Source organism: Centrocercus urophasianus, unplaced genomic scaffold, assembly GCF_019232065.1.
Source record: "Centrocercus urophasianus isolate 14NV4802_14NV808 unplaced genomic scaffold, USGS_Curo_1.0 seq_23, whole genome shotgun sequence".
Classification (NCBI taxonomy): Eukaryota; Metazoa; Chordata; class Aves; order Galliformes; family Phasianidae; genus Centrocercus; species Centrocercus urophasianus.
Window position 1 is genome coordinate 1 of NW_024884789.1, and position 120312 is coordinate 120312.

The window sequence follows — 120312 nt, forward strand, 5'->3', positions numbered from 1 at the left end:
GCCTCGCGTAGGATTCCCCGCATCCCTTAAGGTTTCGCGCATCCACACTTCGCCGGGGGTCCCGGTTTCGTTTCCACGATGTTCTTTTCGTCATTCGTTCCTCTCCGGAGGGCCGGGGGCAGCGGGGCGGCGCGGCTCCAGCCCCGCGGGCTGCGCAGTGGCTGCAGGGCTGCAGCTGAGCGCCGGGCAGCACCGCAGCCCCCGGCCCCCCGCAGCCCCCGCCGTGCTCCCAGCTCGTGTCCCTCGTGCCGGCCCGCCCCGCTCCACGACGTAGAGTTAGCCGAAGATGACCGAGTGTTTTTATTACATATACTGTAATCCTGTCTAACCACCTTCTAGCAGGAATATAGTAATGTAGTGCTTATTCTGTGAATATTACCATGTATTTTTTACATTGTACAGTATATAAACACAGTTTAACTTTAAAGTGGCAGGCATGCTCCACTCTAACAGACAGAAAACTTTTGCTGTAAGCAATACCTCGTGGTATGAGAATTCTATTTCAAGCCCTAAACTATTTCAACTTACAGCTTGTTTGGAAAAATATTTCCATTTTTTTGTAAAAATATATGTTTCCTGATTACCTCTTGCTAATAAATCTATTCTATCTCAGGGTGAACGAGGCCTGGGGATGTTTTTATCAGCAGGAGCCGAGGGCGAACAGCGGCCCAGCGGGCGGGGAGGGGCGGGAGGGCGAGAGGGGCGGCAGCCCGCGGGGTTCCAGTATCCCGTATCCCGGCTGCAGGCGGTGCTCGCCGAGCTGCGCGTCCGCCCGCCCCGGGGAGGAGTCGCCCCGCCCCGCCCCGCGGCAGCTCGGCTCCGCCCGGCTCGGAGCGGCACGGCTCGGCATGGCCTGGCTTTTGCTGCTGGCCGGGGCCGCGCTCCTGGCGCCCGCCGCCGCCTCGGAGGTGACCGCTGAAGGTAAGTGGCTCCGCGGGGCTCGGCTCGGCTGTGCGCACCGCGGCTCTTCCCGAGCTCCGGCCGCGCCGCTCCGAGCCGTGCGGAGCCGGGAGATCCGCTGACGCTGCGCGCTGTCCCCGCAGAGGAGCAGTTCTTCAAGGCCTGGATGCTGCAGGTGACGCCCCGGGATCCCTGGGGGGGCTGCGGGGCCGGGTGTGCGGGCAGCGCCGAGCGCGGGCTGAGCCTCCCGGCCCCGCCTTCCCGCAGCACGGGCGGCGCTACGGGGCGGGCGAATACGAGCGGCGGCTGCGGGTCTTCGTGGGCAACAAACGGCACGTCGAGAGGCACAACGCCGGGAACAGCTCCTTCCAGAGTGCGAACGGCGGTTCTCCCCCTCGCTACCCCTCACTTCCTTCTGCTTTCGTTTTGCATTCGGCCTCCAGTGAATAAAGCATCTTCTTTTGCTCTTTTCTGGGGACTTTTTAGTGGCTCTGAATCAGTTTTCTGATATGACTTTCGCCGAGTTCAAGAAGCTGTACTTGTGGAGCGAGCCCCAGGTGGGTCTCGGGGGGCGGGGGTCCGTCTGTGAGCCGGGTGCCGCAGGGGGCTCGGGGTGCCGCTGCCCCCATCCGTGCTGCAGAGCCGCAGCCCCCCGCTCGTCCACAGAACTGCTCGGCCACCAAAGGGAACTTCCTGCGAAGCGATGGGCCGTGCCCCGGGGCCGTGGACTGGAGGAAAAAGGGGAATTTCGTGACGCCGGTGAAGAACCAGGTGAGCGATGGGGACGGGGAGGGCGCTGCGGGGCGACCCGGGGGCGGGGCTGTGCGGGGCTGTGCGCTGCGGGGCGACTCCTGTCCGGTTCCTAACGCAGGGCCCCTGCGGGAGCTGCTGGACCTTCTCCACCACGGGGTGCCTGGAGTCGGCCATCGCCATCGCCACGGGAAAGCTGCTCTCTCTGGTAGGAGACAACGGCCCTTCCCTGGGCACCAGCGGTGGGGCTGCGGGGCCGTGAGCGCTCTGTCCCCGGGATTTGTTCCCATCGCCACCGCCGGGATGTGTCCGTCGCTGTCCCCACTTGCAGTCCGAGTGCCCCACTGCACCCAGCGCTGGACGCTGTCATCTTTGGGCAGGACAGGGCCGAGGGTGGGGGCTGAAGGTCCTCTGTAGACAAACGGTTTCCCAAAAGCAGCACCTCGTGATCAGTGTTAAACCCCCGGGGGGTTTGTGCTTCTGGAAGAACCAGAAAGGCGGCGCCCGCCTGTGGGGCTTATCGGGATGTCTGAGGGCTGGGTGGGAGCGCTGCAAACAAGCTTGACCTTTGGAAGAGCTCCTGCGGGCACGGAAACGGCTGAGCTGGTGCGGAGGGACGGCCCCAGCCTGGGGACCTCCTTGTGCTGCCAGGAGCAGGCGGGCTCCCTCCAGGGGCAGACCGCGGGTTACTGCAGGGTGGGAGCAGCTCGGGCTCTGTATGCTGTTGTTCTGCATCCCTCTTTTTGGACGCCGCTGCTGAGATGCGTGCTGACTCCAAACCTCGTCCACAGGCGGAGCAGCAACTGGTGGACTGTGCGCAGGCATTCAACAACCACGGCTGCAGTGGGTAAGTGAGGTGAAGCAGCGGAGAGCAGCTTCCTGTGGTGCGTGCTGGGCTGCCTCCCTTGGGTCTGAGGTGCTCCCAGCCCTTGGAACGTGGTTTGTCTCTCCTAGGCTGAGATCTTTAGGGAAATAACTTTGGGCTTTGGTTTTGTTCGTTATTTTAACTTTGCTCTCTCTGAAGGTTAGAATGTCTCAGTCTCTAACTTCTGTTCCTCTTTCTTATGATTTTCTGTTCTTTGATACTCACCTTTTTTAGCAGTATCTTCTGGTACCACAGTTGTTTAGCCAGGCTCAGACACTCGGGGAGAGCAGGGGGAGTTCTGTGCAATGTGATGCTCGTGGGTCACATGTGTCTCAGGGTCCCTTAAGTCACCCACAGAAACCTGCTTCCCCTTTGGTAATTCCTGCTGGTGTGGCTAAAAGAAACAGAAGCATTGTGAAATCAGAGCATTGTGCAATTGCTGTGAGACAAGCGGTCCTCGAGGAGTGCTCAGAGAGCTGAGCAAAGCCGCTCTTGAATCACAGAATTGTTACGGTTGGAAACGCCCTCTAAGATCACCAAGTTTTGCGCTGCTCCTGCTGGAGCGTGGCGGGACCTCGCCAGGAACTCCACACAGGGAGCAGAGTTTGTGCTGGGGGGGCCAGGGTGCGCGCTGCCAGCCCCGTGCTCCTGCTGCACGGAGCTCTGCGGGTTGGCTCTGCAGAAGCTGCAGCGTGGCTGTGCCCATCGGCCTGCATTCCAGCTGTCTTGTTTGCAGGGGGCTGCCGAGCCAGGCCTTCGAGTACATCCTGTACAACAAGGGGCTGATGGGCGAGGACGCGTACCCGTACCGGGCACAGGTAGGCCAGGCAGTGCGGTGTGCTGCCAGCAGCAGGGCCGGCGTGGAACGGGCTCTGACAGCGCTCCCTCTCTGTCTGCACAGAACGGCACCTGCAGGTTCCAGCCAGATAAGGCCGTTGCGTTCGTCAAGGACGTCATCAACATCACGCAGGTGGGTCTCTGCCGTGCTGTGCCCCTCTCCTGTGCTCTGCCTGCTTAGTGGGAGGCTCCAGCTGAGCGTGCCCCTGGCTCAGGGGTGCCTGTGAGCACCTTCCTGCAGCGGGTTTGCACAGAGCTTCAGCGCCTGCAGAGCACGTGGGTGGCTCTGGGTGCCCCGGGATCAGTTCTGTCCTGCTGCTCCCCTCTGAAGGCAGAGTGCTGTGACCATGGAGTGCTGGAGCGAAAGCACAGGCGTTAGGGCCTTTGCTTTCACAGAAGGTGTGCCTCCAGACCATCAGAAATTCCTGGTTCTTGTATTTCAATGCCCACACGTCCTGCTCTGCAAGCAGGATTCGCCATCCCGCTGTGCTGTGACTGCTGCTCTGGAGCATCACCACTGCTCTGGGCGCAGTGGGGATCGGTGACCCTGGGTTGCTCTCCTTGCAGTATGATGAGGCCGGTATGGTAGAAGCTGTGGGGAAGCACAACCCAGTGAGCTTTGCGTTTGAGGTGACGAGTGACTTCATGCACTACAGGAAAGGAGTCTATTCCAAGTGAGTATTCCAGAGCCGGGGACATGAGGGGACAGCATAGGGCTGCAATCATGTCTTCATTTCTCCTTCCCTCCCATTGGACATGAGAACCAGACTGTGTTCTTGCATTTCCTTTTACATAGAAAATATAAGTATGTTGAAGCTTGAATTACTGACTTAGCAGAGGGATGAGAGAGCGGCACAGGGAAGAAGAAAAAATGTGCTTGCAGCCCATGTACTGCTTGGAGCCAGCCCAGCTCAGGACCAGGCTGCATTGGGAACTGAGCTCAGCCAGTAACAGAGCGCGATGCAGCTGGACAGGGGGACCTGTCCCAGAGTTGCAGCAGAGATGGAAGAACAGTTAGAGATGAGGAGGCCTGGTAGGAGCACAGCTCGAGCATCGTGTAAAGTCTGTAGTGAAGGCAAAATGCTACTTAAAAGCAGTTTAGCATACAGAAAGATAATGGAAGCTAATGGAGACAGAAGAGATTTCCATCAAGCAGTAAGAAATGCACGTTTGCAGGGAACTAGAAAAATACTTCAGAGTAATGAATGCTCAGTTGTGTAGAACTGCAGGAAAATTAAACTAAGAGCCTATGCATGAGCGACCTGTCCCAGGGAGCTGCTAGGGGAAGAGCAGGCAGCACTGAGAATTCAAGAGGCTTTGCTGCTGCAATAAACACAGCGATCTCAATGTTATCTGCTGGCAGCAGGCAGGTGGAGAGTATGGCAGCAGGGAGACAGTCCAATCACCAGTAATTGGTGTGCCAGCTGTTTCAGCCCCTGTTCCACAGACCAGCTGTCAACAGATTAAAGAAAAGTAAACCTTTAGTGGTGGTGGTCAGTCTGCAATTTGAAAATGTGTGAATTTCTGGAGATGGGAGCTTGTATTTTCTGTTGTTGTACTTGATACAAGGCTGCAGTTTTCATCCTAGCGCAACGTTTAAGCTGAAAATTAACGGAAATTGAAGTTAGATTGAGGAAGTCCCTATTGCTTGTGTAACATGTGAAAGAGTGCCCCCAAAGTCCGGGGCAGAAGAAACCATTACTCAGTGCAACAGAAACTGTTTTTCATTGGAAAAATTACTTTGTTCATCTTTTTTACTGCCACTTGATCTTGCATGACAATGTTGATGTTAGCTCAGAACAAAAGGCCAGACCAGGTGCTCAGCCCACATAGCTAACTCCTGGGCTTCTGAGTGAGAAAGCAGACTGCATCTCCTTTTCTTGCCATTCCTGCCTACCCTCTATAACTGGGAGTTCAAAGTATCCATTGGTTCTTCTTGCAGTTGGAGTGCAGTCACAATGGCTGGCTACTCCATGCTGAATTATAGGCTAGTTTTTCTTGGAAAAAATCTGCGTAATTTTTCTTTTGCAGCCCACGATGTGAGCACACTCCTGACAAAGTGAACCACGCTGTCCTGGCTGTTGGCTATGGAGAAGAAGATGGGCTCCCGTACTGGATTGTTAAGAACTCTTGGGGCTCTCTGTGGGGCATGGATGGGTAAGAAATTCCCATTCTGCTGGACCCTTCCCAGTATCTGGTAAAAGAACACTGTGAACATGGGCTCCCATCAGCCTCCATGTCTCCCTGGAGCTGAAATTTCACAGCTGTTTCACAGTTGGTGGAGGGGCAGGTAAAGCACTTGAGCCTTGGCTATGAAGGAGACCTGGTACTAAAAGCCATGCTGGAAACGCTGCTTGGGCCAGACCCTCAGATCAGCTTCCAGGATGGCCCCAGGGATATGCAGAGCTGCTGGTGCACCCAGCTGCAGTGGGAGCCGCACAGCAACGTGGTGCTCCTACAGTTGGTGCACAGCCAGAGAACTGCTTGCACTGCACTCAGCTCTGCTCTATCTTATGCATTTCCAGCTGCAAGGAAACTTTACCATAAGCTTCTGCCTTGGAAGGCGGAGAGCAGCACTTTCTGGTGGCCTGCTGAAGATAACAGCTCAGTGACATGTATTTGCTCCTTGCAGTGGCGTGGGAAAGGAGCTCACAGGACAGCAATCACAAGCATTGGCATCAGGCACGCAGCCTGCTTCAGGAGGAGCAAGGAAAGCTCGCTCATACCCCTCATTTCTCTTTTTAGGTACTTCCTCATTGAACGGGGCAAGAATATGTGTGGTCTCGCTGCGTGTGCATCTTACCCAGTGCCTCTGGTGTGAAAGGAGAGCGCGGGCTGGGGAAAGCAGGCAGAGAAGAGAGAACAATCGATGCTGCGTGAAATTCTAAATGCTGAAATCAAGAAAGTGGGAAGAAGAAATAAGTGCTGATATTCCTGAGCTGCAGGAAGATTCCTTAGCTTGCAGAGAGCGCCTTGGGGCAGGAGGCGCTGTGCCTGCTGCTCTCCCTGCTACCGACTGCTGTGCTCCCCTGACAGGCCTGCCGCCCCCCAGCAGACAGGAAGGAGACTGTTTCGAACCAGAGGCACCTCTGGGCCCTTTTATTTTCTTTTAATGCAGTTTTTCGTTTCTCTGGAGAAAGATAAGTGTGGCGATGTGTGACTTCTACTTCATTTCACGTTTGTAGCATTTTTGTAAAAAAACAAGAACAAAGGGGGGCATTTCAGGGACAGCTGCCCCACTGCTGTGCCGGGGCCCGGCGCTGCGCCGCCTCCCGCGGTCTCACAGAGCAGAATAAAGCCGCCTTGTCACGTTCTCCCGGCTAACGCGTTAATTCGCTGCGCACCGGCGCCCCAGCTCCGTTTTCCGACCGTCCGTGCGCCGGCCTAACGCGAGGCCGAGCGGCGCTACGGGAGGCGCCATCTTGCGGCGGCTCGACCCCGCTCGCAGGGGGGCGCTCTCTACGCGGAAGCGGAAACGCCGTGTCGTCACTTCCGCCTCAGCTCTTCCTCCCAATGGCGGCGCGGGCGGCGTTTTGGCGCCGAATGCGAAGCGGGCGCGGGGGAAGCGGCGAGTGGGGCCGGTGAGCGCGGAGGGTCCGGAGCGGCCCGGCCGCCATGGCGGCGGTACCGCAGAACAACCTGCGGGAGCAGCTGCGGCTGCACTCGGCCCGCGGCGCCCTCAGCAAAGTGCCGCCTGCGCGCAGCCGGCCCGCGTGAGTACCGCCGGGAATGGGGCGGGAGCGCAGCCCGCCGAGCCCCGCCGAGCCGACCTCCGGCTCCGTCTCTTGCAGGGCCTTCACCTTCCGCAGGACGCACAGCCCGGCCGCCGGGCCCGCGGCGCTGCGCGACAAGGACGTGAACACCTCGCTGCGCCCCGGGGGCGTCGCCAGGCTCAAGGATCTCCGTGCGGGGCCGCCCGGTGCCCGCCTGGCGCCGCCGGGACCCGCGGGGAGCTCCGTGCCCGCCCCCGGGGCCCCGCCTGGCTCCCTGTCCGTGTCCTTGCCCTCGTCGGGCCCCGCTGCCTCCACGGGCGATGAGTGGGACGACATGGACGACTTCGACCTGTCGGGCTTCGAGAAGTTCTCCAGGCCGGCCGTGCCGACCCCGAAGGGCCCAAGGACTCCTCAGGGGCCCGCTGTGTGTGTCAGTAAGGCGCGGGGTGATGCGGGGCCCCAGGAGCACGGGGCCGAGGTGCGCTGCTCGCAGGGCTCCTCACGGGGCTCTGTCATCTCTCTGGGCGATGCTGGAGCTGCTGCTGTGCTTTCGAGCAGTGGGGTGGAGGAGGCTCGTGCAGGTGAGGTTTGTGCAGGAGTACTGGAATACTTGCTTTTTGGGCAATCCTGGGCTCACACAATGGTTGAAGTTGGAAAAGACTTCTCATCACCAAGTCCAGCCCAGCTCGTGCCCACTAACCGTGCGGTTACCCAACCTGCGTGCAGCTTTCAAGGCGCATCCTCACCAGATCTGAGTGCAGGGTCATTACAGGGGAAAAAAAGCAGAAACCCACAGCCAAACAGTTCTGTTATTGATACAAAAGAGATCTAAAATCAACTTACACCTGAAGGTAATACTGAGAAATATTAAACCAGAACAAGAGATCCATGTCAATTCTTTCAAAGCAAACAGAAATAAACCACAGCCAGACCTCAGTTCAGACCATGAAGTTTGTGGCTGTTGGTCAGTGTGTGTTCTTGGCCGTTCTGTGTTCCACTTGACTTCTCTGTTTTAAGTGTCCTACTTGTTATGTTTCAAAGTTTTTGATCTTTATTTGCAAAACTAATGTATTTATGCAGCTGAATAATGCTGTCACTCATCACACCAAATGGGAAAAGGAATACTGGACTGTATTTTCCAAGACTGCCTTGTTTCCTTTTGCCCTATGTGTGTGAAATGGAGTGTTATAGTTGAGTGGCCTCACTTAGAGGGTTCACCTCACAAGGTACCACAGTTTACCTTCCAGTTCTGGTGTAGGGGCAGTGAGGAGTCTTTACTTTTGTAACTATGCTCTTTTTATCTGCTGTACAACGTATCCACAATTTTCTATAGTTTTTTTTTTTTTAAGGGAAATACACCTCCTACATTTGAAGAAGCTTTTTCTTTCTCTTCTGATGGGGAAACTGCAACAGTTTTGCATCAGGAAGGGTTTGTGGGTTTTTTGTTTGTTTTTAATGGGGAAGAAAAGAGGAACAGAAAGTATTTGTTTGTCAAAAGTCACCAACTACATTAAGCTGTTGTTTTGAAATCTGAGAAGTAGTTTTTTCCTCTATTCAGTTGTGTTTTTGTTGATACCAGAAAGAGTTTTGAGTTTTACTCAGCAATATTAATGCGCTTCTCTTTCAGCTACAAATGATGGAAGTGGCAAAAGCCAGAAGCCCAGTAATGCTGAGCAAAGCGGCCGGCTGGAACGGGGTGATGTTGGCAATGAGCTGCTGGCAGACATGGAGCTGGAGGAGGATGATTACCTGGATGTGGTTCCACCCTCTCCAGAGGAAGAGCCGCCTTCCTTCTCCCCGTCTGTAAGAAGCGTGAGGTAAAAGAGCCGCTTGGCAGAACTCTGAAGGGATGGCCGAGAAAGGTGGCTTAAAAACTGCCAGCAAGGATGTGAGCATGTTGCTTGTTAACTAGTTGCTATTAGAGCTGGCTTTGGTGGCTTGTGGCCTGACCAGGTAGCAGCCAACAGCTGCTTCTGGAGTCTTGTGAAACGCCTCAAACATCAGCCATAAGAAACAGGGCTTTTTCTTCTGAGGAATTGGTGCACAGAGTGGGAACAAATTGTTTGGCCACTTAGAGGCTGGGTAGGTTTTGAGAAGCTTATCTTTTGTGTGCATCTTCGATGCTCTCGTGCCTGAAGATATTTTTTCTTATGGGTGTCTGTTGATCCGGTGCATTTTTGCATTTGAATTGCTTTTATTTTATTGTTAGTAATATTTTCAAAGAATCTCCTACTGGAGGAAGATCAGCAGTTAACGGCACGGAGCCTGAGCTGATGGCACCAAAGCAGCCTGCTGCTGAGGAGGACTCGAGTGCAGAGCTTGCAGGTACCTGAAATGATTTAAATGTTATGCATTAGGTTGTGGGGATGGCTTGCAGCTTCTTCCTCAGTGTTTTGCACGGCTCAGGACTTCTGTATTGCGACGTATTCTGTCTGCTGAGAAACTGAGATCATTTTGTCGCCGTATTCCAGTAAGAATTAACGTTACTCTATGCTGAAATGTGCTCCATCTGCCAGGTGAAGGCTTGCATTTGGAACAGCGACTCTACAGCGTCATGGAAGATATCTGTAAGCTGGTGGATGCCATCCCACTTCATGAGCTCACGTCTGTCTCATGTGCAAAAGAACTGCTTCAGCAGAGGGAGCTCCGGTACGTGTTAATTAGTATTATTCCTTGTTTTCCTATTGCACGTTCTGCATGAAGCAGCATCAGGCCTGCAGGTGTCTCCGTTACACTGTCAGATGATGTGGAGCGATGTGTGGATCAGTTCTTCACTGCTAAGGATCCCTTTGTTTTAATATCTGTGCTGAAGGGGCAGTGATTTTGTAATTATTGTGTTCAATTGAGTTCTGGTGTTAGTCTCTTTTCCCTAAATTGGTTTGAAATGTTTTTAAAGATAGTATCATGGAACGTCCAAATTGGATGCAAAATACAGTGCAAGCCCACCCGTTAGTGTTTTGGACAGGAACAGAGAGGTGACAGCAATTCCTGTACGCTGTGGAAGGTGGTAACTCATTACTTGTCACTTAACCATTTGTTTTCCTTCTTTCTTCCTGTGCTGCCTCTTCCAGGAGAAAATTGTTAGCTGATTCCGTTGCTTTGAACACAAGTAGCATGAATGGTCCTGCAAGTTGGAAGGCGTGTGTGCAGCAGGACCCTTCCTCCCGTCCTGGTACGCCGCCGTGTGCCGGCCCTGCTCGGGCTGTGGGTTCTGTTGGCAGCACACCGAGATCCACGCACCTGCCATCCGTGCTCTCCAGGACTGTTAACTCAAGCGGTTTTTCTACAGTAAGGAACCAAACGCTTGATAACTCGGATACTTCTTATGCTTTGAAGGAAACCGATCAGGATGTCATCTGCCTAGAAGATGCAGCACTTCCTTCCCCCAAGGTGAACGGCAAAGGCAGCGCCTCTCTCAGCCGTCCCTCGGAGGCGTCGTTCAATGGCAGCTGGTGTGAGAAACCTGCAGGGAGAGGCAGTGGGAGCTGGTGTGTGCCCGCAAGGCCCACTGCAAGCCCTGCTCTGAAAGCCCAGCACGCAGCCCCTGCTGGCGCTCCTGCGTCGGGCTGCTCGGGTGCCAACGATGCAGACCTCGATCTCGACCACTTTGATATCGATGCCTTTGATGAGGGCTGGGACGATGCTGTGGCACCCGAAGCGCCGCCTGCGGCCCGCTGGCAGCCGCTGAAGGAGGGCTCTGCCCCTCTGAGCTGCAGGCTGCTCGCTGCGGCCGCTGGCTCTGCTCCGGGCCCACGGCCCACTGCTCCCACGTCAGGCTGTGGGGTCGCAGCAAAGAGCGGCTCAGGTGAGTTGTGCTGGTTCAGATTCTTGCCTTCCCCTTCATGTTCTCTTGCATTTCCTTTTAAGTCTAAGCCCAGGTAACTGACCTGCAGATGACACCGATGCCTTTTGCCTATGTGAAGATTTCTTTTGGTCTCTCTTTGCAAAGACATCATTGTGGAATCTTCTTTCTTTTTTCCCCTCCTTGGGGTGGTGGCAGACTTGAATACTCATTTGCCGTGCGGGTTGCAGGCTGCTGGGGAGATGGAGCTGCTAAAATTGGAAACTGGAGTGCTTCTGTGTTCTAATTAAATGATGACTCTGCAGTATTGCCATGCAATAGTTTAAGCTGCTTATACACAATATTCAAATTTGGTCACTTGTTGAAGCAGAACCCCTTAGTGCTCAGATGTAGGTCAATATTACTGATTCTTGCAAGAACAGAGTGGTGAAAGCAGAGAAGTTTTAAGTGATGCAGGTTTTTGCTCTGCTGCATGTTTTTGAAGATACAACCACAGTGAAAGGTGCTCTGGCTGCAGCCTCCCTGGCTGGGCAGACACCTTCCTGCTTGTAACACAGACAGGGAGAACACACACAGGTTTTCTGTGGCAGAGATGTAGTTTGGCTGTGTACAACAGTTTCCATTCTGGTGGTGGTTTTAAATTCTGGTCGCTTGCATTTTCATTTATTTATTTGTGTACAGCAACTCGTGGTGTGAGTTGTAGAGGTTTAAGGAGTCGAAGCAGTAGCTAAGCAATCTATTTCATGTTCTAAGGGATGTGGTGCAACTTGGAATTGTAACTTGACTGTGTTTTCTTTGTCTGCTAGAGCCACTGGTTCACAACCCCGCACACGAACGTTTCAGGGGGATGAAATTTTCCCATTCTGAAGAGATGTTGAAAGTATTTCACAGGAAGTTTGGTTTGCACTCTTTCCGGACAAATCAGCTGGAGGCCATCAATGCTGCTCTGCTGGGAGAGGATTGTTTCATCTTAATGCCCACTGGTGTGTATCTACAAACACTGTGCAGCTCGGACTTCAGCAGTCTGGTGCCGAGTTTCTTTCTGAGAATAAGAACTCCCCGCTCCTGTTCCTTCTCTGCCCAGCCCCCCTTTCTTCCCCTTATCTGGAACTTGTTGCATTCGTTTCACTCTTACAGGCGGTGGTAAAAGTTTGTGCTACCAGTTACCAGCGTGTGTCTCTGCCGGGGTCACTGTTGTCATCTCTCCCCTGAGGTCGCTGATAATAGACCAAGTTCAGAAGCTGAAAACTTTAGATGTAAGTTCAGACAGCTTTATTTCCTTCGTCACAGTGCTGAGGCTGCGCTCTGTCTGCTGGTGCTCAGGTGTTGGTGGTTGGAGGTGTGTTAAAGCACAGCGAGGATCCAAATGCTTTCTGTAATGACATTGTCAGTGCTTTCTTGTGTTTGCCAAGGGTAGTGAATAGATGCATCTGATGGTAAACCAGGTAAAAAGTGCAGGGCTGACACCTGGAGATATTTGTTTCCATGTCTGCATGTTCATGAACTGAATATTCAGAATTATTTTTTACAGATTGCTGCAACGTACCTGACTGGTGATATAACAGATGCTGATGCTTCAAAAATATACATGCAGCTGTCCAAAAAAGATCCTGTAATAAAGCTTCTGTATGTTACCCCTGAGAAGGTTTGTACTTGGTTGGACTGTAAAGTCGTGGAGGCAGTAAGAGGGGATTTGCTATGAAGAATTAAAGGGGAAACTCTGAACTTAGAGGAGACTTCTAACAACAAACAAACAAAACAAACACGAGGGTGAAACAATTTAGGTCATTTGATGGGATTTTGTACGGATGCAACTGATGTTGTGAAGTAATTAACCAAGAATGCAATCCTAGTGTAATATCTGCAGAATGGAAATTATTGAAGAAAAAACACCCTGTGCATCTTCAGTGTGTGAGGCCACGAGTTAGTGGCTGATTGCTGTCAGACAGCTACTAGAATCCTGAGTACTGCAGGGTAATAGCATGGAACTGCCAAGGTAATAGATGACTGCCAGAAGGCCACCTTGTGGTTCATTTGTCTTGCCTTTAGAAGTGAGGTTGGGCCAGAGAGCATTGTAAGAGGGGGCAGTTATGTGCTGGATGTTGGTTTTTTTTCCCTTCAGCTTTTCCTTCCTTGCCTTTTATGACAGAAGTCACTTGGTGGGGTCGTAGCCGTGCAGCTGCTCCTAGTGGCAGTGCTGCAGTGCTGCATCAGCCCCGTGCTGCCAGCTGCCACAGAGGTGGCTGCCAGCCCTCAGGCTTTGCCTGTGCCACAGGTGGGCTCTGCTGCAGAGCCGTGGTTTCCGCAGCCTTTGGTGGGCGCCGCTTTGCTCTGTTTCTTGTCCTTCTGATGCCCCTGCTGGCTGCTCACAGGTCTGTGCGAGCAACCGACTGCTGTCAGCCCTGGAAAACCTCTACGACCGGAAGCTCCTGGCGCGTTTTGTCATCGACGAGGCTCACTGTGTCAGCCAGGTAGAGCTTGGCTTTGGTTTTCAGAAGGGCAAAGAGCCGAGTGGGACCAGCTGAGATCTGTTTAACTCTTGTTTTTTGACTAGTGGGGCCATGACTTCCGCAAAGACTACAAACGGCTGAACATGCTCCGCAAGAAGTTTCGCGCCGTCCCTATGATGGCTCTCACTGCCACTGCTAACCCAAGGGTGCAGAAGGATATTCAGAATCAGCTTGAGATGCTAAAGCCACAAGTGTAAGTTGTGCAGCAGTTTCCCGGGACAGTCTGAGCTGCAGGGCGTCTGAGTGGAAGGCTGGGAAAGCACAGAAAGCGTTGGAGGCCCATGCAGGACACTTAGTGGCTGTATCTGCTTAAATGACAAAGTGTGCGTGGAATTTAAGGCACCTTATGTACAAAATATCACCAATAGGAAACTTGCCAAACCCGCTGGATTAAGGAAACTTTAAAAGGAAAAAACATCACCGACTGAATATGCAGGTGATGTTTCTGAGTGCTTTTTGTGAGCATGCTGGAAAACTCCAAGAGCTGGAAGTGCTTTGTAGTTAAAGCTGGCACTGAGATAGGTAACGAGGAGCCCTTGGGTCTGGGCCACATGGCAGCCTTTTGTTGTACATGATGGAAGAATTAAGCATTGTATCAGTGACTGTTGTGTTGATCTTAGAAATCTGCTTTGCAATCCTGATTGGTCAGACAAGGATCCGAGTGTCTAGAAGGAAAATGAAGGCCCTGCAAATTACTGGTTAGATTTAGAGGGGTTTCTTTGATGCAGACTTCCACAATCAGAAATTTTAGACCCAAAGTGCAGGTGACCTGAACCTCAGTGAGCATATGGAGCAATAATTCCTATGCAGATGACACAGAATTTGTGTGGCAGCTGCTTTCATGTGGGACATTGCAGTCAATAATTGGCTTGTTGAAAAGAGTCCTGCACCCATAAAACTGGTGAGCATTGATAACATGTTTTGTTTTAGGTTTACAATGAGCTTCAACAGGCATAACCTGAAATATGATGTGCTGCCCAAGAAGCCAAAGAAGGTGGCAATGGATTGCTTGGAGTGGATCAAAAAATACCATCCACGTGAGTACTGAGCAGTACAGCATGCAAATGCCTTTTCAGCAGCTAACTGTAAGGCAGGAGGAGACTTTGGGATGCTAGGAAGACAATGCTTGCCTTTTTCGAGCTATTTACACTTGCATAGGAAGAACAAATAGGAGACAGAACCGTATTGTTGGTACTGTGGATGAGATTCACAGTTAGGAGTTCCAGTGAAAATGAGAAAGGAAATTATGGAAGAGCTCTGTGTCATCCAATATCTCTGCAGTTTTAATTGTTTTGTTCTGTTTGTTGGCTTATCTGGGGCTCCCCTTCATTCTGCCATTGGTGAGTCTTCTCTCCCTAGGCTCTTTTTTGGAGCCCTGCATCTCCTGCTGCTGGAAGTTGATGCAGCCTGGTGTGTTACTGACTAGCTCTACATCTACGTCCTTTCTTAATAGTGTATTTTAAATCTGAAGATTGCACAGTACTGAGCAAGAATTGCTTTCCTGACTCCATGGGCATGTGCACATATGTCCCTGTAAGCCAGGAATCGGATGAGGAGAAACTCACAAAACCATCAGCTAATAATGAAATCACTTTTCTTTATTAAGTAGCTGCACATGTAGGGAAGGGTTGGTAAGTGTGATGCAGGATTGGCCTGGCAGGTAAGACTGTTACAGCTTTATTCTCTCTCACTTGCTTTATTCAAGCACTTCTTTATGTTCACAGATGACTCTGGGATAATTTATTGCCTCTCCCGTCACGAATGTGACACAACAGCAGCCATGCTGCAGAAGGAAGGCCTTGCTGCACTTGCCTATCATGCTGGCCTCACTGACTCCAACAGAGATCTTGTGCAGAAGAAGTGGGTTAATCAAGAAGGATGCCAGGTAACAGAACTGCAAGTGGGGAGGAGGGAAAAAAAAAATCTGAGTGGAATTTGGAGCATTTTTATCGCTTTTGGCCTAGTGAGAGAAAAGAGAGCTGTGTAACGGTGTTGGCAAGTCAGTCACAGGCTGTGCCGGGTCAGAACAGACCTGCCAGAAATCAGCCTTCTCATTTTCATGACAGACGAAGGCTGCAGCTCTGCACCAAGGTGCTCTGGGAGGAAGGAGCTGAGCCGTGTGAGGCTGTGCGAGCAGCTCGAGCTTGCTGAATTGCATTTTGAGACTCTGCAATCTGCAGCTTTCCTTCTGTCTCCTGCAAGGAGAGATCTGTACTGTTTTCTCCCATCTGCCAGGATCCTGGTTGGCGTTCTGCGTGGTTTCATAAGCCTGATAACACGACTCTTTGGAGTGCAGCATGAATGCTTCTCTCAGCTAAATAACTGTGTTATTTCCTCTGTAGGTTATATGTGCAACCATTGCCTTTGGGATGGGAATAGATAAACCTGACGTCCGCTACGTCATCCATGCTTCCCTTCCAAAATCTATAGAAGGCTACTATCAGGAGTCGGGCAGGGCTGGGCGGGATGGTGAGATGTCTCACTGCCTGCTCTTCTACAGCTACAGCGATGTCACCAGGCTCAGGAGGCTCATTCTGAGTAAGGAACTTCTGTTTGTACCTTAACTGGAGCAGTAGCAAAGAAACCTCTGGCTGGTTTCTGTCTCAGGCTGAGCTTTTCCTCTCTTAGTGCCACATGCAGTGTGTAAAGAAGGGAGAGCTGCGTCTTCATGTCACTGTTTACCTGAACAGCTTTCTGTCTTGAAAATTTTTCACACTTGTTCTTTTCAGTCAGAACCATTTTTCTTTATACGTGACCACCTTTCCATGTTTGTTGTTACTGATTTTTCTCATTTTTGGTCTTTAAGCTGTGAGAGGTAAAATCTGTACTAAACTACCTGGTCTTTTTTAAGCAAGAAAGAATATAATATTTCATCTGATAACGTACAAAAAGAGGTGTAGATAAAACAAATAGAACTGGACTGATTTCATTTCAGTGGAGAAGGATGGAAACAGTCAGACGAGGCAGACCCACTTCAACAACCTGTACAGCATGGTGCACTACTGCGAGAACGTCGTCGACTGCCGCAGAATTCAGCTTCTGGCCTACTTTGGGGAGACTGACTTTAATCCCAACTTCTGCAAAGATCACCCAGAAGTTATTTGTGATAACTGCAATAGAAAGAAGGTAAAATCACAGTGCTAAGTGTTGCACTGGTAAAAGCTCAAACGTGGCAAACAAGGCTGGCAATAACAGCTTGCGTTGGGACAGAGCCACATCAGGTCGTTTCCTAATCAAATCTCTTTTACCAGGACTACAAATCAAGAAATGTAACAGATGAAGTGAAAAGCATCATAAGATTTGTACAGCAACACTGTGGACAAATGGGAGGAATAAATGGGAATAGAAATACAGGCTCTGGGAGATACACGTTGAATATGATGGTAGACATTTTCTTGGGTAAGTACTGTTTTTCCAGGAACAACCCCAAAATAGACTTGGTGCAGAAATCCTAAGTGTCATTAGGTCTTTGTAATACCAGCAGCAGTTGAAGACAAGGTATATTTGGCAAAATTATTCTTCCCTGCCAGCTATGTGGTCAGGGGATGGAAATAAATGAGAAGAGAGCTTTAATCTCTTGCGGGTTGCTGCAGTGATGATGTTAACCTACTGCAGGTGCTTGGACTTTCTGGTCCTTGCACGCTGTGCAGGCAGACTGTGGGAAAGCCTTGGGGAGTCTCCTGTGTGTTTGTAACGTGTGTGCAGGCATTCTGCTTGCTGGCCAACCCTGTGACTGCTGTTTGCAGGAGCAAAGAGCGCCAAGATCCAGTCTGGAATATTTGGGAAGGGCGCTGCCTACTCACGGCACAACGTTGAAAGGCTGTTCAGGAAGCTGGTCTTGGACAAGATCCTGGATGAAGACCTGTACATCACTGCTAATGACCAAGCTGTGGCCTACGTAGTTCTAGGAGAAAAAGCGCAGGCGGTGCTGAACGGGTTGCTGCAGGTATTTGAGAATTAGAGCTCTTGTTCTTGAACATATTGTGTTGAGCATTGTGCTACAGGCTTTGTGCAGCATGTACCCCGGGATCATCCTGACATAGTTTGTGTACCAACAAAGGTGTATGAGCTTCAGCAAATGTGGGGAACAGAATCCAACAGTCAACACAGGATTCTTACAGTAACATCGTGAGGCAGAAGATGAGTTTGAGAGGACTGGAGAGGATTAAATGTTTCTTTTCTTCCTCCTTCCACCTGATTGCGGGGCAGCCAGGGGGTGGATCTCACCACTGTCCATAAATACCTGAGGGGAGGTGCAAGGAGGACGGAGTCGGGCTGTTTTCAGCAGTGCCCAGCGCCAGGACAAGAGGCAGTGGCACAAATGAACACGGGAGGTTCTGTCTGATCCTTGGGAAGTGCTTCCTTGCCGTGCACTGGCAGAGGCTGCTCACAGAGGTGCTGCAGCCTCCTCTTTGGACATCTCTGTCCAAGTGTTCACCTCAGCACCCTGCTCTGGGTGCCCCTTCTGTAGTGCAGCATGGGCCAGGTGGGCCAGAAGTCCCTGCCAGCCTCGGCCAGTTGTGACTCTGTGGTTACAGTCAATACAGAAAGGGCTAGCTAAGGGAAAAAGAGAGAGAGGGAGAAAGGAACAGCGCTGCTTCCTCCTGCATTTTCTGCTCTATTTTTTCCAGCCACTGGTGCTCTCAGAAAGCAAATGCTTTTTCAAGAAGGTCATGGAACCAGTCCCAGGACTGCTTGGGGCAGCGCCTCCTGCTAGCGCTGCGCTGGCATAAGAGAAGAGCCCTCAGCAACAGGCCTTGTGCCCCTGTTTAAAGCTCGCTGTGTGCTGGGAGTGCAGGACATTTTCCTGTGCTGTGCATTTTTCCTTTGTCGAAGTTTGAGTGGTTGAGAATGGTTGCCCTATCATCTGGACTGTAAAAAAGAAAAGATCATTTAAAAAGCGTTTTAAACTGGGTAAACAGCTTTCTTTTGGTCCATCAGAAAATGCTGTTGGTTTCCTTCCTGTTCTTCCGTGCCATTAATCTGTGTTCTGATGAGCGCTCTGCAGTAGCCCCTGCCTGATGGAATTTACTTCTGCTTCATTTTAACAGGTGGAATTTCATGAAACTGAAAATGCCAGTGCCATTAGAAAGCAAAGGGCTTCTGTGACAAAAATGTCACAGCGGGAAGAGATGGTCAAAAAATGCCTGGGGGAACTCACAGACACCTGCAAAACTCTCGGCAAAATCTTCGATGTCCACTACTTCAATATTTTCAGTACTTCAACTCTAAAGAAAATAGCAGGTAATGGCAGCTCCTGGCTGGTCAGAACCCCCTGCAGGCAGCAGTCTGCACGTGTGGCCGTGCCCTTGGCTGCCAGCACGCCCACAGTTGTGTCAAACAGGGCTTGGCAGCTGAGCGCGTCCCTTGGGCAGCACCTGCAGCGTAGGGTCCCACAGCTGTGGTCAAGTGTCACAGCCTGGAATCCAGGTGATTGTGCTGCAGATTTTGAAACGTTTTCAGAGGAAGCTCTTGGGCACGTTTCTGTACTGAAAATCTACCAGGAAAAAAAAAAAAAGGCTTATTTCCTAAATAAAAACAGAGCCCATTTCCTTCAGAACGTTCCGCTGCGGTGTCTGTCACCACGTGAAGGTGCTGATCAGACCTGACAACCTGTTGTGTTGCAGAAACCTTGTCTTCTGATGCGGAGGTTTTGCTGCAGATCGATGGTGTCACAGAAGATAAACTGGAGAAATATGGTGCAGAAATCATGAAGGTGATGGACAAGTACTCTGAATGGACGACGCCAGGTATTCTCTGCGCCTCAGTGTGCATTTGCCTATTTGATTCTCTTCCTTCCTGACCTGTAGGAAGTTCAGAAGTTACCTTGTTTTAAACTCAGTTTGCTATTTCTTGGAGTTCAGTAACTACAGCAGGGGGCGACTGCACCTTTTCACAGCGCACAAAGATCTCTGCTGTCTTTTCACCAGTTAAATTCAGCACAGATCTCACAGGCTGGAAAAGGAAAACAAGGAGTGAGCGTACGGCTCTCGCCTTTCCTGCCGGCTGCTGGGATTTGTGTAATGGACTTGGTTACACTGAGACCCCAGGACCTTGAGGTTAAGATCTTGCACCTCCATGTATTTCTGTGTTTGGTAGCTCTGCAGCCTGGCAGGCTGTCAGTAACTGCTGCCCTTTATTTCTCATAATAACCGAGGGCACAACATCCCGCTCTGCACTCATGAGCTCTCACTGCAATGTGAAGAATTTCAAAACTAGGTTGGAAAAAGACAAGTGGTGTTTTACCATCGGGTTGTGCAGCTCTTCACCTGAAACACAACAAGCAGGGAACTCTGGGCCACTGAACTCTGGCAACTTCACACAAGCACAGCAGGCAGCCTGTGCTGTAAGGGTAGCAGCCGTCACATTTGACAGCAGGGCCGTCGATAAACGCGTGCGGACAAACCTGACTGAAGTGCTGCATTCTGCTGCCTGTGGGGAGAGTTGTTCTTCCTCTTGGGACAGACTGAGAAGGAGATTTCTGCTGTCTGAGCCCGTCTGCATCTCCTGGCCTTGTTCTTAAAAACAAGTGCTGTATCTGACTGTAGTATTTGTGGTGTATTCCATAATGCTTTCCAGTGCGAAGGCAGAAAGCCCAGTGGTAGCATGGGCTAATGGTTGAGACGAGCAGCCAAGTGAGTGAAAGCAGGGCTGATCTCTTGTGTGTAGATGGTGGTGAGCTGAACCCAAACTGCCTTCTGGCTGTCTTTGCTTTACACCAGCCCAAGAAATGCCTCGGGCTGAGCAGGAGGAAGGGCGTGAGGAGGTGTGAAGTGCAGGGGGGGTCGGTAGGATCAGGTGCCCTTGCTGCCCAGGCAGCCGTTCATTAGCAGCCGTTCATTAGCTGACATTCATTGACTCTGCAGACGATGCTGCCTGCGGGAGTGCAGACGTGGCTCCGGGGAGCGCCGGCACAGCTGGGAGTGAGGAGGAAGCAGAAGACAACATTGTGACCTCGAGCTATTTCGGTGGCAATGCAAACCAGAGGAGGAAGAGGAAAAGGCTGCCCAACTTCGCAGAATCCAAGAGGAAAAAGACGAGCGGTGCTGGCAGCCAGCAGTTTTATTCCAGAGGGTAATGCTGGCTGTGCTCACTGCAGCTTTTTGTCTAGGATAACGTGGTGATGATCCCAGAACTGCACTGTTAGCATGGCATGTTTTCTCAGTAATCGTATGGGCTCACTGCAGGTTAGTGCATCCAGCATTGAGCTTTAAAGCTCCTCAGGTGTCATTTCTGGGCTTCTCAGTGCAGTGCAGCACTGCAAGTAAGCCACGACTTCACCATTCACCTTCCCACTGCTGGAAGTCACCACGTGCAGGGCAAATCAGAGGTACATTCTTAGTGCTTTCGTACTGATCACTTCTTCACTTGTAATTAGATTATGTGATTGCACTGTAATCAAACTTCAGCTTTGTTTTTTCTTAATTGGCTTGACCATGTTCTCTGTAGGCATGTTTTTGTTCTTTATCCTGCTGATCTGCTCGTGAAGCATAACTGTAGCACTGCTGCTGTTATTGCTCTTAAATCTATGCAAACCCACGCTGCTCACAGAGCGTATGGGATCGTGCAGGAAGTGCAGTTGGTGACTTAGAGGCATGTACGAAAAATACCTGCTTGATTTTGCACTTGCTTCATTTTATGGCGTGGAGGAGCTGACAAGGGCAGCACTGAGTTGTACTGCTGTGTTCTCCAAAACACGCTGTGAGAGCCCTGCTTGGACAGTCACAGCTGACCGAAACACGCTGGCTTTTGTTAACTACCAAGTTGTAATCACCCGTGGCAGAGATGGCACAGCACACCTTGTTAGAACTGCTGCTCTTGTTGTGGGATTCCTTTTGTGCTGGCTGACCCCCTCTGGAGGGGTCCAGGTTTTTGTGCATCTGTTTATTTGTAGGAAAGAGCCAGTTCCAACTCAGCAGGCTTTATTCCCACCCTCTCCACCTTCCCATCTACTAGAATGTTAGTTGCTACACGCAGCTGACCCCGAAATGTCACTTCATGCTGATACTCTAATTGGATTAATGGGAGTCAGGTTGCTCAGTGTCCCTGGTTCAGGCTGCCGCTCGCCCCTGGGCAGATGTCACACAGCAGCTACACTTCATTTGCATTGCAGTACAGTCATCCACAGACTTATTTAGCGTGCAGCTTACAAACACACTGCGGTGGGGCTGGGGGCCACGAGGCCCAGAGCTCCTCTGTAACGCTGCGCTTTCTCCCCAACCACCACAGGGCCAAATGCAGGCGGACACGAAGGGCGCCCGGCTCGAGGGCCGCAGCTCCTGCGCACAGCTCAGCAGGGCGTGGGGCCAGGACACAGCTGGGCATCATGGCACCTCCCAGACCCAACAGCAGGCACTTCCTGCAGCCTTCCTACGCCGTGCTGCAGTGAGGGACGCAAAGCGCTGTGACGTCGTCCCGGGTCAGTAGTGTTTATTTCGGTGGATGAACCTGCTTAGATTTGTACATTTGTCAAGTCCAAAACTTCACGTTAAATAAATATATATATTTTTTAAACTCGTGAATTTATTCAGGCTTTATTTCTACTGTAAGTTCTGTACAGCCAGACCCATCCCAGCAGCCTGCACTAACACTGCCTGGGATCAATCAGAAGCAGTTACTGCAGCTGTGAGCCCCAAGGATGCCAACAGCTCTGTTCTTCTGCCTTGCTGGTGGTGTAAGAACTTCAGAGCTGGAGAGCTGAGGGGCTCTGCGAATTTACACAGAATCATAGAATGGCCTGGGTTGCAAAGGAGCTCAATGCTCATCCAGTTCCAACCCCTGCTGTGTGCAGGTCGCCAACCAGCAGCCCAGGCTGCCCAGAGCCACATCCAGCCTGGCCTTGAATGCCTGCAGGGATGGGGCATCCACAGCCTCCTCGGGCAACCTGTGCCAGTGCCTCACCGCCCTCTGGGGGTGTTAATCTGGTGTATAAAACATGGCTTGGCAGTTCTAAGTTTCAGCTTTTCTCCCCAGTGCTGGGGCTGGAACAGCTGCTACTGTGAGCCCCACGCCGCTGTCGGGGCACTCCTCTCAGGCTCTGAGTTAGCCGCCGGTTTGCTGCGGGCCTCGGGCCGGCGCCAGCAGCCCCGGGGTGTTCCAGGCCTTCTGGACGGCACGGCTTTCTCCACGTGCGGTGCTGCGCCGGAGGAGCCGGCAGGCACGGCTGCTCTGCTCACCGTTCGTTGGAGCGGGCGGTCCCAGCAGCTGACGCTGAGCAACGAGCCTGGAAGCGCTCCGATGGATTTTATACAACCCGAGGCACGTTTTCACCTCTTCCTGTCCTCCGCACTGAAGCACACCGGTGCCAGGATGGGAGCTCGGGGCGAGGCGAGAGCCTCGGGTCGTGCCGGGAGGGCCAGGACGCGGGGCAGGGAGTTGCGGGTGGGTGCGGGCCGGGGATCTCGGCGGCCTTCCAGCCTTCCCGGCCCCGCGACGCAGCTGCGGGCTCTGATCACGGCGCGGCTCCCACCGCTGCACGCTGCGTTCCGGCGCCGCGCCCCGCCCCGCCGTGCGGAAGGCGCCGTGGGAGGGGCGGAGCCGCTGCAGGACGCGGGAAGGGCCGGATCCGCCCCGCCGGGAGCGCCGTGCTGATGGCGGCGGAGAGCGGGACGGGAGCGGCGGAGCGCCGGGAGTTGTCGCCGCGCTCCCAGCAGCAGATGCAGGTTGGACAGGGAGGTGGGGCGGCTCGGCTCGGCTCGGCTCTCCTCCCCTCGGCTCTGCTCCCCTCCCCGCTCACCACCGCGTCTCTTCCCCATTCCCCCCCCAGGAGCGCACCCCGCCGCCCCCCGCCGCGCCCCCCCCGGCCCCGCTGCCGGCCCCGCGCCGCTCCCCGCAGCTCCGCGTGCTGCTGACGCCGCTTCCCGCGCCGGGCCGGCGGCTGCCCCAGAAGCGGCTGTTGGGCGCCTATGATGAGGCGGCGGGGGGGGACGAGAAGCGGCGGCGCGCGGAGCCCTGCGACCCGGAGCGCGCGGACGGCGGGTCGGACGGCGACGCCGACAGCGACGGAACGGAGTTGGGACAGGTGGGTGCGGGACACCGGGACGGGCGGCGAACGGAGCCCCCAGCCCTCCCCCACCCCCCCGCCGTTTCCCGCGGCGCAGACTACCGAGCCGTTCTCGCTGCAGGATGGGAGCCCGCAGCTGTCGGCGTACGAGAGGAAGCGGCTGAAGAACATCTCCGAGAACGCCAAGTTCTTCGCTGCTTTGAAGCTGCACGAGGTCGGTGCGGGTCCCGGCCGTGTGGCCGCCCGCTGGGCGCTGCGGCTCGGGCGGAGCGGCTCCGTGTGCCCGACGCCGGGATGGGGGGAGCCGCGCGGCCGGCGCTGCGCACGGGGCTGGGGGGGCCGGGAGCCTGCAGGGCTCCGGGGCGCGATGTGGATCTTCGGAATGGAGGAGGCGATGCGCTGTGTTTTGCGCTCGTGTGCTGAGCGTCCGGCCGGTGGCGTTTGGTGTTCGTGTCGCTTGGCAAGGAAGCAGCTCCGGGGCACCCAGGCAGGGTTCAGGCTGGCTGTGGTGCAAGGCAGAGCACCGCCTGATATGAAAGCCCTCTTTTTGTTATTTCTTACAAATAATTATTGCTCATTGCAGCCTTTGGGTGGTTGTTTTTATAGAGCTCCGTGTTTTGTGCTCGCTGGATGTGCTTTTAACCTCTGCCTTTCTGTTCTTAAGTCAGCCGCAAGACTCCACCAAATCGCAGCTAAAGGACCATCTCACGTCACCAAGAGGTAAAGCTGCTGTGGGACAGGTGTGGCTGCACCCCGTGCTGTGTGAGCCCTTCTCTGTGTGTGTGTCTGTGCTCAGAATGGGCAGAGCAGCCAGCAGCTCTGGAGCTCTCAGCAGCCCACGGCCCTGCTGTGTCAGTGCTGAGCTGTGGTGCTCGGCTCTGCCATCCCATGGCACGCAGTGCTGCTGTGAGCGCCCTTCTGATCGTGTGTCAGAGCGCATTCCCTTCATTCTATTTGTCTGAAGGTGTTTCAGGTGCTTTTTTGGTTTCTTTTTATTCTCCTTCCTTGAGGTACTTCTTTATTATGGCCAAAGGGAGAAGCACTGAGTGGTGTAAGCAAAGGGCAGGGAGAGGGGAGGGGAGCAGAGGGGATGGAGGGAGCAGGGAAATGCACTGCATTAAATGCAAAGTAATGGGGACTGTGATGAAAGGAGGGAGAAGATGAGCAGATCAGTGAGAGGAAGGATGAATTATAAATGAGGAGGGATGGGAGGAAAGCCGTGTCAGAATGTAGTACAAGGAAACAAATGTCATAAATCTGTGTGCGCTGCCACTGCTCTGTTCTCTGCTGTCACCGAAGGAAGGAGCGATGGCAGCGAAGGAAGGAGCGATGGCAGGGCAGTTGGGCTCAGGTGTCCGGGCTGCAGGGCTGTTCTGTAGTGTTTTGCTGGGGAATTGTGCTTATGGAGGAGTTCTGTTGCTTAGCAGTGCTGTCATTGCAGAGCGAAGCCCAAGAAGGCCGAGGGCAGCACAGTGCAGCGCAGGTCCATGCGGCTCCAGAGGATGCAGCCCCCAGAGGTCCCGCAGGTGGAGGCACCGGCGCAGGAGGAGGAAGAATATGTGAGATGGGGCTGGGGCTGGGGGGGCTGCTGGGGGACAGCCGTGTGCTGCCGAGTGCTGCCATGCTCCCTGGAAAGCCCTTCAGGCACTGTGTGGGGCTGTGCTGCTGGCAGAAGGGGAGCGCACACCCTGAGCACTGCACTGCCTGCATCTCCTCGGAGGTGGCTGATGTTTGGAGGTGGCTGATGCTCAGAGGGCCATTAATGAGGCAGTGCACCTTGGGGTGCTGCTGAGGGTCCTCAGGTGCTGCAGTCTGCATTTCTCAGCAGTCTGCAGACACGAGCAGTGTTATGCTCAGCTCTGTGCCAGTGGTTGGTGTGAGCTGTGACCCCGTGTCCCCGTGTCCCAGCCCCAGGTCCCCGCTGGACCGCTGCCCATGGCCGTGGATGGGCAGGAGGAGAGCAGTGATACAGCATTGCTGGGCACCTGGCTGCGGCTGAGCGAGGTACGGCTGGCTGCCTTTGGTGGCATCTCTGGATAACATTGCTCGTGTCCTATGTGGTCCCATTCTGATCTGCATCTCTTTTCAATCCTTAGATGAGCAGTAATGACACTGAAAAGCCCACGTGTGACATGAAGAGGTAATGGGGGGTGACACAGAGCCTGGTGTGGGCTCTGCTCCTCCCTGCGGTGGCTGACGTGGCTGTGTGTGCAGGTACCAGGCTGCCCTGAGCAGCATGCTGCTGCGTGAGGATGGCATCAGGAAGGTGGTGAGCAGCCGTGTGTGCTCCGTGGCCATCCACCCCTCGGAGAGCACCGTGCTGGTGGCAGCTGGTGACAAGTATGGTCACGTCGGGCTCTGGGACGCTGTAAGTGTGCTCCTCTGCCCCGCAGCGCCGTGCTGGCACGCTGTGAGCCATAGCATTGCCATTCCTGCTGATGGGCTCAGCTGATGGCGGTGCCACAGGAGCTGTGCTGGTGTGGGAGGCTGAGGGGAGAGGGATGCTCAGCAGTTTGGGTTCTGGGTTTGTGCTGGACTGACCAGCTTCAGCTGTGTGCTGCCTCTGCTGTACGTTGGAGACTGCTGACCCCTGCAGCCCCTCCCACAGCACTCGGTGGTCCCACAGAGCAGCAAGCACTGCACAGCTGTGGCAATGGGTGGGAAGCACTGCAATGGCTCTTACTAAGCATCCGTTTATTGCCTTTTGTTATTCAGAGCTGTACAACCGAGGGAGGAGTGCTCGTCTTCACCCCACACAATTTCTCCGTCAACTGCATGCGCTTCTCGCCCTCCCACCCCGCACAGCTGCTGTCCCTGAGCCACGACTCCCTGCGCTGCGGGGATGTCAGCAGGGCGGTGTTTGATGAGGTGGGTGCTGCCCCGTCCTGCTCCCATTGCAGCCCAGGGGTTACGTGGGGGTTGTTAACAGGGGAGGTGAACGTCCCATTTCCATGGGGGCACACGAGGTGGCTTTGACTGGTGTCAGGAAGGTGGCGGTGCTGCCCAGCCAGTCACACTTTGGCTGGGGCGGCTGGAGCTCTGCATGGTAGAAGGAAGGAGGCTGGAAACTAAATTCAATGTGTGCCCCTTCCCGAAACCAGCGCTGCTTGAAGGTGGGGAATGAGAGCAGCTTAAAGAACAAAGCATGAGCCAGATGACTTTGCTCTTCCCAGGCTCCGAGGGAGCAAAGAGTTGTGACTGTCCTTGCTGCGGCAGCTCGGGGGCCTCACGGTGCTCCATCTGTTGTGGTCCAACCCATCTGCACGGAGTGGCTCCGAGAGCAGGGTGCAGGGCCAGCTGAGGTGGGGGTGGTCAATTGCCTGCTGTGGGAAAAGTGCGCCATTTGAACAGATAGGTCGTGCAATGGAGAGCTGAGCTCCCCAGTCAGGTCACTGTAGAGTTTTCAGTATCCAAAAAATGCCCGCAGCGTTTGGTGTTGTGTGTTTACTGTGTATGGTTGTATAATTTTACTTTCCTTTGCCCTCTTCGGCGCTCAGATATGCAGAAGTGAGGACAGCCTCTCCTCCTTTGATATCCTGGAAGACGGCGCCTGCACGGCCGTCGTGGGGCTCTGGGGTGGCACAGTGGCTGTGGTGGACAGGAGGACCCCGGGGACGTCACCAGAGCTCTCTGCAGACATTGGCTTCAAAGTAACGAGGACGGTGGACGTGCACCCCGTGGACAAGCAGTACTTCCTTGCTGCTGGCTCTGTGTAGGTAGCTCAGAATGCACTGCTGTTGTCTGCTTGGGATGTTCCGTGGGCCTCGCTCTGATGCCTGCTGCAAGGGGCACCGTGCAGAGCAGGAGCTGTGCTGGGGGTGGTTCTCAGTGCTGCTGGATGGTCCCGGCTTTCTTGGCTCTTAGAAAACCCGTTTTTAGTCCTCAGCAGCATTTGAAATGATGGAATCTTGTTTTATAATCCCTTACCTGCTCACCTGCTGCGTTGCAGCGATGTCCGTGTCTACGACGTCCGATGGCTGCGGCGCAGTGGGAACAAAGCTGTGAGCATCCTGCATGGGCACACCAAGAGCGTGGCCTCTGCCTACTTCTCACCCATCAGCGGGCACCGCGTGGTCACGGTGTGTGCAGACGACAAGCTGAGGTGAGGCTGGGGGGCTGAGGCCTTTTGGGGGGGCTGAGCCTGCAGTGCCCTGGTTCCTTAGTTCCTGTCTTTGCTGCCCACCGCTGAGAGCATCCTCTGCCTCCGTCGCTTCTTCAAATGGCATTTTGCATAGACATTCGTATTCTGATTTTATTTTTATTTTTCTGATTTTCATTTTCCTGAGGAAAGTTGATCAGGGAGCAGCTCTGGGCCTTTTTGGTCATTACTCAGCTTATGCTGCTGAGCCTTTTGCCCCCTTACAGCTGCTGTGTGGGGAAGGAGAGCCCAGCAGAGCTGTGCCGGTGTTTCCACCCTGGGAGCTGCTGGCAGTGCGCCTTCACCAGGGCTTCCCTTCCTTGTCCCACGCATCTTCTTGTGCCATAGTGAAATGGACAAGGAAGGGGATAGGGGAACCTGTCATTTTGCTCTGCTGTCCTCACAACAGCATTCTGGGAGGTCTGCCCTCAGTTTGTGCTGAGAGGAAATTCCCATTGCAGAGTGTGGCTGGGATGTCAGTGCTCACAGCTGAGTGCTGCACTGTGTGCCTGTGGTGCTGCTCAGGGTGCTCCACGAGGTGGGGCTGCCTCTTCTACCACATCTAGTGCCCATCAGCACGCATTGTTTTGTTCTACAGGGTCTATGACACCAGCTCTTTATCGGCCACCTCTGCCCTGCTCAGCACTGTCAGGTACGGCGGGGTGGGCTCTGCTGGGTTGGTGCTGCACGGGGTCTCACAGCCAGGAGGAGGCAGCAACTTGTGACTGCTGCAGTGCGTTCTGTTTGAATGCTCTCTCATGCTCTCTCTTTCTCTGTCCATTTCTAACATACGAGGGGTCACTGAGCAGTGAAGGATGTGTTTCCAAGAGGTGCTGCTGCCCGCAGAGCTCTGCCAGCTGCCAGGCTTGGCCCCTTGGTGTGGGCACCACATCGGGGATGGGTGTGACTCAGGCTGCTTTGAGGCACGGAAGCATAGGATCATGAAGTTGGAAAAAAGGCCTCTGAGACCATCAAGTCCATCCGTGACCCCTCAATACCCATTCATTTCCAAGTGTCCTCTGGCTTCTGTTCTTGCACCGTTTCGTTTCTTTGTCCCTTTGCAGCCCCTTGCCAGCAATGGGAGCCGGCAGTGTGTAGGGAGCAGCGGGATGGGTTTTGGCAAACACAGGGTGTAGATGATGGTGCCTTCTTGCTGCAGTTCTGCTGCAGTTCTGCTCGCTCTGTTCTGCAGGCACAACAACAACACGGGCCGCTGGCTGACGCGCTTCCGCGCGGTGTGGGACCCCAAACAGGAGCAGTGCTTTGTGGTGGGCAGCATGGCACGGCCGAGGCAGATCGAGGTGTTCCAGGACACGGGGGTGCTGCTGCACGCCTTCTGCAGCCCCGAGTGCCTGGGCTCCGTCTGCTCCATCAATGCATTCCACCCCACCAGGAACGTCCTCGTGGGTGGCAACTCCAGCGGTCGCCTGCACGTCTTCATGGAGTAGGGGAGGGGGGCAGGGGGGCTGTGGGGGAGCAAACTGCGGCTTATAAGTGCTTTACCTGCTTGTGGTTAGGATTCCTTTCAATAAAAAGATTAATCTAAGGGTGGCGGCTAGCGGGTTTTGTATCAGAAGAGCTGTTTTCCCTGATGAGGAACTCAGGGGAAGGGCTGGGGCACAGCTGGGGGGCGAGTGGCACAGCTGGGGGGCACATCTTGGCCCCATGGGTTTCAACTGGAGGCACAGCTGTGGCATACTGGGGGGAATGGGGAGGCACAGCTGGGAGAACATGTGGGGGCACAACCTTGCTGCTGGCTCCAGGGCCTCGCGCTCAGCTTTGAGGTGTGTGAGAGCAAACAAATCTCAAACCAAGCCAGTTTTGTTTTTGTTTCCTTTTTTCCCATGATATTTAAATATTTATTTCAATTTAAAAATACTTCTCATGGCACCAATGATTTTATGCTCACTAAGATATCGAATATGTAGAAAAAGGTACATTTTGAAGGAAAATGTAGCTTACAGTATTTGGCACATGAAAGGTTAATTCCTAGGTTTTTCTTATGAAAACTAAGAAATTCACATTTTCAGGTATTTCACCGTCTACTGCGCAAAGATGCAGTACGCTACGACTCCGTTTTTGTTGGGGATGAGAACCTATGGGAACAACACCCGAATATAAAGACGTAAAACTAACAGGTGCTGGGACACCGGACGCGGGAAAACATAGCATGGACGTCACCCATTGCTCGGGGTCTCGGTGGTAAAATACCGGGTGGGAACGGCGGGGTGCCGTGGGGCTGATGGCATCGCTGTCCTAAAGGAAGCGGATGGAGGAGGCCGAGGTCGGCGGTGCTGCGGGCACCGGGCAGGGGCTACCACGCACTGCATAGACACACTGACTACGGGCTGAGGTAGGAACACTACACTACGAGTGAACTCGGCTACGTTGCATAAACGGGGTCACGGGGACAGCGGCGGCCGTTTGGGGACGGTGGCCACGTGGTGGCACAGCGCAGCCGTCCTGCTGTGTGGCGCTGCGTGTGGCAGCCGTGTGGCACCGCCTGGGCCATCACGCGGGTCTCCGCACGGCAGCCGTGTGTCACCATGTGGCCGCAGTGTGGCACCACATAGCTGTCGTGGCACTGCATGGCTGTGCCCTGTGCCCGCCGCGGCTCTGCTGAGCACGGCAGCGATGGCCCCAGCGCTGTGAGATCTCTCCCTGAGATGAAGTAGAGCTGCTCGGCCGCTCGCCCCGTGTCCAGCGGCAGCCCCAGCGCGCCCGGGCCGGCGTTATTGCTGCAGGAAGGGCTGTCCCTGCTGCCCGGCTCCACGCGTGCCACGAGCTATCGGCGTGTTTTTGCTTAAGGACGGATGGAGAGCGATGGCTGTCCGGTGGCTTTCCAGCGTTACCTCTTGCCCTGCAGCGCTGTTCTTTTGTCTTCAGGAAAGTCCTAAAATTACCGCTCCTCTCTGTCTCCCAAACCAGGAGCGTGGCAGATGGGTTGCAAAGCATCCGCCGCCCCGTGGAGCCCCTCCGCACTGCCTTCGCTCCGGGTGGAAAGTAAAAAAAAGACTCAGGATCAATAACAAAATAGCTTCTCGTTGTTAAAATAGACCTCGAAACAGTCTTCTTTTGTACAAAAGGAGCTGAGCGCGGGGCCGTGGCGCTGCTGGGGTCCCCAGAGGGCGGCACAGGGGGTCCTGCAGCACGGTGACACGGGGACCATCCTGCGCCCTGCAGCGCCTGGGAAGATGCTGGCGCAAGGATGAGCGTTAATAGCAAAATAAATTCCTCTCTTTATTCGGTTCTCCCACCGCACCCCGCAGGGACGGGGACCCCTGCAGCGCTTCCGCTCTTCTCCTGCGGAACGAAGGGAGCTGGGGCCGCGGGGCCTCAGGTGTCAGTGAGCAGAGCCACCACGGCGCGGAGCTTGCAGGCAAACCATCGCCTGAGGGGACAAAAGTATTGGTAATGGAACTGCTCGAACTCGGGGGTCTGGCGGATATCGCGGAAAAAGGCAGTGTCAAGGTCGGACTCGGTAAGGACGATGAGGAGGAGGAGCAAGACAAAGAGGAGTCCCACTGTCACGAGGAGCAAACGGAGGACACTTAAAACAAACTTATTCACCTGTTCCGCCCGCGGCCCGCTGCCGGCACCCTGGCACAACGCGCGCAGCTCGCGCGGCTCCTCGGGCTCCGTGCCGGGCGTGCCGGCCTCCGACTCCTTCTCCTCCTCGATGCTGCACGGGGCTCCGTTCAGCTGCCGGGACAGCAGCAGCAGCTCCAGGCTGTGCTCGGCCACCGGCGTGGGCAGCACGCTGTCGGCAGGGCTGTAGCTCTCGTCGGCGATGATGGCCACGCGTTCGCTGCTGTCGGCGCGGCCGCCACGGCCGTGGGGCACGAAGGCGTCGCCGTGGGATGCGGAGCGCACCGGCGTGGAGTGGGCGCTGTCACGGAGCGACTCCAGGCCTGGGGGACGGGGGAGGTCAGCGTATGGCCACTGAGCTGCCCCACACCCAAACCACCCACGCTGTGCCCTGGGGTCCTTCTGCTATTGCAGTGTATGGTGTTCTGTTCTATTCTTTTCCATTTGCTTTCATTTCATGCCATGCTATTCCATTCTACCTCCTTCCATGCCATTCCATTCCATCCCATTCTATACTTTTCCATTCCATTCCATGCCATTCGTTCTAGCCTGTCCCATTCTCTTGCATGCCATGCCATTCCATTCTGTCCCATTCCATTCAGCTCCATTCCTTTCCATCCAACTTCATTGTATTCCATTCCATCCTATTCCATACGATCCCATTTCATTCTATCCCATTCTGTTTCACTCAATTCTATTCCATTCCATGCCATTCCATCCCATCCTATCCCATTCTCTTGCATGCCATGCCATGCCATTCCATTCTATCCTATCCCATTCCTTCCCCTTCAGCTCCATTCTGTTCCATCCAACTTCTTTCTGTTCTAGCCCATGCCATTATTTTCCATTCCATCCCACTATAAGTCACGGTAGAATCACACAATGGTTGGGCAGGAGGGGCCCTCACAACCCCCTGCATGCACAGCTGTGTGCAGCACAGGGCTGCGACAGCTCAGCACCTGTATGCGTGTGACCCAGCTCTGCTTTCCAGCAGCAGCAGAAATAGCTGTGCACACGGCTGGGTGCCCAGCCTGCTCAGGTTACAGCTGAGCCAGAGCTGCCCTTTAGGAGCTGAACCCTGCAGGCAGGGCAAGGGGGGGGGGCCCTTCTCCCCACTATCTGAAAAAAACAACAGAAATTCCCACCTCCCAAAAAAGCCCTGTAAAAGTGGAGGATGAGGCAGGGGACAGCTGCCAGTTGGAGCTCTCGGGGGCTTTTCCCTGTGGGGGCACAGGGCCCCGGCGCTGTGCCACGGGTGCTGCCCCAGTGCATTCCCCTGTGCTCTGCCACCTCCTGCTCGCAATGCTGCTGGATGCCTGTGGAGCCGTGCACACAGCAGGGCACAGCATACAGCACAGCACAGGGCACAGCACAGGACATAGCAAGGGGCATAGCGTGGGGCTTAGCAGGGAGCTTAACACGGGGCTGCAGGCACGGAGGGGGGCATGGCATAGGACTTAGCACAGGGCTGTGGGCATAGCACAGGGCATAGCGTGGGGCTTAGCAGGGCAGCGAGGGCACCGACAGCCTCACACCCTGACAGCTGCTTCGCACAGCCTCAGGGCACTGACAACCATTCCCCAAAATCCCCAAGGGGGAGGGCAGTGACAGCCGCCCCCAGGCCAACCCGCGCTGTCACCCCCACCTCCATGAGCTGAGAAACGTGGGGAACGCGGGGTCCTGCCCCCAACTGAGGGGTCAACAGTAATAACATCCCACTGGGGGGGGGGGCACCCAGAGCTCCCTGCACCCCAACCCCACATCCCTCACCCCCCCCCGGGGCTGCTGTCACAGGACCCCCCGCCCCCCGGCCTCACCTGCTGCGTGCCCGCCTGGAGCGAGGGGGCTGGCGCTGGGGCCGAGGGGAGCGGGCAGCAGGGGCAGAGCCCCCAGGGGCAGAGCCCCCAGAGCGCGTGCCAGCAGCCGTGGCCCCAACGCCAGCACCCGCACCCGCACCGCGCGGCAGCAGTGGTTGATGAAGCGCAGCTGCACGCTGACCCGGGTGGTGATCTTCACCAGGCACTTCCCCATGGCGTGGGGACGGCAGCACGGGGACGGAGACCCACCAGCAGTGGCACGCCAGTGGCCCCACTGCTGTTCGGGGCTATTTTGGGCTCCTGCAGTGTCACAGCTACCAGCGAGGTGACAGTGACATGAAGCAGCCGTGGGCACGGTGCCGGGCACAGTGATGGATGGCCTGGGGCTGCACGTTGCCCGATCTGCAGCAGCACCCAGGGAGGGGGTACGGGGCCCTGGCTCTTAGCAGGCCCCAAAGCACAGCCCCCATGCAGCCCTGAGCTCCCACACAGCCTCAGGGCACTGACAACCATTCCCCACAATCCCCAATGGCACAGGGGGGTCCTCAGGAGGTCCCTTACATGCCCTGGTGTGAGCACTGTGGGGTCCCCAGCTGTGCTGTTGGGGCTGCATGTGGACGGCACTGCAGGGTTCCCGGCAGCACGAGGTTCCAGTAGGACCTCAGTGACCCCAAATGCGGGGAAACAAAGGGACACCAAATGTGAGCACATGTGCAGCTGTGCTGAGTGCCCAAAGCAGCTCAAACCTGTGGCTGCAGGTGGGACTCATGGGAAGTCACAGAGCAGGGGACCCAGGAGGCACTGCACGGCTCAGCCCTGTTCTGTGTGCTCATTCCTAGTGGGGCGTCGCAATGACACTATTAAAGATCAGGTCCTGTCCACGTCAGGCCCCAAACCCCATTGCCCTGAGCCACAACTGCTGCCACAAAGCTTCGGCCCTTTGATACCCGCTCCCTGACCAGAGGCAGCACCTCCTTTCCGTATGCCCACGTGCCCAGATAAGCGCCGTGCCCCACGTGCGTACCTTCCATGATGGAGATGTGCACAGCCCTCCTGCGGGTGCGCGGCACACTGCTCAGCCGGGGGCCGTGGGTGATGGAGGGGCAGCTCCTGCTCGGCACCAGCCCGGCCCTGCAGGGAGAGCAGCAGTGAGGGGCCGCCTGCTGGGGCTGCGCGGTGCCCCATACGCACTGTGGTGCCAGGCTGCGTGGTGCCCTTACCGGTGGATCTCTGGCGGCTCCCGCTTGATCTTGGCACTGGATTCCATCACCTCTTTTGCAACGCGGCCGCTATGGGTGGGAAGAAGAGCAGCGTGAGCACGGGGAAAGCAGCCCTCAGTGCCTGGGGTCCCATCCCTGCATGCTGCACTGCCACAGAGCTGGCATCGTCTCATGGCTAGGGATGCCCCGCACCCAGCAGAGACATATGGCGCCTTCTCCAGGGAGCAGAATTTAGGAACTGCAATGATTGTTTTATCCCTTGACCTCATAAAATAACAAACTGACCATGAAAATCCCCCAGATTTCCCCCCCGCCCCATCCCATCCCCATGATCACTGTATCTCGGGGGCAGGAGGGAAGAACGGCAGCTGAGGAATGGGGAATGCACGGTGGTGGCGCTGACGTGGCCATCCTGCACCAGAACAGCTGGCAGTGGCTGCTGTCTGCCTCTTATCTACCTGTATCGGAAGCGGCTCCCCTTGAAGAACAGGTTGCTGCTGGACACTGTCCGGACCTGGCTCGACTTCTCCAACCTGCAGGGCAGCAGGCTGTGAGCGCCACATGCACTCATGGGAGCAAGGAAACTCCCAGCACACGTCCCAGTGAACAAGGCTGAGCAATGTGTGTGAGCCCCGGCAGCTCCCCACCCCATGGCAAAACCCCCACCCCACAGCACAGCCTCATCTCCCCACCTCCAGCACTGCCCCTGCCCGGGGCAGGAGTAGCCAGCAGCCCTCACCCCGCACACGGGGAGCAGGACCCAGTGCTGACATTATTAATCATAAAAAGATTTGTAAAGTAATATTGCAATTCCATTTTATGTTCATATAATGAGGAGTGAAACCTGCTGATGGCAGCCGCTGATTGCGGAATTCCCAAAGAGAATACATTACACACTTTATCTCGCATCTCGCTGATTAGAATAAAACTCATTAGGAAGCACCAAGGCGGGCATTGCCAAGGAAGGCTCTGAGCACCCAGCACAGCCTCACACTGAGTGCTGGCACTGCCTGCTGCTCCTCCAGCCCATAACCCCTCGCGGGTGCTGCCCATCATTAAGGCTCTATCTATCTGCCCAATTAATTCTAAATGCATAACTGGGGGCTTGCTGGGTTGGGGGCAGCCCTGGAGCTGCGGGGCAAGGGGGCACAGTGCTGCAGTGCCCCACAGCGTGGTGAGCCCAGGAGCGACCCACAGGGAGCGCAGAACAGAGCGCATCCTTGCACTCACTTGTAGAAGGCCTGGTTCTCTATGCCACACTTCCAGAGGTGCTTGCAGGCTTCAGGCGTTGGGGCAAAGTAGGTGAGGACAATTTTCTTTTCCTACAGCACAAAGAAGTGTGTTGGTCACAGCAATGGCGCCCAGAGCTGTGGGATGGTGGCAGCACAGAGAGCATGGCCACAGCCGGGCAGGGGGACAGGGCAGCCCCAAATGGAAACACACTCACCTCCTTCTGACTCACATACAGGTAGAACGTCTTCCCCTCAAACTTCATCTTGGTCACCTCATTCCTGAAGGGACAGGGATGTGCCATTAGACGCAGGGATGTGCCATGCCCAGCCCCACTGGCACTCGCCCCCTCCCCATCGCACTGAGCTGCGGGCGCAGGGTCAGCCAGCAGCAGCAGTGTGGGGCTGCTCACCACTTGATGAAGTGCACTCTCTTGTTCCCCTGCAGGACGACGAACCCAAAGGGGGTGAAGGCCAGGAATGCTGCATTGCCCGACACGTCCTGCAAGAGAACAGCAGCTCCTCAGCAAAGTGTCAGAGCGCCCTGTAGCACCCAGGGCAGGCATAGAGCAATGGGCTGTGGCTGTGATCCTGCAGCACCCTGTGCATGCACCAGCCCCACAGCCCTGCAGCCCCACGTGCTGCTCCCAGCACGAAGCACAACGTGCTGCATCGCTCTCATCGACCCTGTCAATTCACAAGTGAGCAATACACAGTGAAGATGGTTACGTGCCTGACCAACCCTTTTGCTAATAATTAAACTGCATGATGGCAAAATCCCATTCAGTGTTGGAGCGGCCAGGCAGCACCGTGGCCATTTACAATCCATAATTAGTGTCACGGACAGAGCTGGGCAGTGCAGTCACTTAATCACAGCAACCGGGCTCTGGGGCAGCACTCATTAACTGCCTTGGAGCTCATGCAAAGTGCAGAGCTGTGCTGGGCTCAGACAGCATTGCAGGGCAGCTGTGGGATGGGGAGCTGCAGCACACCCATGCACACAGTGTGGGAGCAGCACGGGGCGTGTGGTGCATGGGAAGCAACAGAAAGGGACCCTCAGGATGTGAACAGTGAAAAAGCCGGGTTCACATCAAGATTGGATCACAATTCATTTCAATCTGCCAGGGGCAAACAGGTGAAACCAAAGAGCCCAAATCCTGCCCTGCACAAAGCAAAGCACAGAGCTGAGCCACAGGCACGAGTACCTGGTCCTGTCTCAGCTAGGGAGCCTCTACCCCACTGCTGGGTGTCATGGGGCACGCACTGCCCACAATAAGTGCTATCAGTGCACAGCACTGCAGGAGCTGCTCCCCCAGCACCAGCTATCAGCAGCACCAGCAACAATGCTCACCCATGGCCCTGCCCAGTGCCAGCACCCAGCCCTGTGCTGCTGGGACCCCGCTCAGCCCAGCTCTGCGCTGGGTGATGGGCAGCTCTCTCTGTATGTTGGCTGCGAGTGGGGACTGACACAGCCCAGCTCCTCCTGCTCTGCTCCCTGCATCCCTCTGTGTGCGGTGGGGCTCTGTAGGAGCACAGCGTGGGGTCACTGAGAGTCAATAAAAGCTACTTCCAGCACAAAGCTCCATCAGTACAGGAGTGCAGGCAGGGAGGGGACAGTCCTGGTTATTAGTACGGCGGTGGTGGAGCTGCAGTTGGAATGGGGGATCTCAGAAGTCTTTCCAACCTCAGTGGTCCTGTGGCACTCAGGTGCTGCCTCATACAGCAGCGCAACGCCAGGTGACGCAGCCCCACAGGCAGCAGTGGGAGCCTCCTCTGCAGCACGTCAGCACAGAGGGAGCAGAGCAGTGGTGGCTGCCGGCAGCGCTCACCTTGCAGGGGTGGGGATCCACGCCGTACGTCTCCAGGGTCTGCGCCTTCCTTAGGAAGTTCAGCTCCGAAGTGGCCGGCGTCTGCCCGCTGCGGGAGGGAGAAGGGAGAGGTGGGCTGTGCGCAGGGCAGAGCACGGCGCGCACGCGGGTCCCGGCGCGGCACTGAGCCTCTACCTCAGTTCTGATTTGTGGATCTCCGCAATCTTCCTCTCCAGCTTCTCCGAGTGCTTGGGGAAGAACTGGAACTTGGAGCTGTAGCCCTCCGGGTGCTTCCCGGGGTCGTAGTCACCAATCTCAGCTGGGGGGACAGAGGTGGTGAGCGGCCCCACTGTGGGCACAGGGCCGGCTCGATGCTCAGCCATTAGCCAACCCCCCCCCCCCCTCCAGAGCCCCATGCTGCCCACCCCACAGCCCCAGTGCCCCCCAGGCAGTGGGAGGGGCTGCACGGTATGATCACAGCCCTGCAGCACGGCCCCGCGCCGGGTGACATTTATATTCGAGGTGCAGCGATCTGTTGTAAGTGGAGTAATGTAATCGGGACTCGGAGCGAAAAGCAGATTTATCTTGTCAGGAAGCATTACCTTGAAGGATATAGGCGGCCAGCAGCGCGGCGTCTGAGGTCTTGCAAAGGAGGCGGCCGTGGTAGAGGTCTCTTTTGATCTGCAGGAAGACTAAATACCTGCAGACAGCAGAGAGTCTGTCGGCCAAGTGCAGCTTGCTTGGGCTGAGCAGGGCCGTCCCAGCTGCACGTGTGTGCACTGCACAGCCCGAGGCACTGCTGGCCATGACCCACAGCTGGGGGCCGCATCCCAGCCCAGCAGAGCTCTCTGGGTGCTCACAGCACTGCCCTCTGGGTGCCAGCACCTTTGAGCCACGCAACCCAAATTCTGGATCCAGGGTCCATTTCTGCCATCATCTCACCCATTGTTTCCCTGGATCATCCCCAATAGCGTGTTCTTTAGATAATAAAACAGACCATGAAGGGAACTATCCTGCCAGCAGATCCCACAAGGACTGGAGTGCAACTGGGGATTGGTGCTGGGAGGACAGGGAGGTGGGCGCACGGCGTGCAGCTCTGCTCTGAGGGGGCTGCAGGAGCAGCAGTGGCACAGGCACTGCGCACGGTAGGCTGTGCTGGCTGGTAAAACAGCCCTTCTCACGGGTTGAGCACAAACCCAAACCCATGGCCCCACACCCCCCTCACCTGGTGATCTCCTCCTTCAGTGCCGCAGGGTCCGTGGGGTAGAACTTGACACGGAAGCACATGGTGAAGGGCGGCTGGGCTGTGGGAACAGCAGCACTGTCACCAACCTGCCACCAAACCTCAGGACACAATCCCCCCTCCCCAGTCCATGCAGGTCGGGCACCGACCCTCACATCCCCCCTGCAGGGATGGGGCACACCAAGCTGTGCCATGCACCGCCCCGCAGGACACTGCTCAGTGTTTTGCTTGTACTGGGAGCAATGCTTACCCCTCATCTGCTTCACAACCGACTTCGTGAACTCCAGCCAATGCTGAAATGAGAAAGAAAGGGATTGGAGCAGCTCTGTAACAAATATCTGCCACCAGGAATACTCTTTTGGAACCAGAAGGCCACACAGGGGCAATCCCATGCCCAGCCCTGCCCACAGTGCAGGCGGTGGGAGCAGCCGTGGGGACACTGCACAGATCAAGGTGGGCAGACAGTGTGGGCAGGAGGAGCACAGAGCAGCCCAGAGCCACACACTGCACACAATACAGCATCAGGCTGCAGCCACACCGCAGTGCGCTCTGCATGGGGCCTCTGTCACACCGCTCTGATCTGCTCACCCTCTGCTTGTCGGGGTCCACAAAGCGGATGCCGAAGTAGTCCTTCTCCAGCAGGTTCAGGTGGTGGCACAGGAGGTCGAACAGGTATTGCCCCTTGGCATCTCTCTGCAAGACAGGAACGGCATTGGCAGCGCAGCAGGGTTGGGGGAGCTGAGACACGGGGAGATGAAGGCACTAAATCTGTCACGTCAGGCTGGGGATGAAGCGGAGCCACACGAGGAGCCCTCTGCTCCCCAGCACCGCAGCCCCGAGGCCATGCAGCCCCCAGATGAGGGCTGACCCATCAGCAGTGGGATTAGCCCAGGCGGAGCGTAAAGCTGTGCGGCGTTGTGCACAACCCCCTCACACTGACATTGATGTCACTGCTCCAGTCGGATTTACAATCATGCACTGTAACTTCTAGCTCACAGAGCAGACCCCCAGCTCCCGCCCCACACTGTGTCCCACACCATGGTGCTGCTGGCCGGGCACTTTGGGTGTCCCAGGGTCCCATCAGTCAAAGCCAGCAGCAGAGGCAGAGCCCTGCACTCAGCATCACGCTGCCCACAGCACTGTGACTGCTGACTGAGAGCAGGGCCGCAGAGTCTCAGAGGCACTAAGGCCACAAAAGACCTCTCAGATCCCCATTGCAACCACCCCCATCCCACCGTGCCCACTGCCACCTCCCAGTGCCACATCCCCACATCAGAGCAGCTGCTCAGCCCCAGAGCCTCAGCACAGCGCAGTGCCCAGCCTGCAACCCACGCCCTGCATTTTGCTTTATGTTTTGGCTCTCTGCGTGGCACTGCACAGAGCAGGAGGGAGCAGCAGAGCAGCAATGTCCCCAGCATCATGCCCTGCACACCCCGAGGCCCCTTTGTTTGCAGGATTTGATTCTGCCTTTCCATACCCGTACCCAAATTGGCACTAGGACCTGCAGCACTGACACAAAGAGCAGAGGCAGCAGCCCTCCATCCGCCAACAGTGTGCAAATGCAAACGGCTTTATGAGGGGGGGAGAAATGCTTCCTCTTTGATCTCTCTAACTTGAGTTAAACATATTCTAAATTAATCATTATGAGTCTGTCTTTCAGGAAATTATCTGAGCCGTCTTTGCAAATCAGAACTTGAAAGAGCTGTCTGTTGTGTAATAGCAGCTTAAGCATTCTGGTTTGATCTCTGTATGTTCTTACAAAGGAGGGTTTGTGCTGGCCCAGCAGCACGGCAGCAGCCCCGGCAGCTCAGTGCCACCAGTGCCCACACCTGAGTGCTTGCTGCTTCCGCCTTAAACTTCGGATACATTTAAAGTCCCGAGGTGCTGCAGGGCTGCTGCCAGGATGCTGAGGCTGCCACCAGAGCCAGGCAGCTCCTTGTTCCCAAGCTGTGCTCTCAGTCCTTTTCTTCTCAATTCAGAGGAGTTCAGACAACAAACCAAGCGTGCTCAGGCTGTGCAGGACGCACCCAAAGGCAGCCAGCAGCGCTGTGTGCAGGGGATGCTGAGTGCATGGCATCCTGCCTGCATCCCCAATAAAACACACAGGATCACCACTTGCCCATAGCACACGGGGAGGGTTTCACATCCCACTGTTGCCCATCCATCATTCACCAGGAATGAACGCAGGATGAGCCATGTGCTCTGGCCCCAGCAGCAGCACCCTGTGGCACGTGGCCCATCATGGAGCAGGCACAGGGGCTGCTGTCACCCTATAGCACAGCTGCACACAGCAGCTCGTGCTGCAGGAACGGCCTCGGGGCAGTGGGCACAGGGCCCTGTGGGTGCCAACCCAGCCCGGTGCTCCCAACGCAGGGCTGAGCCCCCCAGGACTGGCTGAGAGCCTGCACTGCTCTGGAGAGCACCCAGGGGGTACCGGGAACAGCAGAGCTCCGGAAAGACACGGACCAAAAAAGCAGCAAGCATGAAATCTCAAAACTTTAAGAAGATTAAAGTAACCTTGCCTTCTTCATTTTTCTAAGCTCCTCTGCCAAAATTAGGGTCACACACAGCTAAAATGAAATGAGTTAATAATAGCAGCTCATCTTCAACAAGCAGCGCTGGCTCATTCCCCTCCTGCTGCCCAGCTGAGCACCAGCAATGGAGCCTGACTACAGAATCACAGAGCCACTGAGGCTGGAGAAGACCTCTGAGACCCCCAAGCCCAACCCAGCTCATTTCTCCATGCCCCAACTGCACCACACAGACCACATCCCCACAGCTCGGGGATGGTGACCCCCGCCCTCTGCACAGCCTGTGCTGGTGCCTCACCTCCCTTCTGGGAAAGGAACTTTCCCTGGCACACAACCTGAGCTCCCCGCTTCCTTCAGCCAGAGCTGCATCTAGAGCCCTGCTTCACGCATCACTGCATGCCTCAGCTTTATTTCACTTAATTACTCCTCCCAACATCCCAAATGAGTTACACCTCCTCATGTCACAAATCTCACGAAGCTGTACGGCACAGCAACCAGGGAAACGCTCACCCATGTGCTCTGGGGCAGAGACACACAGTCATTGAAACAGCACAGCTCAGTCCGTGAGCACAGCCCCGCGCCCTGCCACGCTTTGTGCCAGGGGTGCACAGCTCCTTGGGCAGCCCCACAGCCCACAGCAGTGCCTGCTCCAGGGATTAAGCGCCGGATTTGGGGAACAAATAGCACAGCTTTCCTGCAGCTCTGCAGCCACGCTGTGGGGCTGGCCAGCCCCTGCTCCATCAGCTTAGGGGGAGATTATTTTTTAAAAGGAAACTGTCAAGAAAAGTCTGTTCTAAAAAGTGAAGTTGGAGCTTAAATCTCTTTGGCGGCACCAGCTGAGCTGGGAGAGATCAAAGAGCCACAGCTCCACTGCAGCACGAGGGGATTTTCGCTGGCAATTTGATGGCAATATGTGCTTTAAGTGCTTCATTTTCAACATACGGCATTGTGCTGCGTAGGGCTGGGATTTACTGTCCCTCAGATGGAGTCAGCATTCAGCCTGCAGACTCTGGGAGGGCTCCGGGCTGCTCAGCCTGCAGAGTAAGCCAGCACCTCATCAGAACTACAGCATGGGGAGAAAATGGGCAGAAACAGGCAAGAGCACCCCATGAGCTGCAAGCATCCTTACAGCAGGTGGCCATCAGCACAGCAACTTCCCCACAGCAGCCCCATAGCAGCCCCAGGCCCCCCAGTGAGCAGCACGATCATGAGAGCATGTGCCTTGCTGTGAATTTGCTGCCTGCGATCCTTCTTCCCAGCTGATATGGGCAGTTCTGTCTCCAAGACTTACCATGTGAGTTTGCTGCAACTGATAAACCTTGGAGAAGGAAAGCGTAATGCTATAATGTGATGGAAAGTACAGTGATAATTGCAGGGTGGAAAAGTGTTCGGCTGTAGCACATGAGGATAAGCTCAAATGCAGCAGCCATGGACACAGAAACAAAGGGGAGGGGGAGGAAGGAGGGAAGGAAGCTGCTTACCTCTGGAAGGCCTCAGGTAGGCAGAGATCTCCAGAGAGACACCCTCACCTTCACTGCCAACCCTTAAGTGAGGGCTGGGAAGGGGTGGATCCTGGCTCCAGCCCTCCCTGTCACTCAGCTGCATTGCATGAACCTGAGCTCCCCTGGGCTGGCCCTGCCTTCCACCAGGTGTTCCATCACTGCTGCAGGCTGTGACTCAGCATTTCTGCTACAGAAAGTAACCAGAAAGTGATTTCTGTAGCTGTAAACTCCAGCTGCTGTATTCCCCAGTGAACCCACAGCTGGGAGCAGGGCAGTGCTACAGGAGCAGGGCAGTGCCATGGGCGCAGGGCGGTGCTGTGGGGGCAGGGCAGTGTTGGGCTGTGCTCAATGCAGCTGCAGTGGCCCACCCCGCGCCCCCCCCCCCCCCCCCCCCAGGGCCATCTGCTGCTGTTTCTCACAGCAGAATATTTATCAGTGAGTCACAATTGGGGATGACTATGACGAAGGTTTCTGCCAGAATGGGGAATTTAACATGGGTCAAATATTTATCGTGGGTTACGTGCAGGGGAATTTTCTTCCCCTAAGCAGCCATGCAGGTTGCCAGGCTGCCCCCCACCGTCCTGCAGGAGGTGGAGGTTTGTTCTGCAGCCACCCAACACCCAACTGCAGAGGAGGAGCAAAGATGTGGCACAGCACAGAGATGCTCAGCCCCAGGGCACCCCTTGGCACAGCCTGGCCAAGCCAACATCAGATTCTGGCCCTGGGGACAAGGAAACCAGACTGGGTTCTGCAAAGTGCCACTTATTCTCCAGCCCTGAGTGCGGCTCTGGAGCAACGCACACACACTGGGTGACAGATGATCTGTGTCCTCTTGCATTGAGCTGCCCATTGCTGCTGCGCAACTTTCATGAATTAAATTCAGAACTTGTAAGTCTATAATTTAGAAGCACTGAAAACCTCTCTCCATAAAAGCAAATTGCCTTCTCCCATCGTTCAAGCTCATGTTTTCATTCATGTGAGCTTGGAGCGGCTCCATGTTTGCTCTTGTTTAAGTTGGCACTCCTTTTCCATGGCGCACGGAGCGCTGCTGCTGCAGCGGATGGCGGTGCGTGCGAGGAACACACTCACAGCAGCCAGCTGACGATCAGGAATGCTCTGTCAGGAAGCGAGCCCTGCTTGCAGCACACAGGACAAACCCACGGACAACTGCATCTCTGCAGCTCTCACCTCAAGGGAGCAGCAGCTGAATCTCAGAGACCCCTCGCAGGCACCCTGGGGTCTCAAGGCACGATGAGATGCCAAGTGCCCGGTGCTAAGCATGGACTCCTGCTCTGGTGCAGAGCAGCTCCACCAACCACCCCCAGCGCTGCGGCCATGGGCTGCAGATTGCTGCAGGACCCCACTGCTGAGCAGTGCTCCTTGCAGCCAGCAGCTCCACACACATCGCTGCTGGAGGGCAGGAACAGTGAGAAAAGAGAGCAACCAAAGCCAGGAGCTGTGCGTGCTGCTCAGCTCCAGGAAAGCACCTTTGGTTTTCCTGGCAACAGCCCCGAGGAGAAGCTCGCTTTCCTTCCAGCAGCTGAACGCAGCAAAACGCTCACAGGAGGGAAGAAAGAAACGTGTAAACGGGTCATAAATATTTACAGGCCGTGAAAGCGAAGCGGGGCGCAGGCGGGAGCAGCGGCTGCAGCACTGGCACAGCCCAGCACCTCCTGCTGCCCTGGGCTGAGCACGGCTCAGATGCAGCCAGGCACAGTGCTGGGACCCACGCAGCCCCACAGCAGCTCACACCGCTTGGCCTGGTGTTGCAGGAACACTGGGGGGTTTGAAGTGAGTGTACCTGGGCTCCTTTGGAGGATGCAGTCGGGGGCTGACACAAGAACAGGCTCTGATTTACTGAGCTCCGTGAGATCTCTGCCCTCGGAGACACCGTGTTGCTCCTGGGCATCAGGGAAGGTGGCATTTTTATAACCATGCCATCACTTCACTGCAGGACTGTTAATCCTCCCCAGAGGTGATTTCCCAGGGAAACGGAGGAGGGCAATTTAAGACATAAGCGATCCACACTAATCTAGGGCAGGCAGCGAAAACTTCCATAAATCCAACACTGCTGTTGGCAGGAGGCACGATACGGACATGAGCATTGCGTGATGCAAATCTTTCTGATGACAGTGTTATTTTACCCCTAACGTTGTGAAATCAATTTCAGCTGATGTTCTGGGCACCGTGCAAGGAGAACTGTGTGTCAGCTCCCTCTGCCTGCCCTGGTCCTGCAGCCCTCTGCCTTCGGTACCGTGCTAACCATGATTAGCACCACTGCAGCCAGACCTGGCTCTCCTGCTCCTTAGTGCCCACGCAGGCATTAAGTGCCAGCCCCTCCACCTGTCCAGAGCGAGGCACAGTGCTGCTGCCATACACCTGGTGTGCAGGGCACCGAGCTCTGGGTGCCAAAGGCATCACACGGGCCACACATTGGCCATGGAGGAGCCACAGGGACCCACACTGCCCTCGCTTTGTCCCCGTCCTGCACAGCCCCACACAGCTCAGAGTCAGTTTGGTGCACCGCTGGTGTTGTGCTTGACAAAGCAGGAGAACAATTCCATGATTCCACGGTTCCATGGTTATACGAATCCAAGAGCACGTGCAGTGCTGGCAGGGCATGGAGAGGGGATGGCACTGGGGCCAGGCAGTGCTTTCTCTAAAGCTCAAAAAAGATCTCACTCCTTCCAGGCAGCAGTCACATGCCAACGTCACATATGACCTTTTCAGATTAACCTGAGAGGGCAAAAAGCATTTTCTTAGGAGCGTGATGTGGGGAATGGTGATGTGGGCTGACATCTCCCCGACAGCGCCCGCGGGACGCGAAGCACGGCACACATCGGGGGCTGCAGCCCTCGGGAGGGGGCACTGCTGAGGTCCCCGCCTGGACGCTGCCCCTCACCGCAGACCCCTGGGAGCCGGATCCCGCCGGGAACGGAGCGCAGCCGCAGTGAGCGGCCCCGCAGCTGGGCAGGCTCTGGGTTGGCATCTGTGGGAGGGATGCTCCGTGGGACACCGGTGGAGAATTGGAATGAGAACCGCACTACCTGCATTTTCCAGCCTGGGGAGGGCAGCACGGCCCCTGGCTCGCCCCTCCTGCTGCAGTGGGGCCGCGCGCAAGAAGAGCGAACGGAAGGCAGCAGAAGCGCCATCCCATTCCCCAGCGCATATAATCCGTGCTGCCGGCATCGCAGGCACTCTGTTTCTTTCATCCCTATTTACATTAATCTAATTCCACGTGTACCGCGGGCACCGCGATGCCGAGCGCTGGGTGTGTGGGCTCAGACAGCGGCTGGGGAGGGGACGGAGCCGACTCGGCACAGCGGGACCGGTGCGCGCTGCTGTGCTGCCTTCACGCAGTGCACTTGTTTACTTTCCATATCAAAAAGCGACGGAATAAAGGATCCTCATCTCCAATCGACAACAAAACGCTTGACAAAGCGTTGCGTTTAGAGATGAGAGACTGCAGCGGGGCGGGCTGACATTTAGAGGAGCGCTCGTGCTGCATTTGCACAAAAGAGGAGCAGCGGCGGCACAGCGGAGCGGCAGCGCCGGGCGGGGGGGAAGCCTCGGGCTGCCGGCAGCCCCCGCCATGGCAGCGCAGCCAAGGGCATCGGATTGAGGGGACGCACAAATATGGGGTAAAGCCCAGCATGGTAAGGGAGGGCACAGCACGTTGCAGAGCTGCACCTCGAGCTGGGGCCGGCAGCGGCCACAGAGCTGCGGTGGGAAAGGGGCGCGGAGGCAGCAGCCACGTCCCAGGTGTCTGCCAGCAACAGGGAGAGGCGCACGGGGACCTGGCTGCCGGCTGCCGCTGTGACACGTCCGCACAACACGCAGTCACTGCAGTTCTGAAAGCTTAAAGGCTGCATTCTCCCATTTCACGGCGCATCCAGCAGTAATGCAGCCCTGCCTCGAAGCCGCGGGGATGCGGTCAGTGTGCACACCGTGCCAAGGCCACAGGCAGCAGGGCACACGCACCCGGGCACAGCGGTGCCATGAGACACGTGGCTCCATGCAGCCCCACGGCAGCACCGTGCCCAGATGGCAGCAGCGGGGTGCTGCTGTCCCAGCTCAGCTCGGTCCCACTGCACAGCCCCATGCAGCACATCCCTCACAGTGCTCAGGCCCTGCTCCTGGGCCGAATGCTGCGAGAGCTGCACCACAGCCAGGCACAGCAGGTGAGCATTGCACAGCTTAATAGAAGGAGACTTCCAATGGAGGGCCTGATTGAAGCTGACACAAGCTGAACGGCTCAGCACCAAACACTGCACTACTCCGCTCTGGTAAATCCACAGCTCTGCTCCCTGGCACCACACAGCAGCTCCCTGCGCCCACCAGGATGCACCTCCCCAGGCTCTGACTCGGCAGGAGCGCTGCCATCAGCACAGCCCATGTGAGATCCCTCGGAACGACCCCACACAGCAGCTCCTGAGCCCCCTGGGACCTCGGATGAGGAGCTATGCCAACCCGCAGCGGGGGAGCTGCTGTAATCTCAGCCCCTTCAGCAGTGTGAGATGAAGGAGACAGAGCTGCCGCTCTCTGCGTGGGCTCCCGAGGTTATATTAAAGCACAGGCCCGGGAGTAGAAACAAAAATAGTGACAGAAACAAAGCTCCGTGCCCACATCGTCAGATCCAATCACATCCAGGCTGAGGAGAGTCCCTGGGGTCTCAGCTCCTGCTCTGGGGGCCGAGTGCTGCCCTCCACAGCGCCATGGGAACAAAGAGCCCTTCTCCTTTCAGCCACAGACAGCTGCTCTTTGGGAGAAATAAGAATCACCCAATAAATCAAGCACATGCTAGCTCCAGCAGCCTTCGACCTTGCACAGTTGTGGGATGCTGTTATTTGGGAGCTGGTTTTCCACCCCTCAAAAACCCACAGCATGGAGGTCACACCGGTGCTGGCACCGCTCTGCAGCCCTGGTGCACAGCAGAGTCCCATCTCCATGGCAATGAAGCGAGGCTGGGGGCCTCACAGCACTCCTTGCAGTACGGGAGGGCTCCCTAAAGGTTCCACCTCCACGCCCTCCTATGGAAACATGCACTTGAAGTATTACTGGAATATAAATTAATCTGATTTGCTCCACAACAAACAACCGCATGAATAACGAGCGGCGCGGTGCATTCCAGAGCCCCTGCAATTATGAGCAAACCCACAATTAGGTACTGCTGTTTGCATGCAAAGCGTGAGGTTCAAACCATTAATTTGAATAGAGGTCTCAATGAAATGGGCTTTGAGAAGGTCTGTAGCGCAGTAAAACACCTGGATTCAGAGATTAGCTGCCTTCTCAAACACAGCAATGAAAGGAAGCGCGATGAAACCATTCCTCACTGCAGGTGCTGCTGGGTCTGCCTGGCAGAGCGCTGAGCCCAGGGCTTGGAACAGGACATCAATTGGCTTCCCTTCCTCCTGCAGCGCTCTGTTGCCTGGCGGCAAGCAGACGGCTGTGGGCAGCACAAAGCTCCATGCTGACAGGGGGCAAGGGGCTGGGAGCAGCCCCAGCAGCCCCAGCAGCCCCAGCACCCCGTGCATCTCCCTGAGCCACAATGCCGCATAACACTGGGCCTCAGAGGCAGCAGCATGTGCTGAGGGGTGAAGGCACTCAGAGCCAGACAAAGGCTCCAGCCCCACGCGTAGGAGCTCCCCAGGCTGCCACTGCCCTCCTGGCTGTGCAGAAGAATCCGGCCATGAGTCCGTCTCCAAAGGAGCCCGCCGCTCGCTTTACATGCCTGCAGCTCCCAGGCCCAGCCCAGCTCCAGGCACCCTGCACAGCCCCAATTACTCACATTAACGAGGCCCCGCAGCCCGTATCAGCCATATTTACCTCCTTAATTAAAGATGGCAGCAATAAACATGAAATACGGACAAAGAAGATTTTAATAAATGCTGCCTCCGGGAGCTGCTGGATCCCCGAGAGCCGAGCGGGAAGCACTGCCTACCACAGGTTGCATAGTTACGAAATTAAAACAATATACTGCCACATAAAAGTGATATTAAACATAATTATCCTGAGTCAGGCTGCGGTGTGCTGAGCACACCGTGGGGCAGCAGTGCTCACAGCTGCTCCTGCACTGAGCCCATTTGGAACTGAGACACTGGGGCACAGTGTGGGGCACCGTGCTGGATTGGCCCTATGGAGCTGCACTGGGGGGCAGGTGTGGAGCACACAGCATCCCCTCCTGCACACAGCATCCCCTCCTGCACACAGCATCCCCTCCTGCACACAGCATCCCCTCCTGCACGCTGCATCCCCTCTGCACACAGCATCCCCTCCTGCACACAGCATCCCCTCTGCACACAGCATCCCCTCCTGCACACTGCATCCCCTCTGCACACAGCATCCCCTCCTGCACGCTGCATCTCCTCCTGTACTCTGCATCCCCTCTGCACACGGCTTTTCTGCAGATGTTCCTCATCCCGGTCACAGAATTCAAGGTGACCAAATCTGAAATAATTATCAATGTCTAATTAGCTTCTTGCTGCCCTGCAGAGCTGCAGGGCATGGACCCAGCTTGCTGCTCTGTGCTGGATGATGGAGTTCAGACCTTTGTGTTCAAGAGGAGCAAGCTCTCAGCTGATCCAGGGTTAGGATTTACATCACAGTTTTGCAGGGATGGGGATTGTCTGTCCCTTCAGGTCTGTGCTGTTCCCCTTACAGCCAGAAACCCATCTCATAGAGCCATAGAATTGCTCAGGGACCGTGAGTGATAGCTCCACAAAGGGAAGCTCCAAAAGCCCAAAGGAAAGCAGCACTTTGCCCCAAACCAACCCAATGTCAGCATCCTCCCAGGTGAGCCCTGCCCATAGGGAAACAAAGGCAGCAAATCCTCGTGCTGGGGGTCAGATGCAGTTGTGCTGCAGAGAGATGAATCCCGTTGGATCTATTTCATTTTTTTATGATGAGCTTAAAAGATTGGTCAATAAAGGCAACAGCATTGATTTAATATACATATACTCCCATGAGACACCTAACCTGGTGTTGCACGGCATTTTGATTAAACACTGGAAGGGTACAAACCCAACACAACCCACGTGAATTGGATTCCCAACAGGGCCCTCCAGAAATGGGTCCAACCCCAGTGCCCACCTCCATGGCCTGTGCTGCCATAAGGTCTGCAGGCACAGAGCAGCACCCGGCATGTTGCCAGCCCTGCTGGGCAGACTGAACCCACATGGAAAAGAAGCACTGCTCCCTGCCAGGCGGAGTGCCTGCACCTGGGGATGGGGAGCGCATGCCTCCTTCATTAGGGCATGAAGCACTGCTGCTGGGGGCAAAAGGGGGGGCTGCAAGGACAGGGGCACCAGGGGGTGTCAACAGGAGGGCTGACAGCAGGGAGCTGCCAAGGGCTTTCTGCTGCCGGGGCTGCGATATGCAGGATAAAATCCAGTGGGACTGAAGCACATCACTGTTTATTTCTGCTAAAGGGGATTTGTTAAAGTCTGTGGGGCACAGTTTGAGGGATGTTCTTTGGGGTCAGGGTTAGAGCAAAGGTTTTGACACCAGCAGAGGAAGCTCAGCCCGTGTCTGACAGCGTGGAGACGGGAACATCCTCACACGGGAGCTCGAACCCCCAGCACTGCACAACCCCAGCTCCTGCTCCCCAGTCACAGACGCTGTGACTCAGCAGCGTCCAGCAGGAGCAGCGCTGCTCCACGGCTCCCAGAGCTCCCAGCAGCTCCCACGCAGCAGTGCAGCGCTGTGCAGAGGGTGCAGGCAGGGTGCTGCTGCTGGGAGCTGAGTGCTGCAGTGCTCTGTGCCCCTGCCAGCACACAGACACAGCGCTGCGCTCCAGCAGCTGCGGCGACAAAATCTGCTGATTATTTACACGCGGTGTAGCATATGGCCCCCAGCAATAACGGCACGCCAAGCAGTCTGTTAAGGCTGTTCTGCTCCGTCCTCAGCAGCCCTCTGCACCCAGCAGCAGTGCAGATCGCTATTAATCACCTTCCCAGCTCTGCTCCACCACGGGAGCCCGTCCAACGCGGGTGCTGAAAACCATTGGTCCACGATGGACCCACGTTAGAGCTACCTGACATCCCTCCTTATTTCATTGTTACTGATATTTAAGGCTTCTGCATAAGGCTGCATGTGGCTGTGGGCACACCAATGTGATCTGCCTGCTGCCTGTTGCCAGAGCCTTGCTTGCTGCAGTGTTATTCCCCCCCTTTAGAAGATGAAAATAAAGCACAAAATGGAGTTTTCATACGCAAATGGTACCACCTGTGTGGGTTAAGGGGCTTCACCTTCCAAGTAGCATGAGGCACAGAAAGGCCACTGATGTGCATGCAGGGGCTGGGCAGCACGCGTTGCATTGCACTGCATCACAGTGCACTGCACTACATCCTACTGCATCACACTGCACCACATCACACTGCACCACGTCACACCACATTGCACTGCATCACACTGCACCCCATGGCACTGCAGGGAACCCTATGGCATCACGCTGCAACCCATGGCACTGCAGGGCACCCTATGGCATCACGCTGCACCCCATGGCACTGCATGGCACCCCATGGCATCACACGGAACCCCATGGCACTGCATGGCACCCCATGGCATCACACTGCAACCCATGGCACTGCATGGCACCCCATGGCATCACACTGCATCCCGTGGCATTGCTTTGCATACAGCAGGAGTGCTCTGTCCTCACAACCTGTCCGTGTGGTTTTAATGCAGAGAAAGGACATCTCTGATGGCACACATGCCATCCGCTGTCCCTGTGCAGCCATGGGGATGGGCAGCCAGCTGTGTGCAGATGTTGCCCAGCATTGGCACATCTGAGCCACACCCGCTCAGCACAGCTGGGCACCGCAGGCGGCAGAGTCCCAAAAAGCAGAGAACGGCCGCCCCAATTCACAGCGGCTCAAAAAGCACAGAGGGAAGGATTGGAAGCAAGCATTTCCATCTGCTCTTTAGGCCACGTGCAATTAATCACTGTCCCTCCACTCCTTCGTGCTGCACCGTGTGCTGGGGCCGGGGGGCTGCCCTCCTCCTCCTCCTCCTCCTCCTCCTTACACCACCGCCTCATGAATTAGCAATATGCCTCAGCACACAGCGTCCCTGCACCGCCGTGCTGACGGAGCGCCCCGTCACAGCCCGGCGTCTGGATGAGCCTTCAAGATAATTTTGGTGCCTTCTGCTGAAGTGCTGATGTCCTTTGTCACATAAGGTGACCTCGCACAGGGTTTGTAAAGGCGCCGATGGAGAGGGATGGAAGCACGCAGAACAGCACGCATGGGCAGCACAGCCCCGCAGGGCCAGCAGGGACTGAGCCGGGGGCCAACGGGGATGGATTTGGGGTGAAGACCAGGACTGAAGGTCTCCCTGCAATCTGGGTGACATGAGGGACACATGCAGCTCGCCCACCCCAGCAGCACTCACTGCAGCAGCAGCCAGCGCCACGACCCAGTGGGCAATGCAACTCAACACAACGCAAACACCCATCACTGTGCTGCCCAAAGCCTTGGGTGCCCACACGCCGCCCGCACACGGCCAGCAGTGGTGGGCACTACAGAGCCAGAGCTCCTCTGTCCGCCCCTCGCTGCTGGGATGAGCACAGTGAGAAGTGCACTGCAATATGGAAATGCAAAATACACCGCCCGGGGCAGTGCGGGCACAGCTGCCCCAGATTCACTGCGGCTGTACACAGATCTCAGGGGACAGGAGTGGGTATTTTGGTACAAGTGTGACATCATGCGCAAACGTGTCACATTGCTGTGTGTCACACGGATGACCGTGGATGTGCCCATGCTCCCACCAAGGTTACAGTGCAGCAGATGGAGCACAGCGCCTGGGAGCTGCTGGGGGCACACAGTGGGGAGACAGTTTCCAAAACTTCTCATTATCCGCTCTTTTTGGGACACAAGTGATGATGCCTCGGCCATCACATGGCCTATACTGATTTTCATGCACTGCACCTGCAGACCGCAGCATGTCGGGCTGCCCACCCCAACCCCACTGCGGGTAGCAGCATCCCAGAGACCCAGCGAGGGGCTCGGAGCAGCTGGGTGCACGCGGACAACAGGGTGAGTGGTGCCATCTGCCGAGTGCCATCACACCACCACCTGTGGGGGGGGCCCTGGGGGCAGCAAGGAAGGGGACAGGTATGGTGTGGGAGCTGCAGGAGGTGCCCGGCACCAGGAGCGCTGCGGAGCTCAGGTGTGCCTCACCAAGGAGCAAGAGGTGGCATGGCCACCATTGGGAGCACCTTCATGGGGAGAAAATGCAGCTGCTGAAGGGTTCTCCAATCAAGTGGAGGAATGCATTGGTGCAGCAGCCTCTGGAGGTAGAGGCAGACGATCTGAATCACAAGCAAAGTGGTTTCTAAAATCAAAGGAAATTACACAGAGCCATAATCAGAGGTCAGGGCTCACAGTGACCAACCCAGAGCAGCACTGCCCAGCATCCCAGCGCCGTGGTCAGACCTCTGCACATCCTTCTGGTGATGGGGACATGGGGCTCCTGTGGCAGTGCCAGAGCCACTGCTCTGTCCATGTGCAGAGCTCTGGGAGCAGCTCCTGGGGCAGTGTTGGTGACAGCTGCAAGCCCATCTATGTGTGCCTTTGTTGTCTCTCTAATGAGCTCTCCAGGAAAACCTGGAGTGCGGCTCCTCGGAGGGCGCAGCCAGAAACAGAGCTCTGAGTTAAGTGGTGTGCTGTGCTGGCAGCTCCCCCCCGTGCACACGAGCTCTCACGCGCAGAGCGGGCTCATTAACTATTAATACCAGGGCAGAGCCAGCCCTGTGCTGTTCCACACTGCTCTGGAGGCACCAGGACAGAGCACGGGGCCGTGGGCACACAGGTGGCATCAGTGGCACTGCTGCAGCTTGTGTGTGTGGTGGTGATGACAGGAGGAGGAGGACAAAGCTACCCGGTGCACCTCAAGTTTCATAACCATGTGAGCACAGCCTGGGATTGCTTTCCTTCTTGTAAATCCAGGTGCTGCAGTGGGACAAGGGCACTCTCTGCATCCAACCCAACCAACCTGCTGCAGCAGCATGGGTGAGCAGCTGCCCATCTGCTCAGGTGGTTTGCCATGGGGAATAGCATTGGCCAGTGAAAAGCGTCTTGTGGTTGTTTGCAAACATTCTGTAGCACAGCGATTGTTTGCAAGCAAACACAGTAGCACCGTGATGCAGGTACCCACCCCAACAACCCCAACACACAGAGCAGCTCTATTTTCCCTTCACTCAGAAAGCACAGCCTTAAAGCCCCTGCCTGGCCAACGCAGTTCTGATACAGCAGAACCTCGGAGCAGCTCATTCACACCAGGCACATGCCCTGGGTGTGCAGGACAACTGGCTGAGAGCAGAGGTCTAAGGCAAAGCAGGGCAGAAGGATCTCCTGCAGATGTCTCCTTCCATTCATTATCAGCATTGCCACCATCACAGCTCAGATGTTACACCTGCAATTGTAACCAAAAACCATGATTGGAGCTCTCTGGCATCTTGCAGCTCTGCTCTGCTTCCCGATTTCTCTTCCCTCTCCTCTATATTATGGTGAGGAGGAAATGGCAGATACACCCATTGCGCACGCTGAGCCCTGAGCGCTCACACTCTATCCTCTGTCACTCCATAAATCTCAGCCTGCTCCAAACTTGGCAGACAGAAGCAGGTCTGATAAAACCAGCCCTGCATTGGGCTCTTGCTTCATGGAAATCCTGAAATACGAGGAAAACTGGGATGGTGAAAAACAGTGCAGAAAGGCACGGTGTGGCACAGTGCGGCACGGCGCGGTTTTGCTGCCTGTGCAAGTAAATGTGATGCTCATTAGTTCTGATAGGGAGCTCCACTGCCATTGCTTCCCACTAGGACAAAAGGGGCACAGCACACACAGCACGGGCACCACGGTCACTGCAGCAGCCTCTCCTCCGGCCACACAGACCTGTGGGGACAGCAGACACTGCGTAATTCCCTCTGACACAGAGCCGCATCGGTCCCCGGAGCAGTGAGCAGCTCATTAGAGCCGGCCGAAGGCCGCTCAGTGCCCAGCATCACCTGCAGCACAACACTGAGCAGAGCCCAGCCCAGCACTGCTGTGACACTGGGACACGGGGCTGCCCAGCTGCCCCCACCCCGCAGCACAGCAGCACACACTGCCAGCAGCTGCCTCCGCATGTAGCACACATTCACCCCCTGTTAACTCAGCGCCCGCTGGGCTCACGCTCACAGATTCCAGTAAATGACATCTTTGCATTGGGACACAGGGATGGGTGAGGGCTGGGGGATTGATCTCCATCGGAGCCTGAGCTGCCCCAGCACAGGGCTGGGCTCTGATCCTCCCCAGACCCGGATCCCAAGCAGAACCGTGGTCGTTTCAGGGCGACTTTGATGGTATGTTTTCATAACGAAGCCGTTGGCAGCATAAGAATGAGGATTGTGTAACGATGTGCACGGAGCTGGCGGCCCTGCAGAGCGCTGGCTGAGAGCACCGAGCGCAGCTCACGGGAGCAGCTCCGCCCCGGGAGTTTTTCTAAGTGTAAGCATTTACTGAAGGAGGTTTGGATTTCCAATCCCAGTACAACAAGGGAGATGTGCCGGTGTGATCGGGGCTCAGAGCAGCACCACACCGCTGCGGGGTGTGGGGCAGGGGACCCACAGTGTGCTCACATTAACGTCCTGCAGGCACCTGGGAGTGATCCAGAACCGACCCAAGGACTGTGTAATTTCTTCTCTCCATAATCCTGCTGCCCACACCTGCAGTAATGGGACACAGGGCAGCAATCCCTGCAGAAGGGAAGGTCCCAGCAGTGGGCAGGCACTGTCACCTCCAGCACTGTTGCACTGTGTTGCAGCAGCACCCAGCGCAGTGCCACACAACAGGCAGGGTGCAAGGAGGGGACAAGGGTCCCCAGCACACCCCCGCACTGCTGGCACAGCCGTGTGCGTTTTGCTTTAACAAACAGTGATAAGAACAGCCCCAGCATGGCATGGGACTGGAAGCTACGGGAAGGCAGGCACCAGGCACTCTGTCAGAACTGCCCACAGCCCAGAGCAGGGACTGCCAACAGGACTGGGGTGCTGGGGTGCACAACAGGGAGCTGTGAGCTGGCAGGAGGAGCCTGGGGAGATGCGGGTGCGCTCACGCTGCTCTGTGCAGCTTTGTTTTGGTGCCAGAGATGTGACCTCAGCTGTGCTGCCACCTGATCCCAAAAAGAGGACAGAAAAGCGACCACAGTACTGGAAGATGCAGATGGCCTCAAGGAGTGACGCGCTGGAGCGATGCTGAGCGTGGCCCCACGCAGCCCAGCTGTGCCTCAACATGTAGCAGCAGCCTGAGAAAGGCAGGGAAAGAATTAAAAGGGGCTGTGCAAACAGCAGCAGCACACACTGAAATGACACAAGGAACAGAAATGGGGTCCAGGTTTGCTCCCAAAATGCAAAATGCGTATGAGGAAGGGTTTGGTGCACAGCATGCTGCAATCGGTGCAGGAGGGAAAGCCACAGGCTGTGAATCTCAGGAAATGACAAGGTTACCAAGAGAAGTCGCAGGCTCTGTGCTGAGTGAGTGGCTGAGGCTGCAGAGCAGCTCACCGCAGCCCCACGGCCGGGGCAGCCCCGTGCACCCCGGGGACAGCCTGGAGGCAGCGCTGCTCCGCGGTGCCACCGCATGCAACGTGCAATGAAATATTGAAGCATCCCATGAAACATTTAAACTGAGGGTGACCCAGTGGCACTGCTGGTGTACGCCAGGGCAGGAAAACAACTTATGTCAGCTGCAAAACCTGTGTGAGGAATTGTCCTGAGTCCCCTGAACGCACAGGCTCTGCCCCTCTCGGGTGCTGAGCTGGCTCCTAGGCAGAGGGATGGACAGATGGTCTGTGGGACAGATGGACACCGAGGAGCAGCACTGTGCCATGGCCTGGGGCAGGTCTGGAGCTGCTCTGCACAGAGGCTCAAGCACCGCAGGCACTTTGCTGCAGGTTATCAGCCGGCTGCAGCAGCAGCAGAGGAGCACAATGCAAACAGCGCAGTGTTTGGGCATCAGTGTTTGTCCTCCTCCAACACCTTCATCTGATGCTCCTGGGATGCTCCCATGTAAATATACTGAACGCACCCCCAGCCGCCCCCGTGGCAGAAAGCGAAGGCCATTTACCCCCATCACCACTCAGCAGAACCCCGTGGCCATGGCAGCCCCATTACCGGTGGGATTCTCACCCCCAGGCTCCATTGCGCTTCAGCGAATGCCTGCGAGCACCATCCCAGCCGCCCCGCCCCGCTGCTGAGCGCTGCGCTTCTCTGGGTCCCGGGAAAGGAGATCGGGGCTCTCCACGTGAGCGCAGCCTTTCTTTCGTCTTGCCGCTTATCAGCAGGATGCAGACACCCGAACATCAGCCCGCTCCCGCTCCGGCTGCCCTGCTTGTTTCAGGCACTTCAGGAAACCAAGTCGCTCCTCTGCCGGCGGCCGCCACGGCAGTGCCCGCAGCACCCAGCCCGCGGTCAAGAGCTCCAATTTACAATTCAGAGCTGCTCGAGCGGCGCTCCTCCATTCCCCAGGAGCCGACGCAACTCTCCCACAGCCTTTAAGCTGAGCCGTGCACCCCGCGGCACGCGACCCGAAGGCGCTCCCGGCACCTCAGAAACTGGGGCAGCCCTGAAGCCTTGGGAGGGAGACACAGAAAAATATCCCTCGTGAATTCCGAATCCAATTAAAATTATTTCAGGTTTAATGATTAGAGGTGCTGCCGGTGCTGGAGAACGGCAAAACCTATTGCAGCGCAACTCTTTTCGCGCTGTCCCTCAGAAGCGTCACTGCAGCTGTGAGGCTGATGGAGCAGGGCGAAGCCTGCACAGGCGGCTGCAGGAACGGGGCAGCCAGTGCCAGGAGCTGGGTCTGGGGGCTGCTGGGTCCCAGAGGGGCTGATGGGTCTGCATCCACAGCACAGATCGCTAAGATGAGGAACTGTGACGCTTTCCTTGTTCAAGTGTAAGGAAAACGTCTGTGCATCCGGGGCGCGCGGAGCCCGAGGTGCGGTGCCTGCAGCACGTGCACGAGGCTCTGCTGCTCAGGTTTAATGTGGAAAAGGTTCTGCCTGTCCGTTCCACTTCCTCACACGTCAGAGCACGTTTCACATGCGGTTAGAGAGCGTCTCTGCTGAGGACGGGCGGCGGTTCGTGAAACCTGCGGGAGAAGTGAGCGCACACCTCGGAGCGGCAGGAATCAACGCGAGCCGCACTGATCTGATCAGGAGTAAAACATCTAATCGCATTCGCCATGCCTGCTGCTCTGTGCGCTGCCAGAAGCACAGGGCTTAGAGCGGCACAGGGCTCATGTGCGTGTGGGTGGCACCGGGGGACGAGGAGGGGCTGGGTCCCAGGAAGCCCCCTGTCCTGCATGGGCTGAGCCCGGAGCTGGCACCACAGCGTCAGCCTGGCGCCAGGCGCACAGCCGAGGTGCACAGCTTGCAGAATGGCTTCAGTTTTGTAGAAAGTCCAAAATTAGAACATTCCTGGGAGGTGCAGTTCTTCAGAAGGAGCCGTTCCTGCTGACAGCAGAGGGAAAAATGCAACCAAGTGCTGTTCTGTCCGGTTCGGTGATGAATGATCGGCGCTGCGGCACGGACACACTCCCCACCTCCTGAAACCCTAGGGAGGAATTTGGGCTTAAACAGATCAGTAGAGGGGGGGCTCAGAGGGACAGCACGCCCTCCTACACAGAGTTTCCCTGAGCTCTCGCTGCAGGAGAGACCACTTTGGTCCACACCCCGAAGAGCCAGCCGTGCTCCCAGCTGCTGCTGGCCATGCAGAGGCAGCAGAAGCGAAGCGAAGGCCGGCATTGCGCTGCACGCCTCCAGCAAAGGGCAGCCCGGTGTGCGTGACTCGCGCTGTGCCGGTTACGTCTCTCACATCACCAACCTTTATAAAACCCTCAAGGACTTCTCAAATTGTGTCACTCACTTGCCTGATTAGACAAAGCAATCCCATTTCACTTAGCTACACCAGGGCCTGTTCTGCTCTGAGATTTCATTTTTCCAACTGCAGGAGCTGATATCTGCAGAGTACAGACCGACCTGGGGTGCATGAGCAGCCTCTGCTCCGGGCTCAGTGCTCAGAATGGGATCCAGCACCTGCCCAGCACAGGTGCTGCCCTTGGGGTGTGGGACCCACGGTACCGACCCCTCCCGCAGCCTGGGGGACGCCTATGGGGCACCTCAGGGGCCCTGGGGAAGTCTCTCTGCAGGTCCATGTCCATGGTGTGGCCACTGAGCACCCCCAGGCCCAGCGACACAGGAACCCCCCACCTCCACGCACTCCTTCCACAGAGCTGTGGGTCGCCCAGTGCCCCAGGCAGTGCCTGCAAAAGGCTCCACAGCAAAAGCTTTCCCCAAAACACAAAGCGCTGCGGCATCTCAGCGCTGCTGGCTCGCGCATTATCCGCTCAATTAGGTCCTTGCTCTGCAGAAATAGATGGGTAAATAGATAGAGGAGCGCAACCCTGTCATTCAGAGCTGCCGGGACATTAAGGAGGCTGCATGGTCAGTGCTGATGGCACACCAGGGGCGTGCAGAGGGGGGTTAAGATGGGGGCACATACTGCTGGCAGCTCTGAGCCCACCAGGTCCCCTGGAGCCTTCCCTGCTGCACACCCTCCAAGCACGCTGCCCAGCCCTCGCTGTCTCTCAGATCTACTGCTCAGACAAACTTCCTGGAGTTTAGGAAAGGAAATAGAGGCTCTGGGCTGTCTGAGATTTAATTTAAAGCCTCTGTGAAGATGCTCACATCTAAAGTGTCTTCAGAAGCACGCAGACTTCACCAGATTGCAGAGCGGGAATATTTCAGTGTGCCCAGAGGCGCGTTTGCTCAATCAGTCGCTGGCAAAAACGCAGCCTGGCAGAGCTTGTGAATGCAAACAGCAGGCAGAAGGGGACCAGGAGAACCCACTGAGGACACGGGAGCAGCCGCCCGCCCCTCCCAGAGCTCCCAGCACAGCCCTGGGCAGAGCGGGGCTGGCAGGCGGCCGGCACTACACGTGCAGCACTGGGATATTTGGGGACAGGCAGCAGCAAGCCAAGGAGCAGCGTGGAAACAGCCTTCAAAGAGGGGCTGATCCTGGGACACAGCTTTGCAATGAGAACGTTCAGACTTTTGGGTCACATCTCCAGGCAGCCCGCATCAAGCCCGGTGCTAATGGCCACCGAGGCTGTCACTTGGGCAGCGTGTTGCTCAGCCAGCAACACAGGAAGGCTCACATCGGCCCTCTCCTCAAAGCTTGGATGCAGACACACACCTCCTGGGCATGCCAGCACCACACTGACTGTCACCCATCCTATGGAACACTGCTCCCAGAATTGTGCTGCCACGCACTTGCAAAACACCTTTCCCAAAGCAGGGGAAGGGGCAGGTGGCACTTTTTCAGTGTCGGGTCAGAAAGAAATCAGCAATCAGTGAACAGTGCACAGGATGAGGAGCTTTCCAGCATGTGCTCCAACAGATGTGCTCATTAGCATCAATTACTGTGAACGTCCTCCATCAGCCCAGGTGTGGAAAGCCTGCTCTTACCACCTGCAAAGGAGGGGTTCATGCCCTGGCATAGGCACACCTCTGACACCCACACTGCAACCACCGCTGCCCCACAGGAGCACTCTGTTCCCCTCACCCCAGTCCCAGCTTTTGCTGTTTGCACCCACAGTGGGAGGAAGCAGAGCTGCACAGAGATGCAGTCTCCATGACCTCTTCCCCCCTGCACTGAGGTGCTCAGGTACTGCAATGGCCCCAGGAACCACAGCTGGGGGGTCTCAGCCGGCCCCTAGGAGGAGCTGGGACAGATCAATCTGGCTGTAATTGGGAAAGGCACCTGAGATACAGAGCAGCCATGGGATTAGAAAGGATTGGAAAAGTGCTGCGCTGTAAGATCAGCACCTCTGGCTTACAAAGGGAAATTGACTCAGACAAAAACGTTCTAAGTGGTTTACGTTCTTAATATGTGATCAAATTAGCGACAAAGATGTAATAGCAGTAGATGTAATTTACCTCCTCTGTGTGAGAGCCGGGCACTTGCAGCACTGCACATTGATTCGTGGTGCTGGGAGGCAAAGAGTGCTGGGAGAGAGTGCCTGCCTCTGTTCCAGGAGATGGGGACAAGGGAGCCCCAGGGTCTCCATCACCTCCATCCCCACTGCAGGTCCCAGTGGCACAGTGGGCTTTGAAGGATGCACAAAGCAGAAGCTCTGGGGTACCTCTGGTATGCAGGTGGCACGTCTTGTCTTAATCTGCATCGTGAACGCCACTGGGATCAGCCCTAGCAGCAGAAATGCACTCCTAAACATCATCTGGAAGACATCACCAACATTCAGGTCCTGTCGAAATCGTGAAGCTGCAGGGTCCCCGTGGGCAGTGGGTGCCATCACCTCCCTGCAGCCCTCTGCCAGTGACCCCAATCCTCACCCAGCCCAGCAGCCTCAGCACGGTGCGTTTAGGGGTTTCCCTGAGCAGTGGCACACGGGGACACGCGATGGGGTGGCTCTCCTCCAGTGCTCACGGAGCAGCTGAGCAGCACCCGATGCAGCACACGGCCTGCCCACCATGGGACACCATCACACACACACTCCTGGGCACGCTTCTTGAAACCCTCCATTTCCCAGCCACACACGCCTTATCTTCAGCTCTTCCCCACCGAAAGGTAATTACCTTAAGAGCTCATTACGACTACAGGATGTGCAATTACTGCCTGGAAATAATGCTCTATTTTTAGCACATCAGAGTGAGAAGCTGTGGATTGATGGAACGATCCCACAGCACAGCAGTGCTTTGTCACAGCTGGGTGGGAGCCGCCCTCAAGGCACTCTGGTGGGCTCCAAGTCCTTCCCAAAGCTCCACCACAAAGGTGCCCACCTGGACCAGGTGCTGCATCCCTCCCTCCATGCAGTGATGCTGTTTGGAGTCCCTCCGCAAGCAGTGACCGATACAAAAGCAGTGCAGGATGATGCCCAGTGTGATTTAAATGCACATGAATGACAATCTATGCATATTTTAGGGCTTGGGGCAGCTTTGGGGCCAACCCGCCCCCAGCTCCACACAGTGCCTTGCGCTCTGCTGCGGATCCCATCAGGTACCACACTGCCACCCCAGTGCTGCTTGGTGCCAGGTGGGCACGATGACAGCAGCCATGGTGACACAGTGGCAGAGAGCCGAGGGCATTCACAACAGCCTCATTTGGCGGCTGTGCTTTGTCAGGAGGTTTCATTTTCCTGGGCACACCTTGCAGACAGTGTGCCATGAGTGCTCCTCCCCCTCGCGCTGCTCTGTGCCGGTGCGCCCAGCTTGCTCACTTGGAAGAACCCAGCAGCAGAACGGTGCCACCTTCCCTGTGCCCAGCCTCAGAGCAACGCCAGGAAAGGAAACCACACAGCTCCCACAGGTTTGATGCCAGCTCCAGCACGAGGTCACCCAGGAGGCTGTCACAGACCTTAAGTAATGCTGCTATTTGCAGACAAGCCATTAGCACCACCGAGCGCAGGTTGGGTCAGCTCCAGCCAGCGCCAAGGAGCGATGCACGGGAGGCTGGCCAGAGAGAAGTGGTCCTCTCTGCACGTGGTGGGATACCAGCCACACCCAGAGCATCACCAGCATTTGGAAACTCACAGATAGAGGCAAGACAGCCCCTGAAATCACAGGGACCCACATGATGCAGCCCCCTTCCCACACAGCCCTGCTATACCTGGGGCGAAGGAGCGCAGCGCTGAGCTGCACAGCCCTGCTGGCAAGGAGCACAGCAGCACCCAGCCCTGCTCCCAAACCTCAGTGCCAGTGGGCTCATCCATTCACTTATTTGCACAGCTGTTCGTACTGCCTCTGTTACAACACAAACAACTGCTGCTGTTCACTGACAGTGCTTTAAAAACCCAACGACACGCCAGGATGGGAAAGTTCCCAATAGCGGCTGATCTGAGGATTATCTGCCTTGCGGTTTAATCTGACTGCATTAATTAGAGGACAGCCACGGCAGTGCAACTTGCTCTCCTTAACGATGCTGTAAACACAGGAACCCCCTCCCTCCCACCCACGGCAGAACCTCCCAGCAGCAGAGTGGGACGAGGGCCTCTCCCCAGCAATGCCCCCCTGCACATCACCGCCGCATCCTCCGTTCCCATGGTGACACCATACCCCAGTGCTGACTTTTTCTCCCTCTCTTTAGAGGCCCACGGAACAAAACAAACCGCACAACGGAGGCAATATATGGGGGTCAGCGTGCAGCCACTGCCTTCAGGCTGATTTATGGCCTGCCAGCTCCGTGCAGATGCCACCACAAAGCCACATGGGCTGCTCCGCGTCCTTCCTCCATTCCACGCAAACAGCAGGACAGCAGCACGGCTGCAGCCCAAACCCCACTGCTCCTCCGGTGAGCACTGGGTGGTCGTCCACCACCACTTTGAAAACGAGAGGATGGAGCCCTCCCAAAACCTGCTGAGCCCCCCCACTGCAGGAAAGGGATGGGGCAGCTGTGCAGCCACACCGCCCCAACCTCAGCCAGAGCCACAGAGGCTCTCAATTAGAACCCTCCATGGCAGATCAATGCAGACCCCGCCTGGACCCCCCCACCTCCAGCACAGCCACGTGAGGTGTGCTGTGCCAGGATTCATGTCGTATCAGCTCCTTATTTACGCCCGTAGCAAAACCAGCTGCCAGACCGAGGGATGCAGCACACAGCCAACATCAAGGCAGTGCTAAGGCGACACGAGAGCTCTGACTCCAGCCCGGGGAAGAGAGCAGAGCCAGGAGAAGGCTGTCAGTCACCGCTAATCCGCTCAAAGCAGCAGCTGCCCCGGGGACCCTCAGTGTTATCCTGAAACCTCGGAGAAGAAATCTGTCATCTGCAAGCAGAAGTCATGGCCGGCTGCAGCCCCAGCAGCAGGAAAGGAAAGAGAAAAAAAGGAAGAAGGAAAATCTCTTCTGGGTGAGGAGCAGAGCCTTGATGCTGAGGGACGGCCGGGAACACAAAGGCTTTGGAAGGGAAGGGCCTCCATGGGGGCTCTGTGGGCCGCCAGCCCTTCCCAGCACCGCCCCACTGCCAGGTCCCAGAGACACTCTGTTCTCGTTACACATTTCCAAAGGAAATCCATTGCTGTTTGCAAGCCAGAAATATTACTCAGCATGCTGTACAGTGCAACGTTAATGAGAATTAAATCGATGCGGGAGAAGTACCTGCTCAGCATGCTTATTGTCTATTTTTCAAACATAACTATATTGGATACTGGCTTTTTTTGCCCCCAGCACAATGCGCTGCCCACTGCACAGGTTAAGCAGATAGATAATATATCGTTAGAGCCCCTCTGAACCACAGATCCATACATTCCTGAAGTCTCTCTCTAGCTCCAGAATGGCTTAATCGATTTCTGTAATTTTTTATTAAAGAAAGATTTCATCCAGGCAGCGAGATGGATATTTCCTCTGGGATCACAGCTTATGTGCCGAGCCGAGAGCCAATCTGATCTGAAACAGCCCCGTTACAAACCCTCTGAAAAACAGAATACCTCCATCACTATGACAGATATGCCACTACAATTAACATCTTCGGTAACAGACATTCCGCAGCCAAAACTTTCTATTTCCAGCTGCAGCACCGACCACATCCCAGCACCCACTACAAAGCAGCTGCAGCTCTCCGGCCTCCAAAGAGCACCGCGAAGCCTCGCTCACTGCCAGTTTGGGAAGCACCCGCTGGGCACCGACCCCCCGCTGCACGCTGTGCGCCCACACCCCAGGGTCACCCCAGGGCCGCCCGTCGCTCCGCCCCGCTCCCAGGAGCTCACTGATGATATCCATTACCGGCAGCTATGAAAGATTCAGGCAGCGCTGCATTTCCGATGAGGAGCTCCATCAGCACTGCGCTCCCGGGAGGTGATGGGAGGTGATGGGCGCAGTGCAGAGCGCTCCTCCATCAGAAGGAAACGCATCGGATGGTGAGCGAGCCATTCCCACCTGCGATGCCACAGCCGGGTGCCCAGCCCCACTCCCGCTGCAGGGAGCGCTCCATTGCAGAGCAGAGCAGCAACCCCGGGGCCTCCGCATGTAGAAGCGCCCCTTCGGCCCCGCAGCACAGCTCCTGCTGTCAGCCTGCACAGCTGCTGCCCTGGAGCAAAGGCTGATCCTGCCCAGATCCCCCCGCTGCCCCTCTGCAGGAGTCACACAAGGCAGCATGGAGCAGCTCCACTCCGCACGGCACCCGATGCGCTGCTGCCAAAGAAGGCACCGCTGCCAGTGAAGGTAATTCACACGGACTGTAATTGCCAAAGTGTAATTAAGGGCAAAGCACGGCCTGCGTCTTTAAAGGCGACGATGCAGACTAACAAAGGCTCGCTGTTCCCAGCCCTGTGGGTCCGTCCCACTGGCACCACACAAACCCTGGCTCTGCTGGGAGAAAGGAACAATTCTGCACCGGCCCATGGGACTTTGTGCTCCCTCTGTAGAGGGCCAGGTGCTGAGGACCAGGCGTGCTCTGCAGGCAGCTGGCCGGCTCTGCCCCCCTTATACACCCAGCTCTGGGAGCCCCACCTTGGAGACAACCCCAACTCACCCAGCAGAGCTCCATGAGATCAGACGCGTCCCCAGAAGCAGGCAGGACACAGGCCTGGGCGAGCAGGGAATGCTCCCGATGGCAGCAGGTGGGGATGCACAGAGATCGGGCATGGGCTTTGAAAACACATCCTCTTTCAAAGAGCTCCAAGGAGGTACAGTTTGATATAAATGCAGATGAGTGCACACACCCAGCACGGGACACCATATCGAGCACCAGCTCTCTCCCTTCCTTCATCCCAGCACTCTGAGCAAAGACACATTCCCCTCAACGCCAGCTCCACCGTGCCCAGCTCGCTCCCCATCTACCGTGGCTGTAGGAGCAGGTTGCAGCCCAGGCTGCACCAGGCAGCAGTGCTGTGCACAGACTGGCACTGGCACATCTGGGGGAAGCTCCAGGGGCAGACAGGCGCTAATTCCATCCTACTTCCCATTCCATCCCTCCCTCTTCTCCCAGAGCTGTGCACCCAGAGGGGATCACGAACAAAAACATCTCGGAGGTGCCACAAAAAAAAGCCACTGAGAGCCACACAAGCTGTAAGGCCGCACCAGGGGGAAGGGGGGGGGCCGGGGGGGGGGGGCCAGGGCTGGGGACTGCAGCTGGCCCTGTGGGCTCAGCCCCACAGCTGTGGTCCCACAGCCGGACTCACTGTGTGCCCATCGGCCCGGCGGCCACACGCACGCTGTTAGTGTGAGCTCACCATCACAACGCTGTGATAATTTGCTCTGGAAATTTTTCAAAGGAAAGAATTTGACCTAAAACCTTCTTATTTGCAGAACCAACTCCAAAGCTTTTTGTAGCTCAGCAATGATGCTTTTCTGGCTACAGCCAAGCAGCTGATGGCAGAGGAGCAGCCCAGTTACCTCTGGAACAGCACCAGCTCCTGACCCCAGCATTAATGGGGCATCGTCCGTTCCCAGCAGAGCTGAGAGCAAACAAAGCTGCACTTCTCGATGGCTAAAGCCCTGCCTGCTGTCCAACCCCCCCAGCAACCTGCTGTCATCTACAATCAAGGAACCAGAAAGGCTGGAGAAGCCCTCTGATACCCCCCACCCCAGCAAACTCCCTCCTCTCACCGCACAAAGCAGGCGTGCAGCCCCGCTCCCAATGCCACATGCAGGTGCCCAGCAATGGAGCCGCAGCCCCCCGTACCCCCACCCCAACCATGCCATCTCTGGGAGCAAGCCAGAAATCACACACATGGGCTGTGCGTGACCCCTTCCCTATTCCCCAGCCAGCCCAAAAGCAATTCCTGCTGTGCATTACCTCATTTCTACACAGCAGAAGCAGAAATTTCTTCTCAGTACTCCACATATGTATTTTTCTACGGCAGCATTACCCTGTGTACATTCACCTATTTGTCTTTGGGATCTTATAGTGGAAAAGTGACAACCGAAGGCGCTCTGTTGGGATGGCAGGCGGTCCCAGCACAGCTCTGCTGCGAGCAGCTCACAGCATGCAGGCACTGCTGCTGGGGAAGGAGGAGAAGCTGGAAATATTTTCCATAGGTCTCCATAACAACTCACCTCTCTGCCTCGCATTAGTATGAGAGCAAACGTGTAACTGGCCTGCGGTGGACACAGAGTGGATGTTTTCATCAGTTGCCTTTTGTATCCTTCGTGTTTCAAATTATACACTTGGAAATCGATTTTAGAGGAAAGAGGAGATGCAGCCCGAGAAGCTCAGCTCTGGCTGTGCCTTGCCTTCAAACTTTCAGTGCATTTCAGGCAGCACTCCTTCTCCTAAGCCCCGGGGGCTGTAGATACATGGTGGTTTGGGCAAGGAACAAAGGCTGCTGCACAGACGCTGCCACGCTGCAGGGACAGCAGCGAGCAAGAGCAGCAGCTTGCTGCTACAGACACACTGGTGTTACAGAGAGAAACATCACTTCCAGAGGAATCAATGGCAAACTGGAAGGCAACCTGCCAGCATCGCTCCCACCACCACTGGCACCCAGGGGCTGGGAGGGATGCAGCCCCTCGTCCCCTGCAGCACACCGACCCCCCGACCACCCTCACCTCCCCGCAGTGCCCACAGCTCCCAGCAGAAGGATGGAGCTCACCTCAGCTCCATGCAGCGCTCTGCCAACCTATTTCCCAGCATGGGCAGTTGGAAACGATCAGAAGCACGAAGGATAACGAGCAAATAACCTTCACAACAGCCTGCGCTGCAAAGAGCCGAGCTTCTCCATTGTGCTGACGGTTATTAATGGCCCTGTTGAGTCTCTAATGAACTTTGTGCTTCACGTGGGAAGCGGGGGCTCAGTCCAAGTGCTCTTTTCCATTTATTTGAGGCCTTACGTAAGGGAGCTGTCACATTCTGAACCTAGGAAACCTCATTTCGTATTTTTTCTCTCACGTCTCCACGTTCTCATAGCACGAGTGAGTTCAGAAACAAAGCAGCACTGTCTGCCCAGGCAAATACTTGACTCACCAAACGATGGCAAACGGTTCATTATTTCAGGCCCTTTTTGCCACCACTGACTGCACCACGAAGAATCTCAAACATTCCCTGGGACAAGCAGCTCAGTCACACAGAAACCGCAGCGCCGGAGCATTTCTGCCTTCCTCAATGCTCGCTTTATTCCAATTGTTGTGGCACTGCCTCCCCCGTGCCTGGAGATGCGGGGCGGTGAGCACAGGGACGTGGCAGAGCAGACCCACATCGGGGCAGTGATGGGAGTGGGGACAGCCTGGAGAGCATCCATAGCAACGAGAGCACTCTGCAGAGCCCCACTGCAGCTGTCACTGTGCTGCTGCTGAGACACGAGAAGCTCCAAGAGCAGAGGGGACAGCGCTTCGTGCTCACCCACAGCAGGAGCCCTGCGAGCGCCCAAGAGCCGCAGGCACAGCTCCATCCCCGTGCTGCAGCACAGCACATCATCCTCCTGCTCACTGCACAAAGCCTCGGACAAAACCCAAGCTGCTTGCGGGGCATGGAGCAGCTGCCCCCCACAGCTGGGTACCAGCAGGAGCCGGCCCTGAGCAGTGCTCCTCTGCTGCTCCTTTGGGTGCTGGGGGGAACAGTGGGGCAGAGGAGGTGGAGGAGGCACCCGAGCACAGAGAAGGAACTGCTTCAACACAGGAACATCACCAAGGTAAACTGGTGGTAATCAAATAAAAGCAACTTTATTTAAGTCATTATCGCACAGCACACGAGCACTACTCACGCAGCTTTTATTGAGCTCAACCAGAGGTTAATCACACCGACAGCCCTCAGGAGCACCGTGCTGGTGCCCGGGATGCAAGGCAGAGCCCGGAGTCGCACAGCACAGACCCACTGCAGCCAGGGGAATGCACTGCCAACCTCCCCTAGAGCACAGGTGTGCACCACACCGCTGCTTCGTACGGCTCTCCACATCTGAGCAAAAATAGCAATCCTAAATTAGAGCCAACAGGCGCACAGACAGCCCGGGCGAGGAGCACCACGGAGCTCAGCGAGACGCCCAATATCTGCACCCGACGGGGAATGACCTTCAAAACTCATTCACCGCTCCCCGCTCCGGGCTGACGGCTTTCCCACTTGCAGGACATTACCGCTCCCACACACACTTAATTTTGCACGGACTGTCAGCACTTCGCTGTCGGGCAGTGTGAGGGCAATGGCAAACAAACACCTCTCCGCGTAACCTTGCTGGCGAGGGCAACAGAGCTGATTCCGGGCATCCCCGGTCCTGAACACCAAACACAGCGATCCACCGTTCGCTATGCTAAATGTCCACCGAAATACAGGATCCGGTGCTATACACTAAAAATAAGAACTAAAAGAGCACGCTAAATGAAGACAGCTCGTTAGATCCTAATAAGGACAGAAAATCCAGATTTTTCTATGCTGCATCGGCCGGATTCTCCCCCCCGAGCCGCGCTCCATGTGAATTAAGAACAGCCTCGGAGGGACCGACGGGGAGCGCCGGCGCCGCGCAGCTCCGTGCCGCCATCGGGTGCGCGCAGCCCCGCGTTCGGCTGCTTCAGGAGAGCCGAGCACGCCGGCAGTGCCGCCCGCGGCGCTCCGCTCTGCTCCCATCGCTCTTTGTCATTCGCCACGCGGGGCTGCCGGCAGCGCGGAGCCATTCGCGGAGTTGTGGGACGGCCCCCGGTGGCGGCACCTCGACCCGAACGGCCTCGGGCCCCCGGAGCCGGTACCGAACCGCGGGGCTGCGCGGAGCAGCGGTGCCGTCACCGCGATGGCTGCGGGAGAGCGGCGGGCGCCGCAAATCGGTTCGCCCCGTGCCGCCACTCCTCTCCCCGGCAGCTCCGGGGCCGAACGGGAGGCAAAACGGCGGCACCCCCGGATCTCACTCCGTACCCACGTCCTCCCTGCGGTGCCGGAGGTGCGGGGCTCGGCGCGGGGTTCCCGCAGCGCACCCGGCCCCTGCCCGGCACCGCGGAGGGGGCGGCTTTCGGGGCTCCCCCGCACCGCCGGCACCGCGGGGATGCTCGGGGAGTCGCGCGGCTCCGTAACCGCCGCCGCTCCGTCTTTGTTCGATGCGGGTTCCTTTTGTCTGCGGGTTCCGCGCCGCGAAGAAGCGCCGCGATCCCGGCCCGCCCCTCACGGGCCGTCCCGGCCCCCCGCCCGCTGCTGCCGACCTGGATGGTGCAGGTGTACTCGCTATCGTCCAGCAGCCGCACGGTGCAGTTGTACTCGCGCTCCAGGCTCCTGCTGCTGCCACTCATCCACCTGCTCAGCATCTTCCCGAGCCGGGCTGCGGGGCGCGGAGCGGGCGCTGCCGGCGGAGCCTCCGTTCACATCCCGCTGCCGCGCGGTGCGGCGTTGCGGTCGCGCCCCCCGCCCGGCCCTCCCCCGCCGCACCGAGCCCGCTACGGGCCGAGCGGCGCGGAGCAGCGCGGAGTGGAGCGCAGTGCCCGTGGCCGGGCCGCGGCGCACGGCGGGCGGGGTGGGGGAGGGCCGGGGAGGGCCCGGGGGGGCGCGGGCTGCGGGGCCAATCTCGGCGCCGCGCCTGTGACGGGCTTCGCCGCAAACCAATGCGGTATGGGCGGCGCGGATCCACCGCCCCCGCCGGGCAGCCCCGCGCGGAAGGAGGCTCCGCGGGCGCGCAGCGGGGAGCGCGGGGAGGGGGGGGGGGGGGTTAAAGAATGCGCTGCCGTGCGTGAGCCCGGCGTGGGGCGGCTCACCGTGGGCTGCCGAGCGTGGGGTTGGAGCTGCCGGGGAGAACGGCTGCAGCCCGGGGGCGGCGGAGGGATCATCGCGGTCCCGTAGCCCCGCTGTCTGCCGGACGGGTTGGTGTTTCCATAGCGGGACCGCCGTCACGGCCCTGTGAGCAGAGCCGGGCGCTGAGAGCCCCCCAGGACGCGGGCTGCTTTCCTAGGGCTCACTCCCTACAGAGGGAAACTTTTACGTCTCCCTGTTTTGGACAAAATGGACTCTAGAGGTGATCAGCGCCCAATTAGCTGCAGCTGGTGCTGCTCTAAGAGGTGAGATGCACGGCACCTGTGCTCAGCTGCTCCCTGGCCCGGCTGTGTGCTGGCTCAGCCCTGTGCTTGCCTCTCCAGCAGAGCTGTTGCTGATCCCCCATCAGCTCCAGACTCGCAGCGTGGGGCAGGGCAGACCGGACCCCGCTGCAGGGCAATGCGGCTCCGCGTCTGTCCCCCGGACAGGGAAAAATCCTCCCGAGCCCGCCTCTGCTCTCAGTTACTCTAAGCGTCCAATTAATGCAAATGACGGAGCGGGAATGAGATGTCGGAGGCGGAGGCACTGCAGCAGCCAGACACGGGCAGCGCCTCGGGAGGGGGGATTCGTTCTGCCGGGCTCAATGCTGGCACGCAGCGGCCCGTGGGTCGGCGGAGCCGCGGTGCGCAGCCCCGATCGGCGCAGCACGGCGCGGGGCCGGGCCGGCTCCCCCGTCTGGGCACCGTTACAAAGCCGCTCGCGTTCGCCGGAGGAGCTGCCGCTTTGTCACGGAACGCGCTCCGCAGGCATTGTTCGGCCGCCTCAGAGCTCCCCTTCTGAACCAGCTGAGCTGTTAATGAAGAATGGGATCCTCGGCGTTGGCAGGTGCCGCTTTCACACAGAGCAGACGCTCCCGAGCCAGCTGAGCGCTTAATGAAAGCGGTATTCATGCCACGCAGCCGCGCTTTTGTCGGCCGCCTCTCGCCCGTGGCGCGGAGGCTGTGCGATCTGCGCCCCGAGCGAAGGAGCGGCTGCGCTGAGGCTCCCGTTCCTGCGGGCTCAGGAGGGTCGCTGCTGACAGGAGCCGTGCTGCGTGCAGGGCTGCTGCACGCAGAGCCGCAGGGCTGGGAGATGCCTCCAGGAAACTGCTTGGATCAATCGGTGTGCAGTTTTGATGAGTAATGTCATTTCCCCCCTTTTTAATAATTTACTCCCTAAATCCTACCAATGCACGGCGCTCACATTTTGCCTTGCACACCTATGCTCCCAAAGGCAGATTTCCAGATGCACACCTGATGACAAGCACTGTGTGTGCTGCTCTCTGCTCAGCACAACTTCCCCATGTCCACACTCTGAGCAGCCCTGCTGCCAGGCTCACCCCACAGGCCCAAAGCAGCCTTCTGTTCACAGCAATGCTCTTCCCTTTACCTGTCTCAGGTATTTCAACAGGAATTGTCACACGTTCTGTGTGCATCGTTGCAATAAGAACTTGCTTTGTTCTGACTGTGGTGCTTGAGGCGTGGAGAACAAAACCTGCACGTCCGTCAGCAAGAGCTGCTGGTGCTGCTGCTGCTGGTGCTCACGATGACCAAAGCACTGACCTCTGCTCTGCTGCCATTTCTTGCCTGAATGCAACCCGTTCTGTTTGGGTACTTTCTGTGTTTTCTCCATCCAGAGCTGAGAAATGAGGCTGTCAGCTCTGCTTTGCTTTGCAGCCAGCACTCGCTCTGGAAATACAGCAGAGCAATGGTTCTTATTACCCGAGCTCTGGCACAACCCCGGTGCCATTCAGAGCAGATGTCTCACTGCGGCCCAGCTCTCGGGGTTTGCCCATCATTTACATGGCCAGCAGCGCCGGCCTTGTTGTTATTATACTTCCAAATGAACTCACAGGGCCCGGCCCGTTCTCCCCAGCTGTCTGCAGCAGGAAGCAGGCTGGAACACATCGTGTTTGGTACCCAGGTCAGCAATGGCAGTTGCGTTCTCCTCCTGGGTGCTGGCAATGCTGTGTGCCCTGAGCAGACACGTGCTTTGGGTCCCTGGGCTGTGCCTGTGCTGTCCCAGCAGCAGCCCCAGGGGGACAGGCTGCAGCACGGAGCCTCCCGGCTCCAGGCATGTAAAATTGTAACTGTGATTTGCAATTATAACCAGAGGATAGCATTTCAGCCTGCTAGGAGGAGGTGGGAACCTGCAGCGCGATGCAGATTAATTACTGCTGACACCCGGGGATGGGCTCATTAGGCTGCAGTCTCCTTGCCTCCCAGCACAAAGTTTTTGCTCTAGGAAGCGATTTCGGGAGGTGACTGCAGAGCTGAGCTCCGGGCACTCGCAGTGTTCGGCCCCAGAGACCCCCAGCCCTGGGACTGCAGGGCCAGGCTGAGCTCAGCCCTTCCAGCTGCCGTTTGTGTGCATCCCTGCGGGGTCACCCAGTGACAACAGAGGAGGGGATGGGGGCTCTGTGCTGGGGATGGGTGCGGGTGCAGCCCAGGGAAAGGCACAGTTGGCAGTGGGGCGATGTGGGGCAATGTGGGGCGTGCAGCCTCTGCTCAGCAGGAACCAGCAGTGAACCCCCATGAACCGCTGCCTTACAGCTATGGAATTTCTATGCTCACATTTACAGCCCTCAGTCTGATGTCACAGCATGCTACACTGTTTCTTGGGCCCAAATGTCATCCTGAGAAGGAGCATCCCGGGGTGGGGGCTGGTGATAGCACCCAGTGAGAGCAGAACCAGGCAGGGCGTCACTCTGGGTGGGGATGTGGGCTGGGGATGTGTCCCTACCTCCCATGGCTGCATCCTGTGGGCTCTGGGGCTTCTTGGCGAGACATTTCCTCCCTGCACCTTCTGTAAGCTGCCCCGCGGACTCCAAGTCGTTGGCCTCTTTTGGCCTTGAAGATCATTGTTAGGCTGTCTGTGCATGCATTTCTTCACTTTGCTTGTGAAGGAGAGAGACAGCACGGAAGTGCGACTGCTGAAGCCAGCAATTCACAGCAAACAACTGCTTTGACTTTTTTCCTGCTTGCAGAGCTGATGGTAGTGCGACACAAAAGGCTTTGCTCCGTGTGCTCGCAGCAGAGGCTGCAGATCGGAGGCACTGTGATGGGGCACACAAGGCTCTGTCCTCCTCCTGAGTCACTGCCTTGGCAGCAGCTGCATCACAAACCCTTCAGAGTGCAAATACAGCTCTCAGTCTCCTTGTGTACCCATGGAGGTGATGCTCTCGGCATTTTTTGGCTAGCAAGGAACGCTCTGTGTTCTATCTAGGGAATACAAATGGGATTCATTCTGAATCCAGCCCAGAAATCCATTTAGAACATTCCTATAGTTCTATTTCCAGACGGCTGCTGCTGATGCTGCCGGGGCAGACAGAAGGGTCTCTGCTCCCTGGGAGCACGGTGTGTGCCGGCAGCGCTGCTCGGTGCTGGTGCTCCACGGTGTTATTTCTGAAAGTCCTGCTTCTCAATCTCCGTGACTAAGAAGTAATCACAGCCTCAGTCAAAAAAAGATATATATATATATCTCCTGATTGCAAAAGAACACTTGGAAATGTGAGGCATATGCAGCAGCGTGTGCTCAGCAGGGGTCAGAAATAAGACAGCAGGGAAACAGCCCTGGGGGTTTTTTGCTCTCCATGCCATGTGTGGCACCCCCTGATCTCAGGCACGAGGCCTTGGATTTGCAGTGCTGCCTCTGAGGCTCATGCAAGAAGTGAAGTGTGGGTAAACACATCTGAAAGGGACGTGCAGGGAAGCCTGAGGGACCTGGACACAGAATCCAGCAGGTTTGGGCACCGTGACTCTGTGAAGCTCTGCCAACCTCCAACCTTTATGTGCCTGTGGAGCCCTTGCTCTGTGAGGGGCTCTGGTCCCGCTGCCCCCAGGACAGTGCTGGTTTCAGTGGGCTCAAGGGAGCAGGAACCGAGTTCTGAGCTCCAAGCTGCTGCACAGAGAGCAGAGAAACCACAGCACGTCCTCCAACACCGACTCGTGAGCTTGCTGCCCAGCCTCGTGCACGAACAGAGGGCCAGGAGCCGCTGGGAGCCCTCCCAAAAACCCCTCTGGAGGTCAGCAGGGAGGTAAGCTGTCCCGAGGCAGAGCGAGTCTGTTCAGCAGCAACCTGACCCTATTAACAGCAAACAGCCCAGCGCCGCTGCATCCCCTCGTGGTAACATCATCCGGTTTGACAAGTGCTGGATTTCATTTAGATTTAATCTCAACTACTCGTGGCGTGGCTGCGCTCAGCGCTGCCTCACTGCCACTGCTGCAGGGCTGGGGGCACAGCAGCAGCTCCCCCATCCCCACATCCCTGCGTCCCACGTCCTTCACCCTTCGTCCTGCACACACCCCACACCCCACCGCTGCCTCCCTGCACCCCACATCCCTCCGGGAGACAGAAGCAGGTGAAGCTCTGCTGCCAGGAGCACAGCTCGCTGTGGTGCCCGCTGCCGGGGCAGCACGAGGCAGGTGCACAAACACGGTGAGAGCATTTCAGGCAGCAGCATCTCTTTTCTGAGCACGTTTTTGTTTTTCTCTTAAATGCATTATAATCATTTCCATCAAAGCTAGTGGAACCCTTCTGTTTGAAGAAAACAGACCCCCGGAGTGCTTCTGCATCCGAAAATCCAGCAGCCTGGGTGGAACATTTACTGCTCCTGATCACCACCAGTTTCAGTGCAGATTTTTTGGCCATTTCAGCTGCAAGAGCGCAGCAACGATCGGTTGTGTGCTCACAGCCATGACAATAGGGAGCGGATAATCCCCTGCATTTCTGAGGACTGTGCATTTACTGCATCCTCTGGGTGGGAAGAGACAAAGCAGTGCATGATGGTGGCTGGGAGCCCACCTGGGAAGGCAGTGGGCACATGTGCTCACATGCAGCCACCCCAGAAACTGCCCTGGGGGTTGTGGTGTTTGGACAGCAGGAGCCCAGGTCAGCGCTGGGAGCTGGGAGCTGGGAGTGCTCCCACTTCAGGAAGCTCTGGGGGTTTTCTTCTGCTTTGATAGGATTTATTTTTCCCCTTGTATAAAATTATCCCTTAATTTAGAGTCAGCGTGAGATTCCCTTCTCCCTCCAGATTTCCCACTGCTGCCTGGGATCCAGAGATTGTGCTTAGCTGCAGAAAAGAAATTAAAGAATGGGTATTGTGCATAGAAAAACCAGCCGTTCCCATAAGAAAAAAAACACCCTGGTGTAAGTGTATTTGGGAAAGCAATTGGCATCTCTATTAACTGGGTTCTGAAATGCAGGCAACCATTTATGCACCCCTTGTGCATGCATGGGAGGGGGGAACGACACCTGCGGGCCGTGGCCACCCAGGCTGCGTCCATGCATTCTCTGTGCTCCTGAGCCCAGAACTGCTTTGCATCCTTGCAAACAGAGATGTGCAAACATTGCTCTTCAAAAAGCAGGAAGGGAACATGAAAGAAAGAGGAGTTAAAAAGGAGATGAAGGCCTTGGAAGCAGACAGCAATTAACCTCCACGCTTTGAAAATGCGACGGCACAGAATGTGGCAAAATCCTTCTGGTGAGCATCGTGTGCTCCCAGCAGTGCCCAGCCCCAATGGGGACGGCATGGCCACACAGCTCAGTGCTCACACAAGGGCTCTGCAGGCACCAGCACTGTGTGAGTGTGAGGGAGGGAGAGGGGATACCAGGATGTCCCGGAGTGGCACCAGGAGCAAACTGCAGGCACGGGGGCTGTGGTCAGGCAGTGTGACAGCGGAGCAGTGAGGGAGGCTTCATGTTTCACCGCCCAGGACCGGGGCACGGTGCCCACAGAGCCTTTGGTCCCCGGGATGCTGACCCAGTGCTGCTGCTCACAGCTCTGACATGCAGCAGCTCTGACAAGCTGCGATCGCGTGTTTGCACCTGCCAAGCAGCAGCAAGAACCAGCAGAGAGCAAAGACGGGGGGCAGGCACCTCCCTGAGAGCAGCACCTCTGAGCTGGGGAGAAGTGATGGCCTCAGCAGCCTGGATGGACTCCTGAGAAGCAATGGCAGCCGAGGGAGCGGGCGAGACGGAGCACACCAAGCAGAAGGCTTCACACAGATTTTCCAATGTCTGAAATCCGAGTGGTGAGGATAAGCATCCTTTAGTGCCAACTTGCACCCGTAAACCCAGTGAGCGCAGTGCTTGCTTGGTGAAGCCTGAGAGGTGCTGGCCAGTGGGACTCCCACGTCTATCACTCGTGTTCTACCCACGCTACGGACAGCTTCAGGACCAAATGCATCCTCCTGGGTTGGTCCTAGCCAAGCTGGGGAGGTTTGCACAGCAGACAATCAGGTTTTACTCTGTGTGACTGAGCTCCACCATCAGAAAAACATTTCACTGTACTTATGCTTCCCAAACTCTTCTCCCAAAGCCAGCAGGAGCTGCAGTGAGCCCAGCATGCTGTACAGCAGCTCAGAGCCCACCCCCTCCTCTCTGCCTCTGCCTGCCCGCTGCGGTGGCACAGCTGTGCAGGGGACATCAGGGGGCACAGAACGGCCACAGACCTCAGGTCCCAGCATCTCCAACACAGCGAGTTGGAAAGGGAATAGATGAGGTTCCCATGGGAACGGAAAGTGCTGACATTTCTAAACTAAAAAAGGAAAGAAGCAGCAAAGCACGTGCTCAACACGACTGAATGCACATGGAGGGGGCTATTTCTTTTTCCCCTTTCCTGTGCTTGAAGGCTAGGCACTTTTAAAGTAATTCCCATTAGGACACACATGAGGCAAGCAGAGTTTCTGTTTGGCCTATTTGGGGGCTGTCAGTCACGCTGGCTGCCTGCAAAGCTCGTCCTCATGCAGGACAGCACTGTGCAGCCTTTACCTGCAGCACACAGACAGAACTGAAGCGCAATGAACTCCTCTGAAGCACTTCTGTCTCATGCAAAATGATTGAGATAAATAAGGCAAATTAAACTGCCACATTGTGGTGAGTGAATTATTTGTAATGGCCGGATGAAACGTATTAGCTGCAGGGTAATTAAGCATCCTGGAGCTTCAGATGGGAAGATGTGGAGCACGGGGAGATGTTTGTCCTCCCGCTGGGTGGCACGGCTGCACAGGGGCTGGTGGCTCAGTGGTGCCATCGGGCGCTCTGCTGCTGCATGGAGACCCCCAGGGCCCCCATCCCAGGAGCTGGAGGGGCTCTGGTTCTTCTGGGCAGCTCCAGCTCTGCACAGTGAGGAGAAGTCACTGGGGGAGAGGTTGGCGGTTGGCTTCTGCTCACCCTAAGGCATGGCCAAGGAGAAGGGGTTAGGAGGGCAGGGAGGCTGAGCCCACCACGCCAACCACCAATCCCCACCCCTCCTGCGGGCAGCAGGACGCAGCACACGGCTGCAAGAACTGCGATGCAGGGAACCTGGATGCATCTCCCCCCAAGCATGGCAGAGCCATGGGACAGAGGTTTAAACTATCTCCGTTCTTGTAAAGGGGAAGTGGTGAATATTTAAGGGAATGCTTGGATTTCTCTGCTGGTGGAGCAGCTTTCTCAGCACGAGCGATGCTCCACAGTCCCACAGAGAGACCTTCTGCAGGGAAACACAGCTCCATCCCATCCCATCCTGTCCTGTCCTGTCCCCGCTGCCTGAGGAGCACACAGGCACTCCAGTGGGGCCCCTCCTGCACCCCTGGTGAAACCCTGAGACTTGGGGGACTTTATTTCTGTGGAGCCAACATTCCAGCACTGGCGCCCAGCACAGTGCAGGCTGGGGCACATGGCCACACCTCTGCCTGCCTGTCCCTGCCATGCTGCTTGTGAAAACACAAATATTTTTAGGTACTTGTTCTCTCAAAGCGTTTCAGAATATTTCCATCCCTTCCCTTGCACCTGTGTGGTTTTTGTTTTCCTCCCCAGCACAGCCCCGTGACGCCGTTATCTGGAGGCAGCAGCGCGGTGCTGAGCAGATGCTGCAGGAGAGGTTTCCCAAGCAACAGTAACCAGGTGGGGGTGCAGCCCCAGCCCGGCCCCCCGCCCGCCTGGGGGACCCTCACTAATGCACTCAGCACTCAGCAGGGCCTGCAGCAGCCACGCAGCACCCAGCACACCGTGGATGCACCGAAATGCCGCACGGCCTATTTTCTCCACCAGCTCGTGCCTCGCTCCCATCCTCCTCCCATAGCCTGCTTTCCTGAGGCTGTGTCATTCAGTGACTGCTCGGTGACAGCGGTGGCTTTATCACTGCCATGCAGAGCAGTGCCTCAGATCAGTCCTGAAGATGGGCGTGGGAATCATTCCCCTACCTGTGGCTCTGCACCCCTGCCGGCCCACAGAGCACTGCAGGAGATGATGGATGGGGGGCACCCGGCCCACGGCTGCTCCTGATGCGGGTGCTGCAGTGAGGCAGCGCCGTGGGGCAGGCAGTGCACACTGAGTGCAGGCTGACCTGCTGCCAGCACACCGAGCACACGGCAGCCAGCTGCCCTGCCCTGCCATCGGGCAAGGAGGAGGTGAGCACAGGAAGAGGCATTCTTTGGGTTTTCATCAATAGAGAACTATTCTATATTATAAAGGTCTTCTCCACTTCTCCGTTCCGACAAAACTCAGGTCTCCATTGCTGATCCCGTCCTTGGGAACTGCGTTCTGTCTCAAAGCATCCGCCTCAGCACAGCTGTTTCCACCTCAGTAGCCACTCAAAAAGACTTAAAGGCTTCACGTTGTCTGTGCACAGGGAAGAAGTGACAGAAACCTTGTCAAAAGGGAATAAAGCGATCAGGAAACAGCAGCGATTGCATGGAACTTTCGCAGCTCCAGAATGTTCTAATGGGAGCTCTGGAGTTCCAGCAGCCTCTGCTCAGCCCGTCCCTGCCTTCATGCAGACAGACAGCAGGAAGAGCGGTGGTGAGAGGCAGAAGCCGAGGGGAGCCCAGCCCAGCCCAGCACATGTGCTGATCACAGAGGAGGACCTCAATTCCCTTGAACCAAAGTGTGAATATTTTACAGCAAAGCCAAAAAAGCAAACGAGGGGGGCATGCAGAACCACCTGCATTCTGCAGAGCTCCCCAGAAATGGGCCACAACGCTCAGGGAGGGTTACGCAAGCAGCCTCACCCCTAACAGAGCGTTGGGCTTCCTCCTAGTTTAAATCTGATGAATTGTGCTATTTTAATCCACTTTTAAAGTATGTCATCTGTATGCTAATCGCTGACCTTTTCCCAGTGCCCTTCGGGCGCCCAACAAATGGGTTACATCTGTTACCCCGACTGCAGCAGGCAGGTCGGGCGGTGCTGGTGCTCCTTGGCACAGCGCTGGGCAGCAGCACCAGTACCCCAAGCACAGCACTGCAGAAGCCCAGCAGGCGTGCACACGGAGCACCTTACTGCACCTGGCAGTTTTTGCAAGTTTCCCAGGTTGCCTTAAGTTCAGCAATCCATCACAAAGCACGAAGCCAGGCTGCATTTTACCCGCTCACTTTTGGAGTTGAACTGCTCAGTTCTCTAGCGTTGTTTCAGATGCACTTCTCTGTTAGAGAAGGCAGTCACGGTGACAGCCATCCAAAGGATGTGTGAAGGTGGTTCAGGTGTATGATAGGACAGCTCTCCATCCACCTCTCATCCACCCAAGCGCACCCAAATCTTTGCCATCCCAAGCCCCACCGCAGCCCTGCAGCACACCCAGCCCACACGTGCTCCACGTTCACAAAAGACCCAGACAAGACAGTCTTCCACAACGAGAGAAACCTCTGTTAACTCAGGCTTATGACTGAAGCCCCCATAACGACTGCCTCCCGACACGAGACGTAAGCAAGCTCCCACGTGTCACTTCTCATCTCCCGCCGTATGCTTTGATGGCTGGAAGCACGCATGACCAGTAGAAAGCCTTGGATGCCCTCTCCCTTTTGTAGGGCTTTTTTTCCATTTTTTCCCCCTGAAAAAGCTCTTTTTGATTGAAGGGTTTTGATCACTTTCCCCCATTTTAAGAGGGCTGACAGGCGTGATGTGCGGCACAGCACCCTCAACACCTCCCTGTGTGCTGCCCTGCTGCTGCAGAAGGCTTTTGCCACCGAGTCCCACCCACCCCCAGGGGCTGACACCACACAACGTTGTGTGGGATGCTGCAGTGTGCAGCCCCTATCTCCAGACAGTGCTGCAGCTTTAGAGGGCACCCAGAGAAGCAGAGAGAGCAATGGAACAGAAGCAGCCAATGGGCACCGACTGCAGCCCTTCCTCGGAAAAAAAGGGGAAAACATTTCCCAGAGCTTGTTTAACCCATCTCTGATTTTTCTACCACCATTTGCCAGCATTAAAGGGCCACGAACAAATGTAAAAGAGCTGCAAAGTGGGAAGAATTTCAGTTCTCATTTTTCACTGGAGATTGGAGAGCCCAGCTGGCTTCACACCGGGAGCCGACAGCGGAGCAGACAGATGCACTTCTGCTGCAGCTGCGTGTGAGGAGGGACATCACTGCTGGGCGCAGGTCCTGCACCAGGCTGCAGATCCCATGGGCTCGGTGGGAGCAGCGAGGGCTGCCTGCACAGAGCTGAGCTCCAGGGATGTCTGATGCTGTGGCCCTGCAGCAGCAGCAGACCCGTGCTGAAGTGCAGGAAATGTTGTGTTTCTGCTCAATTTCAGGCAACTGTCTGAGCGCTGCATCACAGAACCATAGAATGGCCTGGGTTGAAAAGGACCACAACAATCACCTCATTTCAACCCCCTGCTGTGTGCAGCGTTGCCAACCAGCAGCCCAGGCTGCCCAGAGCCACATCCAGCCTGGCCTTGAATGCCTACAGGGATGGAGCATCCACAGCCTCCTTAGGCAACCTGAATGCCCTTGTCCCTGCAGCTGGGAGCCATCGGGTTCCTCGATGCTGTTATCAGAAGACTCCATCCAGGTGTTTACACCCTGGCAGCAGCAGGGGCTGTTCCTGGTGCTGCTGGGGGCACACGGAGCCCAGGAGCTGGGACACACCGGGCATGTGGGTCAGAGCTGAGGCTGGCACATGGCTTTACTCTTATCTACACAAACCCCACACATCATGCAATACTGCCAGCTTTCATAAATGTACCATGACACAATGGTTACATCTGGGAGTTATTTTTGTAAAAAAAAAAGCACAGGGGTGATGTGATCCTGTCTACTCAGGAAAAACACTGCTTTGATCCATACAGAGTTTAACAGCCCATCTTGTAACACGCTATTGAAAAGCAAGCAGGATCTCAAGCTGAACGCTGCCCGGCCGCAGGGTGCCTGCAGGCAGCGATGCAGCAGCACAGCTCAGGATGCAGCAGGGCGCTGCTCTCTGCCTGCCCACGTCCTGTGTCCTCACCCCACCGCCCTCCCTGGGATGCTTAGTGCTTGCTAACTAATGGCCGTGGCATCACCAAGGCAAAGCCCCACCACTCTTTGTTAAGTTCAGGAGATGAGTGTGTTTTCGAGCAGTGAAGGTGCTTGGGTGTGCAAAGTAGTGTGGAATTTCCTGCAACGCTCATGCTCTGAGTTCAGCTCATCCATTGCTGGCAGTGGCCAGGTGAGCACAGCCCCATCGATAGCACAGGACTTAGGGCACGATAAAACTGGAATACATCTGAGAGCGTAGAGAAGCCAAGAGGTGAATGGCACAGGAGTTTTCCCAGGCAGAGCTGGGATCCATGAGCTTTGATTTGCCACTGTGCATTTGTGCAGCTCCTGCAAGGCACAGACAACCTGACTGCTTCAGGCAAATGAGCACACTGTGCAGGACCACGGCTAAACAACTCAGCCCCCAAAGGACAGGTCTGCAGGGTCCCGTCCCCAACAGCTGCACGGTTGGCAGATGCCCCACCAGGGCAGCAGTGCCCTGAGCTCATCCCAGGCTGAATCCCATGTTCAGAGCTGCCTCCTCCTCCCTTCCCATAGGGCCACCAAGTCCCAGCGGGGTGCAGTAATTAAGCCGACACAGAAGAACACAACTGCTCTTCAAAGGGCTGATGGAGCACTGGGGAGTCCTCCCATCAGTGCACGGCTGCACGTGGGGGGAGCACAAAAAAGGCAAAAAAAAAGGTGCAGGAAGAAGGTAGGAACAGAAAGAACAGAGAAACACACGCAGCACCAACACCACGCCAGGATGCACGGAAGCTCAGTGAGAGGAGGGCTGCCAAAGCACTGCCGTGGGCCAGAACCACAGCCCACAGAACCACAGAACCACAGAACCACAGAACCACAGCCCTCCAGCTGAGTGCTGCAGCCGCACAGCCAGCAGGAGCTGAAGCGGATCTGCTCCTTGGGCTCTGGGAGCCACAGCACTGCACATCTTTATACCACGAATTTCGGCCAGGTGCGGTCCTGAGAGCAGCTCCCCTCCTGCTTCATGTGTGACAACGGCATTTCCAGTACAAAGGAAAAGATCCCTCGGAGGTGAGGAGCAGTAGAGATAAGTCTGATTAGGAAAATAACTATTAATAGCAATTATGCTTTAATTACCAGGCCTAATCTTTTTGAACCAGCAGTTTCTAGCATGTCCTTTGCCGAACAAAGTGTCCAACAAATGGATTCCGACTCAGTGTCCAACAAATAGATTTCAATAACCCCAATTTTTGAAAGACAAAAACTCTTTGCCTTGGGAAGAGGAAGGCAGACACACCACCTGTTGCTGGGCAGCACTGCACGTGTCGAGGTGCCCATCGCAGCTCCTGCCTGCTGAGGAATGGCTTGGGCTCAGAAAGGACCAAACGTGGGGTAAGCTATAGGTACAGCTGTGTCCACATGCACAAATACCCAGACAGGGACCTGAGACCTTCAGCTGTTCTCTGGGGACTCAGACCGGTCGTTCTAGCGAGCTGAGGACGCCAATTTCCCAGCTGTTTGCAGGCGCTGCCTGCTGGGCTGGCAGTGGGTCCCCATGGCAGCACCTCTCCGTGCCCATCTGGCAGCAGCTGTCAGTGTGAGATGTGTGAGCTCAGCTGTGCCCCACGGACAGCAGGCAGGGATGCAACGGGGGAACCCAGAGACAAACAGATGGTGAGGCTGCAGAGCAATGCTGGGAGAAAGCGGGCTGGAAATGTGGATCACTGTCACAGAAACCACCTTAAGGAATGGGCTGGGGAAGCAGTCCTCAAACCAGCTCATGTTGGCCTCTGTGGGAGAGGTGCTCAGCAATAACTGCCCTCCAAGGCTGCCTGCTGCTCCCACCACACAGCAGTGCGCGGCGTCCGTCTGTCCTTTGGCAGAGGACACCTCCAGGAGAGGTGCAGGCAGTCCCAGAGCACTGCACACCTCCTCCTGCTCCCACAGCACCACTGCAATGACGGGCACACGGTCAGATCCCATCCATGCTGAAATAACCAAATCATCCAAGACTCAGCTAACCAATTGTCTGGCATGGTACGTGACTCCTGCCTTCCCAAATGGAGACAAGCGTCTTGCTTTCTGCTCATGCCTCTCTATGAAAATGATTTTTAAACACTTTAACCTAATTAACATTTGGAGGCTGAGAAACTGCAGATGGAGTTCAGGTGATGAGGACTGGATGTCGCCACACGTGGTGCCGACAAGGAGAAACCCTCAGGCTGGGGCTTAGGAAAACAGCATCCTTTGTAGGAGGCAGCAGGTCCTGCTGACCCATCCACTGCGCCGTGAATGCATGGCTGTGTGCTCAGCTGCGATGTGCAGGCAGCTCCAAACCCAGCTGGTATCCCAGCACTGAGCCTGGTGCTGCAGCACTGTGAGTGCAGGTAGCACAGTGCTGGGAGATTAATGGCAATCATTCACATAGCAACGACCTTGGGAGCACTTACAAGAAGGCAGGCCTTGATTAGCTCATTGCTAATTAAATGGCCGTAGTGAAAGTGCACAAAGGATGAGGAGCACGGGTCAGTGCTGGGCACACGGTATGTGATGCAGCATCACTGTGTGCTTTGGGTTGGGGGAACATCTGGTCCAGCTCCCTGCTAATTCAGAGCCTCTGTTTAGTGAACGCTATGTCCCAGGGTCTCTGTGTAGAAATAAATATTGAATCAGAGGATGGCACCAGGGATTCATTCTGATGTGCCCTGGTGAAGTTATCACAAAGGAGATGTCCTAAACGATACTCTGAATGATGGAAAGCAAAAGGGAAGCATCTGTTACTAACGTTTACAAACGTGATACTGAGTGTAACGAGCAACCACTTGGCTTCAAACTGTGCCAGAAGGAAAAGATTTCCTCTTTCCCTATTTCCAGGGGGCAGAGCGTGCCTCCAGCAGAGCACAGCCTGGGCACGGTGCTATGGAGGACATCAGAGCGTTCCCTCAGCCCAGACATGGCCACATCTCCCAGCAGGACTCATGGGAAAGAAGAAAGGCCGCAAGGCTGAGGGCTGGGCGCAGCCCAGGGCTCGTGGAATTTGTGCTCCCCTCATCCCGTGAGATTCGAGCTGCTCGTGGGGATGAGATGAGGGCATCGAGGGCATCTCCGTTCCTCAGCTGCTGCATAAGCAGATTAACTTCACTTGCGGCTGATCCGTGGAGAAATGGATCAGCAGGAGTCCCTGACAAAGACAGATTTCTCCCCTGCTCAGATTCTGCTTGCTCTCAGCAAACGCTGGATGATGTTATTTATGTGACCTGCCTCCCCTTCTCTCATTAGCATCCCCTCACATCTCAGCCTCCGGCCTCAGCTCGCAGCCCCCCACCAAGTCAGGCATTCCCAAGGCAGCCCCAACCATCACTGTGCATCCTGACGACCGTCCCCCTGCAGAGCACTCTGACCCCAACTGCAGTCCACTGGAAAAGGGAGTTAGAAGACAGCAACGTAAAGCCATTTCTGTGCACAGCTCCATCACGCTTCCTTCTCAGAACTGAGCCTCTCAGAAGCCCTCCAGCAGGATGCCTGTGCTGCTCACAGCGCAGGCCCTGCTCCTGCTTTCCTTCTGAAGGCACAGCTCTTGGCCTTGCTGCCATGGGCTGCTCTTGCTCACCAAAAGGGCACTGCAAAGGAGGGCAGGAAGGCACGGGGTGTCCCAGAGAAGGATGGCACCTTTGGCATTCAGGTGTTTCCCACATCCCTGTGCCCTCCCACCACAGAACACGATGCCGCACACCCCACGGAACATGGAATGTCTCCCATGGCATTCCCCATTCTCACTGCCCTGCAGCACAGGGAGAGGTGCTCCTGGAGGAACCCTTTTCCCCCAGTGCTGCTGTGATGCACAGAGCTCCCGGTCAGCTCACCCTGACCTGATGTCCACAGCAAACACCTGAACTGAGTGGGAATTCACTGCCGTGCATTCAGCAGTCACTGCCAGCTCACAGCACGCAGGGGGAGCACGGCTGACCCTCTTGTTCTGTATCTCAGCTCAGAGGGCTTAATTAGACTGAATGTTAATGAGAAAAATACGGAGCAATGAGAAGGAAGCTATTGGCAGTGATAGAACAGGGCAAGGTTTGAAGCAGGTGGCACAGGACAAGGAGTGAAGGCACAGATGCAGATATCCTCGTGTGCCATTTCAGACACAATCTCACGCACTCCCAGAGGTGGTGACTGCACTTACAGTGTGTGGCTTCCTCCCTTAAAGCTGCTCCAGACATTTTATTGGCTGCAGAAGGCCTCGGAAATCTGCCATAGCAATACCCCTCAAGCTAGAGAAGCCTTTTTTTTTTTTTTTTTTTTCTTTGTCCCACGAAATCTCATTTATATTTAGCAGAGCTTAAATTATTTTCCTTCCTTGCACGCGTTCCCCAGCAACAAAACACAACCGTAATTGAATAGGAACGCTCTGAGAAACCACAGCAGCACCGCGAGGCCAAAGCAGCGCAGCAGCACCGTGCTCAGGTACCAAACTGCCCTGCTGAGCTCAGTCCTGTGTGCTGCAGGGGTACCAGACCGCAGCCAAAGCAGCCAAAGCAGCCAAAGCAGCACTCCCTGCTCAGCTCCACTGCAGAGCAGCGCTGTGCTCAGCCGACCCATAGCGATGGCATGAAGGCAGTGCTGAGCTGCTGCTGGCCACCTGCCTGACCTCACCCAGCACTGCCCCCTCTGCGGCTGCTCTGAGGATGAGAGGTGCTTTCGATGCACAACAGCAGTGTCCGTGCTGTTCAGTAAATACAGCAAAAGTTAACTGGAAATAAGGGGGGAAAAGGAGCAGCATGGAATTCGGTGGGCTAAGGTGCATTGCTTCCTTACACAGTGCAGTGAAACATATCAGTGTGAAGCACATCTGTGTGCATGGCTGCAGAGATCTGAGCTGCAGCTTTCTCCCTTTGCTCCTTCCCACGTCCTGACAGTCACAGCCATCCTCCTGTTTTGCCTCTGCAGGGACACGACAGGAGGAGCAGCAGATGAAGCTGGGGAAGAAGAGGAACCACTCAGGACTTTGACATGACAGATATTTCACCCTTCTGTGACGCAAAAGCTCTTCTGAGACTCATGTCGTTAACGAAGCTCCACACATTGCTTAATCTGTCTGGTTCTCGTAATGAGTTTTGATAAAGTCTCAAATGAAGGAGATGTCAGGAAAGCACACAGCGGGGACCGCGAGCAACACAATGCCAACGGGAGCGTGCCAGCAGCGTGTGACCACACAGCACTGCTTTGCCATCCTCACGTGTTGAGTTTTTGCTTTGGGAAGCGGAAATGGAGGAAATGTCTTTTTGCTGAGTGCTGCACATCGCCAGAAACGCTCATCTGAACCCACACCTGCAGTGCTGGCTTGGAGGCGAAGGGCTGCTGAGCTCCCTTAGAGCGCATCGTCTGCCCAGCAGTCAGACGGCAGCAACCAAAGCATCAGGAGCTGCTCAGCCTCTCTGCAAGGCCACCCACCACTCTTCAGCACCAACACCTGGCTCCAGCGATCCCACGGAGTGAAGCACTCCCAGCAGTGCTGCTCCGTGCTCGGAGCTCCTGCACGCACGACGCGGGGATGCGGGGAGACAGCGCTGCTCGCTGGGCCAGTTACCCACCTTACCGACAGATGGAGCCTGGAATCAGCTTTCAAAGTACGAGCTGAAAGTCGGAGCTGACTTCAGTCCTGCATTTGGAGTGCTCGCAAGAAATGCAAACTTGTGGCACGTGGGGGGAAAGGAACAAAGCAGCATTACGCTGCTGCAGTTGGAAAGCAGCCTCAGAGCATTTAAGGTATGTACTACTAAAAGTACAGAAAGCCAAAGAGCCACTGTGCTCTCACACACAGCATTCACAACTACACCTGAGCCTGTGAAACACTTTCAACTCCACAGCTGCGTTCCTATCATTAAGGAGAGGAAGAAAGTCTGCAACGAGTCACAGCAACGCAGAGCACAAAACGGAGCTCCAGGAGACCCAGCTCAGGAACATCATCTTGTGCACAGGGGAATAAACCAAATGCAGCAGCATTGCTCTCAGTGCTCAGCCACAGCCATACCTGGCACAGCCAGGAGCAGCCACTGCAGGGGCAGCACTGCGGTGCCCACCCCCAGAGCCCTCTGCCCGCACTGGCTGAGCAGACAGCCCGCACTCAGAACCCCTTCCAATACATACATCATTGAAATCACTCCCACCAAAACCCACCTGACCATCCTGGCCAGCCCCGCTATCTGCACAACCCCTAAATCAGCTTCCAGTGCCCCACTCAGCCCCACTCCCATCCTCCTTAGGGGCTGAAGCTTTATTTAATCTATTTAAGGCCTGCGTATCTATACCTTATGAGCTTTGTCGTGGGGTGCTTCAGCTCTCACCTCTGGCTGTGTAGGAGAGGTTGGGAAGCAGTGCTGGGGCCCGAGCCTTGCCTTGGGGAGCTGCCCCTGGGCTGCACTTTGCTGCTGGGTCACTGCTCAGCCCCACATCGCTGCTCCCCAGCAGCTGCTCCTCAGTCTGTGCCACTCAGCTGCACTTCTGTACCTGCTGATAACTCACAGGTGTGTGAGTTATCCCATAATTCCATTTGGACATTTTTCCTTCTGTCTGAACCCAAATTCAAGCCAGGCTGCCCCCGACTGCCCCACCGTTGGTGTGCACAGAGCACCTTTCCCTGCAGCACTGCACTGAAACCAAACATGTCAAAGTTCATCTTTCATTTAAACAGTTGCTTCAGATTCTGAAGGGCTCCAAGTGCTCTGATGGGCAGAATGGTGCAGACTCATCCTGTTTGTTGGTTTAAATGTCAAAATGTCTCAGCAATAATGCACTGCAGAATGCTAGGGTTCTAAAAATGTTGTGTTTGGGGTTCTTATGCTTTATAGCAGAAAATAAAGGGAAATAAATAACACCCAGAAAACCCTTTGCCAGGCAGGATATCTGCAGTAAAGTCAAACAAAAATCAGGCACATAATGTGCATTTCATCAGGAAAAAGCCATTCTGCTTCGTGAAACCACTGAAGGGATGTCTGTGACCTGCCTGCAAATGCTGCGGGAGAGCACAGAGCCTGGGAAGCTTTAGAACAGCTCTGAGCATGCAGCGCAGGGAGAGGGCTGTGCCAGGCAACAGCCTGGGGAATTTCAGGTACTTGTAAGTCAGAATGCATATTCTTGAAAGACAATCAGCCTTTTAGGAACTTCACTGCCGTGCTGTTCATCGCTCTGTGTGCCCTAGATCCATACAAAGAGATATCGTGCGTTTTCCCCCTTGACCTGTCCAGCCCTGGAGCCACAGCAGCCCAAGGCGTCGGATCCTCCCTGCTCCTTTGTACCTCTGCACACTGCGTGATCATTTCCAGCTCTGTGTGCCCATAGACAGCAGTGACTTCTGCTTCCAAAACATCGAGGAGCACAATTTCTGCTCGCTGCAGCACTGATCAGCAGATCAGGAGAGAGGCAGTACTCTCAGGTTATTGGGGGTCAGGCCTTAATTATGAGATAGGGCACGCATGAGACAGCGACAGCGCGGACAGAGGAGCGCTCCCTTAGCTTATGAGGTTCCCTGGAATGATGGCACTGTCTGCAGGTCCCACTGTCTGCAGGTCCCACTGTCTGCAGGTCCCACGGAGCCCCACAGGGCCTCAGGCTGCAGCCCGCACTGCCCTGCTTTTACCACTCAGTCCTGACCTTGGAAAGCATGCGAATGCCTTCCAGAGAAACTACAACTTTGTGTTACCAACTTTCTCCATAATTTTGACATCCTACACACGCAGATAGAATATGAATTCAGCGAAATTCGTTCTTCTCTGTAACCCACAAAACACACCACTGGAATCTCAGCTGTGCACTGAGCAGCCCTCCAGGGGCAGCTCCACGAGCTGTTCACGAAACCGCACTTCTGACCTCCACAGCACAGCACTGCTGATGCTCAATTACAGCACGCAAGGAGCGCAGACAGCACGCCTCCCTCCTTACCCCACTGTCTGCAGGTTTCACCCACTGCTCGTTAGCTGTGCGGGAGGAATAACCTCTGCTATTCATCCCCTCCACATCACTCACCGCTCCCAGTGCCTCTTTGCAGCTCTGCTCCTCCTTGCCTTTCCTGGGCTCCCCTACAGTCCCTTTGATCGCCCCTCAGTTCACGACCTCGTTAGGAGCTCCTGATGAGAACTGCAGCGCTCGGGAAGCAGCACAGCGCGGATCTGCACGCTGACTGAACCTTCCTTTCGTTCTTCATTTCCAGCCCACTCCTCCCTACCCCCTTCATTTCTTTTTCCCCACTTGTTTTCTTCTTCTCACAGTGCCCACGCAGACGCAGGAGGCATCATCAGAGGGCTGTTTCTCCTGCATGCGCTCCCTGACACCGACCAAAACTGAGTTCCTGTGCTGCTGCTCAGTTTCCCCATGTCCTGCAGTTCTGTAACCCTTTTTACTCGGCTTCATTTTTTATCATTCTGAAAAACAACACCGGATTCCCACAGATGGTGCTGTCCTGTTATTCATAGTTTCCTTTTTCCTCCTTCCCTCCAATCGCTGTAAAATACACAAAAAGAACACAAACCTACGTCCCAGCTGAGCAAGCTCCTAACTCCATTCTTGCCAACTTCTACCTGTTCTCAACCCACAGGCAGACTCCTTCAGAGCTTAACGGTTTGGGAAATCTTTCCAAGGAGCTCAAGAAAACTTTCTTAATTCAAGCACGTTGCGACAAACAAATAAATGTAAGCAATTATGTCTGAGCCTTGCAGAACTCTAATTGGAGCCAGAGGAGCCTCGCTGACGGGCTCCACCTGCCCTTCCCAGCACACACCGTTTGACACACACACAGTGCCGGCTGTGTTTCTCCTCGGCTGCTTCTCTTCGCACTTCTGCCGAGCTGGTCAGGCTGGGAGGCGATCAGCGGGTAACTTCACGCACGCCAGCACTTTTCATGCCTTCAGCAGCTTTCTCTTCACGCCCGTTTTGCTCTGCCACGCGGCAGCTCTGCATTTAACCCCACAGATTGCTTTCTGCGTTTTCTTTGTTTGGACACAACTCGGGTTTCTTATGACGCCTCCTCGTCCCGTGCAGCTCCGCGTGAGCGCAGCGCTCCTTCCGAGCTCCTCCATCGCCGCGGTGCCGACCCGCAGCCCCGGGCGGAGCTCCGGCACCGTTCAGTCGCCCAAAGCCGAACGCCATTTGCAGGCCGGGCGCCGCAGACGCAGAGCGCAGCGCCCCCTGCAGGACGCACCGCCGAACTGCACGCAGCGCCACGGGACGGCAGCGCCGCGCGGCACCCAGCGGGAGATGCAGGGCGGGCGCGCGTGGTTCTCGCAGCTGGCAGAGCCGCGCGGTGCATCCACAGAAAACAATTCCCGCGTTCCTTTCCTCCTTCACAGCTCGCGATCCGGCGTGCCGCTGTTCCCCGCGGGGAATCCCCTCCGCGCCGCCGCGTGCCGCCCCGACCGAGCGCCCCGCGCTACCCCGGCACCGCCGTCAGTGCGCTGGGCGGGACTGCGGCCGGAGCCCGGGGCTGGGCTTCCGACACGTGCTGTCCCTGCGCCGTGAGACGCAGCTGCCGTGTGACACAGGAGAGAAATGGGGCAACTCGGTAACAACGAGCGCGCTCTGAGCGTTTATCGGAGCGTTTATCCGGGCGTTTATCCGGGCGTTCCGCGCACATCGCGGCGCTGACCGCTCACCGATCGACCGCCAGGCGGCGCTGTGGGAGCGGGGCACGACGGACCCGGACAGCGGCGCGCGGCGCTCCCGCGAGATTTGGCAGCGTGCCGTCTCGCGAGAGGCGGGCGGCGGAAGGGGCGGGACGGCGGCCGGCCGGGAGGAGGGCGGCGCGCCGCCAGCGCGGCTCTGCGGCCTGTGCGCGTCCGCAGCCCTCAGCCCGCCGCCGATCCCCGCCGCCCCGCGGCCCTTTTCTCTGCGCGGCTCCTCTGAGGCGCGGGCGCAGGCGGAGAGCGGGTGCAGCCCCCGCCCGGCGGCCTCCCCCATGGTGGGCTTCGGGGCCAACCGCAGGGGCGGCCGCCTGCCCTCCTTCCTGCTGGCCGCCCTGCTGCTCGTCATCGCCGTCCTCGCCTTCAACTGCTGGAACGCGGCGTCCCGCCAGGCCGTGCTGCGGGAGGAGCTGGCCGAGCTGCAGAGCCAGGCCAAGCGCACCGAGGTGGCCCGAGGGCGGCTGGAGAAGCGCAACTCCGACCTGCTGGGCCGGGTGGATTCGCACCGCAAGCAGCTGGAGCAGAAGGAGGCGGATTACAGCCAGCTGAGCAGCCGACTGCAGGCCAGGGACGGGCAGGTGAAGCGCTGCGAGGACAGCAGGGTGAGCGCCGGGCTCCAGGCGTTACGTATTGCGGGCGGGGAGAAAACGGGTGGGACTGTCGCGGGAAGGAGACACGTGGCGTCAGTGAGCGCCGTGTGCCTGCGGGGGGTCCTGCGGGGGAACGGCTGCGGGTGCGTGGTGAGGGGCGGCTGCGAGTGGCGAAGGGCAGCGCTGCTCTCGTTTGGAAATCTGTGCCGCCGAACGCCGTCTGTACTGAAAACAACGTGGTTTATAAACGGGTATCTGACGTGGATGGGACGGGTGGGAGGGCTGTGGGGAGCAAAGCTCAGCGCTGGGTTGGGGGAGGTGAGGTCTGGGAGAGGTGGTTCCTCTGGTAAAAGGCAGAAGGTGAGCTGTGGGTTTGTAGCTGATGTGCTCTGTCTGTCTCTGAGTTGGCACACAAATAGTGGGGGCAGGCAGGTTTAGCACTGGGACTTGTGAGTGGCTCAAAGAACGGAGGGGAAGCAGTCAGAAAGGTCTGTTACCAGAACAAGCACACGGTGTGTGTGAATTATTGCACCTGAAGACTGGGCTGATATATGTATGTATTTTCTCAGAATACGGTTTTGTGAGGATGCTCTTGGACACAGTTATGCCAGTGATTCCAGTTGGTTTGTGAGATGGAGAGCTGTAACAAAGCACCAACACTGGATGCTCACAGTGAACCCGGCTTTGCTTCATAGCAAACTCCATTGAGAGGTGCTATTCTGGTGGCTGTTGCTGCACTCTGTGCTGCTCTCCCGGCCCTTTGCCTTGTGCTCATCACATCAGCCACGTGTTTCCCATGCTGAGGGAGCCAGCACATCTGCAGATGCTCCCTCCCAGCTCAGCAATGCCCACAGCAAGCCCATAGCCTTGGCTTTACCCTCTGCGTGCATTACATGTCCCCCTGTGCCCTTGTTTGCTCGTGACAGATATACAGCAGTAATTAAGTGTTCTGGTGTCTTGTTAAAGGAAACAAAACAAATAATAAAAGGAAAAAAAAATGCACGCAATCCATTTCACTCCGAGTGCAGACAGGCAGCACTGCTGGATGGTGTGTGAGCTGGGAGGATCCTGGCAGGGCAGTGCTGAGAGCACTGGGGCCACGTGTGTGTGCAGGCTGCTGTGAGGAGGAGTCCCTGAAATACAGATGAGCATCTTACCTTGGTGTGCCAGGAGCTGGGAAACAAGTGATGGTAAATGAGGCTCGATCCGCTCTGTAGGCTCACCACAGCTGCCTGAATCTCACAGAGGTGTTGTAGCTGATCTTTGGAGGTGAATCTCTCACAAGGAAAGGTCTTCTAAAGAAGGTGGAAAAAACAAGTAAGAGTATCTTTGTAACTACAATTTGGAAGAAAAGAGTGTTTCTGGAAGTGGAAATATACTGAAATGAAAAGGAATGTGCAAAAGCTTCCTTTTGTGCTGGAGGTGAGCTGTGAAGAGGAGCTGTGACAGAACACACAGTGCTCACAGCAGGCAGAGGCAGTGACTGTGCCGGGGCTGGGAGGTGATGCACGTGCTGTCGGTTGGTTCCTCAGTGTTTCATACTGCTTTGCATATTGCCAGGAGATGTTTTTTCAGAGCTTTATGCATCCCTTTGCAGTCAGCTCAGTAGGAAGATTGAGTGGCAGGATTTTGTGGTGGAGAGCTTCCAAACGGCCGCCGCGCGCTGTGTGGGGGCTCCTATCTGTGTCTGCTCTTGCAGCTCTCAGGAGCTCACCTTTCTTGTTGCAGAGCTGTTGCTGGCTGTGCCAGTGTGTAATACATCTTTGTCCCTTGGTTGGTGCTTTGAAGTGCTGCTTCGTGGGACGAAGCTGCTTGGTGAAACTCCCTTGGAAGAAGCAGCTGGCTGTGTCCTTTTCTGCCAGAGCTCCTCCACAGCTCCTCAGTTTGCAGAGCTGTAGCTCTACAGCAGTGCTGCTGAATGCAGCTTCCTGCTCTTGCTTCTTGCTCCCCAGCAGCAGCATCTCCAGGGCTGCAGCACGGTGGTAACTGACTGTTGGGAAAAGGGCACTTGATGGAGTAGGATGATCGTGGAGTACATCTCCTTCTACTGTCAGCCTTTTGAAAGGGCTTTCATGTGCTGTTCCAGCACGTGCCGTGGTGGGGAATGGGGAATGGCCATTCTTGGGGCAGTATGGACAGCTGGTGCTGCTTTGGTGGCAGTTTGGGGGCTGGAATGGCTCTGAGATGGGGTGAGTGTTTGCAGCTCACTGCTTGTTTCATTGGGAAGCAGTTACCACCTGCGTTCTTACTGCAATAAATACATAAAGGTAAATGCAGTAAATACATGAAGATAAGCTCCGGTGTGTTTGTAACTTTCTTCTGGGCTGCCTTTTGTTACGAGGGGCACTTGCAGTTTAGAAGCATTGGAAGGGTTACCTTGTGTGTAGCTGGCTCTGGCAAGCAGAGGATTTCTGATGTTTATACTCCTGTGCAGAGCTCAGTGAATCGCAGGGGATTCCTGCTATGCTTCCCAGCTGCTTTGGAAAGGCTCTGGGAGGCCGTGAGGAATATGGGCAGTGCAAACGGCTCTGGCTTCCAGCAGCACATGGATCTGGAAGAGCTGGATTTGTGCCATGCTTTGTGGGGTGGCTTTTTTGCATGTGGAGGTGGAACAGATGAATCATTAAACGCTTCTTCCCTTTCCATCCCTCGGACTGGGGACGTTTGCTGTCAGCCAGGCAGTTTGGGCCATAAATTCTGGCACTTTTCTCTGAAACTCAAAGTTGTCAAAATGAAAGATAGTGTGATAAAGCTGATCCTATCTCCAAATCAAATTCCTGTGTGCAGAGAGGCAGTTCCTCCCCACCACTTCACAACTCGGATGTTTGATGGGGTGAGGAAGAGCGAGCTGGCAGCAGGGCTGTCTGTGTTATGAATTCTGATAGATGAAGGTTTGAAAACAGCCCAGCGCTTTGCAGGATCTCTGCTGTTTGTGGGTTTGTTGTGTTCTGGGGAAGAATTGCATTAGAGTGGATGACAGGAAAAAATTGGTAATTATTGCTGGTGATTTTGCATTTTTTTTGTTTGACATCGCCTGCTTTTGGCTTTCTCTGGAAACAGAAGTGCTTTTAAAGGGAACCTCTTTACTCGTGGTCAGTAACCCTGCCTGCACTGCTCCCCTCTCTGGTGCTGAGCTGGCAGGACGGGCGCCCATAGGAGCAGAGCTCAGCTCTTCTGTCGGCCTTCTGTGTGCAGTCCTTGCTGCAGGCACTGCTTGTGCTGCTCAAATAGAGCGCAGGAAGCCCAGAGCAAGCTCTCTCCTTTGATTTGGGTGTTCTCTGTCTGGAGCGGTTTTGATTTCATGCTGGGCAGGGTGCATACAGCTGGTTCTCAGACGTGTGGCTGCGTCATGCCCAGGAGGCTCTTTGGGTGTCCCTGCGGGCTGCTGCTTTCAGATCCCAGCAGCACAGTCAGGCTTCTGGGGCTGCCAGGAGGCTGCGCCCTGTGCTGCTGTGTTTTGGGGAACGGCTCCTTGAGCAGCTCTGCGAGTCCCACCTCCGGGCTGCACCCTGCTATGGCACCGCAGCCCCCGGGAGCTGCCACAGGGGTCAGCCTGCCAGCAGCACGAGTCTGCGGAGCGGAAAGGAGGGTGTGGGAAAAGGGGAGCTGGGTGTTGTGGAGGAAACGCTGCGGAGGGATGGACGTGTGTCTGTTTGGCAGCTGCTCTGGGGGACGCTGTAGGGCCTGGCTGGGAATAAAAGCTGCCAGCTGTGCTCGTGCTGCGTTCCTTTAACAGTGGTGGAAGTGGGGGCTCTCAGGAGGCAGAGACAACAGGGCCTCAAGTGGTGCCAAAGCTGTGTGTCAGAACCCTCGAGCCCAAGCTTTCTGCGTGTTTTTGGTGTTACTCTGCTTTTTTTCAGACAGCTAAATGCAGTCTGTGGTATTCCAGGAGGTCACTGAGAGCATCAGCCTCGGTGCCGAGCTGCCTCAGCACCCTGTAGTCACCCCCACATCAGCTGTGGAACTGCAGGATAAGTAATGGCAGCATCCATGTTGCCTGCTGATGGCATTGTGCCACCTTGTCTCACTATGCTCTGTGTCCATTTTTATCTTAACTTCTGCTTTCGTTTGTAAAAACAAGAGAACACACCTTTGCTCCATGACTTTGTATGCATTTCTTTCTATTGCAACTGCTGTTTTTTCCTGACTGAAAATACCCAACACGTAGCAGTTGTGGAGGTCTACTGGTGCCAGATTCTCTCTTAAAAGTATAATTTGTGTTAAGAACTTAATGTAGTGTCACATTAAATATTTGCTTAAAATATACAGCAGATAAAAGATGTTTTGCTAATGATGCTGCTTGTTTATTTTTATAAACTTACGCTTTGACTTTGGGAATCCATTGCCCCCTTTGCAGCACTGGGATGCAGGGAGCTTGCTGCAGTCCTGGCACAATCTGCTCTTTTTCATAACGAAAAAAGAATGAGTGAAGAAGCATTTGAATCTTTACAGTCTAAACCCTCTCTATTCTGCTGAAGACTGCAGTGATGGAACGTTTCTGCCTTTCAGGTGAAGCTGCAGAACAACATATCGTACCAGATGGCAGACATACATCGTTTGAAGGGTAAGGAATTCGTGGCCGTGCTGTACTTTGTAACTGCCCAGTGCTGCAGGGTGTTTGTGGGATGGAGTGCTGGGTGTGCTGCAGAGGCTGATGTGTGCAGTGCTCGTTGGCTGAGTGCTCTGCACTTCAGTGCACGGCTGGTGCCCACGGCCTCGGCGCTCCTGTCTGCAGTGAGGTTCTGTTCTGGCACTGCTGGCTTCCAAGATGCTGCAGTTGTTTTCACGACCAGTTCAGTACAGCTGGCCCAGCAGTGCTGGGGGCCTGTAGGGCCGTCCTTGCAGGTGTTGGAAACGTGCCGTGGGGGCAAAAGTGGGCCAGCTAACACCCAGGTTTGTGCATACCTGCAAACAGCATCTTGGCCTTTCTGCCTGTCTGTAGGGCTGCTGTTAGCATTTAAATGGTTATCTGTGTCCTGAGAAGCAGGAGAAAAACCATTGGAACAGTTGTATCAGGGTTTTTTTGAGCAGTGTGAAGATACTTCCTTGGTACATTTGTTGCTGAAGAAGGGCAACTTAGCGGTGCTCCTGTGTTACTCAGAGTAACAGATTCTTTTTAGGAGACTGGGGAGGGTTCCCAGACAGGTGAGATGGCACCGTGTGCCGCTTCTGAACAGAAGTTAATGAACAATTCAGCCTTTTTAGCATTGGTTCTGTAGTATTGGAGCTGCTCTATGTTCTGTAGCGATGTTTGGCACACTGAAATAAGGTGGAATCTTTTTCAAGATAAAGAATCTTTATATGTAGAAGAAACGACAAAACTTGAGCAACTTTTAAACTCACACAGCAATAGCAGACGTGTTGCCGTGGGGCATTTTGCATTCAGACTGTATGTTAATACTGACTTGTGCTCTTTGGCCCAGAACAACTGGCAGAATTACGTCAGGAATTCATCCGCCAGGAAGATCAGCTTCACGAGTACAAGAAGAACAACACTTACCTTATGAGGAGGCTGGAGTACGACAGGTATGTCTGCTGGAGGCTCAGAACTGTCCTTTGTGTGTGTGTGACACCAGTCTGCCTTGGTTAGAAGACAGGTGAGTTGTACACGTAACCCTCAAACTCAGGGTACCCGTTTGATGATGCAACTTTAACTTAAAACATTAAAATCAAACATCTAGCTGTTATTCTGATATAAAAGTGAGATATGTATCCTGTGCAAAATCTAATTTGAATTGTTCAGTGTTTATAATGTTGAGATCTGAGTTAACGAGCGTGCGGAAGAGTTTGGTGAGCAAAGTTCTGTAAGCCACTGGAATAGTCAGGTCTGCCTTCCTAACGGAGAAATGCATCAAACTGAAGTTAAAACACCGTGTGTAAGTGAGATTTCAAGCACAGTAGAGCAGTGGGGAGAACTGGTCCTTCTGAAGCCTAAGGAATAGCAGAGATTAGCACTGAGCAGTGCTCAAAACTGTCGTGGAGAAGCAGATTTCCTGTTTGTGCTGCGCTGGGTGTCTGCAGGTTTGTGTGAGATGGGCGTCGTGTTGGCTTGTGTGGATCTGTGTGCTGTGTTAGAGACACTGGGAGACTCAGCTGTGTCATTCATGGATGTTGTTTGGGCTGGTAGCAGTAACAGGGTCCTGGTTGTGCTGCTTCTGTGCTGACAGCCACGGGAGGCATTGCTTTCCAAGTGGAACAAATGCATGCTGATGACAGATGAACTGGGAAGCGTGGATTTTCAGTTGCTCTCCAGGTTTTGGAGGAGAGCCATTCGAGGCACTTCTGTTATTTTACTGTTTCTGTGCTTTGTCCTTGTTTTTCCAGTTCCACCTTTTTCCTGTATTCAGTCCATTTTCACTCCATCCACATCTCATTCCAGGACAGAGGGTTTTGGACAGGCTGTTCTGCTTGCAGCTCGGGTTTTGCTTTTTGTGCCTCTTCATTTTTTGTCCCTGTTATGTTTATGGGAGAGCGGATATAACAAATCCAACAAATGAAATATGACTGATCATGTATTTCTAATTAAGTCTGCAGTGTGGGCAGCAGATCAAGGAAATGAGAATGCAACATGAAGAAAACATGAAGAAATTAATGGACCAGATTGTTCAGGAACAAAAGGTGAGGCAGAGTTACGTTCCTTTGAAACAGAAGAACCTGAAGTCCTTTGGTTGTTGACGCAGCAGTTCAGATATATGAGGGCTTGCACATTTCTCCTCTGAGCTTTGATGAAATGCTGGGCTGGGTGTCAGTAAGGCCATCTGCCCGTTTGCTCAGTCACTGAACTAAGCCTTGAAGATCGGGCTTCATTCTTTGGTCTGCTGTGAGTGGGTTTCAGTCAGATCTTGAAGTTTAGGATTGCTTTTAAGTCTGTGACCTGAGGTGTGAGGCCTGGGGTGTCTTTACCACTTTGTGATATATTTAAGAGCTGAGATGACCTTAACTTTCTTACCGTGGTAATTTCTTCTGTGTGCCCATACACTCTTGTTTATTTGTGAATTGCATGAGGTAGGTGCCTGCTAGAGGCAATGCTGGCTTGTGCAGAACCCATGGAAATAGCTTTCCAAGTTCTGTGCTTGTTCCATGTCAGTTGAAACTAACGTGTTGTGGAATGGTAATGGTCGTCTTGCCATTCCTTTGCAATAGCTCAGATGTTATTCACAGTTATGAATGGTTTGGCTATTGTATGGATGCCACAGTGCTTTACACTCTGTTATGTGCCCAGAAGCACAGCTCCAACTCTCAGGACTGAAGTTCATATATAGAGGACTTGTGCTGTTGTTTGCGTTGGTGAACATCTGATTCATAGATGTGATTTGGTTTGTCCAAAGCAAATCTTAACTTTATGGTGTTCTGTGCTTGTTTGTTTTTAACTTTCACAGCTGTGCTTAATAACTGTTCTAATTAATTTGTTCTAACAGGCAACGCAGAGAATTCAGTCCATCAAAGATGCTGAGATAAATCCCAATGGTGATGACCAGGCAATGTCTAAGATTGTTCCAGAGATGGAAGTTAAAAATGCAGAAAATAACGAGCTGCCTTCAGATCGTGGTGTAAATGGCAAAGGTATTTCTCTTTTTTGGGTCATTTCTGGTGTGTAGTGGCCAAAGGTGTTGTGTCCTCAGTGCTGTACAGAATCACCTGCAGCAAAGCAATGAGTTGCAAGATGTATCCATAGATTGTCGTGTCCTTTCTCTGGGCCTTTCTGTGAAAGCAGTTTCTTGCACAATTTTGTGTTCATCTTTATCATTTGTTTGGCATCTCCTTCCTCACGTGGCCAGCTGTCAACTGGGGATTGCCACTCTGCTCATCATGAAATGTCTTGTGGTGAGCTGGGGAAGGGGAGTGTTGGTGGAGAGCTGGGTTCTGCCCAGAGGAGGTGAGGAGCACCAAAATCTCTGTGAGAAGTCTGTAGCTGAGAAACTCAGCAGGAACAGTGGGAGCCTTTGATCACCAGGAGCTGTGCAGGAAGCTCTCAGTGAATAACTTGCAATTGTTTCCTGCCTCCAGGCCCCTCTAAAAGGTGTTTGAGTTCTCCTTGCTTCTACTTCTGCTGCTGAACCTGCACCTTTTTGTATCAGTTCGGTGTCTTTTCCAGTCAGTTTCTTAAAGCAAGCTTTTCCCACTCAGCTACCAAGAGCAGTGCATCTGTTTCCCATCCTTTTCTGAGGATTGCTTGGACTGACTTTGGGATCAGTGCTCCACAGCAGCCTTCAGGACTTGGATGGAGCAGTGTGGGAAGTCTTGTAGTTGGTTTGTCAGTGTGGGACATTTGCTGTGCATGATGGACTTTTCTTCTGGTCTTAGAGACCTCCTCAAGAGGGAAACAGTCTTAATGATTAATAAGGTAGAACATCTTGTTTTTGTCTTGCAGAGAAAGTCAAACCAGGAGGAGATGCAGGCATGCCTGAAATAGAAGACAATGACCCTGCTAAAGCTGATGATACTCCCACTGGTCAGGAGAAATACTCTAATACTTAGAGTTAGGATTTTTGATCTGATTTGTGTTCCGTGTGAATATTACGTGTTTCATAATGAGCACAGAGTTTTAAAAGCTGTCTGTGCTAGTGAAGTTCAACTGAAATACAGGATGTGAAGATTTCTACTGTTTGTTACAGCTTTGAATCCTCAAAACTGAGCGCTTCAGTGCTTCCAGAAGTTTGGTGTTGTTTTGTTTTTTTTGGCCAGAAGTTCTGTTCTGCATATTTTCATCCAGGATTTGAAAACAAAATGTTTGTAGGATTGTCAGAGGAAGAGGAGTTGTTGTATTGCTGGTTTCACATTAAGGCTTTTCTCAATGTTTTTGTTCTAGCTATAAAGAAGCCACTTATTTCAGCTCCCAGAAGCGATAATCATCAGTCTGTGCTTCACCCTCCAACTGAACAGCCCCACGCTCCAAATCTGGCACCAGGTAAAATGCTGACTGGCAGATGATGTGCCAACCTTTTGTGCCAAACTTCCCAATTAATATCTGCTATTTTATCATGGATACTTGGTGCAGGTGTCCAGCACTCTCTTCATTTGGTACTATTACAGAGAGAAGAAAAAATGATTTCTGCTGGATACCAGATTGAATGTATTTTTAGTGTGGGCTTCTGAGGCACTGTGGTTGCTGCTTACGTGGTCTCCTTATGCTCCCTCTTGTACCCAATCATTTCTGAGCCTTTTGGTCAACTTCAGCCAAATTTGACAACCAGAAGTTACAAAGAGAAACGCTTAAAGATTTCTCCACTGGACAGGAGAGTGTAATAGAACTCAGTAATCCTCTGTGTGGGCACTGGTTGGGGTTGCAGCAAATCATCAGGAGTTGATTATTTATTAAAATGTGATTATTTTTTACGGTAGCATTAAAACCTTTCTTTGGAACCATGCAAGCACTGAATGCACTCCTTTTTCTGTAGGTCTGCGTAGTGACAACGATGGAAATGCTGATATTGCGAAAGAGAGACCTCCAAACTCTCTTCAGCACTTAAATTTTGGTGAAAATATGGAAAGTCAGAATGAAAACAAAATTGAAGCAGACCATATAGACCTTCAGAAAAGCAGAGCTGTCGACTTGCAAAAGATGAAGCAAAGTAAGTTGGTGAATGTCATATACATCAATGTAGTAGGAGAATTGTTTTGCTTTCCATCTGTTCTAATGCTGCTTATTTGGAAAATAGGAACCATTACAGCAGGTGCTCTTCTGGAGAGTAAGCCTGAAAGGAAACGTAATGTTGTTGTGTCTCTAAAGCCAAACAAGCACCTGAGCGTGTCATCGCTCATATGTAGTCAGCCAGCATGTGAAAATCATTTGCTTATTGGCATTCAAAATGTTTCAGGACAGTACTGCATTTAAATAGATTGCTAAGTTAAAACTTTTGGTCAGTGCACGATAGGGTGACTTACATTCATGTTGTGTTGCTTGACTTACATACGAGTTTGGGGCAAACTCACCACAACTCAGCTCTTACACCGGGGAGCTTTGATGTTGTAGGTCTGTGTGTTGGCACAGCGTGATCTCCAGAGCTCCTCTCTGCAGTGATGCTGCCAAAGAAAGAAGCCTTCACAAAGGAGCAAATCATACATTGCTTACAGTGTGTGATGGTAGTAATGCTGATGTAGTGGGTGGACAGCAGGTAAGAGTCTGCAGAAATGCCCGTGGTTTCTCTGCACTGTTGATTCTGAAATGCATCTCCACCTTGCAGGTAACGCTGTCGTGTTTGAGCTGTGTGCTGTACTGGGTGCTCCTGTGTGTGCTGTGGGTGCACTGGTGAGGCATACCTTCACCAGTTGTTTTCAAAAACTCATTCCAGCTGTTTAGCATTTGGGTGACAAAGGCACGATTCCAGGAAAACAAACGTATTGCTACAACACTTCGTCCCTGTTTTTACCTGAGCAAGGTGTGGATTTTTAATTACGTGCACATTATAAACTCAGCTTTGAATTTGTTTTCACCCAGAGGTGAAGCAGCTTTCCCTTAGGCTTTGGTTTCTGTGATCAGAATCTGTACTCTGAGACAAAGCATTACATGTGAACTCACAACCCTCTTCTGAGTCTGAAAGCAGTAAGGAAGGTTTCTGGAGCGTTCTGCCAGTAAACGCCGTTAGTTCTGGGGCTGGGTGAGCAGTCCTGCTTTTGTTGAATCATGAACTGGTTTAAGCCTGGAAAAGCCTTCTGGAAGCACAGACAGCCCTTGGAATCATGAAGCTGTGGAGGCCTTTTTTGTCCTGTAAGGGTTGGTGCAGGAAGTTTGCTTTGTTAACGTTGTGTCAGTTTCTTTCCATGCCCCAGCCTTGTCTGGCGCTTCTCTAACGTGGAGAATTGGCAGGAAAATTCCTGGCTCCTAGCAATCATTGAATAGTCCTTGAATAACATTAAAAGTAAGTTGAGGATAATGTTTACAGAAATAAATGGAGCATTTCTGGGGTGCTATTGTGAAACAGAGGTTCAGTTGTAATAGGGCCTGTGAGCTCCTAGTCAGATTTGTGAGCTGATAGATGTTGAGGTATAATGGCACCAGGTGTTCAGGTGTGGGGCATTCAGTGCGTGCTCTCCTTCTCCCCCACCCCCCTGTTCCCCCATGAGCTCAGATGCTACAGCCCATAGATGGTGCAAAACCTTATCAAGAGGTTTGGGAAGCTATCTGGAGTAGTTTTTGAGCCTTTAACAGCTTTGAGAAATGCAAGAAGATACATCTAAAAAGTGAAGTGATTTGAGGAGTTCCAGCAGCCTGGCCTTGATATCCAGAATGAAAAATGAACAAATTCTCAATCAGTCTGAATAGAATAAAGTGCTTTACGTGGATTTTTCAAGAACAAACTATGTCAGTGATAAATGTATATTCAGAGGAGCAAAAGCAGGATGGGACTTCGTTGCAGAAAACTAATGGAGATTTGGTCAGGAATAAATTGCTAATTTATGGGTGCGTAACTTTATGCCAGACATAGGAAGCAGTCTGGAAAAAGCAAACAGCCACCAGGTTTACAGAGGTGTGTCTTTTCCTGCTGGCTGATAAACAGGATGTAAGAGGGGTGCTTTCAGCAACGTGGGAGTTTGCAAAACGTGAAAGTAGTTTGCAATTAAGAATGGAAAGTCAGGTGCACAGGACAGTAACAAGCAGAAAATGAGCAGTTCAGTAGAAAGCAATACGCCCAACAGTCACTAACAGTGTTTTCTTCTAGAGTGTGTTAACAAGAATGGCAGGGAGGAGACAAATTCGGAGTACGTTCTCTGCTTGTCTAGTGCTTTGAGGCCATCCTGTGGCTCTAAATGACAAAGATTGGAAAGGTGAAGGCAGAAGGAATTGGGTGGGGATTAAAAGAGGAGGAGGGAGAAAGATCTACAAAGAGCAGGGTGGAATGGATGGGGAGCAGGCATCTGCTGTGCTCCTGGAAACAGATGATAACGAGCGCAGGCTTCCGTTACTTTAATACCACTCGTGGCTCTTTCTGGAGAGATGAGGCTGTTCAAATAATACAGTAAGTTACATTAATTCAGTAAATAGTGTAGCTCAAAATCAGCGTGCAGTTTGCTCAGTTCTTCTTCCACTTCACGTATCCTGAGATGTCCAAGACTGTTCAGTTTATCAAATGAGCTTCTTGCAGAACCTGCACTCTGTGAGCGGCTGCATCAGAACGGACACAGCCTCGTGTTTCAGTTCTTGACTTTTTACATGGATTGGCTGTCTGCCCTGGGAATGGATCAATGCATGGGGGGCAGGAGCAGTGATGGAAATGGCCCTTCTGAAGGCTGTGGGTACCTGAGAGTCAGTAAGCACTGATCAGCTTTTGCCCTTCCACGTGATACCTTGCATCATAATGATGCGGTAAGGAAGAGGATTTCTTTCACATCTAGAAACCTGCATTAGTTATTTCTGTAAGATTTGTTTCCTAATTGATCAGCAGTGGCCATTTTGAAAGGTCCACTGGTGCTAAATTAGTCCTTCTGGCCTAGAGGAGAGCAGCTCCAGCATGCATCTCTCACTGCAGACGATTGCCTGGCTGGGGTTTGGTTTCTGGGCGCTGCCATCTTGTCTCATCCCATGAGCTGATGCACGCCAACAACCTCTTGTTGGTTGGGCTGTCACATCTGCCCAGCTTCAGAATTGTGAAGCTTCTTCAGAAATATGCTTTCTTTTTTCATTTTATTAGCACAGATTTTAAAAGGATTTAAAAATTGACTTTGGTACCAGGTGTGGAGGTGCCAACATGGCAGCTGTATGGTTTCAGAAGAGGCGGAGGCTGACAGAAGTGCAGCAGGCACACGGTGCTCGTGCCTGGGGGGGGGAAGTGGGAGTGCAGCAGGGCTGCAGTGTGTGCTGCTGTGTGAAGCTGTAAGGTGCCTCAGTGTGAGCATCAGCAGCTGCTGCAAGGGCTGCACGAGGGTCCAGGTTAGCGATACCCAACTACTGTCTGAGTTCCTTTTGTCAAACACTCCCTATGGCCTTTAGCATCCACTGCATCCTTATGGGACATCGCACTGCTGTCAGTCGCCTCTCCCGCTTTGCGGCAACGTTCCGCTCACTCAAACAGCCCTTGTCATGCCTGGTTCCAGACAGCAGCTCACGTCTGCAGTGAGCTGAGCAGCAGCCCACGACGCCACCACGTGCTGCTGGTTCAGATTCCAGGCAGCGCTGCTGCCCGTGCCTGGTTCAGCAGGCAGCTGGTGCCTTGCTGGCTCCCGTTCTGCTGGCCCGGCTCCCGGTGCCCCAGGAGCACGTGAGTGCCTTGTGTCAGGGCTGATGCCCTCCTGGTGCTGGGCAGGGAGTCACCTGCTGCCTCCAGCCCTCAACCTGGCTCTGCGCACGCAGTCGGTGGGGCGCTGGGTTCCCTGAGGCCTTCCTGATGTTTTAACCTTTCCTTCTGTCAGCTCACACTTGTAGCATTTCTGCACACCCGCAGCCCTGGTTTTTTCCGTAAGTTAATCGCTTTCAGTTTTTCTCATGCCTAACTTTATATTTAACGTGCAAATTGTGCAGTTGTTTGTAGAAGGCAGCGTCCAAAAATAAAGACAACATCACAAGGATTAGTGAATTACAGAGATGAATAGAGAGTGAACAAATCAAACCTCTGATGTACAAACACATCCTAGGCAGCAGTGTCTGTACATGTGAGGGCACTAGCTGCCACCCTTCTGCTTTTCAAGCCCTGTTACTGTTTCTGCTCTGAATTTTATATACTGCCACGTACCAGTTTTCACTGTTTTAAGGGAAAAATTCATTTTCACATCTGTCCATTGTGACCCAAACACTTTTTTATTCCTGATGTGGAAATCATCAGTTTTACTTCTGTGTTTAATTGCTTCCAACACAGATCACTTCACATCTGCCCTGGCAGGCCTTTTGCTTGGTTTGTCTCCAGTCTGCAATGATTGCGTTGCACTTCGACCCCGTTCTCCTTTATGCACAGTCTCCAGCCCCGTGCCCTTGGTTAGTGTTGCTTTCTTTAAGCCGTGGACAAGCAGACTGAATTCTGTGGTCTTGACCGTTTCTCCTTTGTACCTCATTACACCCCAGGTCTGAACTTGATGTTACGCCTGAACCTTTCACTGTGTGCTCGTTTGCAGTCGTTTTATAGTTGCAGCTAATTATTCTTCTGGTTTGTTGTTGGAAGAATTGTTTGTGTGGAACAGTTCTTAATCCTTTGCTGTGATACAAAAATACTGCAGTTGGAACGTTACCTGGGTGTTACCCAGATCAACTGGGGGCCTGAAGAAAAAGCAAGGCAGGTCTGTGTGAGGTTGGTACCCTTGGCAGCACGGCGCCCACGCTGGAAGCTCCTTTTCCATGTACAAAGTCAGCAATGTTTTGCTCCTTTTTTTTTGGTTCAGGACAACGTCTGGGTACAAAAACTTTCCCTCTGTGCTCTTCAGCATTTGGTAAAAGCAGAGCACATTTGTGGTGTGCTTGTAGATAACCAGCAGTGGAGCTTTTTGTATGGGTGCTTCCCCTGCTCCTTCCTACGAAGCGAAGCCCACAGCAGGCAGATCTCAAGCCCCAGTCCAGAGCCATCGAGGCCATGCTGTCTCCATGGAGGTGTTCCTAAGCAGCACTGTTGTCCCTCCTGCACACACACTCTCCCTTCTACTCCCTTTTTCCTCCAGTCAAAGCTGCTACAGAAACCTGAATATCCTAACCTGCAGGCTGCTTTAATTTAGAGTCTTCCTGTTTCTTTCCTCTCTGCTTCTGACTTAATCCTTTGCCTACTTCGCAGGCCGATTCTTTGATGAGAATGAATCCCCTGTTGATCCGCAGCAGGGTTCTAAACTGGCAGATTATAATGGGGATGATGGTAACGTGGGTGAGTACGAGGCAGACAAACAGGCTGAGCTGGCTTACAATGAGGAAGAGGATGGTGATGGTGGAGAAGAAGACGTCCAAGGTGAGCTTGGGCCTTATCTCCATCCCACTGTAATGAAATCCACACTGAGTGTTCTTGTTGAATTTGTGTAAAGCCCCATTAATTTTGGCTGATCTGCAATTTATAATACGGAATAAACAAGCTTTAGGCCATCTTTAAAATTCAGCTCGCTTTCCATTTGAAAGCACTGTTACAGCAGCTCTCAGAATATTCCCATTGCTTATTTCAATTTTGCACAACTTCTGCTAGGGAAATCGAGATGTTTCAAATTTTAGAAGTGGTTTTCTAAACACAGACGTGGTGCATAGCTGGCTGGGGACGCAGTCTTTGGCATTACACTTCTCTACTTAAAACTGCATCAGTGGTTTTTGACTCCTGCTAACTGAAGTCACACCTGCACTGAGGTGGCACACAACCAAGTCCCAGATATCAAGTATGGTGTAACTTTTTGTGCATCCTACACAGATTCAACAGACTTTGGTTCCCCTTGTCAACCAAACTGCAGAACTCAGCCTAACACCCATCCCTGCATGTTGCCCCCCATGCATGCATCTCACTGTGTCACCTCTCTGTTGTTGTCTGCTGTGCAGCTGCCACGTTGTCTGCCGTTCTCCATGTAGTTGTTTGGTAACGTCTTGTGAAGGGCTTGCATGTCTGGAGGTTGGAAATGTCTGCTGAAACATTTACAGTATTTCCAATTAAGGAAATGATGCAAAATAAAGGGGGAGTGCAGAGGATGGGAGGGCTGTAACTCTTCAAGTTCTGTGTGCACCCTGATTTTGATCCTTGCAATGCAGGTTTTTTAACTGGTGGGTTGTCAATGATTTTATTGTCATCCAAGCATAGGAATAGGAAAAGCTGATAGAATGCAGCTGATTTCTGTTAGCGTGCACTGCTGCATGCAGACTGTGCAGTGGCTGTGCTGGTAGTTTGAAACACAAGAACAAGCACAAGAACGGTGTGGATCAGAACCCTGGGCAATTAATTTGCTCACTGGTGAAAATGAAAAGTGCTGCTGCTCCAGGTGACGTGGGCTGGCTGCTACACTTCCATTCAGAGCTGTAGCAGGGGACTTTAGTTGCTCTGGATTACAAATGCCCGTCCCTCTGGGTGTGCTCTAATGAGGTTCTGAACGGATTGTTAAGGCCAGCTTCCAAATGAGTGTAAATAGTCCACATGGCCTCCTGTACTGATGGGCACTGCCCTGTGGAAGCAGGAAGCTGGTTTCTCATGGTCGTGGTTTTGTAGAGCAAAAGAAAGCACAGTGTGGGGCACGTCTGCTGTGCACTCTGCAAATTCGAGCAGTGGTGTGGATTGAGTTGAGTTTTGGTCGTTATTTAGTTCAGTTCTCCCTCATATGCAGTGGGCGATGCCTGGCTGCTCTCTGCATCGCTTCCTTAACTGGACTTCAAAGGGTGACTCCTGACATGAGTGAGTGCCAGTGCTGCCCTGTGCCATTCGTGTGGCTCAGCCTGCAGGCAGCCTTCTGCAGCCGCTGCCTCTGTGCCGGGCTGAAGATGCCCAGCAGCACGGCGAGGCAGCAGAGCAGCACTGCAGGCCCTGCAAACGCTGCGCTGTGCCCCCAGCATGGAACTGCCTGCTTACCAACACTGCTGTGGTGGCTCTGCGAGAAAACCAATGGCTTGAGGTAGCCAGAAGCAATATCCAGTGAGCTGTGAACCAGTACAGGTGCCTTGAATGGTGCGCTGCCAGCAGCTTATGCAGTGATGGGCTCAACGTGGGAGTGAGTGCTGGAGAACTGATAGAAACCAGAGGTTGTGGTTATGCAGCTTGCTGTGTAGGAGCTGCAATTGAAAGTGGCCTCAGAACTTTCACTTGCTGATGTGACACCTCTCAGCTCAGTGCTGTGGTGGCTTTCGCTTTGGACTTTCCTGCCCAGTCTGTTCACATCTGCACAGACAGAAGAGATTTTGTGCCATGTAGTGAAGATTGAAGGCTGACCTGGGGGCTCTTCCTGCAGAACAGCCCAAGCAGCACATTACAACCTCTGGCTTCGTGTTCCAAACCATCCGTTGCCTTGTCTCCTGGTGACTTGTTGGCTTGTTCTGTGTGGAGAGTGGTACTGCCAGAGCAGCATTTTAGAAGTGTCTGCTTTAGGTTTTGTACTTAATTTACCAGCAGGGGAAGAGAAGGTGGAATTGTGGGATTTTGGAGGAGGGGTTGTTATAATTGTTTGGAGGTTATAAAAAGAAAAACCCACTGAATTTCTGCCTCAAAACTATTAGGAAAACATCACGTGGTTCTGCATTAGGCTAGAACAAAGCATCTGGTATGTGTAAACAAAGCAGTTTGGTTAAATGTGTTTTTCTGTTACCACTAAAATTGCATGGGCCTTATGTTGAAATATGAGGAAAACAGAGAAATTTGGGAGATGCCTTCCTGTGAACACCAGCATCCAAACTGGCATTTCTCCTTTCAGTTCACCTGTTTGAAATGCAAAGTGAAACGGACACTGTTGGCTTCTGCACCAGTAGATGTTTGGTGGTGGCAGATTATACCAATCAGGTGATGCCCACATGCTTTATTAGTGGCTTCTACCAAACAACAGCGTGTGTCACGCAGATAAAAAGCCTGTGCCAGTGGCTGTAGCTGCTGGTGTACCTGCCTCACTTGTGGGCTGATAATAAACTTGTGACTGTTTTAGAGCTTCAGACAGGTTATCGTCAAGCGATCGGCTTAGTAAACTTGTGGAGGGGCAGCTGATGGCAGTCACTTGAGCTCTGCTTTCTGCTCCTGTGGACTAGCGTCCTTCACCTGGGTGTAAGGGACACCGCGAGCTTTGCAACGCAGCAGAAGCTTCTTGGTTAAAACACACTGGACTTTCAGGACCTCTTTTCTTGTGGGACCACACAGGAGCCATCTCAATGACGGCAGCCAGAATCACGTGCCTCAGTAGTTCTTGCAAGAGATGCTTCAAGATATATTTTCCTTGATTTTACTTTTTTTTTTGTGCACTACAGCAAATGAATACAGTGAGGATGAGCAAGTTTTGAGCGTTTGTTTTCATGATTTTTCACGAGCCTCCAAGTCCCAGGACTAGGAGTCAAGAAGTAGGAGAGCAGCAGGAGAGGCAGGCGCGTGGGATCTGCAGCGTGGAACGCCTTCGCTCGCTCTCCCAGCCAGGGACGAAGCAGCAGCCACCCTGCAGAGCAGCAGAGCTGCGGCGCTCCGGGCGCTTTGCATCAGCTGCAGGCTGCTCTGCACGTGCTGCTCTCAGCTGCTCTGCTGCTCTGCTGCACTCTGCTTCCTGGCTGAGCTGCAGAACAACGGCATGTTTAAGAGCAGATGTTTCGATGGGTGATGATGGCTGTTTATTTACTGCTTGGTAGCTTGACTGGATGGTTGTGTTTTGGCTGTGAAGAATGCATTGCTGATTCCTAGCAAGGCTGAGGGAATACAGATTTCTATTGATAAGAAGCATGGAAAGGTTGAACGCTGCTTTTTGTGCTTTTAAGAGTCCTTCAAGTTTTATACTTGAGTCTGATATGCAGGATAGCAGTCTGTAACAATGCTGATAGCACAGGCAATTCAGAGTATCATTTTTCAAACCTAAGGCGTAAGCTGGAAGAGTATCAGCTCCTCTGCAGTTTGTTCAGAGCCTTGGAGGAGGCTCACAAGGACTCCTCTGTGCTGGTCCTGCATGGCTCCCAACCTCTGGTAAAACCCTGCAGCGTTTCAACTCTGCCAACTTGTAACCCGTGCTGATGTAACCTTCCAACATTGCAGAGACTTTCTGGTTGGCTTTTAGTGGGAGAGTTTCAAGCCTATAAAGGAACATTCTCAATTTACAGTAGTTCTACAATCCCTCAAGTCATCAGATGTCTGAGATGCAGTTGAACAAAGCTGGAGATGCTCAGTAGTGTGCAGTCACAGTTTGTCAGCGGGGACAAACCCCCAGGTGCTGCCAGCAGGCAGGGCCTTGTGCTGCCCTGTTGGCCGAGGGGACTCCATTCCCACAGGCAGACAAGGTGCGGGTGGATGAGTTAGCACTGTGTTCATGGGAAAGCCTGCTTAATCTTTTGTTTCATTACCGTCACGTGAGAATTGGTCTGAATATTTCCATTGCAGATGATGAAGAAAGAGACCTACAGAACGACCTCGTCGATTACAGCAAGCCACGCTTTGGTGACGGTGTTCTTTAAGGCTTGAGTTAATTGGGGAATGCAGATGAGATCTCAGCTGAAGAACTTGAAGTGCTGCAAAACTGAACCATTTTTACTTTGCCGTTTCATACTTTAAAACAAACTGATAATTAAAGATAAGTATACTCAAAAGTTAGGGAAGCAACAGAAGGAAACAGTTCTGTACATATGTACATAGTTGTACTATTGCAAATTGTATTAAAATGACATTTTTGTTGTTACATTGAGCCAATTACTTAGACTGTACCTTATCTGTAAGAATCTTGACATTTAAAACAATATTATAAATAGGGGCCGAGCTGTTTCTGCAAATTAGAAACCTTTGTAAACTGGAGAACTTGTACAGTTTGTATCTCATGTACCAAATACACTGTGGAAACAATGTACAGCCAGAGGACTCCTTTTCTACAGTAATTCCTGTATGAGCAAAAATACTCTGCTTTTTTCATGAGTGCTGTGTGTTTTGTGTTTTGCAGGTGAGCTATTGTTTGAGAATGAAAACTGAATGCTTAAAAATTGCTCCTTCTTTGATGTGAGTGAGGAAGGACAGTGGCACAGGCCTCAGAAGCAAGCACCATTTTGATTCTCACGTACAGTGACCAAAACTCACAGCTAGAGCTGCAGATCAGTGGCAGCAGAGTTCCAGTAATTTGATACATCCTGAGAAAGTTGTGTAACTAATAGCTTATCTTAAAAGCTGATATAAATAATTCAACACAGCTTGTAGGGGATCTTTGTGCACGTGTTAAAGGAGAGAGAGCAAGTAGTGTGGGGATGGGGGAGGGAAGAAATCTGCATCAGCATTGCAGGAACCTGAAGGGAAGGCACAACCCCTCCCCTCCCTAAATACCTTGTATGCAGAGTTTCTCTGTTCCAAGAGACTCCATCCTGTGTTGCAGTCACTCAAGTTCATTTACAATGTAATACTTTGGTACAGATCTCTCCAACCATCTGCCACTTCCACCTTTGCTTTTGTGTCTCTGACCAGTTTGTAAGTTAGATACTTTTTGTATTATGTGTTCAGCACTTTCTGTATTTTATGGAGATGATTCCGTTGATCTACAGTAGTGGATAATGAGGTTATTAACCCAACCTGCTTCTCCAAAAGGGCTACTGTGAAAAGAAATTACAGGACCTTTGACATGGGTGATTGTACTCTCTCTGTATTCAGGTTCCAGTCTGAAATAACAGTCTTGCTTGATGCCCATTCAGTGGACCTTTTACATTTCAGAAGTTGCATGATTTTTGTTTTGCTACATTATTCTGCTAATCAGTCTTAAAACACACGAGAAATAAAACATCACTTTCTGGTGATGCCTTCCAGTAGTTTGGTTTTTTTCCTCTGGTGGTGGTGTTTGAGGCCTGAGTTCTTCGTTACGTGTCTGAGAGGTGGGGGGGAGCAGCCCTCAAAGCAAAGCGCTGGGCCTGCTCTGCATTAGATCCATACTGACATCACACAGGAAGAAAAACCTGTACCAGGATTCTAAGAATAGCAGTCACAGTAAATGCCATATTTAAGCATTGCATTTTTTTGGTCTTAAACTGTAATTTCACCCTGAATTAGGTGTTCTAATATATTGGGTTCTAATAAATTGTTTAAAGTTTGTGAGGCTTCTGGCTCTTTTGTTTCCTTCTGCAGCCATATCAAAGTGATCGTGGCTCTGAAAATCAGATTAACACAGGAGCTGAGTAGTCTGACACAGACTGTTGGTCAGACAGGTTCCTGTGGAGGTGTACAGGGAGAAGCGTACAACCACACTGCCCTTGGTAAGTGCCCACATACACACTGAGGTCAGTAACCTGTTATTATGGGCAGCACACTGTGCATGAATTGTAGGCTTGCTTTACCCCAGTGTTCTGGGAGACCAACTGAAGCAGAGCCCGTACAGAAGCATGGTTTGATCCCCATGGGTGCCCTTTTAAGGAATCTGGTGGAGGTCACTAGGCATTCTACCCTTCATTATTTAGTGATCCGCTGTTTAAAGAATTTTATTTCTAAGGGGAATTGTTCTGTCAAACAAATTCCACTTGAGTGAAAAAAAGTCTGTGTTCTTTTGGGGAAGTGCCAATGTTTTTAGAGCAGTTTTTTTTTTTTGTGGTGGCTTCATTACAGCTGTTTTCTACACCACCTCCCCTCCCATGCCGGCAGTGGCTGCTTCCCCACCTCAGCAGTTAGCCCTGTACCCCCACCTCATCCCCTTTCTCCTTCAGGCCTGCAGTTCTGCCTTACTGTCCTTTCCCAGCCCTTCTGAACTGCCTCACTGCTGGGTGCAGCGAAGCGCCGCAGTGTTCTGTGGCTGTGCCTCCCCTCCTCTCAGCCAGCCCTTCCCATCACTTCACGCTGCAGCACCGACCTCCAGCTCCATGCCTTTCCTTTAGCATGTTGCCCTTCACCAGCTGGGAGCCACTGCTCTAGAGGACTTGGGACATCCAGTTCATATTGAAGACAGACATCTAGGCATGGCTTGAGCTAGAAAACAGATACAAACGTCCGAGTCACTAAGCTGAAGACACAAGACTCCAAACAGAGGAGTCTTCATTTTCCAAGGATCCGCAGGGCGCTCTGCCCTCAGCTCCATACAGTTGTGCTCACTGCACACTGCCAGCAGTGAGTCCTGCACTGATCCCCTGTTCAGGGATAACTGCCTCGCCTGCAAGCCGGCTCTTCTAAAGCACGCGTCCTCAGAGGCAAACAGCTCAAAGAAATGGCACCTGCTTCATTCCTACATGCTGCTAAAGATTCCAAACAAGCAGCTCTGTGTTCCCTGAGCCATTATATGTTAAAAAGAAAAGTTTGCCAACTAGCTTAAATCTGTAGTTTCATCCAATACCTCTTTCACCTTTTTTCAAGTAGAGGCCTAAAGAAGTGATGAAAATGTGACAGCTTTCAGGTATGTGGAAGAGAACAAGCTAGAAAAAAATGCAACTCATGCATTTTCTAATAAAGTTCCTTCAGACAAAGGCTCACTTAGAAAACATATAAATCATGGACCTGCCAGTGTGCATGGTCTATAGGTCTAGTATGCATAGGTCTGTACCTAATGTGTTCACGGCACATCGGTTAGCACCACAAGATCAGCTCATGAGTAGCAATATGAATGACTAACCTCTCTGGATTTTATTTTTTACATCCAGTTTTGAAATCCTGAAGCCATTTTTCTGAGCTGATACCCGTTTCCATGGAAACAGCAGCACACAAAATGTTGACATATTTCAGAGAGCGCTACTCAAATATCTGCTTCCCTCAAACCATCAGCTGAACTTCAGAACAGCATTTGGTGCATGCGGTGGAACTGCTTTACAAGGAAAATCAAGGCACCTTTAAACGATGGCCCAGGCCAGATCTTGTTGTTTGAGCAGTGTTTCCATACACAGCAGCGTGCAGCTCCTCGAGTTCCTGTTTTAAGGCTTGTGTATGAGCAGCTTTTCATCCACATGGCAGTGCATGGAAGGAGTCCATGCTGAAAAGCAGCAAACGAGACCAACAGACCTCATCCTAGCTTCTCATAAACTCACATCCCTCTTTCATACGCACTTCCAGGGGCTTCTGTTCGCCTTGCCACTTTGCAGTGCTGAGTGCTCAGCATCATCACTGCTAAGAAGAGGTCAGGAAGCGTGGTGAAGATGAGTGCTGTGCCAACAAGCTGAGCTCCCGGCCGTGCTGGTGGGAAGAGGACTGCATCTGAAACTGGACTAGAAAGCACAAGTTAGTTCAGTCGCTCTGGTTTTTGTACACCGAGTTTTCATTACTTTCTTCCTTTTCCTCCGCTTACTCGGGTTCATAAAGAGTAACAGCTGCACCTAGCACAGCCCTGCAAGCACACACCAAACCAAGCGATGGTTAGTCATTGAAAAATGGGTTTCCTACTGATTTGAGATCTAAGGGAAATTATTCAAATGCAATGAGAAAAATCTATGTTTTGCCCCAGGCTACATCTGAGCAACCTATATTAACTTGTGAGAGATGTGGCCAACTATTTCATTCTTTCTTAAAGACACCCCGTATTTTAAAAGGTGAAAAACATTTGCATTTTACAGTTGAAGGGGACACTGCTTTTGGAGGAGAAAGTGCCTCTGCCTCCAATTCCTCATCATCTCCCCCATTTCCCATTGGAGGACATGTGGGTACGGAGCACCCAAAGGGTCCCCAGTCTTCCCCAACCCCCGTAGCACAGGGAACTGCTCCTCCTGCTTTGTACCCAATACAGGTACCTGCGGCCAAGCGGGGGATAAGAATTGGAACAGCTTTTATAAAAGTAAAGCTTGGAAACAAGCAAAAAAAAAACAAAAGCACAGAAATGAGTATTTTATAAAAGTCTCAAGCAGCACACAAGAAACAAGCAGCTTCTGAAAGCGTGCACTTACCTGGAAGCCCTCCACACAATTCAGCCCTTTTCTGCTTTCTTTTCTCCATTTCAAAAGCCCAAGGCTGTAATGGCCACAGCGGCTGCTGGGTCACAGGGCAGAAAGGGAGTAAGAAATGCCTGCACTTCCACACTGCCTGAAGGAGTTCTGATGTCAACCAAGAAGTTGTGGGGGTGAGCTGGTGTTCAAAAACGCCTGCAGTATTTCTGTTGTCCCAGCCTCCAAACGGCAGCAGAACTGAGGAGCTGCAGAGCTGAACCAAACGCGGGCAGCTCGCAGCTCAGCCTGCTGGAGTGCTGTCCTTCAGGGACCAGATGCAGAGCCCAGCTCCAGTGCAGTAAGGGGGGATGACAGCAGAATGCTTGTGAGCTATCCGCATCCATGTGTAAATCTCTACCAGCCTAATTAAGAGTTTCACGGCTTCAAAGCACAGTACAGATACCAACCAACGTGTAACAGCCACATGAGGAAGCTCCTCCAACACGCAGAGCTGACAGCACACCAAGGAAATCCCTGCAATTGTCCCATTTCCTAAAGATTTCAGATGCAAAGACAGAAAAGAACGAAGCGCCTCTCCGCTTTGCATAAATAACCAAACCTAACCTGGCCAATTATGAAAAGCTGTACGTTAAAAGCACAAGTCCATGGAAATGAATGTTCTGATGCCAAAAATATTTTGCTCAAGGTTAAACTGAGAAAATACATATTCCTAAGCCATTTTTGCTCAGCGAGAGATTGCAGTACTTTGTTTTATGCCCAGCCCCAAAGAGAAATCTGACTTGAAGAGGCATTAGCGTACAAACAGGGCAGGAACTTTCAGAGCTTTGGCAACTGTTACTCCGTTACAGACAGCTCAATTCAATTCTGGTAAACACCAGAGAAGAAAATACCTGCGCTTCTGTTTAAAATATGAGTGCTCTCACACCTCAGGGACGTACATGGGATTTGAAGCTGGTGGAAATTCAGCATGTTGAAACGAGGGAAAACAGCCACCAGCACCCGGCTCACGTTCTCTGCCACGGCTATTTTCCCTTCCTCCTCTCCTCCCCTGGCCCAAAGAAGGGTTGGAGATGAGACCAAGTTTTCCTCTTAAGACTATTTAATTCAGTTTTAAATCTGTTACGCGTGGAGTGAGAGCGGTGTCTGTCCTGCAGAGCGGGAAAAGCCTCACACTGCACTGACACGAATTCCAGGTACTCCTGTAAGTAACCAAAGGAAAACAATCAGCAGCCAGCCGGAGGCCTTTCTGCCAAGCCTGACGGCTGATTTCAACAACAGGGAGACATCCAAGTTCCTACAGTGAACAGTCAAAGAAATACTGCATTTATTCTAGTTAGCTCCAGCCACCCAGTTCTATTTATGGATTTTCAGTAGGCAGCTTTTCCCAAAGCTTTCCCCAAGCTCCATGGATCCCACAAAAGCAAAGACTCGCTGTTGAAGCTGACCTTGAAAAGTAGGAAACCCAAAGCGATGGCTTCCACCTGATGAAACACAACCACGTTTTCCAGAACTGCCAGAGTTGCAAAGGGCATTCTGCTGAAATTATTTCCAGACTAAGGTGACAAGACGAAAATGACACTAAATAACTAATGAGTGACATATTTTATTAATTGTTAAGAGTTTACATTTTCATACAGACAAAATCATAAACAGTGAAAAATGCACGGCCTACAGAACAAAAGAACTCTAGTAAGCAAGCACTTTGCAATAGAAGATTACATGTTTTCAGTGATTCACAGCATGATCTGCCGGGGAAACACACAGGGTTGGCTAAGCTGCATACAGGTTGTCATGCACTTCTGCTTCAGTTTAATTATATCTGCAGCAGACTCTGCACAAGCAATCAAATCCTGAAAACTCTGCAATAAAAGGCTGAAGCAAGCCCCTCACGTGCGCTCTGCTGTACGAGCTGCCGAGGCAAAGCCCACACAGAAAAGGAAGAGGAGCCAGCTCTTCATCTGTCACTTTCTGGTGCAGCTCTGGAAAGCTGGCACCCCTCAGCTCCTCTGCACACACAGCCACTTACTGCTCACTTCAGACTCCGGCAGATCTGCCCGAACAAACACGTGTGTGTGTACTTGTGGTATGCCGAGAACTCACCGCCACCCTCAGCTGCACTCCTTCCCAAGCAGAAGAAGTAAGGCTGAGTGCTTCCAACAGCTCGTCTCACCGTGCAGAAACAGTGCAGTGTTCTGCAGCAGCTCGAACCTTCTGGCTGACTCCAGCACCAAGGACACTGTGCCTCTCCAACACAGCACTGGTTTAAAGAGAAAGTGGGGCACGTATACTTATTTACTGGATTACACTGGGACTTTCAGACACACAGAATCAGGGTTATGGTACGTGTGCAAGGACTGGTGCCAATGCAGGAACACGAACACTCCCAGTCCTGCCACCCAAATCTAAGTCTTCCCGCGGAGCAGCGAAGGCTTGCTAGTATGGACACTCCACAGTTCAACCTCCTGCAATCGGACCGACTGCTGAAGGATGCGTTTTCATCCCTGGCAGATTGCTCCGTGGCTGCAGACACCTCAAAGATGTTCTGTGCTAAATCGAACACACATTTCAGTTGGTTTAAATTCACGCTTGCCTTTGTGTCTGAAGAGGCGCACAGCACCATATGAATTCTGGCTCCCTTGCTAAGTGCAAGCAGTCAGAACAGTAAGTCTGTAGCTGCTCCTGGACAGACAGATTGCATGACAGACGTCTGGGCATGCAGAGCAAGCACAGCCTGCGAGCTGCTCCTCAAGTAAGTCAAGTCCGTGGTTGTTCACCTACTGAACAAAGCGTATTCCCTTCAGATAAGCAAGAGAAATAACAAATACTAGAAATAGATAATTTTAAAATTCTTTCACCCAAACAAGAATTGCTTTGTTCAAACAACTATTTCTCACAGCCATGGAATTTAGCCCTGTAAAACACACGGCACCTGAAGGCAGGTGTATGCAGCAGCTCACCAAGAGCTGGGCTCACGCACACGGAATCTCTGTGACAAACAAGGAAGTGACTCTAAACAAGTCCTTCGCAGTGAGCACGGGAACACAAAGCTAGCAGGCCAGCAAGACTTGAGAACAGCAAAAAGAGTTGGGAGGAAGTCACGAAGAACGGCCGTTCGAATGAACATTAACAGAGTATAACATTTCAACACCGCGCAACACTGCTGGCAACGACGGATTTTTTTCCCTCAGTGAAGAAAACACGCACCTAGAGTATCTCAGTTGGCAGTCCCTGCAATTGACTGCCAAGGGAAGAACCCGCCATCGCCGATACAGAGCCCCTTCTGAAGCAAGCTGCCTTCCAAGCTTCCCATGCCTCGTGTGCACACCCAGCAGCACCGCTCAGCTCCTCGTGGCACAGTGCGCTCCCGCTTTATGAGTGAGGAACAGGTCACAGCAGGTGGACCTTTGAACTTGAGCAGTATGACTTCATGTGTCCTCACCCGACACGTGACAAAGCTCACAACCCTTCTGATCCAACAGCACCCCCCGCCCCTGCTCTGAACCAGGCACTGACCGCTGCGGATACAGAAAAGCACAGTTCTTATTCCCTACAGATTACCAAGTCACGTGCTTCAGCATCTTCAAAATGTTTTCTTGGCTTCTGCTGTGAATGCAGTAGGTGCTTTTTGTGTTCTTACAAATATCTGTGCGCTTTGAATGCTGCTGAATGGTTTCCTCTGGCAGTTAGTTTCACTATAATTACATAGCTTGGAAAAGCCTCGCCACCTATTGTTTTTCAAAACTCCCACTTTATGAGTACCACTGAATGTCCTTTTGGGCTTGTACTATGAGACATCACAGAGTTACCCTGCCATACTCCTCTTAACGGACTGTCAGACAGTCGTAATTAAGTCTTACCAGCTTTCCAAGCTAACCTTTCCCACAGCCTGTGCTTACTAATGTGTTTAGAAATACTGTAATGCTCTACAGGAACAAGGCCTCTTCTGAATAACGACTGCACTGCTTCCACCGCAGCTTTACTCCCCGCTTCCTGGAGAAACGAAGGTAAAATTAGTTCTATGATGTCTTCTCCTAGGAAAGCGAGAGTTTTGTAATAAAATTTTAAACCAATTCTTGGCTCTGCAGCAGCTGATGTGATTCAGTTTAACAAATCAATAAATAAGTGACAAGAGAGCCAGGACTTCTGTAACACAACTCAGGTCTGAAACCTGTGGGGGCGTCAACGGGTATCGGAGAAGGAAGAAGAGCACCCCGAGCAGGTTTGTGCGCACGGGTGCCTGAGAGAACGTGCATCCGAGCGACAACTTGAGAAGCTGTCCGAAGGTCGTACAACACTGATGTGAGAACCACGGATTTGCGGATGAAAGCACTCCCAGCCATTAGGAAAGGCGAGGCCGGCAGCTCAGCGGGCTGTAAGCCCTCAGTGCCAACCCAGCACCGCCTGCTGTCCCGGACGGGACGGTCAGGATGCTGCGTCCTCAACATCTCACACGAGAGTCCGCCGAGAATTAAAAAAGTAAAGCGGGAACGAAACTTCGCGTCGGACCGTCCGGGTGTCCCGAAGCAACGGCTCTGATCGCAGCGCCGCGGCTCGGAAACGACGCGAACGCTGCAGGAGCCGGGCGAGAGGGCAGAGAGAGCGGCCGGCCGGGTCCGGTAACCTGGCGGGGAGCCTCGCAAGGCCGGGCAGCGCCGCGTGGCCGCTTCATCCCAGGCAGCGCGGCAGAACGCCGCTCCCGCCACCGCGCTCCTCCGACCCCAGCGCCTCCAGCGGGGCTGCGCGGGCCGGAGAGCAGAGCGCGGGGCGGCGATGCCCCCGGCCGAACCTCCCGGAGCGCCCCGCCTCCCCGCCCCTCCCTCACAGGTTCCACTCCTCCCGCCCGGCTCGCGCCCTCCCCGCCCCTCAGCCGCTCACCTCCCCCCCTTGCCCCTTCCCGCCTCGCCTCACCTCACCTCAGCTCGGCCCTACAGGCGCTTCACCGCCGCACCTCCTCCTTCCTGTCCTCCTCGCAAGGCCCCTCAGCGCCACCCGCCGCTCCCGGCCCGGGGAAGAGAAGGAGGAGGTGCGGGAGGCGGCTGCCCGCTGCCCGGCCCGCTCCGCTCCGCTCCACTCCCTCAGCCCGGCCGCCCCGGGGTGCCGCTCCCCACGCGAGGCCCCGCTCCCTCCTTCCCGGCCCGCCCCGCCGCCGCCGTACCCGGGCCCCCCGCCTCCTCCTCCTCCTCCTCCTCCTCCTCCTCCCCCGACCGGGCTGCGCCTGCGCGGCGGCCCCTCTCCCCATCCGGGTCCCTTCGTGCGGTGTAGCAGGTCGGTAGGCGGGAAATGGCGACTGGCTGCTGAGCGGCCGCGGAGCGCCGAGCCCCGGCGGCGGTGTAAACAC

General features: G+C 54.3%; 5 protein-coding genes across 7 annotated transcripts; 4 read left to right on the top strand and 1 right to left on the bottom strand.

The window, feature by feature from the left end:
- The first annotated feature begins 833 nt into the window (after positions 1-833).
- CTSH (cathepsin H) lies at positions 834-6665 on the top strand. Its single transcript, XM_042824741.1, has 12 exons — positions 834-921; positions 1044-1075; positions 1168-1273; positions 1387-1457; positions 1567-1671; positions 1772-1858; positions 2442-2497; positions 3252-3333; positions 3417-3485; positions 3920-4026; positions 5384-5509; positions 6098-6665. Exons 1-12 carry the CDS (start codon positions 849-851, stop codon positions 6171-6173), a joined length of 990 nt encoding a protein of 329 aa, XP_042680675.1. The 5' UTR covers positions 834-848; the 3' UTR covers positions 6174-6665.
- Positions 6666-7345: 680 nt separating this feature from the next.
- BLM (BLM RecQ like helicase) lies at positions 7346-21858 on the top strand. Its single transcript, XM_042824595.1, has 20 exons — positions 7346-7646; positions 8693-8882; positions 9275-9390; positions 9582-9714; positions 10137-10870; positions 11674-11850; positions 12005-12123; positions 12399-12512; positions 13240-13338; positions 13422-13570; positions 14308-14414; positions 15102-15262; positions 15720-15915; positions 16313-16503; positions 16629-16776; positions 17124-17323; positions 18429-18621; positions 19005-19127; positions 20244-20451; positions 21607-21858. The coding sequence occupies exons 1-20, from the start codon at positions 7400-7402 to the stop codon at positions 21764-21766; spliced, it is 3765 nt and encodes a 1254-aa protein (XP_042680529.1). The 5' UTR covers positions 7346-7399; the 3' UTR covers positions 21767-21858.
- Positions 21859-22967: 1109 nt separating this feature from the next.
- WDR76 (WD repeat domain 76) lies at positions 22968-28966 on the top strand. The gene is made up of 13 exons (XM_042824514.1): positions 22968-23039; positions 23213-23398; positions 23502-23594; positions 24045-24100; positions 24822-24939; positions 25289-25384; positions 25477-25520; positions 25595-25748; positions 26096-26248; positions 26878-27092; positions 27330-27482; positions 28117-28170; positions 28711-28966. The coding sequence occupies exons 1-13, from the start codon at positions 22968-22970 to the stop codon at positions 28964-28966; spliced, it is 1650 nt and encodes a 549-aa protein (XP_042680448.1).
- Positions 28967-30854: 1888 nt separating this feature from the next.
- Positions 30855-69663, bottom strand: FRMD5 (FERM domain containing 5). Of its 2 annotated transcripts, XM_042824497.1 has the most exons (14): positions 69562-69663; positions 39012-39116; positions 38674-38716; positions 38406-38484; positions 37783-37880; positions 37376-37499; positions 37202-37289; positions 35786-35874; positions 35591-35654; positions 35374-35465; positions 34602-34676; positions 34144-34212; positions 33948-34054; positions 30855-31429 (listed from the first exon to the last, which is right to left on the bottom strand). In XM_042824497.1, the coding sequence occupies exons 1-14, from the start codon at positions 69661-69663 to the stop codon at positions 30855-30857; spliced, it is 1710 nt and encodes a 569-aa protein (XP_042680431.1). The 2 variants fall into 2 exon arrangements, with proteins under 2 accessions (XP_042680431.1, XP_042680432.1); XM_042824498.1 differs by lacking the exon at positions 39012-39116.
- Positions 69664-91279: 21616 nt separating this feature from the next.
- GOLM2 (golgi membrane protein 2) lies at positions 91280-112214 on the top strand. 2 transcript variants are annotated; one of them, XM_042824748.1, is made up of 10 exons: positions 91280-91621; positions 96119-96173; positions 97033-97135; positions 98137-98227; positions 99028-99172; positions 99981-100061; positions 100419-100517; positions 101008-101181; positions 106300-106467; positions 110536-112214. In XM_042824748.1, the coding sequence occupies exons 1-10, from the start codon at positions 91295-91297 to the stop codon at positions 110607-110609; spliced, it is 1317 nt and encodes a 438-aa protein (XP_042680682.1). In that variant the 5' UTR covers positions 91280-91294; the 3' UTR covers positions 110610-112214. The 2 variants fall into 2 exon arrangements, with proteins under 2 accessions (XP_042680682.1, XP_042680683.1); XM_042824749.1 differs by lacking the exon at positions 106300-106467.
- Positions 112215-120312: the final 8098 nt, after the last annotated feature.

Coding starts and splice junctions, on each gene's coding strand:
- WDR76 (XM_042824514.1), top strand. CDS start 22,968: ATGGCGGCGGAGAGCGGGACGGGAGCGGCGGAGCGCCGGGAGTTGTCG. Junction 23,040..23,212: donor GCTCCCAGCAGCAGATGCAG/GTTGGACAGGGA, acceptor CGCTCCCCGCAG/CTCCGCGTGCTGCTGACGCC. Junction 24,940..25,288: donor CGCAGGAGGAGGAAGAATAT/GTGAGATGGGGC, acceptor CCCGTGTCCCAG/CCCCAGGTCCCCGCTGGACC.
- BLM (XM_042824595.1), top strand. CDS start 7,400: ATGGACGACTTCGACCTGTCGGGCTTCGAGAAGTTCTCCAGGCCGGCC. Junction 7,647..8,692: donor GGTGGAGGAGGCTCGTGCAG/GTGAGGTTTGTG, acceptor CTTCTCTTTCAG/CTACAAATGATGGAAGTGGC. Junction 15,263..15,719: donor TTAATCAAGAAGGATGCCAG/GTAACAGAACTG, acceptor TTTCCTCTGTAG/GTTATATGTGCAACCATTGC.
- CTSH (XM_042824741.1), top strand. CDS start 849: ATGGCCTGGCTTTTGCTGCTGGCCGGGGCCGCGCTCCTGGCGCCCGCC. Junction 1,458..1,566: donor ACTTGTGGAGCGAGCCCCAG/GTGGGTCTCGGG, acceptor GCTCGTCCACAG/AACTGCTCGGCCACCAAAGG. Junction 3,334..3,416: donor CGTACCCGTACCGGGCACAG/GTAGGCCAGGCA, acceptor CTGTCTGCACAG/AACGGCACCTGCAGGTTCCA.
- GOLM2 (XM_042824748.1), top strand. CDS start 91,295: ATGGTGGGCTTCGGGGCCAACCGCAGGGGCGGCCGCCTGCCCTCCTTC. Junction 97,136..98,136: donor AGGAGGCTGGAGTACGACAG/GTATGTCTGCTG, acceptor TTTCTAATTAAG/TCTGCAGTGTGGGCAGCAGA. Junction 99,173..99,980: donor TCGTGGTGTAAATGGCAAAG/GTATTTCTCTTT, acceptor TTTGTCTTGCAG/AGAAAGTCAAACCAGGAGGA.
- FRMD5 (XM_042824497.1), bottom strand. CDS start 69,663: ATGCTGAGCAGGTGGATGAGTGGCAGCAGCAGGAGCCTGGAGCGCGAG. Junction 37,500..37,782: donor GGCCGCCTATATCCTTCAAG/GTAATGCTTCCT, acceptor CTGTCCCCCCAG/CTGAGATTGGTGACTACGAC. Junction 35,655..35,785: donor AGAGTGCACTTCATCAAGTG/GTGAGCAGCCCC, acceptor CTGTCCCTTCAG/GAATGAGGTGACCAAGATGA.